Source organism: Pecten maximus, chromosome 3 (genome assembly GCF_902652985.1).
Source record: "Pecten maximus chromosome 3, xPecMax1.1, whole genome shotgun sequence".
Classification (NCBI taxonomy): domain Eukaryota; kingdom Metazoa; phylum Mollusca; class Bivalvia; order Pectinida; family Pectinidae; genus Pecten; species Pecten maximus.
Window position 1 is genome coordinate 13,167,897 of NC_047017.1, and position 121,896 is coordinate 13,289,792.

General features: G+C 36.1%; 2 protein-coding genes and 1 long non-coding RNA gene across 7 annotated transcripts; 1 reads left to right on the top strand and 2 right to left on the bottom strand.

The window, feature by feature from the left end:
- Positions 1-22,872: 22,872 nt before the first annotated feature.
- Positions 22,873-37,167, bottom strand: LOC117323253 (trypsin alpha-like). The gene is made up of 7 exons (XM_033878353.1): positions 37,091-37,167; positions 33,133-33,203; positions 32,313-32,482; positions 31,085-31,163; positions 28,041-28,245; positions 25,595-25,734; positions 22,873-23,075 (listed from the first exon to the last, which is right to left on the bottom strand). Exons 1-7 carry the CDS (start codon positions 37,122-37,124, stop codon positions 22,908-22,910), a joined length of 867 nt encoding a protein of 288 aa, XP_033734244.1. The 5' UTR covers positions 37,125-37,167; the 3' UTR covers positions 22,873-22,907.
- Positions 37,168-49,160: 11,993 nt separating this feature from the next.
- LOC117323255 lies at positions 49,161-52,212 on the top strand. The gene is made up of 2 exons (XR_004531696.1): positions 49,161-49,450; positions 49,530-52,212. It is a non-coding gene; the product is annotated as an uncharacterized LOC117323255 (long non-coding RNA).
- A 4,768-nt stretch (positions 52,213-56,980) lies between these two features.
- On the bottom strand, positions 56,981-111,643 carry LOC117323254 (TOG array regulator of axonemal microtubules protein 1-like). 5 transcript variants are annotated; one of them, XM_033878355.1, is made up of 23 exons: positions 109,552-111,643; positions 96,632-96,797; positions 95,215-95,322; positions 90,098-90,175; positions 84,843-85,033; positions 83,851-83,889; positions 78,684-78,880; positions 77,684-77,973; positions 76,638-76,754; positions 74,761-74,951; positions 72,722-72,911; positions 70,090-70,165; positions 69,676-69,822; positions 68,329-68,434; positions 68,014-68,100; positions 67,675-67,823; positions 66,264-66,422; positions 63,698-63,824; positions 62,176-62,276; positions 61,723-61,903; positions 60,721-60,937; positions 59,214-59,300; positions 56,981-57,799 (listed from the first exon to the last, which is right to left on the bottom strand). In XM_033878355.1, exons 1-23 carry the CDS (start codon positions 111,448-111,450, stop codon positions 57,543-57,545), a joined length of 5,160 nt encoding a protein of 1,719 aa, XP_033734246.1. In that variant the 5' UTR covers positions 111,451-111,643; the 3' UTR covers positions 56,981-57,542. The 5 variants fall into 5 exon arrangements, with proteins under 5 accessions (XP_033734246.1, XP_033734245.1, XP_033734247.1 ...); XM_033878354.1 differs by having other exon boundaries at positions 56,982-57,799; positions 72,713-72,911; XM_033878356.1 differs by lacking the exon at positions 83,851-83,889 and having other exon boundaries at positions 56,982-57,799; positions 72,713-72,911.
- Positions 111,644-121,896: the final 10,253 nt, after the last annotated feature.

Genomic DNA, 121,896 nt, shown 5'->3' on the forward strand with positions numbered 1-121,896 from the left:
CCTGTCAACGTTATATATATACCTATTATCTTTGAGCTGACGGTGAATGTATGGAGGCCCTGAACAGCCATATGCAGACGATTGTTTACCAAAATGGACTCATGTTTGTCTTCTTATAACGCCTGGCGGTGTGGTACTACAATGACTGTTATGTCGTTGCAGTTCGGGGTAAAGGGAAGGGGATAGTTTTGTATAACAGTTCAGGGTAAGGGGAAGAGGGTAGTTTTCTATAACAGTTCGGAATAATGGGGAGGGTATGGTTTTCTATAGCAGTTCGGGATAGGGGGAAGAGGATAGTTTTCAATAACAGTTCGGGCTAAGGGGAAGAGGATAGTTTTCTATAACAGTTCGGGGTATTAGGAAGAGGATAGTTTTGTATAACAGTTCGGGGTAATGGGAAGGGGATAATTTTCTACCAGGGTTAGGATTAGGTTAAATATTAGGTTACCGGGTATAATTAGGGCTAGGGGATAACTTTCCTCAGTGTTAAGAGTTAGGATTGGAGGAAAGTTTTATACAGCGGTAAGGGTTAAGGGTAAGGGTTAGGGATAGTTTTCTACGGAAACAGTTTTCTATGAAATACACATTGGCGTAAATGGTTGCAAGTTCTTTGCGATAAGGTCACGATGTTTAAAGGTCCCAGGTTGTCCCTGCACTGTTTGACACAGATGCTACATTTAGTGGGGTTTTTTTTTCTTCTTAGTTACAATATGTTTAATTTGATGAGATATGATCAAAACTGAACCAAGCAAGATTCTCTATGATTGTAGATTAACTCAAATAATTGATTCTATCTTTTACGGCCCATTTCATCAACGTATCTTTGTTCATGTTTTATCGCCTTTGGTACTAAAAACACTAAAGATTTCCAATATAGAATAATAATTCAATTTTGTATGAAACACGTATTTTTATTGGCTGAAATAATTTTGTTATACCTCCATAACAAAATTTTTGACGTTGCGAAATGTAACGTCATTTTTGATTGGCTGATGACGTTGCGTAATAATTTATCACAGAAGAGAGGTCGCCAAAGAAAGTGAAATATCTTGGTGTGTATAAGACGAAATTAAATTATAAGAATTAACATTAATTATTTCTTCTGTTATACAGTCATAACATAAAAAAACTGAAGTGTACTTTAGAGTACACTCCAGTTTTTTTCTGTTATGACTGTATAACAGAAAAAAATAATTGATGTTAATCCTTAATGGACATTTACACTTGCTTTATAAATGACCGCTGTGTACCCCATTACCTTAAATCAATGAGGATCACACAAATGTAAGAAGGTAAAGTTTGATATGAGAATTATAAAATCTACCTTTCAATCAGAAAAAATACCTTCATTCGTCAGCAAATTAGAAAAAAAGCATGTTAACTAAATGCATTTTTGTCAATTTGACCCTTTTGCACACCTTAGAATAGATTCAAATAAATATTTGGAAGATAAGATGGCATTTCTATTTCGTGTCCAAGTATGTTTAAGCAGTACATCATGAGTGTTTACACACAAAAATCGGTAATGTGGTGCAGTGGGGTGTTTTGTTTTACCGACTTAGTGTTAATGTAAACCTCTTTTCATTCATGTGACATCGAAGGTATGTATATCAAAGAGGTAGTGCAAGTATCGGAAAAGATATCATGGTAATATAAGAAACGGAATCCACACTTAATAGCATGCAGATCTGGGCAAAGATAGAATAATACATTCACTTCAATATATAGTGATTTTGTTGGTTTTAAAGAACAAGTACATCATTAGCAGACATGCGTCGGGAAAGGGCTATTTTCTGCAATGGTTATATTAAATGTTTAGGGGATAGTTTTCAATAACGAGCATATGAAAAAAATGTATTTAAAAAAATATATGAATTTATTTATTTGAAAATTGGGCGGTTGTGAATCTGTTTAAATGTATATATGTATTTTTCTTTTTGCTTCAAGCCTGTATTTATTGCATATCTGTATGAAATGCTTTCATGAGTGTCAGCTGTAGATGAAAACAATCATATTGCTAATAAGTCTGAGCTATGTCGCGGTAGTCTAAATTCAATCTGGGTACTGATCAGTCTTGGGAACTGACGCTATCATTGATATGTGAACGGAGGCTGTGGTCACTGTGGTGTCCAGCGTAGTGGTACAACAAACGTCATTAGAACAACTCATGATTATGATTAACTGCATATTACTGATTTTGTTTAGATTATTTTGGTTATCAAGTATATTAGCAACACCATACAAATGATTATAAGACTCTTTCATATGTGTATATGTAGGATAGGGATATGCCACCCGAGGGGTCACAAAATGTGGTGAAACCCGAGGCTTGCCGAGGGTTTTACCACATTTTGTGATCCCGAGGGTGGAATATCCCTACCCTACATACACACATAATGAAAGAGTCTTTTTCTCTCATATCATTACCGAATTTCTGGCGAAAGTGTCCCTCAGCCATCCATTTTCTTCAATTTTTTAATTTCTTTATTTGACGTTTTTACTAAATATACTTGTGATATTCTGAAAGATCATACCCTATTTTGGCAAACTATGTTTGAACACAAATTTCATTCATTTTGTGGTTAAGTGATGAACGAATGAACTATTCGCCGATAAAAATTACCGTAACTTGACCGACTTTTACGTGGCCGTGATCAAATTGTCAACATCCGAGAAAAAGAAGTTCTATCAACAATACTGAAAGCCAACGCTGAAATGAGTATTCCAACTTCACATATAATTTGATTTGCACCTCGACATATTTAATCATTTCACAGAACACACTGTACTTTTAAATGTCAAGTCAAATTTTTTTTTATAAAATACTACGTCACTGCATGACGTCACGACTGTCATTGGAATTCCATTCATAGTTCAAGGATATTGAGAGTGATGTCGATCTCGATCGCCATGACGCGGCGATGTTTCGTGGTTGGTAATTTTAAATTCACTGTGATTTTGGCAACTTCGTGTGTGAACCAGCGAACAGCGACTCTATACGAGTATTCGATCTTTTCTGTGACATAGGATTGTTAGGATGCTTGTGTTTAACCGGTTGTCTTGATGGAATGACGAAGGTAGGTCAGTCGATAGGCTAACGATGATCATATTGAAAGGCTAGGATGGCAGTTAGTTTTCATGGTTACTCTACACAAATATAGACTCTGAGTTACAATTAAAATAAATATTTTTATATGAACATCGAGGGGTGTCATTTTTACCGAATGTTCGTTCATTTAAGAGCCAATTCACAACTTCCAAATACACAGGTTACCGAGTAGGCCTAACAGTTACTGACAGTACAGTACAGTACAGTACTGTAGAGTAAACAAATTCCAGGCCCCCCTGCTGACGCAAACGGAACCATTTCATAGGTTGTGACGTTTGACATTTTCTTTTTTATATTTTTTTTATGTATGGCTTTTATTTTACTTCCTGTCATTGCCAGGTGATTGTGTGTGTTTACATGTTTTTAATGACAAATGACAAATCTGTCGGGTAGGCAAGTCTGTATTGTACTGTAACTGTTACAACAGACCTGTAGGCGTAGTCTAACTGTTTGTTACAGTAACGGAGTTATATGTTCGCTCAGATGAAATGTCTAATCGTTGATATACTGCTGATATGATATATATTTATCTAAGAATGTATGTATTTTTATAGTTAAGTCCAACGTTTCAAAACCGACACCGACGAAAAGGACTGTCGGATGTGAACACAAGCAGACGACGTTGTGAGAGTTGTCCCCCTTGAACGCAGATTAATCCGCGCGCGTAAAATGCTATGTAAGATTATAAGACTCTTTCATATGTGTATATGTAGGATAGGGATATTCCACCCGAGGGGTCACAAAATGTGGTGAAACCCGAGGCTTGCCGAGGGTTTTACCACATTTTGTGATCCCGAGGGTGGAATATCCCTATCCTACATACACACATAATGAAAGAGTCTTTTTCTCTCATATCATTACCGAATTTCTGGCGAAAGTGTCCCTCAGCCATCCATTTTCTTCAATTTTTTAATTTCTTTATTTGACGTTTTTACTAAATATACTTGTGATATTCTGAAAGATCATACCCTATTTTGACAAACTATGTTTGAACACAAATTTCATTCATTTTGTGGTTAAGTGATGAACGAATGAACAATTCGCCGATAAAAATTACCGTAACTTGACCGACTTTTACGTGGCCGTGATCAAATTGTCAACATCCGAGAAAAAGAAGTTCTATCAACAATACTGAAAGCCAACGCTGAAATGAGTTTTCCAACTTCACATATAATTTGATTTGCACCTCGACATATTTAATCATTTCACAGAACACACTCTACTTTTAAATGTCAAGTCAATTTTTTTTTATAAAATACTACGTCACTGCATGACGTCACGACTGTCATTGGAATTCCATTCATAGTTCAAGGATATTGAGAGTGATGTCGATCTCGATCGCCATGACGCGGCGATGTTTCGTGGCTGGTAATTTTAAATTCACTGTGATTTTGGCAACTTCGTGTGTGAACCAGCGAACAGTGACTCTATACGAGTATTCGATCTTTTCTGTGACATAGGATTATATGTGTTTAACCGGTTTTCTTGATGGAATGACGAAGGTAGGTCAGTCGATAGGCTAACGATGATCATATTGAAAGGCTAGGATGGCAGTTAGTTTTCATGGTTACTCTACACAAATATAGACTCTGAGTTACAATTAAAATAAATATTTTTATATGAACATCGAGGGGTGTCATTTTTACCGAATGTTCGTTCATTTAAGAGCCAATTCCCAACTTCCAAATACACCGGTTACTGAGTAGGCCTAACAGGTTACTGACAGTACAGTAGAGTAAACAAATGCCAGGGCCCCCTGCTGACGCAAACGGAACCGTTTCATAGGTTGTGACGTTTGACATTTTTTTTTTTTTTTATGTATGGCTTTTATTTTACTTCCTGTCATTGCCAGGTGATTGTGTGTGTTTACATGTTTTTAATGACAAATGACAAATCTGTCGGGTAGGCAAGTCTTGTACTGTAACTGTTACAACAGGCCTGTAGGCGTAGTCTGTTTGTTACAGTAACGGAGTTATATGTTCGTTCAGATGCAATGTCTAATCGTTTAACCGTGTAGCCCTATTGATTTACTGCTGATATGATATATATTTATCTAAGAATTTATGTATTTTTATAATTAAGTCCAACGTTTCAAAACCGACACCGACGATAAGGACTGTCGGATGTGAACACAAGCAGACGACGTTGTGAGAGTTGTCCCCCTTGAACACAGATTAATCCGCGCGCGTGAAATGCTATGTAAGATAGATTTATCTTACATAGCTATCTTACATGGGCAAACTCTATCCAACATGGCGAGATATGAGAGAAAGATTTATCTTACATAGCTATCTTACATGGGCAAACTCTATCCAACATGGCGAGATATGAGAGAAAGTATGATACATATGTTTGCTCTTGCTGATCTTATTTATTTTGTAGGGTGATAGTGGCGGTCCATTAGCATGTAAGGTCAGCGAAGAATACCAACTTGCTGGAGTGACGTCATTTGTATTTGGATATTGTTTGACGTCATATCCTACAGTGTATGCTGAGACGTATGCCTCCCGGACATGGATCCAGGCAACCATGAATATCATGTCCATTTAATGTAAACGAAGCAATTACAGAGATGATGCCCAATTACAATTAATTGGTGTCCAATATGGTTATCAAATCAACACTGTTAATTACTTATCTCGTAAGAGCTGTCCTTAAGTAATTATTTCCTATTCGTTTCTCAAGGATTAAGAATGTTTATAAATCTCACAATTCACAGTTCTAGGCAATTGATAATCCAACAAAATTCCTATAGCTCTACTTGAAAATTGTACACCAGTTCTGAATTAACAATTTGTCTCTCGTGTTATTTATATTACATATATATATTTGTATATTGCCAAATCTTTGTCTGTTATAATTCTTTATTTATTCTATGAGGATCATAAACAGCTCTAAGGCTATAATATGGTCTGCTCAATCACTCAAATTACACAATACATTGTATGAACAAGACGTAATTACATCACACGGTCTCTCACTAACACAAACACACAATAACATAAAGAAATGGAGAGAAAGGAGGAAACAGTGGAGGGGAGGGGGTAGGGGGAGGGTCAAATGATTAAATTATAACCTTTTTGAGTCAATAATACATTCAAATACAGAGTATTTTTTGTTCGAGGAGTCACTATTGTTGTCCGAGCCGTGTAATGGAATTTTTACATATAGATCAGACATACGACTTACAATAGGATCGGGATTGACATTTGGAGCAAATTCTTTATTTTAAACAATTTCAAACTGGAGTAGAAAATTGTGAGAGGGCTTCTGAAAGAGATTCAGCTGCTGATTTGTTTCGAATAGGTTCGGGAAGGTTGTGCCAGTCCCGTATTAATTTTGGAATAAATGATTGGTGATGAAATTATTTTCTAAAAGGAATTGGAAGAAGCGTGTTTGAGATTCTTAAGTTGTAATGGTGTGTGCGATGACAAAGAAGTGGTCAGACAGATTTCATATATGAAGGACTGATATCATGTTTGATTTTAAAAAGCATTTTTAATCGATAATTATTCCTTCTGTTACTAGGTAACTCCCAGCCTAGTTCAGATAATAGTTTAGTATATTTGGTAACGTTATAACCGCTAGTGCACTTTCGATAAGGTCTGATTCGTGTTGGTTGCAATTATCGAAACGTATACTGCCATATTCTAGAGTAGATCTTACCATTGACTTAGAGTTTCTCTAGACCGACCCGAAGGATTAAGTATGATAATGACTGCAATATGTTAGGTATTCTGTTTGCCCTAGCGACAATGTCAAATATATGCGCCTGCCAGCCCAAGTTTCCAGATATTGATATGCCAAGGTGTTTATGTACATTTGTAATTCCCTCGTGTCAAACCTTATCAAATGCCTCCGAAACAACTAAGAATACAGTACATCCTTCTTCTCCATCATCAATGTTTTTGTACATGTTATGAACAATACTGAGGAATTAGTTAAAAGAAGAATCGAAGGTTTAAATGCAGAATTTTCTTTTGTGAGTATATCATTTGCGACAAGAAATTCATAAATACGTTTATAGACACTTTTTTTCGAGACATTTCGATATATTTGAGAGCAAAGATATTGGAAGTAATTTTTTTACATCTTTATTGCTGTCTTTTTACGTATTGGACACACTTGGGCCGTTATCAATATGCTTGGAAAGCAGTCTGGCCTTAGAGATATATCAAAGATATGCGCCCAGATATGACAAAAGGATTTTGCACAATGTTTTAAAGTAAACTTTCCTATGCCGTCAGGCCCAGTAGATTTGCTCGAGTTAAGTGACTTTAATATATTCCATACTTCCTCAGGACAAGTTTCAATATCAGAGATAGGTGGAGTATTAATATTTGAATCTATGGTAGGTAGCACTCGTTTGTTGACGTTGTCAGTAATTGAACACTGTTCAGAGAAATACTTGTTGAATAGTTCTGCTTTACTTTTATCGCCGTTAATAACTCGATTGTTCACATTAAGAGGAGAGATCAGATGATCGAACTTTCCCCTAGAACTGATTTGGTGATAGACAAGAATCTTTTTAAGGCTTCTCGTTTTAGGCGATTGCTTCTCTACGGAGTACTTGGTACCTTAGCTTGTCATACTCATTTTAGTACGCTGAAATTATTTCAAACATCTATTCCTAGTCATGAATGCTCGTTTGTTTACCAGGGTTTGTCACGGGGACGGACGATAACCTTTTTGTATAATATAAAAGATTTACAGATATCGAGGATGAATTTATTTACATTTGTTAAAATGTCATCCAAGGGATCGAATAAGCAAAAACAAACAAAAAACAAAAACAAAACCAAAACCAAAAACCAATAAAACCAACAAAACAATATGTCTATAAAAGCAGTGATACAAGCAGTGTTACAGCCTGCAACGTCCGTGGTTTTGTAATACCATGTTGCTCTTTGGTAGGAATAATGTTTAGGTACAATGTATCTTATACTTTCGTTAACAGTGAATCGTACAATGATCGAGATCGCAAATTGGGGTTCTTACACCATTATTTACTACAAACTGTGTTTTATCAACAAATATTGGATTAAGTATGTGAGCAGAGGTGTTTGTAATGGGAGTTGGTAGGTCTAGTTCACAGGCGCTTGCATAGAAAATGTTATTTTCATTTTTTTTTTTTTTTTGACAGTGGTATGTGTAATCTGTTAAGCTGAAGGTTGGCAACAACGCCACGAGCGAAACGTCACCCCAACTCACTTCAATCGACTAAAAAACATATTTATTCAAACTGACACGGCGCACACTATATGCGACCGTCATCAGAAAACATTCATCTTTAACCTACCGTGCCACTCAATACGAATTGTTACATCCAAAACACAATAATCCGTGAAAACATCGCCGAATTCCTCGCTCAGAACGCCATTTCTCAAACGGCTCCCTGAGCCTGTCCAGATTCTTCATTTACATACGGGGTTCAAAGGTCATGCGATTATAGGATCGTCAGTCGTCACAAGGACAGTGGGCTGGGAAACCTCAGATTGGGAATTCCTTCCTGTTTGCACCTCGCGCATTAATTACTATGCACATTCTATTTTGAATAGGAACATATGTATTTGTTTTCCGAATCTTTAGCTATAACTCTTCATTCTGGTATCAATGAAGTATCCAATTCAAACGTTAATTCCTCAAATAAATCCACACCAACATCAGCAAATTATAACTTTAAGGAACTTGGTTCAGGTGAAACACCACCTCATTGACCGATAAGTTTATTCTTTTCCCACCAAAAATTAAAATAATCAAAGATTTTTTTTAATTTTAATGTTTTTTGTTCAATACTCTGACACATACTGACTGGATAATTAGCACACACACAGTACTTCATTTATTGGCAGCTACTAAAGAAATGTGTTGAGTGAAACTAATAAGTGTTATCCTTGAAGCGGTAATGAAGCGGGAAATGCCATTCCCCATAACCACGGAGTTTGCCTAATTCCCCATAAGCATGGTTTTGCGAGTAGGAGAGAGAGAGAGAGAGAGAGAGAGAGAGAGAGAGAGAGAGAGAGAGAGAGAGAGAGAGAGAGCAAAAACAAACAAACAAACAAGCAAAAACAAAAGCAATATAACAAAGAGAAAAAATCAACGAGAACATACATATACGCCTAGGGAAGCGACATCATTTATCCGCCAACCATTTCACTGTAGGTTTTAGGGGGACCGGTTTTTTAGGTCAATATTTTACCTGACCGATTCATGTTCTGTTATAAATTTATATTTACATACCCAATACGATGTTTCACGAAAACAATGTTTCGCAATAGTTATGAAGCAGGTCTGCAACTTTGCAGAAAACCCTTTATATTTTTGAAAAATTTAGTCTTCAGTTATATGATTTTTAAGATAATATAAGTGATTTCAAATGACATCGCTCAGGAGGACCGACGTTTAGACTTGTTTTCGTCGGGCAATATATTTCGAATTAAAAGATCAAAGCTAATGTTGCTTTAAAAAAAACATCATGCCTTTTTATTTTTCTGTTGGGTTGTATGCATTCGGACTTCGTCCAGTGCTTTATCAAAGAACGACTTTGCTTTCCCAAGATAAAAAAGAAATAAGAAACCAATGCTAGCTCACACAGATTATTTTTAGTCTTCAATGAACACACACGAGGATAGATACGACAGCATTTAAATACATCGACATTTAAATATATATTATCGGTTAGCTTGTATTAATGATAATGATAAACTTTATTTAACCAAGCCATTAGGCCCTGAGCCATCAAATACATATACAAGCATGGTACAAGTTAAGTTTACAGTATAACAATGACGTAAATATAGTATCATCACATTCCATGTCATTTTAATATAATCAAATAGTGAACACATGCACATCACATACGTGTTACTAAATGACATTGTTAAATCACTATTAAAGTCAAATATACACAAAATGATATATAACACAGGGTAACATTGACAGGATTTACACGTATAAAGAGTGTATTAAAATGGGACAATGATGTCGGTGGTGTAAAAGTAATTTGAAATAGAAAATTGTCAATTACATTTGCCTATTAACTACCAGACAGACACAAGATGTAGGCAATTATACTGTTATATACAAATGAGTGGATATCGTCATTGAAATGCATTGACATAAACATTTCTAATAAAAGTACAAATGTAAAAAAAAAAATATGTCTGGTATGATTTTTGCTCAGATTTTGTGAAATAATGTTGTAGGTACTTTCAAAAACCCTAACACTACCCAAATCTCTTATCACTAGCGTCGTTTCATAAGACTGAACATATCTATAAAAATCAGCGTTTGAAATAACTGGTTTTGGTAGTTGAAGCTTCAATCTAATTAAAACCGAAATGCCCATTCTCACTACGTTACATAAACATCTAACAACATCCCATAAGTGGTCACGTCGGGATGACCATTTGGATTAGCCAATCAAATGACTACTTCCAGATTCTTCGAAGTGATTTTATATGTCCAAGTTAGCATGACTAGTGTGCATACCTTGCATAATATGTCAATTTGTTTCAAGTCATTTCGTCCAACATAGGTTATGGCTATATACATGCTTTGTCGAAATGGTTTGTTTCAGATGCATGCTGTGATGAAATGTTTTACTTCGATGACATCAACAAATGGACGATTCGCCCTGAAAGTGAAAACTACACATTTCAAAGGTCATCAGAACGTGACCCCTTATGGGATGTTGTTAAATGCTTATGTAACGTAGTGAGAATGACCATCTATATTTTAATTAGATTGTTGAAACATAAAGTTTGTTTGAAACTGAAACTCTAGTTGATCTTCCATTAACATTTTTCACACAAGAAACCCATACATAACACGGTGAAAGACAATACTGTACACTTTCGCAACAATATCATTTGACATAAATAACCTTAGCCTTCTTAGCACATCTTTCTTTCTGGATATTTTTTGTTACATATTCAAGATGTTTTTTCTTTTTCTTTTCACTACAGACAACCATCAATAAAAACACTAAGTAGTTTTGCACAGAGAACAGTTTCAATCGTGATGCCCCCTATTTTCAAAATCAGCTGCCGACATTTTGCAAGCTTTTGAGAGGTCTCTATCATATATTGGGTTTTTGTTCAATTTAGACTTGATTTATAGAGCTTCATTCATTTAACTGTATTAAGAATATCATCTGATTTTTTTTGCTTCCAGACTTTATACTGCCTCCCCCCTTCATGCTCTGTAATATATTATGTTTCAAACATTTTGGTTGAGCATTAATTATTAAAATGAACAGAAGTGGTCCTAAAGTAGATTGCTTGGGCATACGTATATTAATTGGAGGAAAGTCTTATAGAACACACGAGAAATAGCTTTTGTCCTCCAATTAAGGTACGTTTTGTCCTCCCATTGAGGTACGATTTGTCCTCCCACTGAGGTACGATTTTTCTTCCCAGTGATTTGAAAAAGGCTGAGATTGATAAACAATATTGATTGAGTTATGTAAACGAACACTATTGTTAACTGTATCGAAAGCCTTACAAAACCAGTAAGATATCCTTCGTCAATATTGTTTAGTTATTTATCTACCATATTTACAAGAGAGGTCTCTATTGAATTGTTTGGTCGAAAACTTAATTGGCTGTCACATAGATGTTTATTTGAAGTTGAAAAAAAGTATAAAATATGTAGATGCCTTTGTAATATCTTACTTAGACCTACAAGTACAAAGATTTTTTTTATAATTGTTTACAGATGTGGGGTCGCTCGCTTTAAAAATCGGATTGACTTTTGCTCTTTTTCTGAAAACAGTTTTTATTGCTTGTCTAGTGTTTAAAAGTACTCGATTTCTATAGGCTCTGAAGAGAGTCCAATCAAACTCTTCCTCTGATTTTCTAGCTTTGTTATGCAAATAGTCACGATCATGCATCATATTTAGTATATCGTCATTGATCCATTTTTAATGTGCCTTGATCCATTTTACATGAAATGGTGCGTCCTTGTCAATGGCACTCATAAAAAGGTCATGAAAAGAAGTTTAAACATTATCAATATTGTCAAAAACTGCAATCGAGCTCCATGGTTCAGCTTAGTTTTTGGAAATTTACTGTTAACTTGATAAAAAACAGGAAAGCAAATTAAACTCATCCGGCCCCAGCGACAATCTTGTTCTAGAATTAGAAAAGTTTGTACGTTTGCTGCTAAATTTACTGTTTTATAAGTTCTAGACAATGAAGTTTGTTCTGTAAAGAAGTTTAATTTTGTGGTAACATCCAATGTCAAATGATTACATGTATGACGGGGACACCTATAGAAGATAAAAAAAATACCATTGGTACAAGATTACAGGTTGGGGCGAAAAATCGCACAGCATGACTTAAGACGGGGGTTTGAAGAAGGATGACTAGCTTCTTTTACGTAAGGTTTTGGAAAACATTCGCACTGCTTCATTCAGGTCTGAAATTGTTTGTGTGTAATAACTGACGGGTAACCGGTGACTGCAAGTAAACCGTATAGTAGGGAATAACCAACCAATTGATAAGATAGACTTTTGAAACATCCCCTGTGTATAGAAAGTTGAGCCAAGGATAATATGTCTGGCAGCCACTAATTGGCCAGAAGATTATGAAGTTACAAAATAGATATGTAGTCTGATAGGCAACTATCCATAGGAAATGTTGATATACATGTAAGTTTCGTTAGGTCTGATTGATTTTTTTCTAAAGATCCGGTCATGATAGTTAACAGGTAAACATTTCAGATTTTTGAGAATTTTTACTGCGGAATTCATCCATTTTAAAAAAGGCTACCCTGGAAAAAGTTTGAGCTGAAGGACCCAACTTTTGTTTATTATTACGTGTTATATGAGACCTTAAACTTTTGTTATGAACCGTAATTCCCATATTGAATAAAAGAATGTTAATGATATACTCAAAAACGTTAACACTGAAGTATGTGAAAAAACAATTGGTTGGTTGGTCCTTAATATCTAGTTTCCCTGTGCTGAAGATCGGTGATGTTGATATAGAATCTGGAAATAGAATTTATCACGAGAATGTATCCATGTCAAAAATGTTATCTTAGAATCTTGATCATGTTTTGATTTGACATGGTTTTATTTACTGACCTTGACAGCTGAGTTCATTTAAAGACCACTCCCGTGTGGTAAATGCGTTTTTGCGTTTCGGGAGGCTTCGGTATGTTCGTGTCAGGTCTCCTTGTGACAGTCCGGAGCTTGCCAATTTATAGTGCTATCTCATTGAGGTATTCTGCCGAAGACACCAAACAGGACACCCCACCCGGTCACATCATACTGGCAACGGGCAAACCAGTTGTTCCACTCCCAAAATTCTGTGCGTTATGCAATTTCAGCAATGTTATCTGCCAGCGAATTCGCTGTTCGCTGAACCCTTTCAATTTTCTAATCATACTGACATTCGATATGATATAGAAACACAATAGACGTGTTAAAATCGAACCGATTCAACAAAAACACAGACTGTGCACCACCCCCGGCGATGTGTGACAATAAATATCTGTCATAAAGGACACTGTATATGTACACAGGATATCATTGCAAAGGTAATGATTGATAATACCGCTATATAACTTTTTGCGAAATGATGCTTTTACTGCCGACACCAATGTTGTGAATGATGACCAAATATGATATACAAATATACAACAGAGTATGCTGACCGTGGCAAGTGAATACATAGAAGCCTTATTCACTCTCGTCTATATCAGTATAGATACATTTTCTGAAATTATCGTATCTGATTAAGAAGTTAACGCTAAGAAGTCCAGCAGAACTCTTTTAAAATCCATAGGTACATAAACTACAAGCGTCTATTTGAGAGCGAGACTAATAAGTTGAAGAAGGACTGTCCGCTGGTAACACGACAATGTTTTATTGCTCTTCCAACGCTTCCGAGCAACACGTTCTAACACAAGTAAAACTAAAAATATAACTAACACTCAATGGTTTATTCAGGAAGTTAAAACAAAAGTGATTGCTCGTTCTGAATACCGAGTGGCTTTTATTACCGTCCCCGATCGGTTGGTTGCTGTTGTTTTGACTGAATGGCAAAACCAACTTAGGAGCATTTATCTTCGCACGTAGGGCAGTGCTTACCAATTGCATTTGGCCATGTTGATAGGGTCCTGGGGATGGGGCTTGTCTGAAGTTGTAGCTTGTGCCTTTTTCTATAAAACTCGAACCGATACTGGTCGGGTTGATCTTTGGAATAATACGCCCGACCGACTAGAAGACTGTTTCCATCATCACCAGAAGAGAAACGATTACAGTTGCCATACTTCCTGGGCTGCTAATATAGATCGACACTTCACTGTTTCCTCATCAGAGTCGTACACTACGCCATCATCTTCTGTTGAAGTCGGTTCACGGAGAGCGTCATCTCTGGCTTCCTGATCTTCAACGTCAGCTTTATCCTGTTCTCCTCTGCTGACATCTTTAAGAGTTTCCCCACGAAAGTCGGTTCTTGGTCAGAGTTGATCGTTTTATTAACCTGTAATGAGTCACGAAATGAAACAGCTTTCGCGGTGGTACGAGCTGTCAGATTCTCTGCCCTGCAGGTAGGCCGAAAGAATTGTACCTGCTGCCCTCATCGCATGATCGTAAGAGGCGACTAAATTTGAGATCTTATCATTTCTCTTCTTTCTGAACAACTTTCTTCTTCCTAATGTCTTCCTTGACAATGCCTCACTTTTGGCATTTAGTTGAGCGTTCGTCGCTGTGAGGAAGGCTTTTGGTTCTGGCCCCTAGCCGAGACATTCCAGAGTCTTATAAAAATGGTAGTTGCTGTTCCTGCTTAGCGCTCAGCATATTAGGAGTGGGACGACTGGTTCGCCCGTTGTCAGTATAATGTGACCTGGTGGGGTGTACTGCTGGGTGTCTTCGGCAGTATGCTTCAGTGAGGTAGCACTATAAATCGGCAAAAGTTCCGACCTATCACAAGGAGACTTAACACGAACATACCGCAGCCTCCCAAAACACACATACGCACTCGCCACACGCATGCATGTCGCACGCACGGGAGGCCATCCTTAAATGACCTTAGCTGTTTAGGACGTAAACAAAATAAACCAAACCAAACCAAACTGTCAGATTCTTCGTTGGAACAGCGACCACATGAGTGAAGTTATCAGTTCTGAAAAATAGATAGATAAAATCAATGCATACTATTATTGGTATATTCTTTACGAAGTAGTAAATACAGGCTTCACATTTGTTAAGGTTGTCAAGTAGTTACTATGGCATTCACAGGTCTGAAAAACATATAAAAATAAGTTTATATATTCCTCAAAGCCGTATTGAAATTGCAATTAGATAATTTATAATAGCCCACTTGAGTGCCAAAACTCCGAGTTTAGGAGCAGGGTAACCCTTCTCTGATTTAGATAACCATCTGATGGCATATGTAATGACTTGCTTAGCGCTGTACTGTTACTGGTATAGAACTGCACCAAAGCCAAGCAGGAATGCATCGGTATAGAGTTCGAACGGTTTGTCGAAGTATTCTACTATCGATGGTCCTGACAAACAGTTCTCCAGTTCCAAATAAATCACTTCCTGTTCAAATATTCAAACCTATGGCTGCAACAGTGACTCATTTTCGTGTATCCTTTCCCCGTTGTTTGGGTCAACATAGGCTGGTAAAGTTTGCAACATGGCTGATTAATCGACGATAATTCACGATTGATCCTCAAAAAGTCTCACTAATTCGGGAGTCTCAGTACTTGGCCAATTCTCAACTTTAGCTAAGTCCGATTTACTTCAAATTTCTCTTGAATAAGAACAACTTTTTCGGTGAACTTTAGTCCGACTTCGGAGATCTTTCCAAATATTGTAAATAATTCTCCTAAGCCTTCGGACATATTGTGACATCATCTATGTACACGCTGATAATCTTGCAGTGAAGCTCGCCCATCACTTAATCCATAAGCCGCAGGTAGGTAGCTGGAAGATTGGCCAATCCGAAAGGGATGTTATTGTACTCATACAATCCCAGCAGTCCTCCGAAGTTGTTGCCAGTCAGATAATCGAACACCTCACCAACTCAACAACTCTAAGGAGAACATAGACATCTTTAATTGTCCGTTGGTTTAACTAGCGAAGGTCCACGCATATTTTAAGTGCTTCCGCACTCGAACAGTGTTGAAAGTCCGCGGAGAATGTGATGCCCTGATGATATCAGCAGCCAACAGGTGTTGTTGATGACTCCAGACTTCCTGAAAATAGATAATGCGATGCGTTACTTGACGTTCAATGTCTATACAGGTAGTCGCAAAGATAGGCCTGAACTGCTCTAACAGCTGTGGTTGAACATGATGAACATCATCCAAAGTAACTGGGTGAAGTTCACATATCACAGCTTAGACTGAAAAAGTCATGTAGTCGTTACACTCTACACTAAAGGATGGGAGTGCAGTGCAAGAAGAAAAACTAGAAGTATACTCTTCATTAAAATGATAAATAAATATCACATTAAAAAATGCTAAAGATGTCTGTATATACTAAACAGCGCTGCAAAAGTAATCAAATGTCATAAAAATGATACGATTAAAGGGACTATATGGTTAGAAAACACTATGAGAAAATCATATAAAACATATTTTTTTCTATGAGTATGTTACAAAACTAACACTTTCTGTTAATTACAAAAATCAAAAGTCACTGCAACCATTTATGTCAGATATCTAAAAAATAAAGAATGTAAACATAGCGGTCTCGATCTAATTAATAAATTACCGCTCGTAACCCGATACTGCGCATGTTGAGAAAGAAGCACCATGGCGGACGTAAACACGTAACGGCAACTTTGGCATGACAGTTCCTCACGGAAAGTGCCAAAAAGCGTAAGAGGAAGAAGTCAGACCAGAAAAGAGGACAAGCAGTAATCTATGTTAGACAAGAGATTGATAGATGGCGAAAGTTGAAGGAGGATATTAGATTGAATACGGATTGGGAATTCGCGAAGCTGTTACTTGACAGGTTAGCTTAACTTTAGCATATCATTCTATCGTATCTAATTGCCGTTGATTGTAATCCGATATCCAGTGTTGCACCTATAAGTATGTTATGAATAATACTACTAAAATTGTCCTTTGATAATGATTGAATGATAATAATGGTATTATTCGCTTGAATTTAACTATGACAACGTGTGTTCGTTGTTGAACGCGAGATGACCAAATTGGGGGTATTCGTTCTTAGGTTGTTACTTGAAAATAAATATGACGGCACTGGTGATATTGTGAAAATATCGACCGTGATTATAAACATCACCTTGATAATAAACAGTACAGCGTATGTTTATTAACATGTGTGTATATATGTGAAATTCATACTGTAACTATATACATGTAGCTAGCATACATGTACATGTACATGTAGTACATTAATACTCATAATATATACATGTAGCTAGCAACGTGGTGACGTGGTTGTAGATGCCCTGCTGTTATCATTATCAAGTAAAAATGTTACTGTATAAAAGACTTGCATAATAATGATCATATTGTTAATTATTAATAGCAATTAAAATGTAAAATTTAGTTATAAATTACACAATAAAAATATCAGATGAGAACTGAATTGAGAATATTGAATCAATAAATATGCAAGTTATCTACATTTGCGTGTCTTCTTCAGACATTTCTAGTATAACTGAAATAAATGGTCAATCATAACTGTCCAGATGCATATATAGGGTACAAGTAGTGCTTTTACACATTTTACATAATTCGACCCAGACTACAATAAGCTACAATTGTATGTATGGCTTTCATTTAATTTTATTATATCACATTTATTTTGAAGGAAGCAAAAGGTTGATAGTACTTGTGCTACCAAAAAGGAGAGCAGCATTGATATATTATCAATCCTTTTGAGTAAGTTTCATATATATGTATTTGCTTATTCATTTAGAAATAAATACATCCAGGTGTTTCTTTTAAAGATATCACTTCCAGAAAAGACCAACGCTCAACTTTGTGAGTCAGTGTACGTTATTTCACAGAAGTAGGTCACATTGACTACATTTTGACCTACATCAATGAAAAAGCTGCTACATGTCTTCTAAAATATGTGTTACTACTGAAAGCTAATACTTTGAAATGGGTTCGCCTTGGCGAGGCATTGTGTTATGTATAAAAAGTAGGTCATTCAGACCTATATGTCTTTATATGACTCATGGTCACAAATTCATCATCAGTGCATAATGGCATATGCTTTCACATTTTGTGCAGGACTACAATTCACTGAATTCTTTAGTTGGAATACCTTGGAGTTGTTAAAAGGAATTGTCTTTTATTTGTAATAGGTGGTATGTTGTATACTAATCCTTTGTACTATCAAGCAAGAAAATTGATATTTGTTTCTCTCTTTTTTGTCAGCTTAACTATAGATGTCTGGAAATGTGGATAAGGATGACCTCAACTCTGATGATGAGAATTATGATCCAAGCTTTGACATCACTCTCAGATATAGAACTAATCTTTCACAATAACATTTCCTGTGATTTTCTGTTTCTGATTGGCAATTGTCAATAATGTTAATCATTGAGTAATTCAAGCATTAACATGATTTACAATCATTATGCAAAGCCATATTTTTCATATTTGATTAACACAAAAAGGGGTAAATTTCGGTTAGTGAATGTCATCAATAGGCAATAGCCAAACTTTGGTTTTCTCATTCAGCTCTGTTTTGGAGGAGCAGTTTCATTTGAGAAGTTATATTTTTGTTATGACCATGGTCTTGTCAAGATATCTGATCTCTTAGTTAAAAATCATCATTGAAACATGCTTACCATTTATTTAATCAGCCATGTGCAGTTCTGCTATATGTTTCCATTTGTATTTATTTTAACTTGTTATGCCTGATTAGTGTGAAGACTTTGAACACTTAGCTATTTGGTGATGTAGCATTTGGACCAAAATCAGTAGCTCTAGCTGAACTGGCAGAAGAGGAAAAAAAGAGGTTTCTAAAGACTGGTGGAACCTGGAGAGTCACATATAATGACTGATGATAATCATAATGCTTCCTGACCTACGACAAGACTGAAAATACATTTAAAGTGAAATGATGTCAACTTGAAACCTATTATTTGTGTCTCATGAACAGTATGTTTGTGTAAAAAGTATAGTGTATGTCACAAGTATGGTGGTTGTCTGACAGTTATGGTGTCACAAGTATGGTGTATGTGGTAAGTATGGTGTACATGTATGCGTCAAAAGTTTGGTAAGTTTAATGTTTTAGGTTAGTATGGTTACTTTATGTGGTAAGTTTGGTGCATGTGTGATAAGTTTGGAAAGTATGATGTATGCGGTAAGTATGGTGTGTCCCGTAAGTATGGTGTATGTGCCACAAGTATGTTAACATTGCATGCATGTGAAAATTAATGTTCATGAATCTGGTTATTGTCATATGTACTAACACTCTTTCATTGAAATAGATATGTCTACAGATGTGATTAAAATATCTATGCCAACAATTACATAACTAGTTAAAGAAACTATTATTGCGACTTGCCTTCTTCTTTCTTATAACAATGTGTAGCAGGCCGGGTTTTAATTGTAAATATAGCTTCAAGCTCGGGGGAATTTTCCTCAATCCATAGAGCAGCGGACCAGTAAGCCAAGGGTCGTAGGTTCGATCCCGGCTGGCTGCACACTACTACTCCTTGAACTTTTACATTGGTGCCGCAGACCACTCCAAGTGAAAGCAAGAAGGTTCCTTGGAGATAGAACCTGGGTTGGTGTGTTTGGGGACGAACACGTTTGAAGGAAGGAGCAGTGTAGCAGGCCGGGTTTTAATTGTAAATACTGTACATAGTTGTATGGTCGCCTTCTAGCTTCGAGCTATAGGTTCACTCCCTGTCTGTCATCATCATATTAAAATACATTAGTGAACATATTGCAAAAATCATCCTTATCCTTGGTGAGCATATTTGAACAAAGCATCCTCACCTGTGGTGACAGGGCTTTTTCTCACTGGTTTGGGATGGGGTCTTTTTGTCTCTTTTTGGGAAGAAAATTGGGGAAAGATTGCTTCAGGAGTAAACAGAATTTTTTGGGATTCGGCTTTAAAATGAAATAATTCCATTTGGGAATGGCCCCAAAAAGCCCTTAGAAAAAGCTCTGAGGTGAGCATATTTTGACAAATCATCATCATCAGCATCATCATCATCATCATCATAACTAAATAAGCATATCATTATACCAACATACTTTTCGCAGAGACTGAGACACACGTTTTTGTCAAACATTTGTACTTTTGTTAAACATACAAGAATAATATCAGTTAATCAATACTGGTTGCCTTGAAACTGATGTATTGTCCAAAGTCATCACGGATGACCTGTCTCTAATTTTCTAAACTACACAGCTTGGGAAATTGCTGTAAAACCAGGAGAACAACAGTATGTTTGGATATGTTAATCCTCTATCGCATACTGTGCATGGTATACCATGTCTCGCAGACTACTACAAGCTCTACCTTGTCCCTGTCCTTAAGCTCTGAGAAGCTGGTGGTGGTGTCTATGGTATGATTTATAATGAGCTAACAATTTGGTGTGTATCTGAATTAAAATTGAAGCTATTAAAAGAAAAATTTGACGCTAGAAAAGAAAACTTGATACATTACAGAAGAGTAGAAAGATACTGGACCAACTCATTACTTTTGGCATTCATTCTTTTTAACATATTCTACAAGTACCTGGGAGGCATATAGAGTTAGCCTAGCTCTTGAATTAATTGTGTACCATATACATAAGTCACACTGTTTATTAATTGATATGTATCTATATCAAATATATTGATGCCAGTTGATTGGAAAACGATATCTATTTAAACAGAGAAGGTATCAATTCCTGTGCATATCGAAAAATAATACAGTAACATTCCAGTTAAAAATCTGAAGGAGACTGAGAGACAATTAGGTTATGTTTCGATTGTAATTACCCCCTTTGGGGCCCCACTAGTTTAGCGACAGCGATAAACAAAGTTGATTATCGCACGAGCAAGCCACAACAAAACGAATTACTAAGTCTGGTTGTTAAAACTGATATATTATAACACTATAAAATCATTTAAATTAACAGAAGATGCAAAAGTAAGTGTCATGACTTAGACGTGTGTTTGAATTTACACTTGCCTCGTCGTGATCTATTTTTTCTTTGCAACGGAAGTTAATGACTTCGTCACGTGACGGACCATGTGACCTTTTCGGCTTTCCTCGTAATAAACCGAGCGTGCTCTTGTTTACAAACTAACAATGTTCCGACGCCAAAAATACGTATAAAAACAACAAAGTTGACGGTGTAGGCGCGTGCATCGCTTAATTATTGATATATCTTATCATTCATAGGCCGAGTTCTACAATTCCTGAGGTTGAAATCTAAGGTAATAGTCCCTTTAAAGACAGTATAATAAACCCTCAAAACGTTACAAGTTTACAAACAGAAACACACTTGTATACACTGTGTCATTGTGAAAACATTTAAATTGTGAGTATGGATTGACGTACATCAAGCTGGCTATACATTCAAATTATTAGTGTTGACTATCGGTATTATGTATCTCTTTCAATATAGATCTTAAATTTTGTTAATGAAGCATTTGGCTTGAATTGTTTTTTATCATTTGTACTACATCATTACATACACTATCAATTTAATTATATTTAGATGTAATGATATCGTAGATTATAGATAGTACATATGAAATAGGAACAAGTTACATTTTGCAATCTCCAATACATACTGTTATCAAATATTTGTTTCTAATCTGTTTGTGGAGTTGCAATTCCTAATAACAGAAGTTAAGCTGATTTTGTTTCAACCCATGGTAATTTAGTTGGTGTAGTCCGATACTTCAGCCTATATGAAAACATTGTTATCATGTGTCATTCTGGATGTGTTGTTTGTTTCGCATTCTCAGAAATCCTATTTCTACAAAATTAATGAAAAACCACATATCGTTTGTATGCAGATAATTAAGATTTCACAAAGAAAATTAAGTTTAATCGTCGTTTCCTCTATGCGAGGCCATTTAAAATCCATTATATAATTCAAAAATCATTTAAATTTATCCTCTTGATTTTATTTTAAAAAGATCGATGTTTTTCTTCAAAGTCGCAAACCTGCTTCACAATTGTTGTAAAAGAAAAACACAAAAAAAACTACTCGGATATTTGATATGTAACAGAACATAAACAGACTCGGATATTTGATATGTAACAAAACATTAACCGTACCAGTAAAGTGTCCATTTAAATCGTCGGTCTTCCGAAATTCTACATATATACGGTCAAACAAGGTCGCTTCCTTTGGTATATAGACGCATAAAGAGGATATTCGGCTGGTGACACCCGACAATCCACGTCTTGGCGAAAAGTGACTATCAATGAGGTCAAGGAGCCTTGTTTGGTTACAGGTCGCTGCTGAGATCTTGTTGAAAAACTAAAATCTCTTTTAGGTTTTCCTCTTGAGAAATCAGAAGCGATATACATGTATTATGTCCCGTTATCGAAATCGTTCTGAACATTTTTGATATTATTCTTCATCATTTTCTAAAGTTAAATCAACCTAAACAGTTATCGTACAAATTTCGTTTCAATCCCCACTTGTGAATACAGTCATACAATATCACAGTCATTCTATCGTGCACACACTTTACGCAAACCGCTTGTGGTGTAACATACTGCCATCCCTCGAATGTAGTTTGTATACACATGCTTCTGTAATGTATCCGTTTGGAATGAAATAATACACGTACATAATTGAATCATTTTATTGATAGCACAACATTATTACAATGACATGCTGTTCATGGTTGTCTGGACCCATTCCCGGAAGGCATATGTCTCAGCATACACTGTAGGATATGACGTCAAACATCCTCCAAATACAAATGAAGTCACGCCAGCAAGTTGGTATTCATCGCCGACCTTACATGCTAATGGACCGCCACTATCACCCTACAAAATAAATAAGATCAGCAAGAGCAAACATGTGTATGGTGTTGCCACTGTACCTTATAACAAAATTGCAATCTACGCAAAATCAGTAATATGGATGAAATCGTAAAAATCAGGGGATGTTGAGAAGCGTTATGCAATATATATGTATTATGATACTGTCTTCATGAGTTGTTGTTTGTCTGGTTTTTGTGTCACTACACTGGACACCGCAGTGACGAAAGCCAACTTTTGCACAATCATATTGGCATCAGTTCTCAAAATGGATCGGTACCCAAATAAGATGAGTTTAAATAAAAAATATTTTGAATTCAGTATTAGAACTAATGTTTTCACTACTGAATGGTCGGGTGGCTCAGTGGTAACACATTTGCCTTTCACCTAGCCGGGTACTCCGATTTTCTCCCTCAGGAAGACCGATCGCGCGCTTCCATTCGGCCCAACAAGCGTGATTAGTATAATTTGATATAACTTGCTTCCCAATTGTTGTAATAGTTATGTGCTGTAGCTGACCTAGTTGTGTTGTGCAGGGAATAATTTTATGTGATAAAATCACGATCTATACTAGCGATGTGGTCGAGTGTGATGTCTGTTTGTGCAGGGAATCATTTTATGTGATGAAATCACGATCTATACCAGCAATGTGGTCGAGTTAGCTCTCTGTTTGTGCCTGAGATGTATTGTATTGTAAATGGACGGTAAATATGCACTTTATTTTTTTAAATCAAATTTTACCGGGAAATGAAAACTCGACGTTAGGAAAGCAAAAAAGCAAAACATCTCGGTAGAAGCGGAGTTCAACTCTATGTAGTAAGAGTCAGTCCCAACTTGTTTATTAAATATACATGTAAATTGTCTATAGTTTGTACTACAAGACGGGATTCACATGCCTTGTTGTGGCGCGACATGCTTTGGTGATAAAAAATCTCAGTAGTCGAATTTGATGGTTACTTTATGAGGTAGTGTTTATTTTGAAAACTCTAGAAATATTGTGTCTAAGTTTTTATTCATCCCACACATTAATGTCTTACTAGGTATATTTTTGATAATTGACGACCATGAAAATAAGTACAGGACATGAGGTCTTGGCCAATTGATAAAAATACGTATGAATTTATTCAGCTAATTTACGGCTATACCGTATATAAAGTTTTCTCAAAATTGGTTGGAGCGTGCAAATGAACTATTACATGATGAAACAATCAGAAAAGGTAAAAGTGTAAGGTCGCAAAGCACTGACCACGACCACGTCTCCAGCTGTGAGTCTTCGCACCTTTTTCTAAGACTGTAATCCCCTACAATCGCCAGACCCCATTCTTTCGTGTCCGATGGAAAAAATCAAGTTAAAAACACGCGGCGTAATCCATACACTCGAGTGACACTCGCAACCATGAGGGTGAAATAAATCCATAACACCTGACGCGTATTATAATTTTAACAAATGCTATCCTGTACCTATTACCCCTACCGTGTACAAAATGTTTACGTACCTCTTACCCCTACCGTATAGAAAACTATCACGTGTCTCTTACCCCTACCATGTACAAAATGTTTACGTACCTCTTACCCCTACCATGTACAAAATGTTTACGTACCTCTTACCCCTACCGTGTACAATTTTTTTACGTACCTCTTACCCCTACCGTGTACAATTGTTTATGTACCGCTTACCCCTACCGTGTACAAAATGTTTACGTACCTCTTACCCCTACCATGTACAATTTTTTTACGTACCTCTTACCCCTACCGTGTACAATTGTTTATGTACCGCTTACCCCTACCGTGTACAAAATGTTTACGTACCACTTACCCCTACCGTGTACAATTGTTTATGTACCGCTTACCCCTACCGTGTACAAATTGTTTATGTACCGCTTACCCCTACCGTGTACAAATTGTTTATGTACCGCTTACCCCTACCGTGTACAAATTGTTTATGTACCGCTTACTCTTACTGTGTACAAAAGTTTTACGTACCTCTTACCCATACCGTGTACAACATGTTTACGTACCTCTTACCCCGACCGGGTAGAAAACTATCACGTATCTCTTAGTCATACTGTGAAGAAAACTATCCCCTAACAAAACCCTAATCGTTATAGAAAACAAGCATATAACCTTAACCCTAGCAATCGCTGAAAGTTATCTGCTACCTCTAACCCCTACTAACTATAGAACGATACCCCCTACCCCTATGATGTTCCGTTATCGAAATCGTTCTGACATTTTTGACATTCTTCTTCACCATTTTCTATAGTTAAATCAACCTTAACAGCTATCGTACAAATTTCGTTTCAATCCCCACCTGTGAATACAGTCATACAGTCTCACATTCATTCTATCGTGCAGACACTTTACACAAACCACTTGTGGTGTAACATAGTGCCATCCATCGAATGTAGTTTGTACACACGTGCTTCTGTAATGTATCCCTTTGGAATGAAATAATACACGAACATAACGGAATCATTTCATTGATAGCACAATGAACTATGAACTTTTTCACGATTATTACTTACGTTGCATCCTCCACTAGCTCCTTCACCGTCAACGCAAATGTGAATGTCCCCTCTCATGGAACTGCTTCCAATGATACCACTGCAACGGCTATCGGTCAATATTTTAACATTCGTCTGCTGAAGCTGATCAGGCAATGGACCTGTAGACAATAACATAAACATACAGTGGTGAATCTTAATTGTATAAGCAGATGAAGGTAGATAAACTGTAGTTGACGCTGGTTTAATGCATGACGTACTTATTTCGGGTATTATCGGATGGGAAAATAACATTATCTTTCAGAGTCGCTCAATACCCGCCCACTGTCGATTTAGAGATCAATCTAAATGTAGTCATCGGCCAAGCAAATAATTTTATGATGAAAATTTATACATGTATATCTAAACATACTTTGGTCTATACTCTTAATCAAATAACTAGATCCCACATTGGCTAGGCTCCGAAAAATGTGAATGTGTAATAACAGAATTGTTTGTGAAAATCGTTCTCCGATAGAAATCGTCAGGCTAACGCTTTACTATGCTAGCATTCAAATCCAATAATGTAGTGCGATAGTGTGCTAAACGAAATGATCAAAATACCACCTGTTTGAAAGATATCTACATATTCGCCTCCAAACAATTACGGAATAGCAAGCAATCGAAGTTTTCTCTCGACGAGAGTTATATCTAAATATCTCCTCGCTTTCGACATACATCAAAGATATTCCTGGATTAGATGGACACATTGGTTTGTTTGGTTTGTTTTTGTTTAACGTCCTATTAGCAGCCAGGGTCATTTAAGGACGTGCCAGGTTTTGGAGGTGGAGGAAAGCCGGAGTACCCGGAGAAAAACCACCGGCATACGGTCAGTACCTGGCAACTGCTAGATGGACACAAGACTTTTCCCATGTGTCGAAACGGGTATAAGGAAGAGCAAGTATCAATGTGTGATTAATTATTGATAACTTGGGCATTCACTACATTAAAATTGTAAAAAGAATACAATGTACAAATGATACGACCCCGGAGTTTCTGTACTTACAATAAATATCATATTTGTCTGACTCACACATTAATCAACCAGTACCTGAATTTATCCTTTACTATTCTCCCTTGTTCCAACCAATCAAATAACCGAATATTCCCGGTACTTAAAATAACTGTTATCCCTTCCTATAACTCATCTAGTCAGCAAACAGGCCTTGTACTTTATATAATTGTTTCTCTCATTCTTACTCATCTTGTAACCCAAAAGTCCCTGTACTTAATATAATTACTTCCCTTGCTTTAACTCTCTAGTAACCCTGCAGTCCTTGTACTTAATATAATGTTTCCCTCGTTCTAACTCATTTCGAAACCCAACAGTCCCTGTACTTAGTATAATTGTTTCCCTCGTTCTAACACATCTAGAAGCCCAAAAGTCCGTGTATTTAATACAATGTTTCCCTCGTTGTAACTCATTTCGAAACCCAACAGTCCCTGTACTTAATATAATTACTTCTCCCTCGTTAACTCATCTAGTAACCTAACAGTCCCTGTAATTAATATATCCGTTTCCTTTGTTCTAGAGATATAACATTTCCCAGAACCTACACTTATCATAATTGTTTCCTATATTCTAACCTATCTATTAATCCAACAGTCCCCGTGCTTACTATTACCCATCACCCTTGCTGTTACTCATCTAATAATCTAACAGTCCCCGTATTATAGACCCTTGTTCTTGTCCCAGTAGTAATCTTCCTTGTTCTCTCTTGCGAATGATCAAACAATCGACTTTTACTTTTCCCCATTGTATTCAATTATCCGTGTACTTACTTACAGTCTGTATACTTACTATTACTGTTCTCCTCTGTTCTACCCCATCCGGCAATCAAACAGTCTGTATACTTACTATTACTGTTCTCCTCTGTTCTACCCCATCCGGCAATCAAACAGTCTGTATACTTACTATTACTGTTCTCCTCTGTTCTACCCCATCCGGTAATCAAACAGTCTGTATACTTACTATTACTGTTCTCCTCTGTTCTACCCCATCCGGTAATCAAACAGTCTGTATACTTACTATTACTGTTCTCCTCTGTTCTACCCCATCCGGTAATCAAACAGTCTGTATACTTACTATTACTGTTCTCCTCTGTTCTACCCCATCCGGTAATCAAACAGTCTGTATACTTACTATTACTGTTCTCCTCTGTTCTACCCCATCCGGCAATCAAACAGTCTGTATACTTACTATTACTGTTCTCTTTTGTTCTACCCCATCTGGTAATCAAACAGTCTGTATACTTACTATTACTGTTCTCCTCTGTTCTACCCCATCCGGCAATCAAACAGTCCCTGTACTTACTATTACTGTTCTCCTCTGTTCTACCCCATCTGGTAATCAAACAGTCTGTATACTTACTATTACTGTTCTCCTCTGTTCTACCCCATCCGGTAATCAAAAATTCCCTGTACTTACTATTGCTGTTCTCTTTTGTTCTACCCCATCCGGAAATCAAACATTCATATAAATCGTATCCCGCTAATTCGGTGTTTGTCACTGAAGTCAAGCTGATAGCAGCTTTATTCGTGTCGAGAGTAATTTGGTCGCTTAGCTTCAGAAGTGCAACGTCATATGGGAAGGCACCATCTGGAGTGGTGGCGCTATTTTCAAATTTTTCGTGCTGAAATCAAAACAGAAACGCTTTGTCGAAAAATTGTAAAAAGGACACTCAAAATAGTAACTGTTTTCACAAACATCGAGAGTAAATCTGGAAAGTGTCAGTAATGTTAAAGGCATATATAGTGTTGATCATAGAGAGGTTGAAAATTCCGAGTTAGTGTCTATAGGTCAAGGGATTCTGTGTCAATGTTTGTAGAGTAAAGGATTCTGTGTCAATGTCTGTAGGGTAAGGGATTCTGTGTCAATGTCTGTAGAGTAAAGGATTCTGTGTCAATGTCTGTAGGGTAAGGGATTCTGTGTCAATGTCTATAGGGTGAGGTATTCTGTGTCAATGTCTGTAGAGTAAAGGATTCTGTGTCAATGTCTGTAGAGTAAAGGATTCTGTGTCAATGTCTGTAGAGTAAAGGATTCTGTGTCAATGTCTGTAGGGTAAGGTATTCTGTGTCAATGTCTGTAGGGTAAGGGATTCTGTGTCAATGTCTGTAGGGTGAGGGATTATGTGTCAATGTCTGTAGGGTAAGGTATTCTGTGTCAATGTCTATAGGGTAAGGGATGCTGTGTCAATGTCTGTAGGGTACGGTATTCTGTGTCAATGTCTATAGGGTAAGGGATTCTGTGTCAATGTCTATAGGGTAAGGGACTCTGTGTCAATGTCTGTAGGGTAAGTGTTATGTGTCAATGTCTGTAGGGTAAGGGATTCTGTGTCAATGTCTGTAGGGTAAGGGATTATGTGTCAATGTCTGTAGGGTAAGGGATTATGTGTCAATGTCTGTAGGGTAAGGTATTCTGTGTCAATGTCTGTAGGGTAAGGTATTCTGTGTCAATGTCTGTAGGGTAAGGTATTATGTGTCAATGTCTGTAGGGTAAGTGTTATGTGTCAATGTCTGTAGGGTAAGGGATGCTGTGTCAATGTCTATAGGGTGAGGTATTATGTGTCAATGTCTGTAGGGTAAGGGATTCTGTGTCAATGTCTATAGGGTGAGGTATTCTGTGTCAATGTCTGTAGGGTAAGGGATTCTGTGTCAATGTCTGTACGGTAAGGGACTCTGTGTCAATGTCTGTAGGGTAAGGGATTCTGTGTCAATGTCTGTAGGGTAAGGGATTATGTGTCAATGTCTGTAGGGTAAGGTATTCTGTGTCAATGTCTGTAGGGTAAGTGTTATGTGTCAATGTCTGTAGGGTAAGGGATTATGTGTCAATGTCTGTAGGGTAAGGTATTCTGTGACAATGTCTGTAGGGTAAGGTATTATGTGTCAATGTCTGTAGGGTAAGTGTTATGTGTCAATGTCTGTAGGGTAAGGGATGCTGTGTCAATGTCTGTAGGGTAAGTGTTATGTGTCAATGTCTGTAGGGTAAGTGTTATGTGTCAATGTCTATAGGGTAAAGGTATTGTGTGTCAATGTCTATAGGGTACGGGTTTCTGTGTCAATGTCTGTAGGGTGAGGGACTATGTGTCAATGTTTGTAGGGTGAGGGACTATGTGTCAATGTTTGTAGAGTGAGGGACTATGTGTCAATGTTTGTAGGGTGAGGGACTATGTGTCAATGTTTGTAGAGTGAGGGACTATGTGTCAATGTTTGTAGGGTGAGGGACTATGTGTCCATGTCTGTAGGGTAAGGGATTATGTGTCAATGTCTGTAGAGTAATGGATTCTGTGTCAATGTCTTTAGGGTAAGGGATTATGTGTCAATGTCTATAGGGTAAGGGATTATGTGTCAATGTCTGTAGGGTAATGGATTCTGTGTCAATGTCTGTAGGGTAAGGGATTATGTGTCAATGTCTGTAGGGTAAGAGATTATGTGTCAATGTCTGTAGGGTGAGGGATTATGTGTCAATGTCTGTAGGGTAAGGGTTTCTGTGTCAATGTCTGTACGGTAAGGGACTCTGTGTCAATGTCTGTACGGTAAGGGTTTCTGTGTCAATGTCTGTACGGTAAGGGACGCTGTGTCAATGTCTGTAGGGTGAGGGTTTCTGTGTCAATGTCTGTACGGTAAGGGATGCTGTGCCTATGTCTATAGGGTAATGGATTCTGTGTCCATGTCTGTAGGGTAAGGGATGCTGTGTCAATGTCTGTAGGGTAAGGGATGCTGTGTCAATGTCTGTAGGGTGAGGGATTCTGTGCCTATGACTACAGGGTGAGGGATTCTGTGTCAATGTCTGTAGGGTAAGGTATTATGTGTCAATGTCTGTAGGGTAAGGGCTTATGTGTCAATGTCTGTAGGGTACGGTATTCTGTGTCGATGTCTGTAGGGTGAGGGATTATGTGTCAATGTCTGTAGGGTAAGGTATTATGTGTCAATGTCTGTAGGGTAAGGGCTTATGTGTCAATGTCTGTACGGTAAGGGTTTCTGTGTCAATGTCTATAGGGTAAGGGACTCTGTGTCAATGTCTGTAGGGTGAGGGATTCTGTGTCAATGACTATAGGGTTAGAGATTCTCTGTCAATATTTTCGCTACTTCATATATGTTTTGGATCTTTTGTTTAGATTTGTGACTACTACAAAGGCTGTATGGCTAAACACAGGGGCTTGGCACGATTTTCCAAATGATAGTCTATATATATAGGTATATAGTATACATATATATAGACTATCATTTGGAAAATCGTGCCAAGCCCCTGTGTGGCTAAAGGCAGAAATGTGTGCCAAGAAAAAAAAGTTCCAGTGCAGACTAAGAAACTGGAACCACAATCAAAACTAAATATTTCTCTTTTTGTTTTGTTTGTTTTTTTAATACATGACGGCGTTGGCTTGTTGAGAAAAGTCTTAATTGATATCAAATATCCTAAGGGGAAACAAGATTGGAAAAGGAATTAAGAATGAAAAAAACAAACTTATTTACTTTTTTCAAATCCGCTACGCTATGTCTGGAGCCTCCTGGTCCTGACCTGGACGCACTTCCCACATGCACAACGTAAGAACTGTGATGAAAAACAAAACAGAAAAAAAAAACCGAAATTTAAATAATTCATAACAATAATCAGTCCCATTCCTATTTTACAGATTGTCCTTTCTCGATCAGAGGTTAAACCCCAAGCCTTCCTAACAGGAGTGAATGCTCAACTAATGGCTTAATGTGAGGAGGTGTCAAGGGAGACATCAGGAAAAAACAAAGTTGATGTTTTTTACGATCAAGCAATGGAGACACCATGTGCATTTCTTACACCAGGGCAGATTATATATTCCACATAGCTTCTAACCATTACTTTACTAAACCAAACCACTATCAATTTATGTCGACTACAAATAAATATGTACTCCCGCCTCATATACAATTCACTAAATTCTACCGCAATCATATAATCACATCGCCTTGTTTTATAACCTTTCCTTCAAATACAAATCACTATATTACCTCACCTCTAATACAAATCTCTATAACTTAACCTCTAATACAAATCTCTATAACCTTTACCTCGAATACAAATCTCTATAACCTCACCACTAATACAAATCACTATAACCTTACCTCTAATACAAATCTCTATAACTTAACCTCTAATACAAATCTCTATAACCTTTACCTCGAATACAAATCTCTATAACCCCACCACTAATACAAATCACTATAACCTTACCTCTAATACAAATCTCTACAACCTTACCTCTAAAGCACAAATAACTATGACCATACCTGTAATGCAAATCATAATTATGTAGCCTAACCTCGAATACAAATCATAGTAGCCTAACCTTAAATACAAATCAGTGTAACGTTACCACTAACATAATTCACTATAAATTTACCTCTTGCACAAATATCTATGACCATACCTGTAATGCAAATCACCATAGCCTTATCTCTAATACACTATATGTAAAATCTAGTTTGATATATATATTAGCATATTATATTAACCATTACAAAACGGAGTGAGAGGCAGATATTATATGTTTATGAATAATATTAAAAAAAAAAAAAAAAAAAACTTTTTCTAGTAAGGCTATACGACCAAAAACTTGTCACATTCATGACCATGCATAACGTTAGAAGCGTGTGCATGATTGAATGATGTCATATTTAATTCTCGCCAATGCTTGAATCCCCACGGAAAACAGTAAAAACGAACCTGGGGCTGCTACTTCCAACGCAGTGAGCAGCTGTGAGAATGAAGCGATTCGATAGAATGATGGCACCACAAATATGATTGCCGTTCACTTCCAATGATGCCTGCCATGGGACATTGTTTATGAAGGCATCACTTCCTCCAACAATCCTGCTTTGTCCCTCCAAGTAAGTCTGTTGTATAACAAATATAAATCAAAGTATATGATGGTAATAACTGCATCCTTCTGGTTCTCAAAGGATAATTAATGTATCTAACATCACTTTGATATATTGTAGGAGATGGATTCCCTTTCCCGTGGCTTTTGAATCCTGTTTCTGATCTTTTTTTCGCTTTCAACAAGTTGCTGTGGCGCTATTTTATACTCTGTAATTGTTTTCACGTTTTCTTATTAGACGTTTCAATCCATTGATCAAAACATGTTTCAGCCAAACCCAAACCCAAATGTACCCTTTATGTTTCAAGACTCCGCTCGCCAATCACCACGGGTAAGGCCATTTCGGTTTAATTTACTTGAAGATTATTGATCGTTTACTATAAAAAATATTAATTTATTAATTATTTTTCAATTCGGAATCGGGAATAAAGATATCTCCATCAATGATAATGATATCTACATTTGATGAATGTCCGATATACCAGTTACATTGTTGTAGAAACCTTGATTGTGTTTGAAAAAAATCAGACTTTGCAAAAAACACATATTCCAAGTAAAACATTTACAATTAATTGCAGGTAGAATATGTCAGTCATCAAAAAGGACTTGTATAAAGACATGTTATTAGATGAAGATAAGTTTCTTGAACAAAAGTACAACAAATACCTGCTTTGCGATGTCTATAAGTTCCTGTCCTGGATGGTGAGGAGTTGGTCTCCCCGGTAATGCTAGACATCCTGCTTAGTAGCAAAAGGCTATGTTATTTTATCATTTTTAATTGTTTTGTTTTTTTCATTTTGTTTCCCCTTTGGTCGTAGTGATATAATCATTAACCATCTACTGGCACTAAGTTGTAAATAAGATTCAAATATGAAATCAAATCAAACACTATTATCCTCATCGATACTTTCACATATCAAACTAGAGAAGTTAGCAAGAGAGTTAGAGTTACTTCATAACTTAAAATTTTAAAACATCCGAATATAAAACTAAACTCGCCGGCCAGCATTATTCTATTCATTAAAAACATCCAGATATCAAACTAAAATAGCTAGTTCTCATTGTTCTCAAAATACGAAAATGGAAGATTAGGTAAGAATTGTTATTGTTATTAAAAAGCATAATTATAGCATAGCTGGAAAGCGTTACATTTCTCATTAAAATATCCAAATATTAACCTAGCATATTTTACGAGCTTTGCTCGATGCACTAAAAACGTCAAATACAAGAATTAGGATATCTAAATCTGTTGAACATTGCTTAATCCCTTAAAACAATCAAATTTCAAACTAGAATAGCTGAAAACCATAACTCTACTTATTAATACATCTCAATATAATCCTAGAATAGCTGAAAACCATTAATCTTCTTATCAAATTAGCTCAATGTAATCCTAGAATAGCTGGTAAACCATCAATCTACTTAATAAAACATCCCAATATCAACCTAGAATAGTTGGTAAACCATCACTCTACCTATTAAAATATCCCAATATAAGACTAGAATATCTGGTAAACCATCAATCTACCTTTTAAAACATCGCAATATCAAACTAGAATAGCTGAAAACCATCACTCTACTTATTAAAACATCCCAATATAAGACTAGAATAGCTGGTAAACCATCACTCTACATATTAAAACATCCCAAAATAAGACTAGAATAGCTGGTAAACCATCAATCTACCTTTTAAAACATCGCAATATCAAACTAGAATAGCTGAAAACCATCACGCTACTTATTAAAACATCCCAATATAAGACTAGAATAGCTGTTAAACCATCAATCTACCTATTAAAACATCGCAATATAAAACTAGAATAGCTGAAAACCATCACGCTACCTATTAAAACATCGCAATATAAAACTAGAATAGCTGAAAACCATCAATCTACCTATTAAAACATCGCAATATAAAACTAGAATAGCTCAAAACCATCAATCTTCTTATCAAAATAGCTCAATATAATCCTAGAATAGCTGGTGAACCATCAATCTACTTAATAAAACATCGCAATATAAACCTAGAATAGCTGAAAACCATCACTCTACTTATTAAAACATCGCAATTTTAAACTAGAATAGCTGAAAATCATCACTCTACCTATTAAAACATCCCAATATCAGACTAGAATAGCTGAAAACCATCAATCTACATATTACAACATCCCAATATAAGACTAGAATAGCTGGTAAACCATCACTCTACCTATTAAAACATCTCAATATAAAACTAGAATAGCTGAAAACCATCACTCTACCTATTAAAACATCGCAATGTAAAACTAGAATAGCTGAAAACCATCACTCTACCTATTAAAACATCGCAATATCAAACTAGAATAGCTGGTAAACCATCACTCTACCTTTTAAAACATCCCAATATAAAACTAGAATAGCTAAAAAAAACATCACTCTACCTATTAAAACATCGCAATATAAAACTAGAATAGCTGGTAAACCATCACTCTACCTATTGAAACATCCCAATATAAAACTAGAATAGCTGAAAAATATCACTCTACCTATTAAAACATCGCAATATCAAACTAGAATAGCTGGTAAACCATCACTCTACCTTTTAAAACATCCCAATATAAAACTAGAATAGCTGGTAAACCATCACTCTACCTTTTAAAACATCCCAATATAAAACTAGAATAGCTGAAAACCATCAATTTACTCATTAAATCATCGCAATATAAAACTAGAATAGCTGTTAAACCATCAATCTACCTATTAAAACATCCCAATATAAAACTAGAACAGCTGAAAACCATCAATCTACCTATTAAAACATCGCAATATAAAACTAGAATAGCTCAAAACCATCAATCTTCTTATCAAAATAGCTCAATATAATCCTAGAATAGCTGGTGAACCATCAATCTACTTAATAAAACATCGCAATATAAACCTAGAATAGCTGAAAACCATCACTCTACTTATTAAAACATCGCAATTTTAAACTAGAATAGCTGAAAATCATCACTCTACCTATTAAAACATCCCAATATCAGACTAGAATAGCTGAAAACCATCAATCTACATATTACAACATCCCAATATAAGACTAGAATAGCTGGTAAACCATCACTCTACCTATTAAAACATCTCAATGTAAAACTAGAATAGCTGAAAACCATCACTCTACCTATTAAAACATCGCAATATCAAACTAGAATAGCTGGTAAACCATCACTCTACCTTTTAAAACATCCCAATATAAAACTAGAATAGCTAAAAAAAACATCACTCTACCTATTAAAACATCGCAATATAAAACTAGAATAGCTGGTAAACCATCACTCTACCTATTGAAACATCCCAATATAAAACTAGAATAGCTGAAAAATATCACTCTACCTATTAAAACATCGCAATATCAAACTAGAATAGCTGGTAAACCATCACTCTACATATTACAACATCGCAACATAAACTAGAATAGCTGAAAACCATCACTCTGATTATTAAAACATCCCAATATAAAACTAGAATAGCTGAAAACCATCACTCTACTTATTAAAACATCGCAATATAAAACTAGAATAGCTCAAAACCATCACTCTACTTAATAAAACATCCCAATATAAACCTATAATAGCTGAAAACCATCACTCTACTTATTAAAACATCGCAATTTAAAACTAGAATTGCTGAAAATCATCACTCTACCTATTAAAACATCGCAATATAAAACTAGAATAGCTGAAAACCATCAATCTACATATTACAACATCCCAATATAAAACTAGAATTGCTGAAAATCATCACTCTACCTATTAAAACATCGCAATATAAAACTAGAATAGCTGAAAACCATCACTCTACTTATTAAAACATCCCAATATAAAACTAGAATTGCTGAAAATCATCACTCTACCTATTACAACATCGCAATATAAAACTAGAATAGCTGGTAAACCATCACTCTACCTATTAAAACATCGCAATATCAAACTAGAATAGCTGGTAAACCATCACTCTACCTTTTAAAACATCCCAATATAAAACTAGAATAGCTGAAAACCATCACTCTACTTATGAAAACATCCCAATATAAAACTAGAATAGCTGGTAAACATATCAAAGTTAAAAATCCTAATTCCAAACTAGATTAGCCGGTGAGAATTATTCTATTCATTAAAACGTGAAAATATTAAACAGAATAACTTTGTCTATTCATTTAAAAAACCAAATATCAAACTTGAATGTGTCCAAGCATTTCTAACCCTACCATCCAATGTATGACTAGAATAAGTGGCAAGCATTTGTCTACCCATAAAAAAATCCAATATAAAAATAGAATAATTTAGAAGCATTGCTCTTCTAATTGAAATATACAAATAGCAAAATGGAATCGCTGTCAACACGGTATTGTTCTCCTTTGTTGTTCTAAGCCAGTGTCTAGTCTATATTAGGTTTATAGCTTGTCCTCGGTTTACTTATTTAAGGTAGACTGATGGTTTGGTTTGCTTGCCGTTAGTCTTTTGCTTTCCTAAACAATCCCATAATGCCAACGTTTTCTCCTTATGACATTGAATAAATTGCATTAAAACAGAACGGCGCATTCGTAAACTTCTTCATCCTCTCTAATAACGAAAATTGCTAATTTCCTTACCGCTTAACACAAAAGGTAGAAGCCACAATCCCATGCTGGCGACTTGTTGAGGATGGGACAATAGAGTGTCCGAAGGCCATATATATACCTTTACTAAGTGTGGCCAGCTGACACTCTCCCTCTCCTAAACACGGACAACGTGACAATTACAGGTGTTTTAATAAATCAATACCTCCTGTTATAGCATCACTGTAGGTAAGGACGACTGGTCTGTTGTGAGGAAAAGTTATATTTGTCAGCTGTATCGTGAGGGCATGCTCACTCTAACTGACACGGAGTACAATAACATGGCAAATTATGATGTGAATTGAGTCATACGGAGATAAGAAGCAAACAATATGCAGTCAGATGTCTTTTATTATTCGTACAAATATCATCTATATAACGATATAATCAGGTATGTTTTATTATTGTGTTGTTGACAAAATAAACTAATTTAACATTTTAACACATGGCACATAAGATTATTTTTTTTCTTAAATATAAAAGAATTGGAAATAAAAACGTTCCACATAAATCCCACAAATATCGAAATAATATCGGCATGTAACTGGAACTGTACATCTGACTCAAAATGGATTAAACGAAAGAGAGAAAAATAGAACGCGACCATGATGAGTGAGCGAAAGGGCTCTCTACTTGATGGACGGCACCCACAAGGCACATGGGGTTAGGTGCTTCCTTCGTTTGTCGACTGTGAGTTATATTTGTACTAGGTCAACAAAACGTGTTCGCGTTTCCAAATTCAAGTCTCTTATTCGGCTTATCATACACCACCATAAAGGGGAGAAATTACATAATACTATAATCCCAATTTCATAGCGATTTATTTCCAAATTTAGTTTTAATGGCAAATACACGCAATGCTATCAAGACAAAAAACTTGCTAACAGCTCTGGCTTCATTTTCAAGCATTGCATTTTCTTGATGATTTCTTTTTGTGCTTCACAGATGTTGGCAAATCCTTTATTGCATCATATTTTTTCATATCAAAACCTTTAATTTCATATGCAATTGCATTTTCTACTCGATCTACAAGTCGAGGTATTATAGCTTAAATATGTGCTTTCCAATCCAACGTCAAGACTAAAAATCGGCATACTTATACACGGTGTAGTAAATTGCTCATATCTTTTTTTTTCATTTTTAAACTTATTGACAAACGTTTTTGTAAAATGTATATTTCAAGGCAAAGACCTTTAAGTTGAAATCAGACAAAATCACCGATATATAATCCAACCCTGATTTGGTTATTAGTCAACATAATTCGGATATGAACATTATTGAACCTAATTTAATATTCTTCTTGCTTGTATCGTGTTTTTGATAAGGCTTGTCAATCCTTTTGCATTTACAAACATTTTTGGCCGGCAATTTTTTTAATGAACCAAACAGCAATGCTAGCACTCGATATGTGGTCATTTTATGATTGAAATTTGAAATCAATATATTTTATAATTTTGATAATGCAAACGTATAGATATTTGTCAAAGAACACCATTAAAAGTTTATCAATTGTTGATTTTCTATGCATTTTAAGAAAGATGGAAAGAAAATGTCTAACCATGATTCGGCTATACATCGACTTAAATTCTGTAAGGTATATGGATGGTGACAAAAAAAAACCTCGATATTTTCATTGAAAATCACCCTGCATCACTTCTCTATAATCTACTGATCATTTCAATGCACTGGCGTAAAAGAGCTCAAATATCCAATGAACCAAGTCATCGACAAATTCTAACCCTGATTTGGTTATTTTACAACTTAAATCCCTCGAAAAAGAGAGTTTTTGTAAAAAAAATATGAAAATGTAAAAATTGTCAATTTCAAACATCGCCATTCGATAGAAATTCTCTGAACACATCATTTACAACCTTTGTGTGTCTGTAAGCCGTGTGCTCTGGACGAATGATGATAATTTATTTCAATAAAGGCCTTAAAAGTATCCCCGTATCTATATTGCTTTAATAAAGGAACGTTGATTTTTTCAAGATCCTGAAATTTCATGGTGATGGCACGTCGTAAAAAAGCCGCTACTTTGGTCCTCTATGTGTCATATTGTTCCTTGTGTAACAAAGAATAAAAGTGCCAAAGCCTTTTTTATTTGAGACTATTCAATATTTTTAAACTCGAGTAACCAGTTTTGCAAATTTTAGGTCACTGCGGTTGTTATATTTGTCACGTAATTGCGTGAATTCTTGTGAGTAAATTGGAGACTTGTATATCTACCATGAACGAGATTGTAATTCCCTTTAAAAGGAAACCTGAAACGGAAGGTCCTTGGCCAGTATCTGTATGTGGAGGGGGCCACAATTTCACTAAATATTTGCAAAATATAATCACCAACTAAAAAATAGAATCATTTATTCAAGTTATTATGTTAATGAAAAATTTGAATTATATATCTATTTTCTTACACCATTTAAATCTCATTTAAGTATGATAATCATATTGGAGTTATCTCCCTTCAATTGAATACATTTTAATATAGATGACTATTTTTGTTTTGTTATGTTTTGTGTATGTACTGTTAATGAATGTCTGTATTTTGTACCACTGTGTTGTTCTTAGGGAGAAGACTTATATAGGCAATGCCTGATGTCTAATCCCTTTGATAATTGTATTTTTGTCAATAAAATTGTTTGAAAATGAAATTGAAAAAAAAACCCACCTGAAACGTCAGAAAATACAAGGTTTAAGTCATTTTTATCTTTGATTTTTATATATACAGTACTGGGAGGGTGATTTTGTACTCAAACCCTGCGGGAGCGGAAAATTTTAAGCCCTATCGCTCGTAACCGCGGAATGTTCGCAGGGTGTTCGCAGGGTGCTAACAGCGAATTCGCGGCGGGTTTGCGGCGAGTTCGCGGCGGCTTCGCGGCGGATCCGCTCGACGAATCCGCTGTCACAGTCCTTCAATGATAGGCAACGTGGATTAAGTTTGAGCAGTCTGCCCAGTACGGAAGCCGAATAGGACCAATGAAAAAAAACTTAGTTGGTATCATTAAAAAATAAATGAAAAATCTCGTATATACGACTTTCTTTCTCGTATATACGAGATTATTTCTCGTATATATACGAGTTTATTTCTCGTATACATGTATACGAGTTTATTTCTCGTATACATTTGTATACGAGTTTCTTTCTCGTATTAACGAGTTTATTTCTCGTATATACGAGTTTATTTCTCGTATCAACGAGTTTCTTTCTCGTATATAATATATATACGAGATTATTTCTCGTATTAACGAGTTTATTTCTCGTATATACGAGTTTCTTTCTCGTATTAACGAGATTATTTCTCGTATATACGAGTTTCTTTCTCGTATATACGAGTTTATTTCTCGCATTAACGAGTTTCTTTCTCGTATTAACGAGATTATTTCTCGTATATACGAGTTTCTTTCTCGTATATACGAGTTTATTTCTCGTAATAACGAGTTTCTTTCTCATTAGTCACGTGACAACTGAAGTTATTCATGTTCCGTTGAAAATCTATTTATAGAATTGTAAACACTTTACTACGTAAACACGGTTGGTTTTAGGCTTATATGAAATGTTCATGCATATGAACTCATGATGAACATATGAGTCTGAAACATGTGGATAGTTTATCTGGGGAAGCATGTAAATTTCCATGACGATCACACTGATTTTTTTACTTTCGTTTTCAAGGCAGGATTGAGACAGAACTACGTAATCCTACGCCAACAAAATTGCATATATTGGTGAGGAATTGTTTATGTTTACAATCTAAAATAGTCTAGAACACCAGACATTCATATTTCATTTTAAATAATTGCAGTAAACACGGGAACCATCAGTTAAATCGTGTCAATAATTGCTGTCAAAATAGGAAGTATATTAGGCGGCGGATGTATATAGTTTGTGTATTACAGAAAAGAGAAGTTGCTAGCCGGAAACAAATGTTTCACTAACAAAATTTACCCACCACGGGGCACAGTCGTTTCGGTACCTGGTCATTTCGGTACTTTAAAAAAAAAGTTGTTTCGGTACTTTTCGGAAGTCGGTTCGGCATTTTCAAAAAGTTGTTTCGGTACGTTACGAGTCGTTTCGGTACGTTACGAGTCGTTTCGGTACTTTAAGAGTTGTTTCGGTATTTCATTGTGATATTAAATAATGATAATTAACTGGTTGTTGGTTGTTTATTTAACGTTTACCTTACCGTCTGATTTGTTTATACAATCATGCTCATCACACTTCAAACGTGATCACGGTTGTTTTCTTAACTGAGTAGATCAGAGTAAATCATGATCAGAGTAGCTCGAAATAATTACCAACTGGTCATAAAAATGAGAGTATCGCTCTCAAAATTATTGTCATCATGGCATCGCTTGACATGTGCACCGAATGCGACACCATTGTTCGGCCTAGGCAAGAGCCCATACAGTGCGACTCTTGCAGCAGATGGCAGCACCGGATCTGTGGAAGTGAAGAGTACAATTTGATAAATACGTCCCCATATACTTAGTAATTTGTTTTATTGATTTTACATGTTATATATACGTCCCGATATACTTAGTAACTTGTTTTATTGGTTTTACATGTTATATATATGTCCTGATATACTTAGTAACTTGTTTTATTAGTTTTACATGTTATATATATTAGTCCCGATATACTTAGTAACTTGTTTTATTAGTTTTACATGTTATATACGTCCTGATATACTTAGTAACTTGTTTTATTAGTTTTACATGTTATATATATGTCCTGATATACTTAGTAACTTGTTTTATTGATTTTACATGTTATATACGTCCCGATATACTTAGTAATTTGTTTTATTGATTTTACATGTTATATATACGTCCCGATATACTTAGTAATTTGTTTTATTGATTTTACATGTTATATACGTCCCGATATACTTTTTTTTTTTTTTTTCAAAAAACAAAAACATACATAAAGACTTCTTACATGCACAGACTCATACTTTAACAGTAATAGAGTTCTAAAAGTAACAATAACAAGTTTTTCTTTTTTTGATTTGTTACGTTACAAGTGCTTTCAAATCAACCCATCGTTTTTCAAATTTTTGGACAGTCATATTTTTCCTATGAATGTACTGTTCAATTTTGTAATGTTTTTCCAGTTCCATTTTGAATATAAATAGAGCAGGCAGATGATTTTTATACTTTTGCTTGTATATGTGCAATTTTGCTAAAACAATAACTAAGTTTATGTTGTTTATTTCGTTGTCCGTTTTCCCAAGGATAACATCTGAATTAATCAAACTCAGAGTTTTCCCGGTTTTGTTTTCTACCCATGTGGTGAATTCTTGCCAAAATTTTGTAACAAGAGTACATTCCCAAAACAAGTGGATTATTGATTCTATATTTGCTTTACAAAATGAGCATACAGGCGAGTTAATTACACCTATCATACGCAGGTATTTGTTTGTGCTAATGATTCTGTGAGTAATTCGGTATTGGAACCATTGAAGTGTTGAGTCCGAGGTTAACTTAAATATTATAAAGTTAATCTTTTCCCACCAGTATTGATTTTGATGTATATCAAGTTCAAGTGACCATTTGACTTTGTATTTATCATTTGTAGATAAATCTTTAATAAAAAGATTATATATCGAGAGTCCTCGTTGTTTATTTGTTAAGATGTGATAAATATACTTTTGACAATGTGGAAGTATAATAGTGGAATTATAATTTCTCAGAAAAGGCCATTTAGACAGAATGGTATTCCTGATGCCATAAAACTGAGTTAGTATTGGTGAAAAAGAAACTTTTTCGCAAAATTCTTCATAGTTTTCAATTAATTTACCTTGGTCATTACATAAGTCATACACATAACATATCCCTTTTCGTGACCATTGTTTAAAATGTAAGGTCTTGTTATCAATCTTTATTTCTGGATTGTGCCACAAGGGACGATACAAAACACTTTCTTCGTTGCATGGAAGGTACAAAAAACAATGTATATTTTCAAGGACTTCTTTCCAGAACAGATTTTTAATAGATTTCGACTTTTTTCTCCAATAGTCCGCCCCATATGAAATAATAGTAAATTTTGATTCGCCAATCACTTCTTCAAAAAGGTAGGTCCATGAATTCTCATTTGTTAACAGGCGTTTTATCCAGGATAGTTTCATGGATTTAATGAAAGCATCAATTTGAACCATTTTAAGACCGCCGTCTTTGTAATTTTGAACTATCAGGTTTCTCGAGATTCTGTTGTTTTTCCTGCCCCATATAAAATTGTATAAAAGTCTTTCTAGGATTTTTACAAAGTCCTTATCAGGTCTTGGAATACTTATAAATAAATGTGTTAATTTAGAAAGAATGATGCTTTTAACAACTGTAATTCTACCTATTGGACTAAGACACCTCTTTGACCATATGTGAATGAGAGTTTTAATTTCTTTAAGTTTGTCACAGTAATTCAAGTCAGCAAGCTCTGACAGATTCGGACTAAATTTCACTCCTAGGAAAGTGAATGGTTCATTTGACCAAGAAAGGTTATTATTAGCACATATCCTATCCGTACTTAATTTTTTAGTTCCAAACCATATACACTTTGTTTTTTCGATGTTGGGTTTTAACCCAGAGTATTTGGCGTATTGAGTAAGAAGATCTAAAGTTTTCTTGAGTGCTTTGTCTGAGCCATCTAATGTGAGACCAGTATCATCAGCATACTGCGATAACTTGAATTCTTTATTACCGACTTTGATGCCTTTTATGTCTTTATCATTTCTAATTAGTATGCCAAGTATCTCCACACACATAATAAAAAGATAGGGTGACAGCGGATCGCCTTGTCTACATCCTCTACCAATATTAAAAAATTGAGAGAAAAAGCCATGTTGTGTAACACATAAAGATGCCTTTTGGAATAAAGTATGGATAACATTTTTGAGATAATTACCAAAGTTAAAATATGTTAAAACCTTTGTTATGAAGTTCCATGAAATAGAGTCGAAGGCCTTTTCGAAATCTATTAATAATAATAAACCAGGTATCTCCTTCTCTTCTGCATATTGCATTAAGTCATAAATTTGTCTAACATTTTCACCAATAAATCTACCTTTTAAAAAACCCCTTTGATTTTCATGTATTATACTGTTTAAAACATCTTTTAATCGATAAGCAACTGCATTAGAGAGTATTTTATAGGAAACATTAAGAAGAGATATTGGTCTCCAATTTTTTAGGAGTTCTCTAGGTTTATTACCCTTAGGTAGTAGAGATACAACGCCTTGCTTTTGTGTAAGTGATAACTCGCCTTTTTGAATACCCATAGTTAAGGAGTTCGTGATAAAAAACTTGAGATCAATCCAAAAGAACTTATAGAATTCTGTTGTAAACCCATCTGGGCCGGGACTTTTGCCATTTTTAAGACATTTAACTGAATGAGCTAGTTCTTTCATGGTAATTGGTCGATCTAACTCTGATTTAGTTTCATTGTCTATTTTAGGCACTTCATAATCCCCGAGAAGAGTATCCAAATCAACTTCTTCTAATTCATTATCTTTACTTGCATATAAATTTACGTAAAAGTTTTTTATTTCGTTCAGCAAATCATCTTGATCGCTTATAATTTTACCATCCCCCTGGATTATTTTTGTGATATTTTTATTAACATAATTACGTTTTTCTAAGTTACAGAAGTATTTTGTGGGTTTTTCACCGCTTTCGATCCACTGAGCCTTTGCTCTTATTAGCAGCCCATTCATTTGATTTTCCCGGAGGTCCTCTAACTCGGACTTAAGGTCAGTTAAAATCTCTACTAGAATATGATTAGGGTCAATGTTGTCTAGAGTTAATTCTTCAGTGACTCTGATAAGGTTTTCCAATTGTATCTGTCTTTCCCTATTTTTCCTCTTCTTTTTAGAGCAATAAGATATAGTCATGGATCGTATATTCAGTAAAACCATTTCAAAAAATAATTGGTCATTGAGTGATGACTGAAACATAGATGGGTCTATCTCTGGTATATTTGAAATATTATAAACCGGCAGAGCATATTCTTGTTTTGTTTTCAAAATGGTTTCTTTTACTTTATTTATATAAAGAGTATCTTTCAGGAGGGAGTTATTAAACTTCCAGAATCCCCTACCGCGTTTAAAGTCAGATATTATTATTTGCAAGGTGATTGCTGAGTGATCAGTTTTGTAACCTGGAATTATATCTGTTTTACCTATGTTTGTTAACAGCTCGGAAGAAATAAGGAAAAAGTCTAGTCTGGATTTTTTTATAGGGTTCTTTTTAAACCAAGTGTAGCATTTTAAATCTGGATTTTTGACTCTCCAGGGGTCTACAAGGCCGAAGTCATTTGCAGTGTTTTGTAGCTCTTCACTAGCCCTAACATTATTTCTCGAGTTATAGTTACGTCCCGATATACTTAGTAATTTGTTTTATTAGTTTTACATGTTATATATATGTCCTGATATACTTAGTAACTTGTTTTATTAGTTTTACATGTTATATATACGTCCCGATATACTTAGTAACTTGTTTTATTGGTTTTACATGTTATATATATGTCCCCATATACTTAGTAATTTGTTTTATTGATTTTACATGTTATGTATACGTCCTGATATACTTAGTAACTTGTTTTATTGGTTTTACATGTTATATATACGTCCCGATATACTTAGTAATTTGTTTTATTGGTTTTACATGTTATATATATGTCTCAATATACTTAGTAACTTGTTTTATTGGTTTTACATGTTATATATATGTCCTGATATACTTAGTAACTTGTTTTATTGATTTTACATGTTATATATATGTCCTGATATACTTAGTAACTTGTTTTATTGGTTTTACATGTTATATATACGTCCCGATATACTTAGTAACTTGTTTTATTGGTTTTACATGTTATATATATGTCCTGATATACTTAGTAACTTGTTTTATTGGTTTTACATGTTATATATACGTCCCGATATACTTAGTAACTTGTTTTATTAGTTTTACATGTTATATATATGTCCTGATATAAGAAAGATGAATAAGTATGTATACCCGAACGGAATAATAGAGTCATTCATATTACATACGTAGTCTATCTCGGGGACGTTTATTCTGTTTGACTGTTATTCTCCCTTTGTTCAGTTAGGATACTTGGTAAAAATAGCACAACAATCGTCAAAACATGGTCTTAAGACGTTCATTATTGGCTTATATTCTGGTACCGAAACTACTTTTGTAAGTACCGAAACGACTTTCCCAAAGTACCGAAACGACTTCCGCAAGTACCGAAACGACCGAGTACCGAAACAACTTGGTACCGATACGACTGGAAAAGCATGAACAGGCCATTGAGAAACTCCTAACAAGCAGAAGTAAAGAAACAATCATGGTTGCCTTGGCACATCACCTGTTTTCTCAGTTGGTACCGGGGAACAAGTACGAGGTTGGTAAATATGCAAATCAGCTTCCAAAAGAATGTGGCTGTAAGGCCAAGATTTGTAAAGGAGACACTTCAGTTGGTAAGATAAAACTCTGGTCGATCACTTCAGTTGGTAAGATAAAACTCTGGTGGACCACATCAGTTGGTAAGATAAAACTCTGGTGGACCACATCAGTTGGTAAGATAAAACTCTGGTGGACCACATCAGTTGGTAAGATAAAACTCTGGTGGACCACATCAGTTGGTAAGATAAAACTCTGGTGGACCACATCAGTTGGTAAGATAAAACTCTGCTGGACCACTCCAGTTGGTAAGATAAAACTCTGGTGGACCACATCAGTTGGTAAGATAAAACTCTGCTGGACCACTCCAGTTGGTAAGATAAAACTCTGGTCGACCACTTGAGATGGTAAGATAAAACTCTGGTCGACCACTCCAGTTGGTAAGATAAAACCCTGCTCGACCACTTCAGTTGGTAAGATAAAACTCTGGTGAACCACTTCAGTTGGTAAGATAAAACTCTAGTTGACCACTTCAGTTGGTAAGATAAAACTCTGGTTGACCACTTCAGTTGGTAAGATAAAACTCTGCTGGACCACTTCAGTTGGTAAGATAAAACTCTAGTTGACCACTTCAGTTGGTAAGATAAAACTCTGGTGGACCACTCCAGTTGGTAAGATAAAACTCTGGTGGACCACTCCAGTTGGTAAGATAACTCTGGTAGACCACTTCAGTTGGTAAGATAAAATTCTGGTGGACCACTTCAGTTGGTAAGATAAAACTCTGGTGGACCACATCAGTTGGTAAGATTAAACTCTGGTGGACCACTCCAGTTGGTAAGATAAAACTCTGGTGGATCACTTCAGTCGGCAAGATAAAACCCTGGTGGACCAATTCAGTTGGTAAGATAAAACTCTGGTGGACTACATCAGTTGGTAAGATAAAACTCTGGTGGACCACATCAGTTGGTAAGATAAAACCCTGGTCGACCAATTCAGTCGGTAAGATAAAACTCTGGTGGACCACTCCAGTTGGTAAGATAACTCTGGTAGACCACTTCAGTTGGTAAGATAAAACTCTGGTGGACCACTTCAGTTGGTAAGATTAAACTCTGGTGGACCACTTCAGTCGGCAAGATAAAACTCTGGTCGACCACTTCAGTCGGCAAGATAAAACTCTGGTCGACCACTTCAGTTGGTAAGATAAAACTCTGGTGGACCACTCCAGTTGGTAAGATAAAACTCTGGTGGACCACTCCAGTTGGTAAGATAAAACCCTGGTGGACCACTCCAGTTGGTAAGATAAAACCCTGGTCGACCACTTCAGTCGGTAAGATAAAACTCTGGTGGACCACTCCAGTTGGTAAGATAAAACTCTGGTGGACCACTCCAGTTGGTAAGATAAAACTCTGGTGGACCACATCAGTTGGTAAGATAAAACCCTGGTCGACCACTTCAGTCGGTAAGATAAAACTCTGGTGGGCCACTCCAGTTGGTAAGATAACTCTGGTAGACCACTTCAGTTGGTAAGATAAAACTCTGGTGGACCACTTCAGTTGGTAAGATTAAACTCTGGTGGACCACTTCAGTCGGTAAGATAAAACTCTGGTGGACCACTTCAGTCAGCAAGATAAAACCCTGGTGGACCACTTCAGTGGGTAAGATAAAACTCTGGTGGACCACTTAATAACTTAATAACTTCTGACTTAAATTAAATTCCATATGTGGTTCATTGTCCATTGGTCTGTAAACAATTTAACAAACATGTCTTAATTACTGATTGGAATTTAACCTAATTTGGCTGTAAAGGTACAATATTTGGTCACAACTTTTGATCCAGTGACATTGACTGCTCAGTTGACTTCTGTTTATGACTTTGATTCAGAATGTCATAATAAAATTCTGCTAAGATACTTTGACATTGACCCTAATCGTTATCAGTTCAGGTCAGTTTACTCCTTGTTAATCAGGACCAAATTTGCTTCATCACGTAATAAAATTTTATCAGTGACCATACAAAATTTGACACTGACCTTTGATTTTTGACCTCATTATGTGTTTTTGTGAAATAAACAAATATGACCATAGTCAACTTGGTTATTAAAAGTAAAGATTTTAACACATTTGATTCTTGTGACTTTGAACATAGATCAAGGTCATTAATTTCAATCAACTTCGTAGCCCTTCATCACAGTATGCTTAACTGGCCCAATATCATGATAGGCCTTTTGATTATTGAAAGATTTTAAAAGCATTTGACCCCTGTGACACTGAAAATAGGTCAAGATCATGATCGGCCTTTTGATTATTGAAAGATTTTAAAAGCATTTGCCCCCTGTGACACTGAAAATAGGTCAAGGTCATTCAGTTGAACGAACATTGTAACCATTCATCCCTGCATATTACTGGTTCAATATCATGGCCCTGGGCCTCTTGACACATTTGACAAAAGTGACCTTAAATGGCACTTGATAGTCATTGACTTGAACATACTTTGTAGTCAACAATCCAAACATGCTGCCCTATAGAATGACCCTGGGTGTCTTGGTTAATGAGAAGTCAAAAATGTACATAGTTTTATGACGGATGTCGCACAGGCGCCGGATAAATGGTGATTGCAATAAGTCACTTGAGATAAACCTAAAAATAAAACACAACAATTTACTATTCATGACATTATTTTATTCTCTTTCATAGCCTATACAGCTCAGTGACAATTGAAGGAAACATACAAGTTTGAGCAAGCACATGTACTAAACACAACTTTGACTTGTCACAGAGACACACCTACAGTGTTATAATCTGGTACATACAAAGCTGTAACCCAAGACTGTAGGTACCCAAATACACAATATCCTGTTTGTAAAGGAAAACCTTTCCTACTTGTTTTATTAATTAAGATATCAAAATAACTATTCTGTTAATATTTCTTCAGTAATAGCATTTTACCAGCCAGGTCTACTGTATTGAGAATTATGAAAAACTTGCTAACTATTCTGTTATTATTTCTTCAGTAATAGCATTTTACCAGTCAGGTCTACTGTATTGAGAATTATGAAAAACTTGCAAGTGAAAATGCAAACCAAAATAGACATTAAAATGAAACACCGATTCTAATGTCAAAGTTACTGTACAACAAAATTTCAAGATGAAAATGATGCTTGAAGTATCCTTTAAAGAAAACTTTGAAAAAAACCTGTCTACGAACTCAAAAAGAAACAACCAAATCTTGTTTAACCTGACTCTGCGACACTGTCAGCTTCACCACTGTAGGATGGGGCACAACATGCTCCTGTATTTATAAGGCTAATGACTAAATCATGACAATAGCTGTCACTTTGTACTAGTGTTACATTAGTACAACATTGTCATGTTTATATCACAGATTCATATATTTAACAGGGTTACACCAATATCACACTTCTATCTGATCACAAGTCTGATGCTTACAAGACCACCACATCCAAGCCTAAGGTGCCTGAAGATTTTCTTTCAAGTGTGCAGACAATTATTCATTATCCAACATTTCTTTTCCTGCTCGAATAAATTGTTTCCATTTAGACAATTATCATGTGATATTTGGACATATTATCATACTCTGAGAATCTCATTTAATTTTAGATGGATGGTTGAAGATTTTTTGTGTGCATTTAGTATATATCATTATTAACATCCAATTTCCGAGCAAAAATACAGAAAAATGGTATTGTAAAATGTAATTTTTTTTGTAAGAAACTATCCAATTTCCAAGCAAAAATACAGAAATATGTATTGTAAAATGTAAAATTTTTCATAAGAAACTTTTGGAGCAAGTTTTATTTTTCTTACATGATAAATTCTGATCTATCTGGCAATAATTTACTTCTACCTGACATGGATTAAAGATTGTATGCCATATCATGATGAATACGATGTAACTGCTAAGACATTCAATTAACTGCTATTGCCATAATAACACAGTAAAGAGCATCTCAAATGGTAACAGAAAATTGTCTCAAACCTATTTAAGGTTACTTTGAATCAGTGATATCACAATAAAGTTCTCTTTTGAGTTGATGTAGATACAATTTTTCACTGTATAAGACGGAACAACATTAGACCTGTTAAAAACCATCACTTCTTTTCTATATTAACTTTTTTGCATTTCAATTATGGCACTATAAATTGTGCTCAAGAATAAAGCTAATAATATACCCATGTCACAGGGTATCAAATTAGGGTCCCTTTCAATAATACAATGTGTTTCACATAAAGAAACCCTCAAAGCAAAATATGGACACCAATATTGACTCATAAGATTTCGATTATTCTCTGATCCATCCATCATATATATAATGTATAATATTGTTTAAACTAGTATATTGTATCACAGTCTCATAATAATATCTAATACTGCCGTTCAAACCCTATCTGGGGATGACGAAAATACTTGTCAATGACTACTTTGACAAGTGTTGATTGTATTGATGTACCAACACAAACAGTAAATCTGAATCCCCCCTTGTGTTGCAGTGGCCGTGATTGGCTGTACTTGAAGCAGGCGGAGTTTTAATTAAAATTTTGACAACACCAGAATATGTAACAAATTCGGCACATGATTTTGTATTCACACATGTCCATAATGATAAAAATAATGACAGAAATAGGGATTTGGAATATCCAGTGGAACAATAAGATTAAAAGCATATATCCTGTTTGTGGTTCAGCCGATTGAGTTCAGATTGCAGGTAGATCTGTCTTTACCCCAATGTGAATACCACGAATACCTGTTGGCCATGTTGTTTTCAGATTAGTTTCAAAATGCAATATACATTACTAGGGACCAAGAGGAACCTACATATGAAATTTCAGAAAGATCCCTTCAGTACTTTCTGAGAAATAGCGATAATAAGAATTGTTTATGGACGTACGGATGGACTGACCTCAGACGCAGGGCGATTTGAATAGCCCACCATCTGATGATAGTGATGGGCTAAAAATGGACTCCTTAGTAAATCATTCGCAGTTGAAAAGGGTTATAGCGTCAGTTTCCTAACATAAGATGGCCAAATGGGCGAAAGAAATCCCATTAATTCTGCTTAGGAAGCGACATGTAAAGCAGATGCGACCTGTTCATGTAAGCCATGACTTTCTTGATGATGCACATATTCTGAGGCATTGCCTGTCAGTGTGTATTGACAGACGAGGCAAATAAAAATGCACAATTAGCTCTACCAGTTGTTTACACATGTTATTTGGTACAATGCTTGAAATAAATGTCACCTTTTCTTAATTCTGAATTGACTCCGAGTTATCAAAATGTTTAAGAACTGTGTTCCTGTTTACAAAATGGCTACCTTGTTTTCAAACTAGCCATGCGATAGTATCAGTGCTATATTTGATGGGTTTCCCGACTAAATCATGTGGTCAAGCTGGACACTGGAAATTGATATGAATATCGTGATAGCATAGAAACGTAACAATGTATTATAGTCGACCCAAAATCCCCAGTAAGGCAGTCAAAGTTCCGGTAATGAATTTTTCAGGAAACGACAAAAAATGTCACATGGTCTGTATGTCTGTGAGTGTCAGGACCATAAGATAATGAACATAAATATGATAATGAAATGCTATATCATGGGACTGGCTTGCTTCTTGCTCTGTTAGTTATCTAGCTGATAGTCTAAATATAGATACAATATTGACAGTGTATTCGGTGTGGAAGATTAAGTGCTTCAATAACAAAAACATACTACATCTTACTTGCAAAAATTATGATAGCTACACTGCTTTGTGCCGGTTAGAATAACACTTCTCTCCATCAGTATTTGTTAAAAAGGTATGAATTTGGTCTGTAATGCATTCTTGTATTACAAAATACTGCTGCATTATCACATGAAATCTGCCTCCCTTTGTTTTAACATTATTATTTTCAAGATGTTGTTCGACAAGCATTCTCAACTTTTGTATTCTGAACATGTAATATATACATCAAGAAATAGATCTGAAATATTTCCTTCACTATATCATGTTTTGCTCACTAAAGAAAGTGATTTCCGAACAAAATTTCTCTTATTTTATTTCAAAGAGAGAGAGAGAGAGAGAGAGAGAGAGAGAGAGAGAGAGAGAGAGAGAGAGAGAGAGAGAGAGAGAGAGAGAGAGAGAGAAAAGGGGGGGGGGGGGGGGGGGGGGGGGGGGCGGGGGGCGCAGGCGAATCGCTCACTTGCTATCCAGCGATACTTTTCATAAATAAACATAATTAAAAACAAGTGTATCAGAGACCATATATAAGATCTCGGGGCCTAGCAGTAATTGAAGAGGTGATTATTTTAAATATTTCGACCAATTTAACTCTTTCAAACTTAAATTATGATCAAGGTCATTCATTTGAACAAACTTACTAGTCTTCATCCAAGAACGCTACAAGCCAAATATAAGGTCTCTGGACCTTTCAGTTATTGAAAATAAGTCATGGAAATATCACTTCTATCTAAATATCCTGATGTCTAGACACATTATTTTCAGATAAAAAATCATATCAGTGAGTAAGTAAGGTATCATATTGGGTACAAGGATAATCACAATACTGCTGTTGATTGGGGAGTTCTCATGTGAAAACTGTTATGTGAAATATCTTACCGACAACTCAATGCTGCACCCACCAGTTTCCATTGATGAGAAAAATGGACTTTAAGATACTAAAATATTGCATGTTGTACCTGAATTGGAGTTAATAAAAGAAAATAATATTTTTAATCCTCCCATTTAGAATAGTGGTTATAAAGTTCCAAATAATGCTGGGTCCTTTCGTGACCAACAATAGAAACTGGAGATAACAATATATTAAAATCTTAAACAGTGGAACCAGATCACTTTTATTATATTCATTTCAAAAACAAAATTTTAGAATTTTCAAACTTAATAGCTTCCAAGAAAACAATCATATGAGCGATGGAAATGCTCCACTGCAGCAGGATTCATGGATTATGGAGACAATTGAAGAGAGTAGAGCTACCAGAGTTCTTCAGTGCAATACTGGGGGTTGTATGGACAGAGTCCTCTTATAAATACTAACTATATATACAACATCTACACCACTTATATACTCCTTGTACATGCCAAATGACTATTTACTGTAAATTTGTTTCAAAAACGAAACCTGTACACAACTATAATAACCAATAAACAACAAAGATCTTCTCTTTAACAATGGACGGATTTAAATGGAAGAGTACAACAATGTAATATATATATAATAAATAATTTCACCTCCAGCTAAAAAAGCAAGCTACAAGAACTACACAACTGACCTAAATACTCTCGCAAAATGTTAAAATTTACAGGTTCTGAATAATATAACTGGTTCTGGCACAAGTGCCCATTAACATAATAATCATCAAGGTTCTCAATAGAATTATGCACTTTTGCTTTTCATGCACTTTTTTAAAATTGATTTGATAATGAAGGTACACTGGCATTTCAGAAATAGAAAGTCATGTTCCAACAAATTCACTACTATAAATCTAATGAAAATTAAACAATGTGCTTCAGATCAAATGGTAAGAGAAGCAATTACATATTTTCTGTACATCAACACAAATAAACAGCTTTGAAGATTAAAACATCAATGTAAATAATGTAATACACAGATGAACCTCAGAATCATAACTTAATTTGCAGTTGAAAACATTCAATGATGGTGTGAATAATTTAATGTTAATAGGTCTTCAAAACAGATTTCTTTGAAGTGCATCATGATTGGGAAATGTTTATCTAGCAAACATTACATGCTTTACTGTACAATAACAGTAATCCATTCTCTCCAGCAAAGGAAGTAGTGTTTGAATTAAAATTTCAACACTGACAAAACATTGCACACAACATTACCAATCCAAACACTCAATCCCTTTCAGTCCAAGTAATCAATCACAACACTCTCAAATTTTATCTTACATAACTTCCTTTTCTAACATTCATTGTCAGTTTTCCTGATTAACAGATCTTAAATATACGGCTATGAAAATTCCATCTGCAAAATATTTAACAAATTCAAGGACTTAACATGACCAACAAAATGGTAACAAGTTACAGAAGATCAAATCAAACTTCTAATAAAATACTTTGAAAGATCCTCCCATAAACAAGATGGATATTTGCTATGCCGGCTATGGATACAGTTAAGATATAGCACTCTCTCTTATCAACAGCTACCACACACAAACCTTTGACCAAACACATTGATAAGTTATACAGCCAAACTATGTGTTATACAAGACATGAACCTCTATCTAAAATATATCTAAAATATATTACATTCTACATATATATCACATAAAGCAATTTTAAACATAACTGGTATTGGTCAAATAGTACAGATAACCCTTACTACACAGTCGATGCTTGTTAGTCTGGAATGCTTCAATATTCTGGAAGATGTCTTTCCAGGGACTTAAACAAAAAGAAATCTCTGTTGATAAAGTTACTTTTTTAATGAAAGTGCCTGGACCAACATGATTCTTCTGTACAGTATAGGCCACAGTTTAGCATCTGAACTCGCAATTTAGGTAAATACCATTTAGCAGTAACAGTGTTCACATCAGCAATAACTCATTGTAAACATTAATTCTATCACAAGTTTTCTAATAAGCACTTAAAACAAGAGGCCAAGAGGACCTGTATCGCTTACCTGGATTTGGCAGTGAATATAAGAAAACACTCCACATTTCTACAGAAGGATTTTGAAGAATTTGCTATTTTTCCCATATTAGGTCCCAATCCTCAGGCCCCTTACACATAATTAATACAAATTGGTTCCCCTTCATCCAAGGATGCTTCAGACCAAATATGGACTGAATTCCTTCATACATACAAACCATGCACCAATATGGTGCATATTTTCCATTCTGCCCCTCTCCTCAGGCCCCTTGGGAGCCAAACCAACTTTTTATACAAAATTGGTGCTCATTCATCCAAGGATGCTTCATAACAAATATGGACCGAATCCTGTCATTTCTACAGAAGAAGAAGGATTTTAAACAAATTGGTGCACATTTCCCCTGTTTAGCCCTGCCCCTCAGGCCCTAAGGGGCCAATCCCATCGTTTATATAAAACTGGTTCTTCTTCATCCAGGTATGCTCCACATCAAATTTGGTTGAAATCTGCTCAGTGGCTCATGACTGATAGTGTAAAGATGACAGACAACAGACGCTGCATCATGGCATAAGCTCAATGGTTCTTTGGACCAGGTGGGCTAAAAATGTAAAATCACCATTCACACAGAACACATCACCACACATAATATTCTTATTTTATCAAGCATTCCCTCTGTTACTCGAAAATTTCTTCCAAGACCAATTCAAATCTACCCTCATGGGATTTTAGATGATAAAATGTTATTGAACAAAGCGAATGCCATGGTGACACATATATGAACTACAAAAGCTTGATTTTAATTTTATGTTTTTTAAGGAACGGTATTTCCTCAGAAACATTTTAAACAGGAGACAGCAAAGTTATTTCAACTTGTTAATCTCTCCAATAGGCGATTCATAAATGTAAATCTGAAACTTATAATCACATGCATTCTGGGTTTTTTTTTTTAAATAAAAGCAATGCATGTCTTAAAAGCCAAAATATAACACATTTATGCATTTGTAAAGGCATTTGTATCTATATATACTGTTAACATACACTATTGATATCTATAACCACACTGAATATGTAGCAAACCATAAATTCTTCGTTTATGATAACATAGAATGAGTATTTCTTATTTCTATACTGAATTAAAATGAAAATCAAAAGATTTCAAATGGAAATTAAAAAGTCGAATCTGTATGAAGCGACCACTCAGGGAAGTTAAATGGTCCGTTAATGGAGAGTGGTATCTTAATAGAAATGGTCGCTTAGACCTTGATAGAGATCATAATAAGCTTTTTATCCATTTTATAAAATGGTAACAATAATGAATGATAGGCCCAGAGGGCCTGCATTGCTCACCTGGATATTTCAGTAATTATGGCAAAATACTAAGTATAAAAGTTGTATTTCAATTATTTTCCTACTTTTGAACTGCCTGTCCTAAAAATGGTTCAAACTAGAGGTGGACTAAATCTTTTCATTCTTCAAAATCCATTTAGTTGATCAGGTCTAGTAGCGTTTTTAAAAGATTTGCCCTTCAGGCCAGATGAGCTAAAAAATTGTTAAGAATATTAATAATAATATTTAATATCATTATAATAATTTGTATATAATAATAATATACAAAGGGCAATAACTCTGTAAGTTACAGTCAAATAATTTCCATTTTCAAACTCATTCGGAATCTTGTTGATATATGTATATATTATTTTGTATAATTTTCTTTCAATTCCTGTAATCTTGGTCCAGACATTTGTCTTGATTATAGGTTAGGTTACTGCATTTCCAACATCATAACAGAGTCAAAGTCTGAAATTACCAGAAGTATAGAATGTCTCCCCCCCCCCCCCCCCCCCCCCCCCCCCCTTTTTTTCACAAAAAAAAAAAAAAAAAAAAAAAGGAAAGCTGCTTTGTACTTTAGTGTTATCAAGGCAAAAATGGTAATGGAAGGCATTTTGGAGACTTCTGGTCACTTATTAATGAGTTATTGTTATCACAGGAAGAAAATATGCAGTCGCTGGTTGCGTAAAGAGAGAGGGTCACTTTATCGAGATAAAATGTGTAACAAATATCCTTCGGGGGGAATAGAAATGGTCAATAAGAAGAGATGGTCGCTTGGACAGATTCGACTGTATATCATATCACATTTTATCACAGATATAAGACAATAATAGGAATGAATTGTTTTGATGTAACAAAATTATTTGATAGAGGCTCAATTTTGAGCCTACTGATCAGCTGAAAATTGTATGACACTTTGTCACAATGGTATATCTGACAAATCTGTCGGGTTGAATGGAAATAATTCATTTTCTAATCACATCAATAAAAAAAGTCTTCCGTCAAGATAGAGAAATATGTTGACCAAGCATGTAAAATGTCTTTCATCAAATTAGGTTAGATGTCTATGGGACAGTCTGAGGTTGAATCATCTCTCAATCAGATCCTGAAGTAGTTGAAGATGACGAGGGGTGACATTAGGATCGGAGGTGGCCTTTTCTAGAAGGCTATTACCCATGTGCGAGTAAAGGGCATTGACAAGGGAACCGGTAGCAGACCTGATACTGGAACTTCCACCTTGAATGGCTCCACTGCTGTGGGTTGCACCCAGTAAGTGCCACACCAGTGGCAGCACATGCAGGATGACCTGCTTGTGTTTGCGTTGATAAACCTTTAAAACAAGTTCTGAAAAAAAAAAAAAAAAAAAAAACAATTTGACTTTGATTACCTTCATCATTTTTTATTTTTATTTTAGGAGAATTCTGTTCGTAAATTATGAAAATCACTTATTATTTGAATAAACAACAGGCCCATGGGGCCCTCACCTGGTTGGATTTGACCAAATGTCAAAATAATGTTCATGTTCAATTCGTTAATATGGTAGCTTTATTGGTCAATCTTGAACAATGCTATATATGGTTATAGTGTGGGGATCTGAGCTACTTTAAAGAAATGACATAGTCGTGACTCTTGAAGGGTGTGAAAAGACCTCAGGGATTGCTTTTACAACATGATTGTGTTTTAAGTCCCTTCGGGCGGGGAAAGACCCTTGGGCCAATTTTTACATCAGAATTGTGTTTATCCCTTAACTTCCAGCAATGCAATACATGGTTATGGGATGGAGGGTCACAGCAACCACCTATGCAAAATCTTTTCCCTTCCCCGGAAGGATCTTTCTGACCAAATTTGGTTCAAATCCATGCAGGACATTTTGACAAGTAGCAATTTAAAGGCATTACCTCTATTTCCCATATTGGGCTCCACCCCTCAGGCCCCAGGGGGTCACAGTCACCATTTATGCAAAATATATTCCCCTTTCCCCAAAGATGTTTCAGACCATATTGGGTTTTAATCAATGACAAGTAGTGATTTAAAGGAATTACCTCTAATTTACTTATTGGGCCCTGCCCCTTTGGCTCCATGGGAGCCAGAGTCACATTTTATGCAAAATCTACTCCCCTTTACCCAAGGATCTTTCAGACCAAAATTGTTTCAAATTCATTCATACTTTACAAGTAGTAGCGATTAGGCATTACTTCTATTTCCCTAATAGGGGGTCAGAATTGTCATTAATGCAAAATCTGTTCCCCTTCCCCCACAGATCTTTCAGACTAAATTTGGTTCAAATCCATTCATAACTTTATGACTTGTAGCGTTTTAAAGGAATTGCCTCAATTTCCCTTATTTGACCCTGCCTGTCCGGCCCCTTGGGTGTCAGAGTCACACTGGACGGACGCCGCGTTATGACATAAGCTCATTGGTCACCGGACCTTCTGTCCAGGTGAGCTAAAAATTAAGATAATACATCTAAATTGATCAATTCTGACTAATCCTTTCTGAAATGGTGCATATTTGCTGGCATTTACCAGCATTCTACATTAAAGTCCTAGCAAACCATAATATCTTTCTATCAGAAAACTAAAAAGCCATTAATACAATAAACTTTAGCAATGTCATCATGTTATGTTACAGAGAGAATTAGTCCTAACAAAGTGAGACCCATCTAAAACAAGACAGGACCAAGAAAGTGTACGGTAATGAACAGTAAAAGAGCTGGTGCACGGCAAGCAAACCATCTAAGGATAAATTAAATTCTTACCCGCCACTTTCTCCACCAAATCAGGTTTGCTCCTGGCACTGGCAGATTGCGCTTGGTTTGCAAGAGGCTGAATCAGAAGTCCACCATCTGCAGTGTAAAAATCTCCAGAATGATTCTTACACAAATTCATATTTAAAATCAACATATCCACATCAATAACATTTGTTACATATTTTTTGAAAATATTTCAAAATGGTGATGTCACTATCAACAATCACAATAAATTCATGTTGTTTAAAAGATAACAGATTTCTGTTACTTGATATGCACAAGGTAATTACTTTCTGTGGTAACATTTTATAGTAACAGTAACCTTGACCTTTGTACCAGTAAAAACACAATCGTGCATGCAAGCACACGTGGTAAGACCACAAGGGCCCAATGGGCCAAATCACTCACCTGCTATCAAGTGATCCCTTTTGTACATAAACATAATTAAGAACAAGTGAATCAGAGACCAGATAAAAGATAGCATGGTCTCGCAGCATTTGAAAAGGTCCTTTTTAAATATTTTGGCCAATTTAACTAAATTTAATTAAATTATGGTCAAGATCATTCATTTGAAAAAACATGGAAGCCCTTCACCCCAGCATAATACAGACCCAATATCTAGTCCCTGGACCTCTTGGTCATTGAAAAGTCATTTAAACATTTCAGCTTATTCAACCTGTGACCTTGAATAGAAGTCAAGGTCATTCATTTGAATATACTTGGTAGCCCTTCACCCCAGCATGCTACAGGCCCAATATCAAATCCCTGGGTCTCTTGGTTATTGAGAAGAAGTTGTTTAAAGGAAAACGTTGATGATGGACTGCCGGTCACATGCTGTGTGATGACTGTGATATATATTGTATCTGTGTGATGACTGTGGTATATATTGTATCTGTGTGATGACTGTGGTATATACTGTATCTCTGTGATGACTGTGGTATATATTGTATCTGTGTGATGACTGTGGTATATAATGTATCTCTGTGATGACTGTGGTATATACTGTATCTGTGTGATGACTGTGGTATATATTGTATCTGTGATGACTGTGGTATATATTGTATCTGTGTGATGACTGGTATATAATATATCTGTGTGATGACTGTATCTGTGTGATGACTGTGGTATATATTGTATCTGTGTGATGACTGTGGTATATATTGTATCTGTGTGATGACTGTGGTATATATTGTATCTGTGTGATGACTGTGGTATATATTGTATCTGTGTGATGACTGTGGTATATATTGTATCTGTGTGATGACTGGTATATATTGTATCTGTGCGATGACTGTGGTATATATTGTATCTGTGTGATGACTGTGGTATATATTGTATCTGCGATGACTGTGGTATATATTGTATCTGCGATGACTGTGGTATATATTACTACTCCAGATCCCATTGAATTTGTTATACCAGAGTTTTACTCCAATAACTATAAACAGTAATTAGTAATTAATACAGTATCAATCCTTATAAGTCAATAAAAGGAAATTTGAAGTATATAAATTACCTATATTATCCACAAGTGCATCAATAACATCCATTGCTGTTCCATATATTTCCTTGTTGCGGGAGGAGAGATTCGGAGCCACATTGCCCACAGCGATGTTCAATACCACTGATAAAGAGTCCGATAAAAAGGGAATGATCTGAAGAAACACTTGAAGTGCATATAGATTGACTTTACTGTTTGGATCCTGAAGACGAGGCAAAAACTTGTCAAAGATCTGCAAGAAAAAGGAAAAAATTAACTACCAATTTAAAATAAAAGAAGAGGCCCAGAGGGCCAGTACTGCTCACCTGGTTTATTTGAGCAAACATCAGAATAATGTTCATGTTCAATTTGTTAATAGCTTTATTTGTTGATGTCTAATATTATGACTGGGCCTCTTGATTATTGAAAAGTAGATGATAAGAATTTAGCCTTTTTGACTCCTGTCACCTTGAATGTCGGTTAAGGTCATTCATTTGAAACAAACATGGTAGCCCTTCACCCCAGCATGCTACAGGCCCAAGATCAAGTCCCTGAGTCTCTTGGTTAATGAGAAGAAGTTATTTGAAGATTATAGCCTATTGGACCGATGGGACCTTGAATGAAGGTCAAGGTCATTTATTTTAACAAACATGGTAGCCATTCACCCCAGCATGCTACAGGCTACGAGGGATCAAAGGGAACCTACATATGAAATCAGAGAAAGATCCCTCCAGCTCCAGGAGAGCCACACCCTTCATTAATATGACATTGGATCTAATTTGCACATTAATGCTCCAGACCAAAGTTCAACAAAATCCATTTAGTCATTCAGTACTAGTAGCGATTTTTAATTTCTCTTATTGGGTCCAGTCCCTCAGGCCCAAGGGGAGCCACACTTTTCATTTTTACATTACTTGATTTCCCCGGTTGCTCAATAATGCTCCAGATCAAATTTCCTTTTGGGCCAGATGAGCTAAGAAAAACGAGTCACTGAAACTTTTTACCTGGTCTGCTCCTAGGGAATCCCCTGAAACTCACCTTCACCATGTTGGCAGATACAACTTCAGCATGGGTGTCGCACATCTCGAGGAGTCGTGTGATACCCTTGTAGCGATCACGCCAATCATTTGCAGCTATCAGAGAGGTCATCTGTTTCACCTCCTCCTGGGTAGCTTCGTCTGTCCTCACCAATTTCTTAGGAGAAGCATGCTGGTTCTCACTATAACCAAGAAAATATCTTTAATGTAGGAACTAATATCCATCATACTCAACTCCAGCAAATATTTGAAATTTTCAGCAACATGGCATGAATTCTGAATTGAAGAAATCCATTTCATATATGATTCATATTCCTTTCTGGATATAAATGTTGCATCATCATCTAAATCAATAACATTCTTTGACTGAATCTCTTGAGCCTCTTCAAAAATACTCCTCCAAATTCTTCATTTTAACCAACCTCTGTCAATAATTTTCCCCTGCAGACTTTACCTGTTTGCAGACCCTCCGCGGATCATGGAACTGTTGCGACTACTAGGATGTGACCTTCCCCCTCTAGCAGATGATGATTCACCAGGAAGGTCTCCCAAACCCTAGAAACATTGATCAGGAATAGGACTGAACACCATGGCAAAAATCAGACATATAACTATTATCCTTTTAACTTCAATTATCAGGATTTTAATTAAAACTTTAAAGGGATTTTAAAAGATGTCTCTGGAACTTGCTTAACTAAACTACACCTGACAGTGCTATTAATAGCCATTTTATATTTGCTCTTCTTAACCTAGGACGGGTTAAATATGAATATAATACAAATATTGTCAAACCTACTCTACACAACCAATTTGTAACAGTCCATAGCATTTTTACTATATAAAGACCACCTACCAACAAACGTTTCTCAGAATCCAGCCTCCGAGATTGATCATAGGAATAGCTTCTCTTTGACTACAATTTCTTTTTAATTTTTGGAAAGAACAATCATTGTAGCGGCCATTAAGAAGCCAAGCATTGTTTTTTTGTTTTTTGGTTTCTTTTTGGTTTTTTAAAGATTAGCTTCTCAATAGCCTACCCTTTGAGAAAAAGATTGATGTTACCAACCATTCAATGTAAGTTCAATTATTTCTTTACTTAATTATCCAAGATAGAATTTATGTTTGATTGAGAAAGCATTCAAAGCATCACCAAGACAAGTAATGAAGCATTTGCTCTCACACTTAACAAATAATGAAAGGAAGAACTAACGCATAAGGTAGACAAATATGCTAAATTACCCAATATTGATTGTCACTGTAGGATATGATAAAATATGTTGATTTTTCTGTAGATTGTCTAAATTTGCTCCTCAACAACTTCAATACTAATATTCAAAGTGTACCATGAAGGATTTTAAAACGAGAGATCCCAGAGGGATCTTAGCGCCCACCATTGAATGTTCTATATATGTTCCATGTCAGATTGATCTCTCTATTTTTCCCTTCCTCTTACTAATCTGTGTAAATTAAGAAACATCCCTCCACTACTTTTCAAACAAGGGAAACCTATATATGAAATCTGAGATTTAGCGATAATGGCTGTCTGTCGACCATGTTGGTCCCAAAATGCAATACGAGGGACCAAGGGAAACCTACACATGAAATTTGAGAAAGACCCCTTCAGTACCTTCTGTAAAATAGCGATAACAAACATCAATTGTCAAAATCCAAGATGGCTGCCTGTCGGCCATGTTGTTTTCAGAATGGTTCCAAAATGCAATATGCATACATGTAACTAGGGACCAAGAGGACCTACCGGTACATATGAAATTTGAGAAAGATCCCTTCGGCACTTTCTGGGAAATAGCGATAGCAAACTTCAATTGGCAAAATCCAAGATGGCTGCCTGTTGGCCATGTTGTTTTCCAACTGGTCCAAAAATTATATATGCATAACTATGGACTAAGGGGAACCTACATATAACATTTGAGAAAGATCCCTTTAATACTTTCTGAGAAATGAGAAGAATTATCTACCTTTGTTCTCAAAGTATCAACAATTTCTGTTACATTGCGCAGAGTCTGAGGAGGTAGATGCTTTGAAAGCATTTTGTCAAAGTCTTGGTGCACCATAAGGATAGAGAAAATTTTTCTTCCATTGTATCTGCAAATAGATAAAGGTAAGCCAATTAATACTAAAGAATATAATCCTCAATTGAACATGAACAAAATACAACTGCTTTCTGCTAAATAGGCTAAAAATGTGACAATTTGCGTCTTATACTGAACATGCAGAAAAAAAGTGTCTACCACTAATAGACTAAGCATTACTTTTTTTTTATTCACCTCTAATACTGAACATTCAGAAAACAAGAGCTGTGGGAGAACAGCATAGCTCGTCTCACAAATGTTTGTCAATAAATAATTATAATATATTAATTGGAATTGCATTAATAATATCTATATTGTTCACTTGTTTTGTGAATTCATGCAATTTTCAAAACCATACCAATTTATATATATATAAATTATTCATTGACAAACATTCGGGAGACAAGCTATGTTGTTGTTAAATGAATATATTAAATACAAATGTAATTGCTTTTGGACATATTTCTTCAATTTTTTGACAAAATATTATCCTAATGAGAGTTGTCTCCCTTGAAAAATGTGGACCAGTATAAATTTTCTATTGTGAGCATTTCTACATTGTTTTATTTTCAGTTTCACCCCAAGAAAGGATAGTGTAACTCCATAGGGACTCTTTTACCAAATATCAGCAACCTAGTACAATCATAAAGTGACGTGTTAATAGCTTTCAACATTTGCACAAAAAAATTTAAAATGTGTTTTTCCCCAGTTTAACTCCGGCAAAGGATAGTTTAACCCCCACAGGGAACCTAATACCATGTATTACTATGGCTTTCAACACTCACAACATAAACTTAACACAAAGTCCAAAGATTTAAAAGCAAAAACAAAAAAACACAGATTTAAAAAGAAAAAATCAAATTTTTTAAAAAGTTTTACTCCAGGAAGGGATTGTCTTACTCCATAGGGACTCTATTGCGAAATATCAGCACCCTAGTACAATTATAAAGTGATGTATTATACCTTTCAACACTTGCACCAAAAACTTAATGCAGAAATATTCTTAAAGTGATGTATTAATACCTTTCAACACTTGAACCAAAAACTTAATGCAGAAATATTCTTAGTCCAAAAATTTGAAAATTCTGGTTTTTTCCAAAAATATCTTTTAGTTGAACTCTGGCAGGGGATAGTTTAACCCCAGAGGGACTCTATTGCCAATAATCAGCACCCTAATTCAATTATAAATTGATGTATTAATACCTTTCAACACTTGCACCAAAAACTTAAAGGGACATCACGGTAAAAACGTTGTAATTTTCAATGAATGTACGTGTTTTGTTCCTTTCCAGTTATGTTTCTGTGCTGTCCCAATGTTCACAGTCGATCCTCATGTCCAGCTTGACCACTTGATTTAGTTGGGAGTCCCCCTCTAAATTTAGCGCGGAAATTATTTTTAAATCATCACGTAACTGTTTTGAAATCGAGGCAACACAAACACACGATAGTTTACAAGGCGAATTGGATTAGTTGGACAACGATTTTATACAGTGGTTTAAATGTTAAATAACACGTTCTGTATATATTCCGGCACATATATTTATGTGTAAATAAGTGTAAACACCGTACATATAGTATAGTGACAGTAGCGATGTACTGGTACAGACTGTATAAATATTACCGAGTTTGTGTAAATATTACCGAGATTGTCATGACCTACTATCCAGCAATCAAGCAGAATACGAGCAGCGTCCGTATTACTGCTGTTTTCAACGTTTGAACTGTATTGTTCTGCTTCCCCAGTTTAATTCTAGGATTGTGTTTGACCCAATTTCCAACTAGTCTCTTCATTGCGGAAGCTGTTATCGTTTTCAACCGCAGTCGATTCACATTGGAAGCCATTTTTGTTTTCATGTGTTTTAGTGTTGTGCGCATGCGTGTTATCGTATATGTCACAAAATTTGCATATTCAGACTATTGATCAACGAATTGTGATAACCTTTTTTATAATTAATAGTTGATGTTTTTTATATACATATATCATCAAATTCGAATGGTTATTGTTCATAAGGATATTTTTTTGAAAGATATACCCAATAATATGAAAAAATACTAAATAAAAATTGGTTTACCGTGATGTCCCTTTAACGCCTGGCACCAAAAACTTAACGCAGAAATATTCCAAAAATCTGGGGTTTTTTTCCAAAAAATATTTTAGTTTAACTCAGGCAGGGGATAGTTTAACCCCCACAGGGACCATATTACCATAAATTACTATGCCTTTCAACACTTGCACCAAAAATTTAGAACATTTGAAAAACCAACGCCGACGCCGGAGTGACGACATAAGCTCTCACTCTTCTTCGAAGAGACGAGCTAAAAAGTGTCTACCACTAATGTGCAGTGAGATAATTTTGCCTCTGTAGGAGAAAAACTACAAATGTACTTTCTTAAAAATTCACTTCTGACATGTACAAGATTTGAATAATATGTCAGCTTGCTACCAACATACCTTGTTTCTTGTGACCCATCTAAACAGAAACTAGCGGCAGTCGGTAACACTCTGTCTGTGATGTCTTTCACTCCACTCAGAATACGTCCTGGACCCATTTTGTCCACAAGATCAACAACAAAGTAGGATGTTGTCTTTCGAACTTGAGGATTTTTATGCCTGTTGAAATATAAAAGGCCCAATTGGTCTGTATCACTCACCTGTCTCTACAGCAACATTTAAGTTGATCTACGGGGATGATTGATATGTTGTGAGCCTCGTATTGAAGGAGGTACTCAAGGATATTCTTTTTCAAGTCCTACTATTCTCAAGACAAGCGGCTTTTGCAAAATGGACAAAATCGGTGAAAGAGCAGTGATCAAATATCTGCATAAAAAAGGTATTACACCTAATGATATCCATAAGGTTATGGCAGCAACACTAGGGAAAGATTGCCCCTACATATGCTACATTGAAAAGGTGGGTGGCGGAATTTAAGCGTGGCTGACAGAGTTGGCATTTCACAGGAAAGAGTACATTCCATTCTGACAGAGGACCTTGCAATGAGAATGTAAAGCTTTCGGCCCAATGGTTACGAAGACTTCTGACAGTTGATCAGAAGCACACCAGGCGCACATTATCGCATGCCAATCTTAACCTTTTTGAGGAAGATCTATGGGTCTATCATTTTACCACAGAGGCCAAACAAGAATGGAAACAATGGAAGCACTAATGACAAAACGGTATAGATACTGAAGGGGATAAAAATACGTCGAAAAATAATACAACATGTCTGGCAAAATTCAAATCCTTCAATATGAGGCTCACAACACATCAATCGGCCCTCGTAGGTCATTTCTACTAATTATATATATGTTGATTACCACTTTATTCAAATATCAGAGTAGGCTAGGTTTTTTCTTGTCAATAAATTATCTAGTCCTTCATTCCAGCATTCTATTGGCCTAATATCTCTTGGCTATGAAGAAATCATTGTTTAAATATTTTAAATCTATTGGACCTATGTGACCTTGAAGGTCAAGATCACTCATTTGAACAAATTTGGTAGTCCTTAATCACAACATGCTACAGGCCCAATATACGGTCCCTGGGCCTCTTGGTTATTGAGAAGAAGCTGTTTAAAAAATTTAGCCTATTTAACCAATGTGACCTTGAATATAGGTCAAGGTCATTCATTGGACCAAACTAGACGACCTTTGGGCAGGTGAGCTAATATACCACTAGCTACTCAATTGTAAATTGAAATACAGAAATGTGTACAACAGCTTATATTAAAGTCTCACAATTTGAAAATATTTTTTGATAGCACTAAAAAAAGTAAAATTCCTTGGTAACTGTTTTCTTATGCAACATTGGAGAGTAACTTTCTCTGCAGTTTAAGGTTTAGCCCAATATATCCCACCAAACGTACGTGGCACCTCCCGCTATCAGAGCCAGAAGGGACCTCTGAGGGGTAATAGACTCCACCATAGTTGCCAAGGCTTTCTCCACATCTTCTCGAATGAATCCATTACTCTCTCCATTTTTGGCGAGAAGAACTTTGGCAGTAATATCAACTTCCTGAAGATGAGAAATGTGAAATTTATACACCATGTTTGGAGTAATGAAATTTTAGTATTTTAACTATCCGCACAAACAATTAGTAGATTTTTCCTCTTTTGTGTGGAAAGTCTATTGAAGTAAGCACATATTAATTCTGACTTTATTTTCGTATATTGATTCAGAGAGAAAATTTGAGGAAGGTACTTACAGAATCCAAGCCTTTTCTCAGGTATGCATACAAATCTGCTATACATACAATGGCTGACCGGGACACTTGTGATCGCAAATTTTTCACCTACAATGAAAACATTTCTTGCATGTTCACAATCTAAAATTGATTCAAGATTCTTGACTTCTTGGACACTGAATATATAGAGCATTTTTCAATTATAGCAAGTGTCTTATAAACAAAACTCAACAAAATCCAATCCATGACAATTATTTTGTCCTTTTTTATCTAGATTTTTCATCATTGCAATTTTCTACTCATCATTTATCTCTGTATTTTGATGAATTCACTCACTTCATTTAACATTGCAATGACAACACTGTGTAGTTGTTGATTGATGACTTCTGGGTGATACTTGGCCAGTCTCCGTACCGTGTTGATACCACTACATTTGATCTCCCTATAAACATCAGGAGGAAAGTACAGCATTACATTTTGTTTACCTAACAGAAACCTGAACAGCAATCAAGAAGCATCAAGAATTGACACAAAAAGTTCTCACTCATGAAAGAATTTACATGAGTTGTCCATCAAACAAGAGGCCAAGAGGGCCTGTATAACTCACCAGCAAACGTCAAAATAATGCTCATGCTCAATTTGTTAATAGCTTTATTTGTTGATGTTTAACAATGCTATAGATGGTTATGGGGTAGGCATCTCAACTGCTTCAAAGATATAATCCAGAAACGAAGTCCAGACTCAATATGATTGTGTTTAAAACAAGAGGCCCAATGGGCCTATATTGCTCACCTGGCTCTACAGCAAATTTGAAATTGATTGAGGTCATTTCTACAGATACTATACTGATTACCATTTTATTCATATATCAGAGTAAGCTAGGTTTCTCCATGTCAATAAATTTTCTAGTCCTTCATTTTAGCATACTATTGGCCTAATATTCAGGTCTTGGTGACTCTTGGCTATCACAAACTTATTGTTTAAAAATTTAAGCCTATTTCACCCCTGTGACCTTGCATGTAGGTCAAGGTTATTCATTTGAAAAAACTTGGTAGCTCTTCACGCCAGGATGCTACAGGCCTAATGTCAAGTCCCTGGGCTTTTGAGTTTTTGAGAAGAAGTCATTTGAAGATTATAGCTCCTTCATGACCTTGAATCAAGGTCAATGTAATTCATTTGAACAAACTTGGTAGCTCTTCACCCTAGCATGCTACAGGCCCAATATCAAGTCACTGGGCCTTTTGGTTTTTGAGAAGTTGTTTAAAACTTTTAGCCTATTTGACCTTTGTGACCTTGAATGAAGATTAAAGTCATTCATTTGAACAAACTTGGTAGCCCTTCACCCCAGGATGCTACAGGCCTAATATCAAGTCCCTAGGCTTTTTAGTTTTACAGCTATGGGGTAGAGATCTCAACGGTTTCAAAGATATAACTAATGATTTAGTCTTCAGGGGTGGGGAAAGACCCCCAGGGCTATATAAGGTTTGGGGTTTCGGATCTCAACAGTTTCAAAAATAGAATGTGTTTTCAGCAATATTGTCACATTTGTCCCCTCAACCAAATTTGGTTGAATTCTGATCGTTTGTAAAGAAGTTAATTGTTGACAGACGGAACCAAGACACCATAGTAAGGCGTAAGCTCACCTGGTCCTTTGGACCAGGTGAGCTAAAAACTTTCTATTACCAGTCCTCTTGAGCAAGGTTTTTGTTGGCATCTCTCATTGCTAAGTCAGGATCTCTGTAGGGTTTCCAGTCATCCGGATTGTCTGACTCTAAAGGAGAGCGGGACGAAGATGCTGATACAGGGTGACTAGATGTTCCATTGACTTGTCTGAAATCAGATCAACTAACTCATATTACACTGGACAAAAGTTACACTGAATCCATCCAGACTCAAAATACTCAACAGAAATAAAATTAGATACAGTTTTATTTTTGGATTTTCTTATTTCACATCCAGATATAATTCAAAATATTGTTTGCAAAGATATTAAACTCCACTAAATATTGTCCAATATGCTGCATTTGATTACTTAAACATAAAATGCAGATATATATTAACAAAATAGAACATTATATTTTTTTAAGGAATTCTTACGGTTTCGTTCTTTTACGTGGTGAGAAAGCTGGTGATGTTTTCGTTTTGGGCGTATTGGAACCAGATATTGATAATGCTGAAAAAAATTAACATAATGAATGACTTAACTCTTTCCCATACATTGTGTTCTTTCCAGATTCCGTACCGGAAGTAGTTATTAGGTTCCTCCCCAGATGTTTAAACCAAATGGCAGACTATGTTGCATTTTTGGTGTGTTGTGTTTTCATATAGAAACACAAAGTTTAGTGTTATCTTTGTACAGTCTTAAAAAATATCAAACTAAATTAGACCTTGATGTCGCATTGAACGCTATGAAACGTCCTAGACACTCATATCTAAATGAAAGTTTAACAAGCTGCCATATTGTTTACATGAACACCTATTGAGAAAATATCATTTCTTACTCTAATGGAAAAAATGTAACCTGAACGATATAATACTAATTTATCAACCAAAATGTTTTCTTCAAAAGTCTTGGAACATCTTTCATATCTCCTTGCACTGAATAATTTCATGGTGCTGTTTTACGTAATAATAATAATACTATAATCGACAACGGTACTGAAAGAGTTACACGCCAGAAAGAGATCCCAAAAGGATCCAGGTGCCCACCATTGAATGATCTTTACAGCATGTCAGACTGATCTCTCTATTTTTCTCTTCGGACTTTTTTTTCCTCTTACTTATATAATAACATGAACACATGGAACATACATGTGAAGTGAGAGAAACATCCCTCCAACATTTTTCAAAAAGTATTGATAACAAACTTCAATTCTCAAAATCCAAAATGGTCTCCTGTCGGCCATTTTTTTTTTTTTAAATCCAAATTGAATTTGCAGGGCTAGGAACTATGGGAAACCTACACATGAAGTTTGATGAACATCCCTCCAATACCTGTCGGCCATTGTGTTTTTCGGATCAACAAGAGGCTCATGGGCCATGTATTGCTCATCTGGTTGGATTTGACCAAACACCAAAACAATGTTCATGTTCAATTCGTTAATACGTAGTTTTATTTGTCAATCTCAAACAAAGCTACATATAGTTATAGTGTGGGGATCTCAAAAAAGAAATAACAAAGTCCAGACTCTCTAAGGGTCTGAAAGACCTCAAGGATTGTTGACAGGGCTCGAACTTAAAGGTAGCCCGATAGTCTGAGACTAGTAGATTTTCTACCCCGGGCTAGTGGTTTGAAATTCCGGTAGCCCGACTGACTAGTGGAAATCTAGTATAACTTTATTTGATCAAAATGTCGGGCTAGTAAAAATCACAGTGTCACATGCCCGACAATATTTCAATAAACAACTCGCATACCTTTGTGTATTATTTATTCGTATGTTCGCTGAAAAACGATCCTCCACTTTCCGTTTTCACTCGACATGTTGCCGTGTGTATACATTAGTAAGCGCCCGAGAGTTCCGAAAGCATTACGATCATAATGAAGTCCGAGGATTCCGATGTTGAGCACATGGTAGGTCTTGGTCATGTTCGCGTTTGTATCGAATGAATTATCAACGGCACAATCAGGTTCGTTTTTGACACATGGTAAAAGCGTTTGTAGTAACTGATTATGGACTGCTACATTCAACGTCTTACTCTTAGGAAACGGAAAGTGGGTGATCGTGATTCTGATGATAATGAGGATGAAAGCAATAAAAAAGAGAAAAAGATCACAAACGTGAATGGAAGTTCAAAGAACAGCGGCAACAAGAATTTCCGTGGGTCGAAATAGACACCACAGGACAGTTCATGACATGCAAGGTATGCAAGGCCTATCCAGAGATAAATGATCGTAAGGGTGCCTTTGTTAAGGGTTGTTTTAATATGAGCAAAGACACACTAACTGCTCATGCATTGACAGATCAATGTCTGACAAACGTGGTCAAAAGTTAAATCCTACTGTACAAAAGAGAGTCAATGCATTATTTAACAGTGCATGGTCGATCATATATTCTGCCGTTTCTCCAAATTCCAAAACTCATTTATTTATTTTATTAATTTAAGTTATGATGTTATTAATATTACAGTTTATATCCTGATTATTATCACAACAGATTAGTTAAGTATTTACAGCTGATCTGTTACACATGAGGACACATACATGTACAATATCATGAAAAACATGATAATAAATATGTCACAATTTCACATAGATATTCATTGTTATATTTCCAGTATTTTCGGGCTAGTAATTTTCAATTTTACTAGCCCGAACTGGGCTAGTGAAAGTTACATTTGGACTAGTAAAGTTTCGAATGGCTAGCCCGACTGACTAGTGGTTTTGAAAATAAAGTTCTAGCCCAGCTACTTATTTTCCAGATATGTGAATAGCCAGAAAATCAACTTTGACTTGCACTTTTTGATTAATCATAGCATTTGACTAATCATAGCATTTGACTTTCACATTTTGATTAATCATAGCATTTGACAATGTACAATGCTGTCATTGTTGTTATACATCTAACAAGAAGGCTAAAACAAGTTCATCTCTTCTAACATCAATTCACAAGATATGGAGTATTAGAGATAAACATTCTAGTAACTCCCACATTTGTGGTAAGATAGTGGTCAACAACTGTGGATAAAACATATGCTCCTCAGTCAGTGTTAAAACACTTACACTCTATACCTAAACTTTCACTGGTATTCAAGCGCCGAAGCTTCTCTTGTTGCCTCTCTCGCTCTTTTCTCATCTTCTCTTCATGCTCTTGTTTCTTCTTTTCTCTCTCTCTACGTTCCCTCTCCAGTTCCTCCTCCTTTTGTTTTTGAGCCTGCATTATTCTGTCTCTCATGGCTTTACTCATAGATTTGTTGGGATCCTAAAAAAGCAATGCAGTTCAATGTAATATTAAGGGAAAGTTAAATACTTGATGTCCGTAGTTATAATTCTTTATCTCCTTTGGAAATACATCCAGCCATAGATTGATAATCAAGATACTTCAAATGTTGATGAATACATTTTCTATGGTTTCAAATTATTTTATATTGATTTGTGAAAACACAGTAGTCAAGCATATCAATAATTTTTGTTATTTTTTTATGTTATGTATCAAAACTACAAATTTTTTGATACAAAACAATTATTCAAGTTAAACAATAACAGAATTCATGAGACCAAGCAATTACCTTATTTACCTTGTATTAGAATCAATACAACAGGCCCAATGGGCATGCATCACTCATCTGGATATTTTTGTTATTATGATAAAATATTTTCATTTAAGTCATGCTACAAAGATTTTCCTACTTTTGAGCTCCCTCAACCAACAATTGTTCAAGCTACAGGACGGACTGAATCTTATCATTCTTAAAAATGAAAAAAGATTTCATTCTCTTTTATTTCTTTTACTATATTTTCCACCTTTAGGACCCCTTTTTCACACTTCTAAGTATGCCACATTCTTCGTTTACAAATAATTAAATTTGCCCAATAATACTCCAAGCCAAATTTCATCAAAATCTATTCATTAGCTAGTAGGGGTTTAAGAGATTTAACTCTATTTTCCATATATCAATTTCCCATATAAGACACCCATTCTCCAGCCCCAAGGGAGCTACAACCTCCATTTATACAACATTAGATCTCCTTTGCCCAATTATGCTCCAGACCTAATTTTATCAAAATCCATTCAGGTGTTTAAGACTAGAAGGGATTTAAAGGATTTACCTCATTTCCCTGTTGAGCCCTGTCCCTCCAGCCCAAATGGAGCCACACCCTCAATTATAATACAGCATTAGATCCCCTTTGCTTATTAATGATCCAAAACAAATTCTATAACAAGAGGCCCAGAGGGCATGTCTTGCTCACCTGGATGGATTTGACCAAAACATCAATATAATGTTCATGTTCAATTTGTTAACAGCTTTATTAGTTGATGTCGAATAATGTTTTATATGGATCTCAACTGCTGTAAAGATATAACCCAGAAACAAAGTGTCTAGACTCTCTAGGGATGAGAAAAGAACCCAGGTATTGTTTTAACAACATGGTTGTGTTTAAAGGAAGTAAGTCCCATGGGTCGGGGAAAGACCCCTGAGCCTATTTTTAACATCAGGATAGTGCTTATCTCTTGATGCCCAACAATGCTACAGTACTGGGAGGGTGATTTGGTACTCAAACACTGCAGGAGCAACAAGTGGCGGTCAAGCGGAGGGGATTGTAATCACCTTGCGATGTTCCCCGAGCGGAAGCAAAGTCATCGCGACGTTAGCGATGAGTATTAACGATACATTTACCAAATTATCTTCATTAATGCAAACTAAATTTGGTTAAAATTCATTCATTCAGAATTTTCAGTATTCAGTAACAATGTTGCTACAAAACAAATTTTATCAAAATCCATTCAGGTGTTCAAGGTAGTTAGTAGTAGGGATTTAAAGAATTACCTTATTTCCCCTACTGGGCCCAGCCCCTCCGGCCCTGGGAAGCCACATCCTGCTTTTATACAACATTATATCTTCTTTGTGATATAATAATGCCCCCGATCAAATTTCATCAAAATGAATTCAGGACTAGTAGAGATTTAAATAAAAAGTTGTTGGATGCCACACCATTGCATAAGGCTTTTGGTCAGGCGAGCTAAAAACATCATGTCTCATTTCCTTCCCAGTATAAGTACTGGATCAACTAATTCAGGGACAAAAGATATTGTTAGTAATATTTCAAACCTCTGTAATGTAAATGTTGTCATCCATGTAAGGGTCATCACTGGAGCCCTGCCTGTTCATGCTAATCCCCACAACAGCATTGGGCATGTCTCGGCGGTCAGACTTCATGGACTTGTTGTCATACCGGTCCTGAGACTGGGAGTTACCAGCAGTTACGGCATGGTCAGTTCCATTACTGGAGTCGAACATTCCTGATGTCCAAAAATTACTTCATTAATTAATAATTCTTCAAATGATTTTAATATTTCAAACTCACACCACTTCAAACAGTTATGGGCAAACATTGAAAAAATGTGCAAATTATTTATTTTGTGATCTAATTATCTACCAAACAGTGAGTGAGAGTGATCTGTGAATCAGGTGGCTAAGTTATGAATTCTCAGATGAGAATCAGATGAGAAATTTGTTAAAATATCAGAGTATTACAGAAGAAAAAAATGAGATGAACAAGTCTGTGTTAATACGAGAATCCTTGACCTACATGTTATTTCCATATGTGCTGAAAAAAAGTATGATGGATCGAAGTCGACCCTGGAAATAGCTGACGAAGAGATTGTGGGATTAGCCCAACATGCACCCAACCTATTTCCAAAAAGCCCTGTTGAGTTGTACAACTACAAAAGTGTCAACTAATTATATAAGTAACTTTACACCCCAGCTTCCTGCTTATTCACAACATATTTCCTCTTAACCCCCCTCCCCCTCCAGGTGGAATTGGGTAATTTCAATAAATATACTATCAGGTATTTTTCTCATTACAGTTGTATACTTTTAGTAACAAATCTATACAACAAGACCATTGGTTTAGTTTTAATGGTTCAGTGTGCGAAGTCAGGGTTGCCATGGCCCATTTCTCAGAAATGACGAACCAAACAGAAGTATTTTACTTTCCATTTGAAGTATCGAATGTAAAAAATCGGAGATTTCACTTATCGATTTCCAACTGGAAAATCAGAGACTAAAAACAGTATTCGACAGCTATCGGCCAATTTTCATCAATCCAAGAGCTCAAGGTGAACTTAAAATGTCACATCAGCTAGAGTGTATATGAGTTACCTCCCCTATCACCAACCAGGAAGCAAGCATAATAATTTGCAAAGAAAACAGTTGGAATGATCAGGGATAAAACAGGAAGGAGACAAGATTGTCTAGTGTGTTGTTAGCGTTTCTTAGGAAGAATTATTTCCAGTCCACTCCTGACCTCATTAGGATTTATCATTGAAATAAGCGACATTTTGATTCCCCCGGAGGGTTCTGAATGAATTTGTTCTAGCGATGACCTCTTAAAGTTTCTGTTTCACAGCAACTAAAAATAATAGATACCAATGCTTATAATTAATTTTTAACTTAACATACATGTAATTTAAGTTTTTTCAATATTGTTAACATGCAGTTTTGACGGAAAAAAAATAGGTGAATGAAATTTTAAGGTCAATGACATTTTAAAATCTCATAGACCCATCATCTATGAAGATGTAAATCTAAAGTTCGTTGTTGGTGGTTCCATCTTTTGTTGGTTTTTTTGGTTTTTTTTTTTTGGAAAAATTTAAGCAACAAAGAGATATGTAACCTGTTTTATTAGCTTTTAGGAGAAAAGTGTACCTGTTATCAGACTCCTTAGCCTTGATACAAGTGTTCCCTCCCTAAACCCTGATGCAAATTCCACTATTTTATAGTGTAAAACCCAATCCATGATTTTTTCATCCTTATATTATATATCACTTTTTAATGTAATCTTTAAGTCCCTGGAGCGAGGCAGGGGCATCATAACACATTAACTTGTAAAACACTCAAGTTATACTGCAAATATGAAATTTAAATCTCCCTAAGAAACATCCCTTCCCCTACTAAACAGTGTAAACACCGTAGACACATACCCCTGCCCACCACTCTGACACCAATGTTTCCGTCCTTGGCAGGGGCTTGGTCATCATCCAGCTCCACAGAGCCGAGACTGTTGGACGAAGCCACGCCCAGAGGAGACAATAACGGTCCTGAAAAAAAGACATCATGGAATGCTGGGATGTAAGTGTGGTGAAGAGGTGTGACATGTGACTTGGGCCACCTATTAGTAAGACATTCCATTGGGTTTTGTTATCAGAAGATTCGAATTGGGAGACCCACTTTGACAGTTTGAGGGCTACATTAGAGTGTACAGTAATCACCAATTCTGAACTTTGAAAAATTATCAATAGTTTTTTTTAAAGCTGATAGCAATTTTCACGGGTGTACACATTACATCCGATGGAATGAATTTCTGACAAGGAAAAATTAATGTTTAATATATGAATTATATTCATGCAAGTGGAGTCCCAAGATGTACATGCAGTGAAATTTCACTTCATATCACAACCACATGTGTCAGATATTGCTTTGAAATACCAGAAGGGGGTGAATGTGTTTCACTGTGGTTTTAGCTTTCAGAATGTTTTGGTTATTATAGGATTTCTGTAGCACATCTTTCTTCTATTCCATTACCTTTCAGTTAGGAAACATGCATGTAATCTGAGGAGAAGTTGGTTACAGTGATGCATAGGATTTTTGTTAAAAGGAATACAAAACTGGTGGAAAGCATTAAATCGACCTTGAAAACAAACAAGTTCTAGTGATTAAAATGTAAGGACATTCATTTTATATTTTTTTCATCATAAATTTTCCAGATTTTATCAATTCCATTCATTAATTATTTGAAAGTGTTAAATTGTTTTGCAGAAAATTCTACAATGTTACAAGTTCTTCAAAATTACAAAAGAACTCAGAGTTTTGCCTCCCTCAGTTTTTTATTTAATATAGGACACCTTTCATTTTTAAAGACTTAAAATCGGAGTCAGGTTGTTGGAAGGTAATTAGAGTAATGACAGTCTAAGTGGAGTATTTTCCATCAGATGATCACAGGACAAACTCTACTCTAAAAGACTGTTACCTTTCTGAGTGCGTCGTCGTGCCTTATTCACAGCTGCAGCGGTGGCCTTTGACTCGGCTGTCGTGTCATCACTGTAACCCCGTCCAACCACCTGGACGTCCGAATTACGGTTTTCCCTGAAGGTCACTCCACTGACAGGGTTGTAGTCTATGTGTAAAGTACTGCTACTACTACTGGAGTCCGGGATGTCCGATCCATAATCATCACGACTATTGCTGCTGCTTTTCCTCAAGTCTACCTCTGATCTCGCTAACTTTGGCCTTGACTCAAATGGAGAATCCACCTTTTTGCTGTAGATAAAATTACTTAAATTATTTCATTAACTTAAAGTGTATGTGGAATGAAGACTTTGTCTCAGGTGACCTAAAAAGTTGACGCCAGAAAGATGGACGACGGACGCCTGACGTCACGGTTTCGTTTTTTTTAACATGGTTTAAGAGAAAAATGTTTTGTTTTTTTAATTTTTACGCCTATAAACGAAATACCCTATTAAGCGTAAGGTACTGTACCTTATTTATCAAGCAATAAGTCTATGTCTGGAATTTTCTTTCTATATCCTCCAGACGACATGTCATTTACTTTGGGTCAGAATATATGCATTTAATTAGTCCCTGGGCATATTGATAGACATACAACACAAACATTGATCTCATATACTCCTAAACTGACCAACTATCAGAACTCTGGAAAGAAGATTTTATCAATGATCTGATATTCCAAGAAAATATGTACTGATGTGAGATCCATTGCATTTACAGACCTGCCAACCTTTCAAATTCAAAAATAGTAATTTGGCCCATTTTTGAGCAAAAAAAGAGTAATTCTTAACAATTCTTGCCAAATCTATTGCATCAAAAAGAGTAATTTGCTACTATTTCGAGAGAAAAAAGAGTAACGACCACCACAAAATAGTAAAGATTACTATAAAATAGTAGTAGTTGGCAGGTCTGCATTTACTCAGATTTCTTAAGTTGTGTAGATTGATGGATGCTAGCCATACCTCTTCTTACTGCGGTTAGAAAGAGAGCTAGCGTCTGAATCGTTATCTCGTGATGACGTGCTCCATATCCCACTCTCATGAAAGTCGGGTGAGGGAGATCTTGACGTCAAGCTCTGCTGGCTGGAGTTCTTCTCCAGCACAACCTTTTCCTTCTTCTTGTGGGCACTGCTTCGGATTCCTTGCAATGACTTCATCATCTGTAAAAACAAACATCAGCCTAAATGACCACATACATATATCATATATAATGTAAGGTCCCTCAAGTCAGACACAGCCACCAAACAGAGCTCTGCATTCATCCATAAACTGGTAGCTGTAATCAATTCTTTAAATATGAAAACTACTCCAGAAAATGATGAAATATCTTCCACAAGTTCTTACTTTGATTGCCAAATCAACAAGGACATAGTCGTCAAGATCCCCCGCCCATGCAAATATTGTATTACATGAAATTAAAGTGGGCAACATGCATAAAAACATGAAACACATGACATATCATTTAGAATCATTAAATGATTTTGTGTTCAGTCATAAAGTTCCTGTGAAAGTTATCAACATAACAAGTCTACCAAGCAAGTCTCATCAAAAACTGGGCATTCCTTCAAAATATATCTCACGGAAAGCAATCAGCCAATCAGGTCACTGCAGCCTCATTTATGGCGATGATCGAACTTGAGCGAAGAGTTTAAGTAATAAGTCTACCTAGTAAGTTTCATCCAAATCCAATCATTTCTTCGAAAGATATTGTGCGGAAAGCAATCTGCCAATCAGGTCCCAGCAGCCTCATTAAATATGCACGGAATATGCCGATGAACGAACTTGAGAGAGGGGTTCAGGTTATAAGTCTACCATGCAAGTTTCATTAAAATTCGGTCATTCATTCAAAAGATATCGTCTGGAAAGCGCATCCAGATTGACGGAACCCATTTGTATATCTCCTGACAACTTTGTAGGGCGGGGATAATAAAGCAGCTGTGAAGTCACAATCAGTGATTTTAGCAATTTCGAAGAAAAAGAATCTTTAGGCAAGTTCTTATAATTTTGCAAACATTGACAAACCCTAACAATAAGAGGTGTTGACTGCACAGTACTAGTAGATTCTTAAGGAAAAGTATGTGTTCAGGCCTCAAATACCGCTTTGTCCTAAAATCAGAGCTAATTAGGTACCAACATATTTTTTCTCTCTCTCATTTCCAATAAGTAAAGAAGTGTTTAAAGCTCAGTCAGGATATTTTAACATATAGCAGCTCCAGGTTTAAGTTAGCAGTTTTATACGATTCAAAATAGAAAAGCAAAAGACATAAACTTGCAGGGGGGAAAAATTAGCAGATAAAAAATAATGAAAAAGAAAATATCATTTCATTGGAAAAGTATTTCAAAACCAGATTTAAGAATTCACATCGAAATATTTTGATGGATCGAACAGAATTTTGCAAAAACCCAATACTTCACAAAATATTGAACAAGAGGCCAATGGGCTTTCACAGTAATCTAACTTAAACAGACCCTAGAACTTTGTACTAAGTAGCAGTATAGTGGTAGACAATAATCGTGCAATATATATGTAGGCCAAGGTGCAATCTCGGATAACTGAAAAAACCCAAAAATTTGAGAAAGATCCCTTCAGTACTTTCTGAGAAATAGTGATAACAAGAGTTTTTTTACAGACGCACGGACCACGGACCCAAGGACATAAAAGGTGTTCGAAACTTTCAAAACAAATACTTTGGTTGCTAAATTCTTGCTGTTTTTTTCATTCAGGTTACATTTTTCCCCATCAGTGTAATAGGTTTCATAGGATGTTTATGTAAAAAATATTATGGTGTGCTGCATTTTCACTTCAGATATAACTAAGACATTACATGGTGGTAAAATTTGACACATAGATCTAATTTAATTAAAAATTCTTCAATAATGACAATGATAACACTAACATTTGTGTTTCTATCTGAAAAAAACAACACACCAAAAATGCACATGTAGTCTGCCATTTTGTCCAAATTTCTTTGGGCAAGTCCAATAACTACTTCCGGTATGGAATCCGGAAATAGTATAAAGTACTGAAATATGTATTATTATGTACATAGTACGTATTTGCAAAGTTTTCAACTTCACTTTTACACCATGAACACTGGGCATTAGAGATATTAGTGCTGTAACAAAACTTGATAGGACATAACAAATTAATTCATTGGTTCTCAGGCCCACTCGCATCCAATAAAACAATAAAATAAAATTACTCTAATGCGGCCATAAACTCTGGGGGGGGGGGGGGGGGGGGGGGAATCCAGAAAGAAAATTCTGCATTCCGGTTCAAGCTTTAGTCTCGTCAATATTTCAAGCGTTTGAACGAAAAGAAGTTACAAGTGCTAAAGAGACCTAGCTAGTTGATGCAAATGGCTGACTATAGAATACATTTGGGGGGTTTTCGGAAGCATGTACAAAGGAAGAACTGTACACCTCGATACAGGATGGGTCCATTGCAATTGTGGCATGGATGTTTCCAGAAAAACTGAAAGAATGCCATGTTTCATTTTTGTGAAAATTTTGTTGTTTCTTGTTAAAATTAATGAACACAGAAGTTGCTTCAAAAGATTTATTAAAATATTTCATTTTCATATGAATGAAAAATAAAAAATAAATCTCCTGCATCTGTTTTTATCCAATAAAGTGTTAAAATAAAATGCCGCCCTCCCTCATCTATTTTTTTTTTCCAAAAATTGCCCTGAGCACCAACTAATTAATTTGATATGCTAAATGTAGTTACTATTTTCACATCACACCAGACAGCTGATCAACAGACTGAAAAAGGTATTATTAATGGAAGTTTGTTAATACAAATTAGAGAACATACAAGGGACATTTCTGGAGGTGAACAAGAGGCCCATGGAGCCTGTATCGCTCACCTGGATATTCGGTACCACCACTATAATGCATATAGTTTTCCCATTTTGGGACCTACTTCTTAGTACCATGTATTTCCGTCAATTTTTTCTTTAACTAAATTTAACATCTGGTTCGAAAGAAAATTCAAAAGCAAACAAGAATACTAAGTGGTTAGCAAGGGCCTTGTCATGTAGCTATATATTACCCACAGTCACCAACAAGAGGCCCAACAGGCCTTAACGGTCATGTGACTACCTTGAGTACATCATACTACTATAACAAGTAATTAAAGGGATATTTCTTAGTTTGAGATCAGAAAGATGCAACAAGAGACCAAATGGGTCTGAATTGCTCACATGGCTCTGCAGCAACTTTGAAGTATATCTAGGTCATTTCTGCAAATACTTTGCTGATTACCACTTTATTCAAATATCATAGTAGGCTAGGTTTATTCATGTCAATTAATTTTCTATTCCTTTATTCCAGCATACTTTTAGCCTAATATCACAAAACAAGAGTCTAGTGCTATCAAAAAGTCATTGTTTAAAGATTTAAGCCTATTTGACCCCTGTGATCTTTAATATAGGTCAAGGTCATTCATTTGAACAAACTTGGTAGCTCTTCACCCGAGCATGTTATAGGCTCAATATCAAGTCCCTGAGCCTCTTGATTATTGAGAAGAAGTTGTTTGAAGAATTTACTCTATTTGACCAATGTTGCCTTAAATGAAACTCAAGGTCATTCATTTGAACAAATGTTGTAGCCCTTCATCCCAGCATGCTACAGACCAAATATCAAGCCACTGGGACTCTTGGTTATTGAGAAGAAGTATTTTAAAGATTTTAGCTTATTTGACCCCCGTGACCTTAAAAGGGTCATGGTCATTCATTTGAAAAAACTTGGTACCCCTTCACCCAAGCATGCTACAGGACCAATATCAAGTCCCTGGGCCTCTTGGTTATTGAGAAGTTGTTTAAAGATTTTAGCATATATGACCCATGTGACCTTGAATGAAGGTCACCTTTACTCAGTTGAATCAATGCCTAATTCTGCCCTCCTTTTTTTCTTAATATCATAACAAAATGTTTATAAACTTGTGAAAAAATACAAAATCAGACCTTGACCTTTGCTTCAGTCACCTTGACCTTTGATCAGTCAACCCTTTTTTAACTCCTACCAACTTTGCTTCATGTCATAAAAAAATTGATGCTGAAATAACCTGGCCTAGACTTCTGGTCATTTGGCTGGTTTAATTCTAACCCAATGTTTACGCAAAATTTATTCCCTGTCACCCAATGACCAACTATTGACTTAATCATTTCATTATTGCAGAAGAAGGATTTAAAAGAATATCTGATGTGTTTTCCTTATTGGGCCCCACCCACGCCACTATTGGGGGCAATCCCTCATGCCCGTTCATGACTAATAGCGATTTAATCAAAAAGGTGATAGACAACGCTGCACCATGGCACAAGCTCTGGCTCTTCGGGCCAGGTGAGCTGAAAATAAAACCAAAATATGACAAGAGCCCAATCAACCTGAATCACTCACCTGCTATCTAGTGATCCTTTTTATACATAAACATAATCAAGAACAAGTGTATCTGAGACCAGATATAAGATCTTAGGGCATCACAGTTATTTGAAAAGGTGTCTTTAAAATATCTTAGCAAATTTAACACTTTAAACTTAAATTATGGTGAAGGTTATTCATTTGAACAAACTTGATAGCCCTTCACCCCAGCATGCTACAGACCTAATATCAATTCCCTGGGTCTCTTGGTTATTGAATAGCTGGTTAAAAAATTCAGCTTATTTGACCCCTGTAAACTTCAATGTAAGTCAAGGTCATTCATTTGATCAAACGTGGTAGCCCATCACCCAAGCATGCTACACACCCAATATATCAAGTTCCAGGGCCTCTTGGTTAATTATTGATAAAAAGTAATTTAAAGATTTTAGCAAATTTGAACCCTGTGACCTTGAATGAAGGTTAACTTTATTCATTTAAACCTGTGACCTTGAATGAAGGTTAACTTCATTCATTTAAACAAACATTGGTAGCCCTTCATCCCAGCATGCTACAGGCCCAATATTAGGTCCCTGGGGCCTCTTGGTTATTATTGAGAAGTTGTTTAAATGGAAAAGTTGACACCAGACAAACAGCCAGACAACAGACGATGGCGGACAGTGAACGCCACACCACGGCATAAACTCACTTGCTCTCTGAGCAGGTGAGGTTAAAAAAAATGAATAACATGCGGTAGTGTATTCAAACCAACCTTGGAACCATTGCGGATACTGTTGAGGTATTTCATCATCTGTCAACAAAAAGAATCAGCTCACTATTCAGTAATACACTTCCCAAATGGGAAATACAGGATTTCATCAATATAACTACAAAGCCCAGAAGATTGTACCTGAAAAAGGACTGTTAGATCACCTCTCCCTAATTTAATGACTGATTATATCATAATGTTATAGATATTTCTGCAATTCATTCAAAGTCTAAAATGACACTTCATCATATCATCAAGCATTCTACATCATCTTTCAGTAATTTCACCATTTCAATTGGGAAAAGGTTAAGAAAATATGGATGATATTCTGATTACACACATGAATGAGTACAGTAAAATCTGTCTATAAAGACCTGTCAAGGGGAGGATGAAAAACGGTCACTATAGACAGATAACCTTTATAGACAGGTCAAAGTTATCACGCCAACCAATTTACATGAAACTGCCATAAATAACTTGTCATTGAACAGGGCATTCAGAAGACCGGTCAGAAGTCAAATAAATGCATAAACTTTACGTACAGTGGAACTTCGTTAACTCGAACTCGGGAAAACTCGAATACCCGCTTAACTCGAAGTACCTTGTCAGTCCCGGCCAACAAGGCCAACATGTGCACACTATCAAACTGTCATGCCATGCTGATAATGTTAACCAAATTAGAATGAATTCCAATAGAAATCCAACAAATCATAGTCAACAAGAAGCCCAATGGGCCTGTATCGCTCATCTGGCTCTACAGCAAATTTGAAATTGATTGAGGTCATTTCTGCGGTTACAATGCTGATTACCACTTTATTCAAATATCAGAGTAAGCTAGGTTTATTCATGTCAATAAATTTTCTAGTCTTTCACTGTGTATAATTATGATAAGTGTGGATGCAACAGTAGACTACCAAAACTGATTAGTCATTAAATGAGGTGCAAATTCTGACCTTTTGCAGACCTGATTTATATAGACTGAATACAAGTGTTACCTCTTGATGTGACTCCTTTTCCATGTTGCTCTCCAAGGAAGCTGCATATGCACTATCAGTATCATCTTCCTTGTGGATCGAGGAAAATTTATCTGACTGAGCAGTTGATATTGGTGGCACCTTTTTGGTACTGCGCTTTGTTGCAGAACGGGCCAAGGTAGGTTTGAGGGGGATGGGAGACTCGTCATTGGCTGCAATGAGAGAAATTTTGAAAAATAAACATGAAATTTAAACAACATTAAATTCTCAAGTCTCATCTTTCTCCCCAAAAGACATGAAACTGGCTTCAACTGAGCACATATTCAAACCAACTATAACATATTAATCAATTTTCATTAATTTGTAATTGATGCTGGAGTCCTGATCATGAACAAGAGGCCCATTGGTCTTAACGGTCATCTGTCTCTAAAGACCCTTGTACTATTGTAGTATACATACTCAGTAGCAAGTACAGTCGAATCTGTCCAAACGATCATCTCTATTTAGCGACCCTCTGTTAACGCGACCAGCGACCACAATTGTACATTCCCTTGATAACAATAACTCTCCAATAAGCGACCAGAAGTCTCCAAAATGCCTTCCATTACCATTTTCACCTTGATAACACCCAAGTTGTTTTACTTTTCGTGCAAAAGGACAGGAGAGGAGGAGAAGAGACGGTCTAGAATTCTGACGATTTTCAAACGTTTTATATATGATACATCAATTTGCATGAGAAATATAACAATGAAGGAATGCATAAACAGTTAACTTACTGTTAAATCGTTTGTTATCTTTTTTGAGACATTAAAACAGATATTTGCCGGTAAAAAAGTCACCGTTTTAAAGTAGGAAATGCAGTAACGTAAATAATAATCGGAGCGGATATCCGGACCAAGATTTCAGGAATTCCCAAAATATATATATATAAATAATTTGAAAGTAGTCTAATTAACGAATGAAATATATTTCTCATGTAAAATCGATGTACAATTTTTTATTTTTTTTTTGTATTTTGCTGTGCTGAAAGAATTTTTAAAAAATATATACAATGATGAAAAATTAGCACAGTAATAGTTATAAAAACAAAAACAAAAAAACGCCTATCAGCCCCTGGGGGTCAGTCAGGGCCAACATTTACATTCCATCAAACTGTCATCCCAAGCTGATAATGTTAACCAAGTTAGAATGAATTCCAATACAAATCCAACAAACAAGAGGCCCAGAGGGCCTGTATCGCTCACATAGTTTCATGAGATATGAAACAAGAATGATGCTTAAGTATATGTGTTGCTGGTATTGCAATGTCAATATATATCATAAGCATTTTATATGGGTACATGTACATTGATTTTATTTTAATACTAAAAATGCCAAAAAGTGCATTAATCCATGAAATGAAATTGACTTTTGGCGCGACCCCATAGGGACCCTGCCCTCTGCCCCCTGGGGGGGTCAGCTCCTTCCTTTATGCAATTTTGAATCCCTACCCAAATAGGATGCTACCATTCAAACCATTGCTAAGTATCAGAGAATAAGTTGCTTAAATCAATTCAGCCAAATTGACCCCTATATCCATTGCTTGGTTCAGGAGAAGAAGTCAATTATATGAATATAGCCTGATTGACCACATTTGGCCCTGCCCCTCAGGCCCCTGGGGGGTCAGCCCCATCATTTGTACAATTTTAAATCCCCACCCCATTTTGTAAAATTTTGAATCCCCACCCAATAGTGATGCTACCAGGCAAATATGAGTGATAGCCATTGCTTGGTTTCAGAAAAGAAGTCGTTTATATCAATATAGCCTGATTGACCACATTCGGCCCCGCCCCTCAGGCCCCTGGGGGGGGTCAGCCCAATCATTTGTACAATTTTGAGTCCCCTACCCATAGGGATGCTTCTGAACAAATTTGTTCAAATTCCGATCAGTGGTTATGAAGAAGAAGTCCAACAAGAGGCCCAGAGGGCCTGTATCGCTCAGCTGGATTTCATGATATATGAAACAAGAATGATGATTAAGTATATTTGTCACTGGTATTGCTATGTCAATATATCATAGGCATTTTATATGGGTACGTGAGGCATGTCAAAAACTGCATTAATTCATGAAATAAAATTGACTTTTGGCGCAACCCCTTAGGGATGATACCACACAAATGTGAGTAATATCCATTGCTTAGTTTAAAAAAAGAAGTTGTTTAAACCAATTGACCCCACCCTCTGCACCCGGGAGGTCAGTTCCTTCCTTTATAAAATTTTTAATCTTTACCCAAAAGAATGCTACCAGTCAAATATGAGCTGTTTCAGAGAAGAAGTTGTTCATATCAATTTAACCAAATTGACCCCTTTTGGCCCTTCCCTCAGCCCCAAGGGGGTGGGCCCCATCATTTTTTCAATTTTGAATCCTTAACTCAAGGGAATGCTACCAGTCAAATATTAGAGATATTCATTGCTTAGTTTCAGAGAAAAAGTTGTTTATGTCAAATCTGCCAAAATGACCCCTTTTGCCCCCTCCTCTCAGCCCCAAGGGAGGACGGCCCCACTATTTGTACAATTTTGAATCCCCACCCCATAGTGATGCTCACAGTCAAATATGAGCAATATCAATTGCTTGGTTTCAGAAGAGAAGTTGTTCATATCAATTTAGCCAAATTGACCCCTCTTAGCCCCACCCCTCAGGCCCCCGTGGGGTCAGCCACACCATTTGTACAATTTTGAATCCCCACCCAATAGTGATGGTACCAGACAAATATGAGCAATATCCATAGCCCAGTTTCAGAGAAGAAGTTGTTTATATCAATATAGCCCAATTGACCATATTTGGCCCCTGCCCCTCAGGCCCCATCATTTGTACAATTTTGAATGCCCACCCCATAGTGATGCTACCAGGCAAATATGAGCGATATCCATTGCTTGGTTTTAGAGAAGAAGTCGTTAATATTAATATAGGTATATTGACCCATTTTGGCCCCGCCCCTCAGGCCCCCAGGGGGGTCAGCCCCACCATTTGTACAATTTTGAATCTTCACCCCATAGTGATGCTACCAGGCAAATAGGAGCGATATCCTTTGCTTGGTTTCAGAGAAGAAGTCGTTTATATTAATAGAGCCAAATTGACCCCTTTTGGCCCCGCCCCTCGAGACCCCCGGCGGGTCAGCCCCACCATTTGTACAATTTTGAGTCCACACCCCATAGGGATGCTTCTGACAAAATTTGGTCAAATTCTGATCAGTGGTTATGATGAAGAAGTCAATTGTTGACGGACGGACGGACGGACGATGGACGCAACGGTATGGCATAAGCTCACCTTGGTCCTTCGGACCAGGTGAGCTAACAAGTCAATTGTTGACGGACGGAAGGATAACAGACGGACCAGGTGAGCTTACAATGTTTTGGCCACATGATATTACTTGCACATGCGCGACACATATACCGATCAACATGTCATTCCCCGCGATTCTGCCTGGTGATTTCACCGTATTTCAAAGGAAAAATTGGGTAAAAGAGTTTCCCTCAATTGCTCAATCGGCCCGTAGATTGAGAATAATGTGATTGAGTGTGTTGAACGCGTTAACATCCCATTCATCTCATGCATAAGGGCGGCATTATGTTTGGCTTTAGAACCTGGTGCCCTCTTGCATGTGGTGTTCGCATGTCAGTCTATGTGACTCAACTTTTGAGAGAACATTCGTAGAATGATGGAGGAAAAGAGAAAGTTGTCTCGCAGTCATTATTGATCATGACTCATGGCCAGACAGCAAATGCATGCCCTCATAGTCGAAGTTTGGCTTCATACGAAGGTCGGCTCAGTGCAGCGCCCTCTTGTGTAGATCAGAGCAGCTGCGCTGCACTGCGGTTGCTGCTACTTCATAGACTGCCATGCAGTATGCTGGCTGGTGTGCTTGGGGCTCTGCGAGTAGTCTCTATCCATTGTGTCATTGTCAGTTTCTTTATGGAATTGAATGTTGGTTGCATAGTGTCTCTGTTAACTATGCTGAAGGGATCGCTGAAGTTACATCGGATGGAAGGAGAGCAGGGTTTGTTCTTTTGAATGAGGGTCCATGCGCCGTCAGAGGGAAGTTGTTTGTTTGTGGCTGATCCTAGGTACTTAGGGGATGGTTGAGCACGTTCCTCGCCATGCCATACCTCAAGTTGTGTATCCCATGATGGCCTCAGCCTGGTGAGGTGTGTTGGGGATGATGGTCGCCTCATGGCGATGTGCGTTGTGTTGGATCCCGCTGATCCGGGGGGCAGCATCCAAGCTGGTGATCTCGGTTAGCCAGTGCTGCATGGATCACGGCCCTATGGTGAATCGGGGAGAAAAACTCCTGCTGGATGATCTGCATTCCTGCAGAGGACAAGCTATTGGTTGGATGGTTGCTCTACCTGTTTCCCCTGCTTTGTGGATACATAGTTACCTGTTGGTTTTGGGCCAGCTGTTCGGGGATGCCATCCGGGGTTCGGCAAGATGCGCAGTTGGCTAAATCATTGCTAACATGGGTCTATGCTCTGCTCAGCTCGTGAGCGGCCGTTGAGTTCCTGCTACGAGAGAGGTTGATACATTTTTGAAGTTTGTCCTGCAGTGGTATTGGTGTTGACCTTATTGTTCAGATTCAGCTGCAGATGTTGATGCTAATAGCACATTCCATTATTAAAACGGGGAGGAGTGTTGTGAATATACATGACGAGCTCACATTTGACAGAAATTAACCTATATGAGGGGACCGCAATAGCTCAGTTGGTTAGAGCTACAACAAGGAAATCTCAGACGAAGTTCCCAGGTGCATGGTTCTTCACTCCCATTAACCCATGTCGATTTGTGTTTATTGTGAAGCTGAGAAACAGGCTACTCTTGATCTGTGCTGTGGTGGTTATGTCCTTGGGCAAGACATTTTCCCCAAATTGCTCTGGATGATATGTGACGGGCCACCCATATGTTGTTCAGAGAGGTAGTCACAAACTACTACAAGAAGACCCTACCAAAAAAATGACCCTGGCTGGTCACACGGCAAAAAACCCAGTAAATAATCATACACAGGCCATTTTTTTAAATCACACAATTGACATTTTCTGCATTGTTTTTTCCAATACTGAATATTATATGCATTTATATGTGATCCACCATATATACAAATTTGTGTTAATTGACAATTATATATCAGGTATTAAATATTTCAAATCCCACAGCATTTGTTAACAAAAATAAAATTAATAATATTAATAGCATACATAAGCAGCCAAAGCTAAACTAGAACCTGCATACACTGCCCACTTACAAGCTTTTGGGACACTTGGGCTGGGAGGTCTTTTTACTGTACTTGATTTAACCTTCTCAGGTACTGGTGGTGGTTGTTCTGAAAAGTGTAATTGATAAGTATATCCAGTAAGACTGCCTTTCAAAATAATTCAGATCCAAAAAACATACAAGAGGCCCAATGGGGCTGTATCGCTTACTTGGCTCTACAGCAACTTTGAAGCTGATTGAGGTCATTTCTACAGACACAATGCTGATTTCAGTTTTATTCAAATATCAGATAAGGCTAGGTTTATTCATGTCAATAAATTTTCTTGTCATTTATTCCAGAATACTATTGGCCTAATATCAGGAGACTCTTGGCTATCGCAAAATCATTGTTTACATAATTAAGCCGATTTGACCCGTGACCTTGAATGTAGGTCAAGGTCATCCATTAGAACAAACTTGGTAGACCGTCATCACAGCATGCTACAGACCCAATATCAGGTCTCTGGGACTGGTGAAAATGTAAATTGTGTACGACAGAATTCGCCTGACAAAATTAAGGCGATGGCAATAGGTCAACTGAATGTTTGAAACATGCCATATCAATGTTCATCTGTATTATACCGTATAGTGCTCAGGTACGTTTTGGAGGTTCATTTCAAAAAAAAAAAAAAAAAAAAGAACAATTTTTTTTTTCAATATTCAACTTCGCGGTAGCTGAATTCTAAAGCATTAAAGATGATAGGAATTTGTAACTTATGAAAGCTTATTTACCACATTTAATTGGAATCACCGGTCAGATTTGACACATTGGATTGACAGGTTGTTTACATTATACCATGACAGGCCTAGTCAGCTTGCAAATTGGAGCGGTCCCATCTACGCTGTTGTACAAACAAAATAATTAATCCTACCCTCAATTACCTTGTGATTTTCACACAGGTATGATCTCTTGTGGTATCTGTCCATGACCATACAAAGCTAATTAAGCTCAATTATAATACGATTGACTAGTAAGCTGACTGCTACGTAATGTAACACAGGCCGCCATTTTGTATACAGTACGGAAACAAGTCTGCTGTCATCGTGCTGGTCACAACTTTTATATCAATGAATTAACATGTGTAATGGATACAGCTACAGTGCAGAAGATAAATAAGAGTACCCCGGTAGTTTTCACAGTCAGATCATATTTATATGGCCAGTTGGTCACTGACTGCCGCACGAGATCAAGGCATTAGTGTTACCCTTGCCTGATTGCGCATGCGTGCTGTTACAGCTTCCGTAAATAAACAAGTTGAACGTTATCAGTTTCTGGCAACACTCTGGATTTATAAGGTGATTAAAGTATGAAATAACTAAGTACTGCTATATCATTTCAAGTTTTGTTTGATGTTAATTGAGATGTTAAACATCGTTTTGGACCTGAAAACGGGAACATGCTCAAGTGAGATCGTATGTGTACGGAATGTGTGGCTCATGATTGACTTAAGCTTAGATAAATCCATGTAATTGCTGATAAATAAACAATTACAAGGAATTAAACATCAGAAAAACTATTCATTTCTTTGATTATTTGTTAACTATTGCTTTCTAAATGCTTTATATATGTTATATATATATAAGTATTAAATCAATCCTGCTGTGGAAGGAAACGATAACAAATCTCAAATCAAATTCATTCTGACTGGGAAAAGGCTTGTACTTGCGTATACTGTGCAGTGGTCTTTTTCACTTGTCAATTTTTGAAAAAAAGTGCGCACTATACACAAATATTTACGGTATATAGTAAGCATCTAAATACAACAACTGTCAACCACACATAGCCATAATATTGATATCATCTGAATATTGCTGCAGTTATCTGTCACCTCGTCAAAACCATTCCAAAGTTGTGCAAGTATGCCAATCAATTGATTCTACTTTTCTATTTCCTTAATCTTGTAGTTATATACCTCTCTTGCAACAGTGAAGTTGCAACCCAGTTCACATAACAACAAGAAACTCTCATTTGTGTTCGATTAATTGGCCATTTTCTTCAAAGGAATGCCACCTATATTGTAAGCCTACAGTATATCTCCCATACACATAGCCTAACTATGCCGCTCCTCCTGTGGCTATGTATTCTCTCAAATGCCATTTTGAATATACAGTCAAACCTGCCTTAGCGACCACCTGAATTAAACGACTTACTTTCATATGCGACCGTATTTTTTACTCCTAACGTTATTTACTATACTAGTGACCTGAATTAAGCGACTACCTGTCAGACGCGACTAACGACCATCATTTCCGTGTCCCAAATGCTGAAAAGCGACTTTTTTCAGCGACTTTCCGAGTTTTAAAACGGAAGCAGAAGTCATAATCAAGAAGAAACCGGACGAACTTGTCTGCTTTCAAAGATTAAAAAATACTTTAGAAATGTCTTATTCTGTCTCAAAAAATGTATTGAATTTATTATCTTTGCCCTGATAACACCCAAAAAGGAACGAAACTGTACTTTACTTCTAAAGAATGAAAGGAGATGGGATATGGCGAAAAAACGTCCTCGCCATTCAGACGATTTTCACGAAATTTTGATAGATAAAAATACAAACATTTGCTTGACAAGTATGAAAAAGAGTGAATAAACAGTCAACTTACTGTTTAACTGAAATTTATGTTCTTTTTGAGACATTAGGACAGATATTTGCCAGTTAAAAACGTCTCCATCGTTATGAAGGAAATGCAGTTACGTGACTAATCATCCGGACGGAAGTCCGGACCAGGAATTCAGGAATGAAAAAAAAAAAAAAGTTTTTTGTAAATGTATCCGGCACTGGAAATAATCAAATTAGCCATTCAAACTCTTTGATTATTTTTTGTATTTTAAAATTAAAAAAATTATTGTAACATGCTAAAGAATTTAAATATATATATTAATGAAAATAAAGAAACTGAATTAAATTTAAAAAAATAGATATTGTACTACATATGTAGAAATGGGGATATTTCTATATATTGTCCATTATTAATATTATAAGCATTTTATTTCATTAAGTGAATAGTGATTTTTTTTTTTTTCTTTTTCTTTTTTTTCTTTCGTTTTCCTCAAGAGGTCTCTTACAGATTTGATTATATTCACAATCTTAATTGATGACTGAGGTAATTCCTTTTCATATATGTACTAATATTTGTAGCTGTTAAATTTTACATATGTGGCAGACTAATCATGAACTTTCCTTTTCGGGTAATTTTCTTTGAACCTGGATTAAGAGACCACCTGTCATATGTGACCTTTTTTATTGACTCCCTTGGAAGGTCACATATGACAGGTTTGACTGTATTTTTTTCTCTTAATTACTGAAATACACAGCTTGTTGCTAATATTTTTCTCTCTTTATTACTGAAATACACACTTGTTGCTAATAATGTAACATGCTAGTAAATATATTTCAAATATTTAAGTAAAATAACGGACTTGTATGTAAATCTATTTTAATTTATTTATTTTGAAGTTGTGAAAAGGATGCCATAACAATAGAGACTGGAGGGAAATGTAAACATCTAGTACTACAGTGCACAAGGCCGAAAATGTAAATATCCGGTATTGGTTGTGCATATGAATACACTGTACAAGTTTATCGTTGACCTCTGATTCAACAATTTTACATCCCATCACGAATACAAATTTTGTAAGTGCACTTATTTGCAAAACGTTCTTTTTAATATATTTCAATAGTTTCTGTAAAATTACAGACTTCTATGCAGATATATCACAAGTCTGTGGTTTGAAGCGAATTTTTTATTACCATATTTGATGGAAAACGGTGGTGCATACTGAAAAAGTCATCAAATATGGGCATACACAGTAATTCTACTCTTGATTCTAATAAACAAACATTATGTATGTTTAAAAAACAATCCTTTTTTCAAATCTATCGAAAGATATCAGTATGCCTGACAAAGTTGACCTCTGAGACCGAATCTGGCTGAGATATACATAAATGTACTGGTGACTTAAGATATAGAGCTACAAAAGCTAATATAATTGATCAGTATCAAATATAAGGAAAACAATGATAAATATTGATCTGCTAATTACTATGTAACAGATGAAATGTATGTCATCACTCTGGCATCAAATGGGTTTTCATGCTCATGTGTCTCCATGCATGTAGATACAGAGAAACCCTGCTTATCACAAAATATAGGTCCATATGACTACCAATATCCTATTTCTGATACGGACTGAGCTTTCTCTTAACATATGTAAATATTTACACTTTTATCTTTGTTGGTAGACATAATAAATGATTAATTAGTGTAAGTTTGGATGCAGCCAGAGTTACAGCAGTCATTATCAGGAAACAACAAGTACTATTTGTAAGGGTGGTCGTTACTATAATGTCCCCCAAACTACCCCAACAATTGTAAATTATGCTAATTATAATGTATGTGTGCATTGTGGTTTATTGTCAATATGTAAAATGTTACATCAATGACAATCAATATCAAGTAATCTGCATCTCACTTATTATTATGTTGTTTAATGCTTCTTCAAAGATGAATTATTAAGTATTATTCATAAAAACACATGGCAACGGACGGTGCCGAATGTGGTACCATTGTGTTAGGCTTCCCTCAATACCCGCATGTACCAATATTCGCTGCAATCAAACAACATCTAAATTTCAACCAATCAGAAACCTCCATTTCGTTACCATGGTAACGGAGAGTATCGAAAGTGGTACCTTTGTATTCTTCCCTCAATACCCCTATGTACCAATTTGCACTAAAATCTAACAATATCTAAATTTTGACCAATCAGAGACCAGGAAATGGCAGCCATTTTGAAATTTCATTACGAAACATGAACGTTGCACACCTTCTGCTCCCCACCAATAATCATGTGAAGAAGTTTCATAAGTATCCGTCCAGTAGTTTAGGAGGAAATCGCTCGACAAGATCACCACGGAAAGATAGAAGAAAGCCAAAGAATAATAATAAGAAAAAACGGAGCAAACACAATATGTCCCCCGCTTCGTTTGGGTGACATAATAACAAGTCTGCCTTCCTGACCGCTGAAAAGATCTCAATGGGAGGCAAAATAATCGAAAAATCAAATTGTGGGATTGGAAGTGAGTTTAAATGGACACATGCCACACTTACCTCTCTCAAAATCTGAATGGTCATATCCTGAACTTGGGCTGGCATTCAATTTTCCTTGATTTCCCTGGTTTTTCTTGAGTTTATTCAAGTGCATTTGAGAATAGGAATCTGTAAAAAAAAAACAGAGGCCCATGAGCCTAACTGTCATCTGACTAATCTATTGGTCATTGTGTACTTCATTGAATATCAAATAGAAAGCGGCCTTATGGGCCTGAATAACTGCTTGGCATTGAGTTTTCGGCTGAAAAGTTGTTTGAAGACCCGAGTCCTGTAATCTCAAAAGGAGGTCAAGGTTATTCACATGAACAAACTTAGTAGCCTTTCACCCCAGCATGCTACAGGCCTAATATCAAGTCTCTTCGGGTCAGATGATCTAAACAAGAGGCCCATGGGTCTTAACAGTCACCTGAATTTTAATATATTTTGGTAGATTTGACTCCTGTAACCTTGAATTTCAGGTCAATGTGTTCACTGCAGCATGCTACAGGCAAAATATATCACTTCTACGTGTGTTGTTCCTCCAGAAGACATTAGAAAGATTTTAGCATATATTTGAGACGGGTTGCCATAAATGAAGGTCAAGGTCATGCTTATTTATCTAAACAATTGTTATAGCCCTTTACCCCAGCATGCTATATGCACAATATCATGTTTCTAGGCTTCTTGGTTAATGAGAAGAAGTCGCTCTAAAGTTTAAGCATATTTGAACAATCTTGATAGCCCTTCACCCCAGCATGCTACAGGCCCAACATCAGGTCTCTGGGCCTCATGGTTATTGAGAATAAGTCATTTAAAAGATTTTTGCATATATTATTGCATATTATTGCCCATCACTAGTATAGACTTGAATCCAAGGCACCTAGGGATGTTACCGGTGAAATATCAAAGCCATACAATGCTTAGATCCACAGAAGAAGTTGTTAATATCAATATTGTCAAATGGACCTCTTTTGGCCATGCCCCTCGGGGGTCAGTCCCATCATATGAATAAACCTGAATCCCAGCCAACTAGGGATGTAACCTCAGAAATATCAATGTCTGATGTTTCTTAGTTCCAGAGAAGATGTTAATACCAATATTGCCAAATGGACCCCTTTTGTCCTTGACCTTCAGGCCCATGCAGGGTCAGCCCCATCATTTGTATAAATTTGAATCCAAGTTACCTTGGGATGTTTCTACTGAAATATCAATATTACCAAATCGACCCCTTTTGCCCCTTCCCCCATTATATGTGTAAATTTGAATCCCACCCTCCTTCGGATGCTAACTACCTAATTTGGATAAATTTTGATCAATGGTACAGATTAATAATTCAGTTATTGAAGGATGGACGCTGGACGCAAGATGCCACGGTATGGCATAAGCACGCCTTGGTCCTTCAGACCAGGTTTGCTAATAAAACTCATTTCAAACTTACTTGATTCCTGTTGGGCTGCTTCCTCTGCCGTATTCAGCCCGACCACTGTAATTCGCCTTTTTGGTACACGTTTCGGCATTGGTACATTGCCGTGGTTATCGTTGCCATCAACCCCCGTATCATCCACAGACCAGGATGTGTTTCGTGGTTTTGGTGGACCATCATTCTGAAATAACAATAGAAAATATCGGTCACACCATCAGTTAAATAGTATCAATAATTGCTGTTAAAATAGGAACTATACTAAGCTGCGGATGTATATTATTTGTATTACAGTGTGACTAACAAAATTTACCCACCAAGACTAAAACGGCAGGTGCCAAAGGCAACCTGACATTAAAAATAATAAAACATGGCTATGGTTTCACGTGTCGCTATATGGAAGTTTTAACAACATGCCGACAAAAGTAAGTGTCCCCTGTCCGCATTAGGGAGGTGTCCACAACATGCATGATATTTATATAGTGATTTTCATTGGGGATTCCTGGAACTGTCCAATATGGACAGATGTCTGCTATATAAGGGTTCCTGCTAGTACAGGTTTAACTGTAATTAAGTTTACTAACTCAGAAAATTACATCTCCTGATATATATAGCTATTAGTGCCAGCTGGCAAACTATGTAATGTCTTATTTGTATTATACAGCTCCAATATCGCTAGAAGTGGTTCAATATATTAAGGTGCTTTCTCAAATAACTTGTTCCTGAAAGCTTTAACAGGCACTGTTTGACAATGAATGGATTAAAAATTGTCCTATACTAGTCCACATTATGAGTCTGTACATCTCTAAGCTGAAGAGTCAATATTTAGTATCCCATATTCAATGCTGGCAATGCCCTGGTACACAGACATAAAAATTTCACTTTAACTCACACAAGAAGCTCTTTATAGGACTCAACCATACATCATGGGTAGACTTGTCTGTCTATTGGGTAAACATCTGTCAAATGGATTTCCCCATTTGAACTTCATTATTCAGTACAAGCTTTGGACTACTTTTGAAAAATTAAATCAAGTGTGCCTGTGGTCAGCCAAATAAGTTTCAGCTTCTTGTTGAATTATAGACCACAAGTTCTGCTGGAACTTGAATTGGTGATTAAAAGCATCTGAATTTTAATTATTTCACACAACTCTTACTGACTGATTATATGTATATATACATACATAAGTCTAACATGAGATTTATGATTTTATTTTCTAACATGCATATTATGAGAACTTAATTTTGTCAATATTTACTTTTAAATGCTTAATATATTAAACAATAGTATTAAATCATAATCCTGTTATTGAAAGAAATCATTATTACAAATCTCAAATAACATCCATGGCATGTACCTGTGTACAGTGTGCAATGGATTTTTTCACTTGTCAATTTTTGAATAAAGTGTGCACTATATATGGTAGATTTCCATAGTGTCTACTAGTACCTCGATCAAATACTGTGTTAGGCTGAAATTCAACTATTTTGGGCAAGTTTACCACAGAAACCGTTCATAAAATTTTACCAATTATTTTTAGAGTATGATACATAAATAACTTCCTTCATTTATATATATGCACTTATCTCATTTGCTAACAAAATTGATTTGTCAATTTGATGTGGAATGTGTACATAAACTATAATTACTATAAAAACTTGATAAGTCAAAGTCAAAAGGACCCAGCAAAATATTTGATGTTCAACCTATCCGTGTCAACTTTTTTACGGAGACATGGCATTTTACCGACCTGAGTATCTTTGGCTGCAAACTTTAAGTTACAAGGAAAATGGGTTCAGTCATCGCATAATTTGTGAAGACAAAAAAGAATGTATGAATCATTTTCTCATCATTTTGTTTTCACACAAGTACAGTAAAACTCGGATAAGTCGAAGTTGACGGGACCAAGCAAAATATTTGACTTATCTGATGTCCAAAGAAAGTTCATGGGTAAAATTATCTTTGCCATACAGATACACGATTTACACACTAAGTTGTACACATTACAGCATAATATTCTTCGAAAACGATACATTTATAATCTTATAATGTATGTATTGTACTCACATTATTAAAATCTGTTTATATTGTTTTACAATTAAACAATAAACAGTTCAAGACAAGAGATCCCAGAGGGATCTTGGCGCCCACCATTGAATAATCTATATATATATAGGTTCCATGTCAGATTGATCTCTCTCTATTTTTCCCTTCTTCTTACTAATCTGTGTAAATTGAGAAACATCCCGACCAGTACTTTTCTAACAAGGGGAACTTACATATGAAATTTTTGAGATTTCGTCTCAGGTGACCTAAAAAGTTGAACAGACTATGGGCAGGTGAGCGGATTCAGATTATGATGATAAACTGACAGATTTTCATCTGAAAAGAACAATATCTAACTAAACTAATTCACCAAAAGCTCCTTATTGTGATGAATAACTGTACATCCCCAATGTACATAATATGATACCCATGTGATCATAATTGTGTCAGCACCACACAAATATTAGGAATAATAGACAGCAAATAAATAATATTAATATTGGATGTATTTGTCTCAAAAGCCTTCAAAAATATTAATACTAAACATAACATACCTAACAACACCGGCAGCATTGACATGAACATGTCAATACATTCACATATATATATATATATATATATATAGCCTTTAGAGTTAGCTGACATAGTATAGGCCTTTGAATGCTCAGATGAACCTTTGTTATCAACACACAAACGTTTTGGTACTTACGGAGCAAGCTGTGTTAACAGACACACACAAATTCGCCACACCTAGCGAGGACCAGGTGTCAAGAAAGCCCATGTTTGTTATCCTGTTTGTGTAAAATGTCTGCAGCGCTATTACATTTAAATCAAATATACAGTCATCTCAATCACACCATTACTCGAGACTTCAGTCCGACTCCTACAAAAACCTTGCAGACACCAGCAACTGAACGCATTGCACATTACCTATGTATTTGTATGTACAAACTGACAGATCCGTGATCAAATCTTACTGAATACATATATATATTATACGTCAGTCGTCTTTGATTCGAAAAAGTAAGATTGAGACGTACACCCTATCACATTTTCCCATTGAATAGAAAAGAATAGCACATAGAAAGCCAATGTACACTCTCTAAAGCAAGTCCTGTATGAAAAGTTTATTCAACCATATTTGATTTCCATACTAAGCTTCTCAAAATCCATGTCACCTTTTAGATACATATAATACAGGAGATCTATACCATGAAAGCATTACAATAAGTGAAGTCTATTTATTGAGAGTTAACACAACCTGTGCATATAACGTATCTTTAGGTATCAGAATGCACATTTATCAGCCGACTTCCATGCCAACTAAAATAATACAGGTGTCTAGATCTAGATGTGAATATTTCTCTAGATATAACATGAATAAATTACACTCAAGGAACTAGGCCAAGTTCTAACTGTGTGAGTGTAATTTTTTATTTATTAACTATTTGATCGATATTCAAATTCACTGGCCAAGTGAATTCAAGTCTGAGGACAACATTACATTTATTTTTGTTTGTATACAATAACATCACCCTTAGACTCTAGCCTATGTTGATCAAGCTGTTGTCATATGCTTGTTAATCCTCCTTAAAAACAAAATGAACAACTAAAGGTTAGACAAATATTTGATTTTCTTCCTATAAGTAAACTAAGAAACTGGTCTCTGACATCTATCCTTATCAGAACACATCTGGCATCTTCATGCAACATTTCATGAACAAGAGGCCCAATGGGCCTGTATCGCTCACCTGGCTCTACAGCAACTTTGAAGTTGATCAAGGTCATTTCTACAGATACTATGCTGATCACCTCTTTATTCAAATATCAGAGAAGGCCAGGTTTATTCATATCAATAAATTTTCTAGTCTTTGTTACAAGCATACTATTTGCCTAATATCAGGTCTCGGAGACTCTTGGTTATCGCAAAATCATTGCTTACAGATTTCAGTGAATTTTACCCCTGTGACCTAGAATGTAGGTCAAGGTCATTCATTTGAACAAACTTGGTAGCCCTTAACTCCAGCATGCCACAGGCCCAATATCAAGTCCTTGGGCCTCTTGGTTATTGAGATGAGGTCGTTTGAAGATAATAGCCGATTTGACCCATGTGACCTTGAATGAAGGTCAAGGTTATTAAATTGAACAAGGATGGGTAGTATTGCAACAGCAATACAAAGTCCCCTGCCTGAGCTAGGACTGCACCTATTTATTTTGCATTTTTATAACTACATGTTATACTGAACATGTATACCAAGTTTTGTTAAAATCGGAGTAGTCCTTTAGGAGAAGTTGTCCGGACAAGCCTCAACCAATGCGAAGCCAGCGGCCATTTTGAAAATAGATTTTTGAAAAAAAATATGTGTGATGCACAACTGCATGTTATACTGATAATGCATACCAAGTTTCGATAAAATCGGAGTAGAACTTTAGAAGGAGTTGCCCGGACAAGCCTCAACCAATGAGAAGCCGGCTGCCATTTTGAAAAATGGTTTTTCGAAAAAACTAGAACTGTCGCCAGGATGGCTGACTAATACCCCAGCAATCTGCACGAGTCAATGGTGAATTGGAACTGTTAATTAGAGGCTAACTAAGATAACCCAGTAATATAGTGACTAGTTGCCATAGCAACCATAATTTGGAGAAAATAAAGTGGCATGCACATCTACACATGGTCCTCTATATTTGTGTAAAGTTTCATTGAAATCGGCCCTTCGGTTTAGGAGCTGTCCGGACAAACTTAAAGTTATGGTTCTTATCAGAAAACCTGTTTATAGTGACCAGTTGCCAAAGCAACCATAATTTTGAAAAAAAAAGAATGTGGCATGCACATCTACACATGGTCCTCTATATTTGTGTGAAGTTTTTTTGAAATTGGCCATTTAGTTTAGGAGTTGTCCGGACAAACTTAAAGTTATGGTTCTTATCGGAAAATCTGTTTATAGTGACCAGTTGCCATAGCAACCATAATTTTGAGAAAAATAAAGTGGCATACACATCTACACATGATCATTAATATTTGTGTGAAGTTTCATTGGAATTGGCCCATCGGTTTAGGAGGAGTTGTCCCGACAAAATGCGTCTACAGACAGACAGACAGACGGACGGACAGACAGACAACCTGATTCCAGTATACCCTCTAACTTCGTTGCGGGGGTATAAAAAAAAAAAATGTGGGATGCACAACTACATGTTATACTGATAGTGTATACCAAGTTTCGTTAAGATCGGAGTAGTACTTTAGAAGGAGTTGTCCGGACAACTGTTGCGTGACAGACAGACAGACAGACGGACGGACGGACAGTAAACCTAAAGTCCCCCCGTTTTTCAAACGGCAGCGGACTAATTAACTTGGAAGCCCTTTACCCCAGCATGCTACAAGCCCAATGTCAAGTCCCTGGGCATTTTTGTTATTGAGAAGAAGTCGTTTGAATATTATAGCTTATTTGACCCATGTGACCTTGATTGAAAGTCAAGTCATTCATTTGAACAAACTCTGTGGCCCTTCACACCAGCATGCTACAGACACAATACCGAGTCACTAGGCCTCTTGGTTTTTGAAAAGATGTTGTTTAAAGGTTTATCAATGATTGTACAATCATGAAAATTATGAAAATGGTGTACCACCTGAACCGGGAGAGCTATCAAAATACCGGAGGTACCAAAATCATCAGAATGCCATACTGCATTGATGTATGTAAAAAATTACAAAAATGAAAAAGTTGAAAATTTGGTGACCCCAATGTTTGTAGAGAGAAAAAGTTGGACACCACCTCATTTGAGATGTAACAAAAATTCCTTGACATCAAATTCTGGATCACATTTGTAGAGAGAAAAAGTTACTCCCAGACATTATCTACAAATAATATATTACATGATCTCTGTATAACAAGGCATCGCCAACGGAACAAATCCCCTCGCGTGCTAACACATGAACTCTGACGCAAAATGGGGAGTGGGGTTATTGCAGGACATTGAAATAACATCAGTTGTCATTTGCACTGCAATAGACATGGATGGGCTTATTATCAGGCATGAAACTTGAAATGTGAATGGATAGCATACCCATTAGAACAGAAGAAATATTCAAAATTGCATACTGTGTTAACTGCAAATGATACTGAAAAACGAAAGACATCACAATCATCCAAATGACATACTGCATCTTGACTGTGACTTTAAACTTGTAATTATAAAAAAAAAGTTAGCTCCAGACATTGACTACAATAATATAATTACATGACCTCTGTATAATGAATACTTTAAGTATCTTTTTCTCAAATCAACCATAAAACACTCCACAAAAAACGGAAGAAGAATAATATGAAGAAACAGCAAAACCAATAGGTCTTTTCAAATTTAAAATACTGTAGGTGTTATTCAGGAAAACCATGATTACGCAATCATATTACAAAATGGTCGCCGTGGCTGTCGGTTTTTTTTACAAAGCTGAAAAATACACTTTGTTGACTCCCCTTCATTAACATCCTCACCATTTTCCAGCTTAATGGCACCAGAGCAACTGGAGAAGTTTGAAATGTCTTTTTCAAGATGGCTGCCATGGAGGTCATATTGGATTTTGGATCGACTCAAATAATAGCAACACTTGATCATGACCATCTCAGGATCATCTCAGGTAGCACACCACAGAATTTTACAAACGAAATCTTAGCCATCAGTATGTTTACATTCCTCCTAATATTACAATACTACCAATTATATTGCAACGCTTGATTTTGTATGATACAAGCATAACTATTTCCCGCAATCGTCTGTATTATAGACGACACTGTCAAGCTTAATTATTTTATGTTTATCTGCAACCCAGGTAATATATTTTCATAAAACATGATGTAGGGCACTTCCGACGAAACTTGATTACAGATTTCTTAAACTCGATTACAGATTTCTTACTCAATTAATTGATCAAACGTCTCAAACAAGTGATACTCGCCGAACTTGATTTATCGGAACATCACTACTGTAAGGTAATGTCAGCATCTCGCAGTTATCTCCTTTCAAACAGTATTTTCAATTTCACCACAATATTATCAGCATAGTTAACAAGAGGCCCATGGGGCTTGTCAGTCACCTGAGTTTCAAAATATTTCAGTTAGTTTAATTGACCCTTTTTGGCCCTATCCATTAGTCAAGGGGTCGGTCTGGGCCAACATGTGCATAGCATTAACTCTTTCGCAGCCTTTACAACCCCCCTGCAGGCCCGATACCGCATACAGGCGGTCTCCTCATGCCTGTCATAAATAGCCGATCCCGCATACACGCTGCCAAACACCCTATGTTGCGTTTTCTATGATTAGTTGAAAACCAGTATTCCAAAGACACACCTCCAAAACTGTCCAATCAGAGCAGGTTTTACTGAACAGAATGGTGGGTTGTTTACCTAGTTTTGATTGGCTGAAACACACAAAGGAATGCTTTATTTACGCGGGTTTGGCCTTCACCTTTCTTCATTCATAAATGTAAACATGGCGACAGACAGCAGCACACGATTTGATAGCGACAGCTCCGGAGAAGAATTTGAGGGATATAATCGGGAAGACGTGATTAAATCTACCATTAAATACAAGCAATACTTGTCTAAGTTACGGGAATATGACGAATCAGACTTAGATATTAGTTCAAGCTCCGACGAATGGGACGATTCCGAGGATGAAGACGTTCCCCTCGCAACACTTCTCGAGGACAGAATACCGCCCGCTAGATTGACGAGACAACCAAAATTTTTTCCATAATTACTGCCCGAAATTGAAGACAAAGTTGAACAAGAAAACGATGAATATTGACCGTGAATTTCGCCACACCCGTCGTAAATGAATTCACGGGAAATCCTGGCCCCGTAACTGTCTTATTTGCCGACAAAACTGAGATGGAATTTTTCAAGGCTAACCAAAACAACGGCCTTTTTTAAGGCCACCCAACTTACCCAAAATGTGTCCAATCATATCTCGAAATACGCATTTTCAATTAATGAAATAAAGATAATAAAAAAGAAGTAATGTATAAACTAATTAAAAGAAAACCTACAGTACTAGTATCGACAAGTGTATATGTGTACAACATATTTGTGTGTTGAAAAATTCATGTACATAAATAGAAATACCTATCACCTGTGTCCTATAAATCTTGTTGGATTTTACTTGAACAAAGGTTATTTTGTAAGTAAGTATGCTGTTTGAATTGTCATATTTAGTTTTACTCAAATCATGATGAATATTGCACACTATTATTCATTTATTGTCTTAAATCTCTTACTATTGAAGTTAATGCTCAAAATATGAAGATGTTTTCTCTTTTTCTTTATTAATCTAAACTTACTTATGATCAATCAATTTTAAAAAAGAAAACACAAACACAAAATATTATTTTCCTTCTTTTTTTCTTCTTCTTGCTGTTATTACCAAAAGATTGTTTAAATCACCATAAAAAGTAATTTTATATGACCACCCAACCTGTGACCACTGGTCAGTGTCAGGCTAATTAGGGCTTGGGGCACTATAGGCCCTAGCCAGTCTCAGTGGGTGCTGGGGCACTTATATTATAATTATCAGTAAACAGTGCTGGGGCTGAAAGAGTTAAGATGTCATCCCATTCTGATAATGTTAACAAAGTTAGAATGAATTCAATTAGAAATTAAACAAATGATAGTCAAAAATGTGATTTTCCTATATAAACTCTAGTATAGTTTACCCCCTCCCTAGGGGCAAACGTGAGACCCCACGGTCATTAAATTCACAATGTTGGTAAAGCACCTTAAGACCCTTCCATCTATGAAGAGTATTTGATTCTACCTTATTAGGGTCTTTGAGAAGAAGATTTTTGGAATTTCAGCCCCGCCCATCAGCCCCTGGGGGTCAGTCAGGGCCAACATGTGCATGCCATCAAAAACTTACATTTTCACTGCTCAACAGCAGCGAGAATACAAGTTTTATTTGTTTGATAAATATCTATATTACACTTGCAAAAATGCAATAAATAAGCCTATATATATACATGTGAAAAGGCATGATAAACATTGTAATAACAGGAGGGGGGGTTTTCATGATCAATTTGGCACAAGTGACTCCTGCAAATTATTCAGATTTTACTTGGGTAAGTTTATTGCCAAGAATTTTAAGTGTTTAAGTGTATTTTGGTCACCCCCGTCAACAGAATTGAATTTAAATGTTTCTCTATAGAGATCTGCTAAAACATGGGTAAGTCACTAGCCTCAGGCTGGTAGCTATAGATAAATAGTGATGCAATTTTCATTAGTTCAAGCAGAAAATTTGGCAGATCACAAATGCGGGCTTGTGGATTTTTACACCCCTGACTCACAACGATGTGCATACTGAGTCACCTTGGCTTTATGCTGGAAAAATTAATATATTTAATTTCAAATTAAGACTTTTTTGTGAAATTACCACAGGTTCAATCAACAGTGGAATTACCAATACAGGGATCACCACAATTTCAAAATGATGGGTGGAGGAAATTGTTTTGACAATTTTTTCTGAACATGTACTTTGGTGGATGTCATGCAGCAACGCGGTGCGACGTTTCTAGAAACATCATCAATTATGACATTAAGAATAGAGATTTAATTATGTTGTTTTATTTAGTTCTAAATAAATATACATTTTAATCATTTGCTCACTCTCTGCCATATATATCTTGTAAATTAAAACAAAATAACAGCTTATACCATTACTTGAAGAAACTACAAACATACATTCCTCATTTTGACAATCATCAATTTATTTTCATAAAACCATTTCAATCTCAATTCCAACTCGCTGTTCTTTAATATAACATTGAATAAAACAAACTCAAATAGCATCTTTTACTGTTAAATATGATAAACATTCACATCAAGATCATAATGCATTGTCAAGTATTTTAAGTTAAAACATTTCAATTATAAATTTAATCAATTGCACTATAATATTATCAGTGACCATATCTATTATATCTATGATACAGCATCTACAAATAAAACTAAATTGCAACTTTTACTGGACATAATATAAGAATATATAAAGTATTTAACCCTTTGCCACATGCAGGTTATAACACTTCAGCACTCTGTGCCAATAGTGCAAAGATACATTGTTGCAATGCAACATTATTGCACTGACTGAAATATACATACACCATCTCAATGGCAGTTTTTGAGAAATCAAGCTTTGTTTTGATTAATTTTTCTAAACCTAATTTTGAAAGTGAAATAGTTGTTTTAGACATTTTTAGTAAGTTACAATTATGTTCAGAATTTCTTAAATTTTAATTCTGTGCTATTTTCTTTATAAAACCAACAACACATAACCACGAAATCAGCTGTATACAAACAGAACAGAAAAATCTCAAAATATTTTGACAATGTAATTTATAATTCATTGAATTCCTGTACATGAAATGATTCAACATTAACTCCCAAATGAAACAAACTGAATTTTCAAAGTTTTCACAAGAATATTTCAACAGTTCAGGCTTAAGCCTAGAATATTTTATATCCGATGTCGCGACGAAGGAATGTGTATCCGACCATTTTGGGACAAATCTACCTTCGTTTTTCAAATGCCGGCAAGCGTAGTTATTAGTGTGTCGAGCTATGGTGGAAACTGATTCTCATTGAAGAAAAGGTAGAAATAATCAATGGGACTTGCAGTATCAACATCTAAAGTTTCTGGAAGTACTGGCCCCGTTTCCCTAACAAAATCATTTACTGTGATCGACGAAAAATCTCGGTCAACATTACCTAATGGCGGCGGTACAACTAGTCGCCGTTCGTCCTCATTTTCGGACTCGTTATCTGTTGACAGTTCATTTAGAACATCGTTAAGATCAATATCTGACTCAATGTATTCAGGTCCAAAGCCATCGAACTCTAAATTATCATCATCGTCGTCAAAAATGTCGCGCAAAATCGTAGCCACAGCCGCCATCACGCCTCGTTGTTGTCACACTTTTCTACACTCATGACTCACACTTTCTAGGTTAATTTATTCAAAAACTTTCGTATGAATGACGTGTACAAATCTGATTGGTCGATGCATTGATATCTTCTTAAAATAGTATCAGGGATTTCCAGATAGGTGTCGCTCTCAATCACGGGATATTCCATGTCTAAGTTTACCGAACCGGCATGGCGTCGAGAGGCGCTTACATTGAGATAACGTAGAGGCGTCGAGAAGCGCTTACATGGAGATAATGCAGAGGCGTCGAGAAGCGCTTACATGTGGCAAGGGGTAAAGGCGTCCAGAGGCGCTTACATGTGGCAAAGGGTTAAAGCAATGCACAAGCTACAATATAATTTCAATTAAGATATCAATTCAACACAGTCACTATAATTTTCCCCTGAAAATAGTCTTCACTATGAACAATTGAAGCCAAACACAATTTGTCTCTCCAAATGACATGAACATTCTGCTGTTGCACAGTCCCTTCTAGAAAGAAGCAGCTTTCTTGTAGTGAACACCATCATCAGAGAGTTCAAGATCCTCCGAGAGAGCCTGTTCCTGCTGGTGGTAATAAATAAATAAATATTTTTGAAAACCTTAATGAATCTTATTGTGGTTATTACCATATTATAATTATGAACTTCTTATTCCTACAAATTTGTAATAAGCAAAACAATTAAAACCATCAATAAATTTTTTAGGAAAAAAAAACAAACAACAAATTAATTATATTTTAACAAATATTTGTAAATATTCATTACATATGTACATGTTACATTGTATATACTTGAGATGCTAATCAACTTATCAATATTTGATAATAATTAAAGAAAATCAAATACATGTACCTAGATAACACTTATCAAATAATAAATACAGAGATTTAGGAGAGATTCTGAGATTATTTATATTATTGGACGTTTTGAGATCGTTTTTGGAAGGGAGATCACTCTAATAGTACTTTCTAAAAATAGCACGTGACAAGAAAACCAATGCACGAAATATTCATTAGATTATTATCATTATCTAGCAAATCAAATATAGGTTAATTTTAAGCTTACCTTTGTCATCTTCATACACAATTAACCATGCGCATTTCTGTAGCCGTGGCTTGCATGATGTATCAAAGATTTCAGTCTGTTGGCTACAGGTTTTCTATCGGTTGTCGCGATCACACGTCGTTCACATGTTGTTCCAAAAAAGGAGCTGATGCTCCTCTCTTTATGGTGACATTGCCGTGAAGTTTTCAAAAATGTATCCATGCTTCTCAAACATCGGCTTAGGTATTGATATTATCAGTCTGATTATCCGTGCTGAATATTAATTCTTGTGAAAAAAAAAACCTTATCGGACCGTCTGTTTTTCTGATGTCGACGATGGTAACATTTTCTCTGATGTCCCGATCGACTGAAACCATACAATCACATCTGTTCCCATGGTCAAAACAGAACACCTATTATTAATTATTACCATCGATATAGATGTGATCAAGAGATCAGTCGACCGTATCAAAACATAACGGTGAGGCACCTTACCGAGATCACAAATCGTCAATTAAGCCTAGTTCACCTGTAAAAACAGGGGCCATAGGTAGTGAGTATCGGACGCTATAGAAACGGGTCAGTTTTCCGCTTGAAATCGATACAAAATAGGGGTGTTAGGTAACAATTACATGTGTGGCGGATCAAATGAATTTGGTTGTGTAAGCGTGGCGGTACCCAGCTAAGGGTGGCGGGCCGCCACGTTAAAACAGGCAATGGTGATCACTGCAATACCTCTGCCTTCAAAGTGTTCAAAACCATAGTCCAACTTCTTAAACCCTGTTTCAAGTCATGAAACTATGGCAGGGGTAAATCAAGTTCAACTTATTTCAATTCAGTAAATAGACTCAGCACTTTTAGTATATTAAACACTGAAATTCTATTATAATATTACCTGTCGATGCCCTTCGTCTTCTTCCCACGGTAATTTATTTCTGCCTCTGCCAGCACTCATGAACCGTCGACTGGTTGCTGGTGTCCCTGCCTCAATAACTGCTGGAGTTGAACGTGCAGATGAAGATGTCACAGATTCCACCTCCATTGTATCAGATCGTGATATCTGGCGTGCAGACCCAGTACTGCCTACAGCCATTATCCAGTCTAGATCAGCACCAAGAGATTGAACAGGTGTTCGGGAAGAGGCTGAGGAGGGGATAGGAGTGGCATACTCAACAAGACCATCAGAATTCAATTTAGGAAGTTGACGTCTTGCAAGTCTTGCCTGAACAGCTGTCATAACCCCCTCCCCCTCAGAACTAAGTTCTACACCATCTACAGCATGCACAAGAGGTTGCAGCTTACCTAGTCCCATTGCTTGTGCAATCACAGCTAAACACTCAAGTGCAGCTTGACGAACTTGACGCTTACTATCTGTTAACACTGGGGCCACAACTTGACAAATCTTGGGCAAATCAAAATCATAACTAGGAAAAGTTAATAGTGCTGCTATGACAATGTTTAATGTTTCTTGTCTAATGCGAGAGTTCCTGTGTTGTAAATTTTCACATAATACTGCCAGTACTGGTTTTGCTTGATAACTTTGCATCATCTTGGTTGCAACCCTCATCACAGCTTGGCGAACAACTATCTTGTTATCCCCCATGCGTTTTGCTAATATGTTTGAAAGAGGCCGCAGAAACTGTTTAACATTTGTCCCCAATTTTTCCACCAGAGAATTCAGTATTTCTAAAGTGACAGTTGTTATCTTGAAATTCGAATCATCCATGAGATTGTTTAAAAAGCTAATGAAAGGCATCATGTGTGGATGAAGGTTTCCTGTCACATCACTACTTTGCAATTCTCTCACTATTGACTTCAGTTCTTCGACACCTTGTGCTCTTAGCTTGAAATTCTCTTGGTCATTTATCAATTTCATAACATGACTAGGAATAATTCCAAACTCATATGTTTCGTAAATTTGCTGTCGCACAATATTTGGTTGATTTCCATTGTCTGGTTTTGAAGGTTTTGAAAATGCATGTTGCTTGGAGTTTCTTGGAGTAGGAGCTTGGGACAGAATCGGATCTGAATCAATGTCCATTCCTGTCAATTGACAATAGTACCGTTTCAGAGGTGTTGACAGTTTTTGTATGTAAATCACAAACTCTTTCTCCCCAACTAGATTCTTTATCTTTTCCATAGTCATTAATGCACAATCCCTGAGGTTATCTCCAACAGTTGCATTATCAAGCAACTTTTTTGCCAGAGATTGGGTAATGTCATAGAAGTTTTCACGTTTAAAGTCTGGTGTGAAAAGCATGGGTAATGCCACCACAGTTTCTTTAATCACCCTTGGATCTGTGTTTTCTAACCCATGTTGAACAATTGCTCGTAGAAGGCCTTGCACTTTATTGGTGTGTTTCATATAAACATGCAGAGTCTGAATAACAGCTCGTCTGACAGTTATCTTACTCTCCCCAATGTTTGGTATAAGTTTTCCCAATATGCGTGACATGCAACTGTCCAAGTCATCTCCGAACTGGGGAATGACTTCATTAATAAGCTGTATACACTTAAGTCTAACGTCCCAATTTGAGTCCGAAAGGGCCAAGGAAAGGCCGTTGAATATGGCAAGAGTGTCAGTGTACGGTAAACGTCCCCCATTTCTCCTAACGGTAATTAACAACTGTTCCAAAATCTCAACACGTCTATTGAAGCTCTCATCACTTAGCTGATCGAGAACCTCATTTTGTTCCATATTCCACAGCCCCGGCGTATTTGTATCTAGGTACGATGCATTAAATTCATGGACTGAAAACTTGGCTACATGAACCTTGGCTACTTTACCAGCCATCTAATCTAGGGACATGAATAAAATCGAATAACAAAAATGTGACCCGGTTCTTTTCCAAGTCAAACCTCAAGTTAGTGTAATCCTTCGTCTGCATGACATACACTTCATCGGTCACTACATCGCTTAAGGCTCACATGTATCCATAAATATCACATTACTGTTCCGCCATTGTCGGGCTGTCAAAGATGGCGAACTTCACCACAACAACACAAACTATGGTGGTCACATGACACTCGATAAGACACCCGTATGTTGAATAAAGTTCCGTAAATTTATTTAGTGTGGAACGAAAACAACTAACCTAATTATTGCCACATGGATTTTGTATCATGTGTATAATATGATAGACGTGTACTATATTGTCATATAACGTATCACTTTATTTGTTTATATAGCAATTCAAGGACACAACATTCCTGGAATATTGTTCTCGATTGATCACAACCAATTAATAAAACGAAACGAATCTATGTGTGTACAGTGGCCACCAGTCGGTGGACGATTCATGTCGGAATGTTATCACTGACTTTACAAATTGGTTTCATAAATTATATAGAGTAAAGATATAAATGTATATCAGCATTGATTTTAATAAATATAGCATCATATTGTCAATGTTGCTTTCCAAATTTGATTAAGATACCGTAAATAATTAATTTTATTGATAAACAAGATGCTAACAGCCGTATAACTTGTACGTATGTAATGATGAACACGTACGGCATACATGTCTGGCGAACAATTAGGCACTGACATTGACTTATTGGCATGATGGATGATAATGATAATTAATTAATTGTTAATTAATAACACTTTTTTGTTGTCGTACATCTTTTACTGTTGACATCATTATATGTGTCCGAAAATTAATCAACGGTTGGTGTGATTTTTGTAATAACACGATCTTATAGTTTCTTTATGTACTGTAAGATATTAATTATTAATTAAAACCAGAGATTTATATGATTAAAGAGTTCGTATATAGATGTCGATATATATTTTCAAACCCCCTGATTTATGAGGAAGACAAAAGTATTGGGGTTATTACATCAAATAATTTTAATTGTAAATCAATTGGTAAAAAAATATTTCTTATCTTTCTATATATAAGACATACGTTGGTATTTTAGCTTGCTCCATAAGTTTTTTCCTGACTTGACAGAAACTACCATTGTAATGAAACAGTAGTCCTAGAATTAATAGTTGTCCTGTTACTAATTCTTCACCAAATAAGGTAAAACGTACATTTTGAGCGTTATCTTTTTTTCAAATATAACCATTTTCTTTTTTTAATATCAACTTTGAGATTCCATGTCTTACAATACATTTCAAATTCATTCAATGCTTTCTGTAGACCTTCAGCTGATTCTGATATTACCACAGTATCGTCTGCATAAAGTAAAATACATAATTTAACAAATATACCCATGCGTTCTTGAAATCAATTATTGTTCAACATTATTCAGTGCATTAAAAATTCTTCTAATTCATTCAGATCTATAGAAAATAAAAATGGAAAGAGAATTTTCCCTTGTTTTACCCCGACATGACAGCTGAATAAGTCAGCTGTCATACCATTATTACTTTTAACACACGATTTAGTGTTAGTATATAAGTTAATTATGAAAATAGATATTTTCCCAGATATATAACTTTTTGATAGTTTCTTCCACAACCCAACCCTCCACACAGTATGAACAGAACAATATCTTATGATTTGAGAAGTATATATTAAAAGTGTTTGGAATATCAAAATATTTTCAGCTGTAGAATAACCTTGTCTGCAATCAGCTTGACCCCCCCCCCCCCCCCCCCCCCAAATTCATGGATCCGCGCCTGGATGCTGTAATAAGATTAAGAATTTTCGAGTTGACTTTTTTTTTGGAGATCGTTTTCACGACTCCAATAGTCCATGATTCCGGTACACACCAAGAGTTTAGCATGATATTAAAAACATACATGTATATGGGTAAACTTAAAGACTGTGTAGTGCTGATATACTCATTTATACTGTCAATACCAGGGGCTTTGTTATAACTTAGGTTTCTTATAACCTCTCTAATTTCATCTTCAGTTATATTGCAATTCAATATATTTTATCAAACATTGTATCATTGGTATCGGGGATAATAAATTTATCCTTATCTCTGTCGTCATCGGGGTTGTTCAGCTTTTTAAAATACCCATACAACTCGTTCAACGTTATTTTGGTGTCAATTTGATCATTTTTAGACTTATTAAATTTATTTTAAACATTCCAAAACTCTTTAGGGTTTGTTTTTGACATTGATCTTATTTCATTTTCGATTTGGTGTTTATATTTGTTATAGCTCTTCTTGAGAACTTGTTGATATCCTCTAGCGACTCTACTCATTTCAACTCTATTTGTATTGGTTCTGTTAGTTTCTACTACGGCACTCAGTCGTAAACTTAGCCCGAGTTTTCTCTGGCCCTGTCACCATGTACATTTCTCTGGCCCTGTCACCATGTACATTTCTCTGGCCCTGTCACCATGTACATTTCTCTGGCCCTATCACCATGTACATTTCTCTGGCCCTGTCACCATGTACATTTCTCTGGCCCTGTCACCATGTACATTTCTCTGGCCCTGTCACCATGTACATTTCTCTGGCCCTGTCACCATGTCTGGTGTACATGATGACAGGACCAGAGAAAACTCGGGCTATCGTAAACCATGGCTTATGATTAACAGTTTTACATTTATGTGTTTTATGATTTTGTTTTACACCAAATGTTTAAGTTGCTGACATACGGAATAAATCAGATATACATATGTAACATAAGCCACATCATTCATTTCTGATTTGTTAATTTTCCCTGACAAAACATTAAGGGTGTTATCTATACTATTTATTTTATCAACTTAGGTTATATACATATGTATAAATTCATTTTTCTTACCATTCTCTCAAGCTATATATTGACCTTGACCTTGACCAACTTGACCCTGATCATTATTCATATTAATAGAGTCGGCCGTATTGTACATTGTACTGTGTAGAGTAAAATCTAGCCTACAATGAACATCAGATATTGTTGGGTCACAATCCAGAATTTCAAAATGTTTTATTAGAGGGAATGCACGTGCGGATACGATTAAATAGTCGACAACACTGACGTCACTACAGGTTGCTTTGACAATATTTTTATCCTTATCAACTCTACCATTTGCAATGTACAAATTATTATTTTTACACAGTTCTAATGATTTAAAACCATGACTATTTGATCTTGAGGATCACTGGCTGAATCTCTGTGGTGGTATGTGAAAAGCAGGCAGAATTTCATAATCATGCATATAAGATTAAGAGTACTAAAGCTCCTCATTATTTACAATATCTAAGATCTACAAAGCTACTATCAGATATGTTATAATCAGGACGTTCTTCAGTCTTGGCGCTGAAGTCTACAGGCGCTTGCATAGAAAATGTGATTTTCATTTTTTTTTATAAATACAAGCAGAGACATATATACAGAGAGATAAGTAACATCGCTATTTCCCCGTACACGTAGTGGCTCCCTTTATTCGTGACCACTCAAGCATATCCCTTATCGAGAGCGCCCTGTCCCCTATCAAACACACGCGAGCACAGGTAAATCGGGCTTTGCGCATGTGTGTATCGATGTACTGGAACTTATTCGACATGTTCTGGTTAATCCGCCATTACGTCAGGCCAAAACATCGTCATTTTAAATACACACAGAAAGCACATCGTTTTATTTTGGCCACTACAAAAGTTACCACATTAACCAAAAACTATCAAACTTATGGGATATAGTCTTATTGATCATGCACATTGTTGTCATTTATCCGTATTTTCGAAAATCCATTGGGTCCTATTCGACATGTCCAAGTTTGTAATTAGCCGCCATTACGCGTACGTCAGACCAAAACATCGTCAATTTTAAACGCACACAAAAAGCACTTCGTTTTATTTTGGCCACTACAAAAGTTACCACATTAACCAAAAACTATCATACTTATGGGATATAGTCTTATTGATCATGCACATTGTTGTCATTTATCCGTATTTTCGAAAATCCATTGGGTCCTATTCGACATGTCCAAGTTTGTAATTAGCCGCCATTACGTCAGACCAAAACATCGTCAATTTTAAACGCACACAAAAAGCACATCGTTTTATTTTGGCCATAACAAAAGTTACCACATTAACCAAAAACTATCATACTTATGGGATATAGTTTTATTGATCATGAACATTGTTGCCATTTATCCGTATTTTCTAAAAATCCATTGGGTCTTATCGACATGTCCAAGTTTTGTAATTAAGCAGCCATTACGTCAGACCAAAACATCGTCAATTTTAAACGCACACAAAAAGCACATCGTTTTATCTAGGCCACTACAAAAGTTACCACATTAACCAAAAACAATCATACTTATGGAATGTGGTCTTGATTATCATGCACATTGTTGTCATTTATCCGTATTCTCGAAAACCCCATATAGGGACTTTTCGAAAATTGGAGATTCCCGCCGATCTTTCCTGCGTTGTGCTTGACTTTCATACTCAAAATACAAACACTTGGACAGCAAATTGTGATATATTTCATATTGATGACCCTTCTGCACTTTGATATTAATAAAATTAACGCACAAAATTGGATCTTGGTGATGATTTCAAATAGAAATTATCGATAATTATGTGTCTGGTTTTCAAGTTTTCTCCAATATGGCGTCTAGTGAGGACTGAACCGAGCGACCGCAAAGGATTGTGGGAAGGTCAGAGGCCACTATGTAAACACAAGGGCAAATAGAGAGCTGCCAATCTCTCTGTATATAAGTCTCTGATACAAGGTTGGCAACTCCGCCGCGAGCGAAACGGATCCCCATCTCGCTTCAATTGACTGAAAAACACATTTATTCCAACTGACACGGCACATACTATATACTACCGTCATCTAGAAACATTCATCTTTAACATACTGTGTCACTCAATACGAATTGTTACATCCAAAACACAATAATCCGTTAAAACATCGACGAATTCCTCCAACAAAACACCATTTTTCAAACTGCTCCCTCAGCCTGTCCAGATTCTTCATTTACATAAGGGTTGAAAGGTCATGCGATTATAAAATCGACTGTCACCAGGTGCACTTTTTGGGGTCATCTCGGCATACTTTATTTTACAGGTACATACAGGACGTCGTTTGCGAGATCACGGACTAATTAGATAGCATGTGTTAATGCCAGTGATGAGATCGTCCTTTCCTTTTCTTCAACTGCATCATTTCGGTAGTTGTTGAACTTCGTTTTGAAATCGAAAGATCGCATGGAACGGTGCTCAATAACTTGTTCAAGACAGGGCCGGGGCATTATAATTTTCCAGGGGGAGCACCCACGACCCCCACCCCTTATAATTTCGCACGCCCCCTAATTGAAAATCCTGTGTCCAAAATGATATCAAGTTGATTAAAATCGAAATCAAGTAAGCAAATAATAATGTTTCGAAAAATTTGAATAAAAAGGGGTTCAAAATAAAATGAAACTCATCCTCAATATTTCGATAATCACACAGTGATAAATCTATAGGCAGGTCCCGGGTCTTGTATGTACTTGTATGCTGATCCATTTCCCTTTTATCTTTTATATATATATTTTTTTAAATTTTCAAGTATAAAATGTCTAGGCCTACTGCATGAATGTGATTGCAGAATAGGCATTCTTGACTTCGTTCGCTTTTCCTGTGTACTGTCGTATACGGTGCATGGTGTAGCGAACTAGGAAATAGATAGATTGCATAAGATGTCATTAGGGACATTTAAGAGTTAAGTAGGTACGTTTTATTTAAAGACAAGTTTTATATGTGATGTGTTCAAAGTTACCTTTAGTATATACGCTATAAGTCAGCCAAATCTATTCGAGTTGCTTCCCTTAGATTAGTAGTTAATTAACCCATTTTAGGTTTACACCCTCTATCGAAGTCTATGTCAATAACCAAACGGTAGCACCTGAAAATCAGTCGTTATTAGGAAGCACACTGTCCATGGGACCAGTGGTCAGTGCCTAGGGCTGTAATTAGAAATGACGTTATAGGGGTTATAGGGTTTATAGGGCCCATATTTCAGGTTAAAGGTCAGGATTGGATTAATTAACCCTTGGGGAATATATTAATTTATTTAAAGCATTTTACGTAATAGCGGACGTAAAACCCTTTAAATAAATAAAGCAACATCACCATCACATCATCATACGCAGTTCTCCAGTAGTTTTCAGACTAAACGGACTTGAGTGCCGTTCGGATGTAAATGTGTAGCTTTAGTTTTGTTTAAATGTGTGTGAACTGTTAAATGGTAATGTAACAAAGACAACTTTTCAATCATATCTGCACCGTGTAAATTTTGAATTTCTAATGCCATCTAACACCTAATGGTCTTATTCTCCTTGAACGTTTTAAGGGTTCTCATGGAATTTATATCGAATATTTTGGTGATATTTTGCTCTCTTTTATCACTTAGAGTCTATATTTAAGCGTTCTTTTTAATAACCGATTTTAAAATATTGTACAACTTATGGTTTATAATAAGTATATTGGATATGCTATTTTGGTAAAATGTTCTACTGTAATAGCTTGGTCTTAATATTGCTTATATCATATGTTAGATATATGATAATTCAATGCTTGTAAAGTAATTATGGAATATTTAATGTAAAACTAGTTCAGAAGATACTGTCAAACCAATAGGAAATTAAAACATATTTTGATTTACAGATTTGATTACTTTCGCATTCAACTTTTTTTGTACTTAATATTAATTGCACAAGTAAATATGTTTTAATGCAAAAGAAGTGTAACTAGCTCAGTTTTCTTATCCGATACAAAATGATAAATTATACTTTATCTTTAAACCTTCAAAGATCCCCCTCCTCTCTCTGCCCACCCCTGCTGATACAGGTGTGACAAGTATAGCCTCAGGAAATCCTTCAATACACTGGCCAATTAGATATACACAGGCATGTCAATCATCTCCCCAGGTGTGAGAAATTGATCTTCAAATATGCTAGAAATTACCATCCATATCTGTGAATGTATTAGGCAGCTAAAAGAATAGGATGGAGTAATATATATAGTTGAAACATGTTGAATTTCTTTATTGTCCAGTAAAGCAAAATAAACAAAATATTTCATACAGAAAATCATAGTCAATCATATATAGTTCATAATCTTACTTAACATCAAGGTAAAGTGATAATATAAATTGGTAATGGCGTCACATTTGTATCATTAATATATAAAAGACCACATGCAACTAGAAATCATCACATTTTACTATATCCTGCACTCATTATTTCTTGCATATTGTGTAATATGTATAACCATGGATAATATATTTAATCATTATTATCGATTCTGATTATGTATTATACAAGTTCATGTAGAATTTGCAGAATGAGGATGTTGGAATTATAACACATGCGTTTTTCATTAAAATATAGAACTGTTAAATTAATATTCAACTCAGACGGCAATCGGGCCGCGAAACACGAATGAATAAGACATGATTTTAAATATTTCTCGGTCAATTAAACCCCCAATATTTTACTTTTGATATAGTTGTGCAATGAAGAACATATATTTGGGTCAATTTCCCCGAAAATAATGCCAATTTAAACCGAATTAATTCTCCGTTTCGGTAATTTTAACACCGTTTCGGCAAATTTTATACCTAAACCCCCACAAAGTACCGTTGCCAGCTCTCGGTGTTCTCCCTCATAATTCCGTCCCCCATTTTTTCGCTATTTCATGGCATTGACACAGAAAACAGACGAATAAAACATAAAGAAATATTCTTGAGGCATCGAACAAGCCATATATATCACATACGAAGTTAATACCGTATGCAAGACGTCACAAGCTCGCTGTTTTTAGCAGCGAAAACCTAAACAACGATCTTTCGTCTCCACTCGCGTCATTAATGTACCTTAGCTTGAGCAAATCGCGAACTCTTCGATTAAACCAACACCCCACAGCGAGAGATTAGTTATTGCTGAACATGCAAAAATTAATTAAAATTAGATTAGCTATCGATATCTCTCTCCGAGATCGGATCGAAAAAGTTCATGCTTGTATCTCTCGCCATATTTACGCTTCGCGCTCCCTCCGAGTGCGTCACCGCGCCCCTAATGCAAGGGGACACAAGTCCTGCGCCCTCCAAGTCCGTTAACCTTATCCACGGTGATATAGTTGTGTGTTTCACTGTTTTGACTGTGTGTTTAGCAGTTGTGTTCTCTATTATATTGAAATAAATGAGAGATCTATTTAATCGGGATTTTTATTTATTCTTTTTTTTATTTTTATTTTTCAAGATTTTTTTCATAAATACAATACATTTGAAACATATCCACACACATTCTCACACTTACACCCACATTAACTATAATCCTTACTCATGATTCAATAACATCATCATCATCGGTTCATCATCATCATCGGTTCATCATCATCATCATCATCATCATCATCATCATCATCATCATCATCATCATCACTCTCATCACCATCGATTCATCATCATCATCAAAAGAATCACACTTAATCATCATCATCATTTATCATGATATCATCATCCATACTTAAATCAATATAATTATCATTTTTTTCATCACAATAAAACATCATCGTCCTTATCATCACACAAAAAACATCATCCTCATCACCATCATTTTAAGCTAAAATCTATACAGACATCATTCTTGTCATCATCCTATTAAGAGAAATGATCCTTTTCATCGTAATTATCATCATTAACATCATCTTGCATTCATCATTCAATCACAACAATTGAGTATCATCATCATATTTACATTTTATTATCAAGTTCATTTTCATCATTATATGATGTGGAGTTAATCATAAAGAACTTTAACCACAAGCCTCACATCTACTTACATCATTTACATATTAACACACATACCATAACCTTACCTTTTATACAGAGTGAGAGAGAAGCAGACAGACGCACCATCACACAGACACACAGACAAGACAGACAGACACACACACACATAGACACAGACAGACACACCATCACACAGACAGACACACACACACACACACACACACATAGACACAGACAGACACACACATACACACAGACAGACGCACCATCACAAAGACAGACACACACATAGACACAGACAGACGCACCATCACACAGACAGACACACCCACACATAGACACAGACAGACACACACATAGACACAGACAGACGCACCATCACACAGACAGACGCACCATCACGCAGACACACAGACAAGACAGACAGACACACACACACACACACACATAGACACAGACAGACGCACCATCACACAGACAGACACACACACACATAGACACAGACAGACACACACATAGACAGACGCACCATCACACAGACAAGACAGACACACACACATAGACACAGACAGACGCACCATCACACAGACAGACAGACACACACATAGACACAGACAGACACACACATAGACAAGACAGACGCACCATCACACAGACAGACACACACACACATAGACACAGACAGACGCACACATAGACAAGACAGACGCACCATCACACAGACAGACACACACACACATAGACACAGACAGACGCACCATCACACAGACAGACACACACACACATAGACACAGACACACACATAGACACAGACACACACACACATAGACACAGACAGACGCACCATCACACAGACAGACAGACAGACAGACACACACACACACACACACACACACACACACACACACACACACACACACACACACACACACACACACATACACACATAGACACAGACAGACGCACCATCACACAGACAGACACACACACACATAGACACAGACAGACACACACATAGACACAGACAGACACACACATACACACAGACAGACGCACCATCACACAGACACATAGACAAGACAGACAGACACACGCACAGACAGACGCATACTCGGACACACCATCACACAGAGAACACACACACACACAGACAAACACGACAGAAGCATGGGAGAACATTTCTTTAAATAGTAAGAATAAAAAGTATTGGAAAGGAGCTAGAACAGGCGATGTCAGTTTTTTGGGACATAAAGCTATATATGCAAAGAGGAACTATCTCACTTTTACTGTAATTTATATATTGTTGAATCAAAAAATGATCTTTGATGACATCAATAAGCGCATTGAGATTTAAAGAGTTGCTGAGACATCTAGTTTTATAAATATAATGCTTGATAAGAATTATAATTTCGTTATCAACATTACTGCAGCACTGTGATACTATACCAAACAGGAAGGATTCTTTATTATAAGCAAACGGAATTAAAAGTGTATTAAGTAGTGCTTCAAATCTCTGTAATAGTGACTGAACCTCTTGGCATTCCCATAAGCAATGCACTA

Bases quoted from the DNA above. Each gene is read 5' to 3' on its own strand.
- LOC117323254 (XM_033878354.1), bottom strand. From the start codon at position 111,450: ATGGCTGGTAAAGTAGCCAAGGTTCATGTAGCCAAGTTTTCAGTCCAT. The intron at 95,323-96,631 runs GTAAGTTTGAAA...TTTTTTTTACAG, and splicing joins AGCAGCCCAACAGGAATCAA to ATTCCTATTCTCAAATGCAC. The intron at 72,912-74,760 runs GTTTGAAATATT...TTGCTTTTTTAG, and splicing joins ACAACATTTACATTACAGAG to GATCCCAACAAATCTATGAG.
- LOC117323253 (XM_033878353.1), bottom strand. From the start codon at position 37,124: ATGGGATTGTGGCTTCTACCTTTTGTGTTAAGCG. The intron at 32,483-33,132 runs GTATTTGTTGTA...GTTATACAACAG, and splicing joins TTATAGACATCGCAAAGCAG to ACTTACTTGGAGGGACAAAG. The intron at 23,076-25,594 runs GTAAGTAATAAT...TTTATTTTGTAG, and splicing joins GAGCTAGTGGAGGATGCAAC to GGTGATAGTGGCGGTCCATT.